General features: G+C 42.8%; 2 protein-coding genes across 3 annotated transcripts in view; both read right to left on the reverse strand.

Annotated features, from left to right (window-relative positions):
- Positions 1 to 980: 980 nt before the first annotated feature.
- Positions 981 to 70,732, reverse strand: TUBGCP5 (tubulin gamma complex component 5). 2 transcript variants are annotated; one of them, XM_082245920.1, is made up of 23 exons: positions 70,534 to 70,732; positions 65,213 to 65,266; positions 65,020 to 65,128; positions 63,131 to 63,227; positions 62,807 to 62,886; positions 56,926 to 57,055; positions 47,950 to 48,067; positions 47,402 to 47,491; positions 46,921 to 47,014; positions 46,273 to 46,519; positions 45,990 to 46,192; positions 42,878 to 42,993; positions 41,197 to 41,462; positions 40,290 to 40,488; positions 31,894 to 32,082; positions 31,469 to 31,651; positions 27,312 to 27,396; positions 25,333 to 25,453; positions 21,940 to 22,118; positions 20,859 to 20,984; positions 16,152 to 16,240; positions 5,938 to 6,038; positions 981 to 1,129 (listed from the first exon to the last, which is right to left on the reverse strand). In XM_082245920.1, the coding sequence occupies exons 1-23, from the start codon at positions 70,665 to 70,667 to the stop codon at positions 1,083 to 1,085; spliced, it is 3,057 nt and encodes a 1,018-aa protein (XP_082102046.1). In that variant the 5' UTR covers positions 70,668 to 70,732; the 3' UTR covers positions 981 to 1,082. The 2 variants fall into 2 exon arrangements, with proteins under 2 accessions (XP_082102046.1, XP_082102045.1); XM_082245919.1 differs by having other exon boundaries at positions 982 to 1,129; positions 56,926 to 57,058.
- A 53,541-nt stretch (positions 70,733 to 124,273) lies between these two features.
- CHST7 (carbohydrate sulfotransferase 7) overlaps positions 124,274 to 125,314 on the reverse strand; it is a gene marked incomplete at its 3' end in the record, with an annotated part of 1,336 nt that continues 295 nt past the window's right edge. Inside the window, exon 1 of the mRNA XM_082246916.1 lies at positions 124,274 to 125,314. This exon is cut by the window's right edge and continues 295 nt beyond it. Coding sequence (XP_082103042.1) covers positions 124,274 to 125,314 — 1,041 coding nt within the window.

The raw sequence follows: 125,314 nt of genomic DNA on the forward strand, positions 1-125,314 counted from the left end.
GTGTTTTTTATATCACTGAGGCAAGGAGAAACTAGAAAATGTGTGGTAAGCAGTAGAGCGCCACATGCTGGCTGGATGATAGGGCCTCTTGCACACGGATGAAATAGATTGCTGATATTTAAACGCAGGTTGTAGCTGGCAGAAAGATTCTAAGTAACAAAACGCAAGTTAGGTTACGTAAAGACCTTGTGTATAGTTTTCCTTCATCCCCTTCTAGTTGCCAGTGCATGTTCACATGTACTTGTGTATAAATGTAAATTTCTGCATTCAAATTTATATTTACTTTTTTTTTTTTTTTGCTTTGGATGCAACACTGCCTTACACATCTTTAGATACAGAAGCTGTGTGCATTGTCCCATAGTTCACGTGCCTAGCCTTTGGTGAGGCTTAGATAGCTGCTCACACATTACAGCAAAATACAGCCAAATTGCTATTCAGCATCTGGGCCATTTCCAGGACTGTGGAAATCAATGCTTTGTGTCTCTGAAATGGAAGGGACCTTCTGTTCAAAGAATAATATCGATTTATAAAGAATGCCTGCTTAATACTTCGCAATAAGCACATTTTTTTATTTTAACACAGCATAATCAATCATTCTCCCTTACAGTCAAAAAAAATATATATTTTTTTAAGAAAAGCTGAATTATTATTGAATTTGTGATATGGGTTCTCTATGCTGCCTGAGATTGTGCGCTGTGATTATATGAAAGCAAAGTTCTGGTCAGAATGATTATCTATAGGATAGCAGACCCACCAATATTGTGAGTGTATTACAGTCAGTTCTACGTTTTATTTTCCTTTTAAATCAAAATTTGCTGAGCGAGTCAGTCATTACTAGCCAACAGCAGACACACCATGACTGAAAAGAAAAGCATTTTTTAATGGTAATAATACAAACCTATATAAAAAGATGTCTTTATTTACAGATGCAAACATTGAGATTTAACAAAAAATATTTAACAGTGATATATGGTACACAATATTTTAATTTCAAAAACCTCTCTTTTATTTACATTAAAGTACACATAAATTTGCTTCATGAATGAATGAGCTGCCTTCGCGGTCTTCTATTCACACTGGTGCTAACTTTGTTCCATACCAGCCATTAGCGATAAAGCTAAAGACTCCACTGTAACAGAATTATAGAAGTTAATTGTTTTTTGAACGTCACCTTTTTTTTTTTTTTTTTTTAATAAAAGACACCATATTTGAAAACAATTACAGATACTGTTGGCTTTCTGTGGGGATTACTGGCGAGGTCAACTGCATGTTGTAGGATATCACTATTCAATATGCTACTTTGCTTTAAAAGAACTGTACTCTGGAACCTGTGCAGAGGGCAAAGGACTAGTCACTAGCATTGCCTGTGATAATCCTGCCACAGACCTTTCTCCATTAAAGTGGAGCTCCACCCAAAACGGGAAGCTCTGCTTGTTTGCCTCCTCCCCCCTTCACTGCCACATTTGGCACCTTTCGGGGGGGGGGGGGGAGCGGGTACCTGGTTTTGACAGGTACCCACTCCTACTTCCTGATGACCTCCCCATTTCTGAGCCTCCACAAAAATGAGCAGCACACCTGTGACATCACCAAATCTAACTCTGTGACATCATCAAATCCTAGAGCTGGCAATAGACTATTTTTTTTTCATTCAGCCTGCTGGAGAAAAAAGAAAAAGAAAAAAAAAAAAAAACACCACAGATTCTTCCATTCACACAAAGGAGGGGCCAATGATCAAGAAAAAGTTTTCAGCATGTCTCTTCACGCATGGGCAGTAGAGAACCGGCTGTGAAGCTGCAAGGCTTCACTGCTGGTATCCCTTAAGGCCCGTACACACGTACCGATCGTCGGCATACAAACGTCGGTGGACGAAGGATCTGCCGATTGTACGCGTGTTAGTATGGTGCCTCCGACAGATGTCTGCGCACAATCCGCGGACAAAAGTCTTTCGTGCAAACATGAAAATATTTGTATGCCGACACCAGAACGGACGATTGTTCGCCTGTCAGTACACAATTCGGCCGACAGACCGCAGATTTGCAAGACTGGGCATGCTCAGAAAATAGAAAACACAGGGAAAGTTAACCATTACATGACATCACTTCTGCAGTCGGCGGACAAAATTCTTGTGCTGTCCTTGTGCTGTCTTTGCACTTTTCAGCAGACACCGACATCCCGGGGAGAAAAGAGGAACATTTGTATGCCGACCATCGGTACGTGTGTACGGGGCTTTACAATGAATGGCGTTCAAAATCAGCTCAGATGAAGACACTGCGGAATCTCTAGACAGGAAGTGTCCTAATATTAAAATCAGCAGCTACAGTATTTGTAGCTGCTGACTTTACATTTTTTATATGAAGAACCCTTTAGCTCCTCTTTAATGACTTACAATGTCTTGTTCTGGGCTGTATCTGGGTGGAGGAAGTTATTTTGGTAAAGCCAAGGTTTTGCTTCCCCATTTCTGAGCATCCAGCATGAACAGTGAGCAGCACAGCAGTGACATCACCACATCTAACTCTTCTAAAGCTGGCAATTTACTATTTTTTTTGCTTTTATTTCCATTCAGCCTGCTGGAGAAAAAAAAACAAAAACACAGATTCTTCCATTCACACAAATGAGGCAGCACTGATCAAGAAAAGGTTTCCAGCATGTCTCTTTAACAGAAGTTGATCAATCATCAAGTAGGGGCAGCCACACACTGATTAAAAATAACCCCGGTCCCTGCTAAACTGGCTGGATATCGATCAGTGTATGGACAGATTTAGACTAGCGTTAAGAGACAGCAGAGCCTCAGATCTCTAATTGCAGATATACAGCTATGACACTATGGGAACAGGAGTGCCTAAGCACCCTCACATACTGTATAAGACACTGCTATTTTTCGTAAGGAATTCCAGATAAAATAGGTAAATTTTTCAGGATACTACTTAGGAACAATTAACATGTCTATTGATTCCCTATAACTTAGCTATTCTAGGGCAGTGGTTCTCAAATCCGGTCCTCGGGACCCACTAACAGGCCAGATTTTAAGTATTACCTTGGGGGATGCAGACTAGAATACTGCAATCACTGAGAAGCAAATGAGATCACCTGTGATGTAATTTAGTTATCTTGCAAACCTGGCCTGTTGGTGGGTCCCGAGGACCGGATTTGAGAACCACTGTTCTAGGGTCATAGCAAATATTTATCCTTTGTTCAGGCAATGGCTATCGGTATGGAACGCAATTTCACTCCATGCACACTACTTACTCTAGAGGAGTTAGTACTTTGATTTCAAATACAGTGCCCTTTCATTTATTGCATTCACATATAGATGATCAAGGTCGCTTTATCTTTTTGCTATGTAAATTAGCAGGGATGGTTTGCATTATTGCAAACATGTATGTTACTCCACCATTCTCTCCTGAATGCTTGAAAAACCTGGTCCAATTTATGGCCCCTCACTACAATCTCCCCATATTGGTAATGGGGGACTTTAACAATGTCTTAAACAAAACATTTAATAACTCTTGTCACATCTTGGTCGCAATACAGTCATGGGTGGACCTACCCCATTTGCCAGACTGATTGATGAACTCTGTTTGAGAGATGGAGGGACAATATCCTACTGTACGCTGTTTTTCATGTTATTCTGCAACATATAAAAGGATCCCTTATACACCGATTCGTATAGGCCTATTTCCCTACGCAACTCTGACGTCAAGATGTTGGCCAGGGTTTTGGCTAATAGACTGGCAGGGGTGATCTCTGAATTGGTTCACGTAGACCAGTCTGGGTTCATCCCGACCAGGTATACGGCATTAAATATACAAAGGCTTTTTCTAAATATTCAACTCCCGGGAACACAGCCTCTTTTCCCCTCAACGCTGCCAAGGACTTTGACTGCGTCAAGTGGCAATACTTGCGGGCGGTCCTACATAAATTTGGACTCAGAAATTCCATCATATCATGAATACAACTTCTTTATGCAGAACCTAGGGCAAGAATTAGGATAAATGATTCCATAGCAGAGGCCTTCCCATAATACCACAACACAAGGCAGGGGTGTCCCCTGTCACCCCTGCTCTTTGCCTTAGCCTTGAAACCATTGGCAGCAATAGTAAGAGCTTTACCAGATGTCATTCGGTTTAAAAGGTGGCATAGAGAAGACAAAATTTCACTATATGCCGATGACACTTTATTATTATTACGGTCATCAGTAATGAAAATTATAGATCGATTCGGTAGGTACTTTGGCTTCTCCATTAATTGGCACAATTTAGTCCTTCTTCCCTTGGATTCATTGCCTACCACTTTACAGGACTGTGTAGCTCAAGTGCAGATTGTAACCCTTTTGTATAGTAGTAATGGGTGGTCCATGGGATTACGTATCTTTGAATCTCAAACCTGTTCTGCAGAAATGTAAAAATAAGTGTGCTAGCTGGTGCAAGCTACCCTTATAAGCCCGATAAGATGGTATGGGCACCGCAGTTATTGTATGTCCTATATAATTCCCCTGTATGGATACCCAGCTATTGGTTCAAACGTATTGTAGGGTGGCACAGTGGTGTAGTGGTTAGCACTTTCACCTAGCAGCAGGAGGGTTGCTGGTTCGAATCCCAACTACAACACTACCTGCTTGGAGTTTGCATGTTCTCCCTGTGCCTGCGTGGGTTTCCTCTGGGTACTCAGGTTTCCTCTCACACTCCAAAGACATGCTGGTAGGTTAATTGGATCATGTATAAAAAAAATTGGCCCTACTGTGTATGTATGTGAGTTAGGGACCTTAGATTGTAAGCTCCTTGAGGGCAGGGACTGATGTGAATGTACAACGAATATGTAAAGTGCTGCGTAAATTGACAGCGCTATATAAGTACCTGAAATAAATAAATTAATAAATATTGACTTAAAATTTAGAGCACTTATATGGAAAAATGGGGTAGCCCGTATCAATCCAAAAATCTTACATTATCCCAAAGATCAAGGGGGTATGGCAATACCGCACCCACAAACCTATTTTCTAGCTGCACAGTTACAGCATTTTACAGGCGGGGACCTACCCTCAATAACGGACTCATCCAAAGAATTTTTGATTAGCCCATTTACTGAATATTCAGCTTTGTCCCTTATGGAAACTGAATTTTCTACTATCGCTTCCAACTACCCAGTGATCCAATTATTGATGAAACTCTGGGCTACGGTTAAGCAAAGACTAGGATTGGCAGGGTTCTCTCTTCTACACCTATTTGGCATAACCCTTTTTATGTTGAAATAGCAAAGCTTAGTATCTCTTCTAAATGGAAAGATGCTGGGGTCAAATATATTTCTAAGTTGTTTACCGATTATGGGTTAAAGTGATTTGACTGGCTCCGGGAAGAGTTTGTTGCCACGCACTTCTTATTATCTATATTTGCAACTACATCATGCCATCTCTGTGCAGGGCAGACACTCTTCCATGCAATTGGTGGAACCCAATTTCTTAGAATCCAGAAAGAGACAAAAGGTATTACTTCTCGGACCTACGTACACTTATTGGCATGTATTCAGGCCTCTGATCTTCTGCCCTGCAGAGGGAAGTAGGGGAGTGATGTTGGACCAATAGATGAGGAGAGATGGGAGCATATTTTGGCTGTCGTCCCACTGGTGTGAGTATCAGCAGCTCAGAAACTGTCCCACCTATTTATTCTTCATCGTACGTATAGAACTCCAGTACAGCTGCATGCTTGGGGTAGGCGTGAATCTCCCATATGCCCTAAATGTGATTACAATAAATCTTCGTTTGATTAAAAAAAAAATTATACAAAAACACAAATCGCTCCTTCCAAACGCCAACTGTTTTCCCAAATTTGCACTGAGAAAAGGTAAAATGCTTGCAAATGCAATAGCAGTTTTTTGATACAACTCATAACTCTTATGGTTATAATGAACAAATTGTTGTGTGTATATTAGCAATGTACTTACAGTGTGGAAATGATCCTCTACAGACTGCTTTATTTAATACTTTGACAAGAAATTTGTGGCAGTTTGTAAAGTCAGATTCCATCTTCACAATAGATTCTGCCCTGGAATAAAAAAAAAAAAAAAAAAAAAAAAAAAAAAAAAAGACACATTAGCTGTTACAGAAAATCTTTATAACCAAAAACTTTTGCAGCTAGTAGATTTTCTAACCATCCAAACCCTCCATCCTATGAAATACTCTAAACCTTTAACCACTTAACCCCCGGAAGATTTTACCCCCTTCCTGACCAGGGCCTATTTTGCGATTCGGCACTGCGTGACTTTAACGGACAATTGCGCGGTCGTGCAAAGCTATACCCAAACGAATTTGACGTCCTTTTTTTCCCCACAAACAGAGCTTTCTTTTGGTGGTATTTGATCACCTGTGCGATTTTTTGATCATGTGCTATAAACAAAAAAAGAGCGACAATTTTGCAAAAATAACAATATTTTTCACATTTTTTATATAAAATTCCCCCCCAAAAAAATGTAAAAATTAAAGTTTAACATTTTAGGCCAATTTGTTTTCTGCTACATATGTTGTTCTGCTAAATATGCAAAAAGTGTATTTTGATTGGTTTGCGCAAAAATTATTGCGTTTACTAACTAAGGGAAAGATTTTTGTCATTTTTATTGTTTTTTTTTTAACGAGTAATGGCGGGATCTGCGATTCTTTTTGCGGGACTGCGACATTGCGGCGGACAGATCGGACCCTTGACTGACATTTTTGACACTTTTGGGGTTACCAGTGACATTACTACAGTAATCAGTGCTATATATGCACTGTTACTGTAAAAATGACACTGGCAGGGAAGGGGTTAACTTTGAGAGGGAGGGGTTAAATGTGTCCCTAGGGGCGTGATTCTAACTGTGATTGGATGTAGCTGTGTGTGTAACAGCAGAGATCAACGGTCCTACATAGCAGGACCGTATGATCTGTGCTGTTACACAGGGGAGAATGACAGGCGGGGACTCGTGCGGGGGGGGGGGGGGGGGGTCAGTGAGCGAGCGGGAACGCGCCTCCAGTAGCGCGCGCTCGCTCCCTCCCTAGAGCCTCACAGGCAAGCGACGTAGTACTATAGTCGGCAAGTGGTTAAAAGACTGTATATTGTAGCAAAATATTACACAATGCTACCTTTTCATACAAGTCTGAAATGGCTAATATCCAGCTGCATGTATTATTTTATTTCACATACGGAACAAAGCCCCTTTCACACTTGTGCGACTTGTCCTGCCACTTGGGACTGTAAAGTCGCATGACAAGTCGTACCCTATGATTTCCAATGAGTACCATTCATATCTGTGCGCCTTCAAAGTAGTCCCTGAACTACTTTGGTCAGACTTTGATGCGACTTGAGGTCCAAAGACCTCAAGATTACACAGACATTGCTTTAAGTCGCAAGACTTTCAGGTCATACAAGTGTGAAAGAGGCCTTAGGGTTCAGTACTTGAAATCTTCTAGACTAAAATCTGACTACTGGTTATCACAGCAATAAGTTGGACATTTTGGTAGCCTTAGAATGCTAGATTGTATCACTATACTATTGTATTACTATACAGTAAAACCTTGGTTTGAGAGTAAATGGATTTTTGTAAAATCTTACCGTAAAATCCTTTTCTCTTAGCTCATCGACAGACGTAGTCCTCGGTGATACACCACCTTCGGGTTATGTTACCTCCGCAGGAGCAGGACTAGACAGGAAATTAAAAAGCTCTGGCCACACCCTAGGGGCAGTCCCAGAGGGTATATCCTCTCTCTCTCTGCCTCAGCAAATCAGTTATGTGAAAAAGCAGTGCTTAGAGAATTTAACCCAACCCAACTCCAAAACAGAGGGGCGGGGACTACGTCTGTCGATGAGCTAAGAGAAAAGGATTTTACGGTAAGATTTTACAAAAATCCATTTTTCTCTAGCGCTCATCGACAGACGTAGTCCTCGGTGATACACCACCTTCGGGACGTCCCAGAGCAGTATCACAACTGAGGGGTGGGAAAATGGAAATCAAATCCCAATCTAGAAGGCCCAACCGGTGCCAACTAGAAGTTTACAATGCTCATCCTTAATGATGAGACTCAACAAAAAGATTTTCAAACAGAAAAAAACCCTCGAGGTAGACCACCGGTCTCCTCAAATTGCGGCCTGCAAAACCTTGCGGCCAAATGAGGCATCCGCCGATGCCGTCACATCAATTTTATAGAATTTTGTAAAGGTATGTACCGACGACCAGGTGGCCGCCTTACATACCTGGACCACTGACGCCTGATGGCGAAAGGCCCAGGAAGTACTGAGCGCTCGAGTGGAGTGCGCCCTAACAGGGAACGGAGGACTCTGACCCTTAATAGAATAAGCCTGTACCACCGTCTGTCTAATCCATTTGGCAATGGTTGCGGCAGATGCAGGCAAACCCTTTCTGGGGCCATCCGTGATCACAAAAAGTGAATCCGTCTTACGGAATGATTCCGTAGCTTTCAGGTATACCCTGATTGCCCGAACCACATCTAAGGAATGCAACGCATGTTCCCGATGATGCTTGGGCTGAGGACACAAGGAAGGTAGTACAATATCTTCATTCAGATGAAAATCTGAAACCACCTTAGGAAGAAAAGATGGCTTAGGATGAAGTACTACCTTATCCCTATGAATCACTAGGTATGGGGACTGGCATGATAATGCAGCCAGTTCTGACACCCTGCGAGCAGAAGTAATAGCCACCAAGAAGGCCACCTTCTGGGATAAAGTAAGCAAGGGAATCTCCCTGATGTTTTCAAAAGGAGGTTTCTGTAGAACCGACAAAACCAAATTAAGATCCCAGGGCGGTAAGGGCGCGCGGACTGGAGGAGCCAGGTGCCGCACCCCCTGGATGAAATTCCGCACCAAGGATTTGGTAGCTAACGGCTTCTGAAAGAAGATTGCTAATGCTGAAACTTGACCCTTGATGGTGCTCAAGGCTAGCTTCTGCTCAACCCCTTGTTGCAAAAAGGCCAATATTCGAGACACCGAATAGGTACGTGGAGGAAATCCTAAAGATTCGCACCACGCAATATAAGTCTTCCATGTGTGATAATAGACTTTGCTGGAAGTCGCTTTCCTTGCTTTAATAAGGGTAGGAATGACAGAAGTAGACAAACCTCTGTCCTTCAGTACTTGGGTCTCAATGGCCAGGCCATTAAAACCAGCGACTGTAAAGCACGAAGGTAACTTGGTCCTAGAGACCACAGACACTCCCTGAGACGAAGTTCCCACGGAACGTCTGCGACTAGCATGTCCAAGTCGGCCAGGCCGGCTTGAGGAGGCCAGCCTAGAATTTCTAGGACCACTGGCGCTGATTGGATCTGAACCAGGCGTCCCTAGAGCTATCTGGCCCCGACCATCCGAGAAAGTCTGGTCGTTTTCTGTTTCCACACATTTATCAGATACCTGATAGTTATCAGGAAGGGTGATCTTTTCTGGTTGAACCTCAGGGACCGAAGTCACCCGACTAGAGGCTACTTGGCCTATCTGGTCAACCAGATCCGATTCCTGTGAGGTATCGGGACTAATCTTAGGAAAGGGTAAAGGAAAAGATCTATTCAGGGAACGGTAACTACCGCTTCCTGTGGTACTTAAATGTTGGAAGGGAAGAATCGCACCGGTAGTAGTGGTTGATGCTCGATCTGATGTCCTGAATACCGGTGAAAACGTCCCCCCACCCTGAAACCGGGTGGGGGCGCACCTTCAGGCTGTGTACTCCTTTGCTTCGGGTCTGGCTGGGTTGGTCCTCTGCTTGTCCGACCAGCCCTTCTTGAATCCTCCTGGAGGAGTCTTGCCTTTCCCGCTAGTACCAGCCGGGCGCCCTTTATGGGCGGTAAAGAAAGGTCCTCGCTTGTTGCGAGGTCCCTTAGCTTTTGCAGCCTGTGGCAAGAAAGTGCTCTTGCCCCCAGTGGCATCCTTAATGATTTCATCTAGGTTGGCCCCAAATAGACGATTCCCCTGAAAAGGGAGATTGGTCAAGGTCTTTTTGGAACCTAGGTCAGCTGACCAGCATTTTAACCACAGCACACGTCTGAGGATCACTGCTAACTTAGATGCATGCCCTAATAAGGGAGTTGTGTCCAAGGCTGCGTCACAGATAAACCATAGCCCTTGTATGATCTGTTCCATCAAATCAGATGTCTCCTGGGGAATATCTTTTCCCCTAAGATCTTGGCGTACCATTTTCGCCCATTCCGTAAGTGTCTGGGAAACTAGACCAATAACAATTACTGGTCTAAATGCTGACCCTATCAGAGAAAAGATAGTGCGGGACTCTGCTTCTATCTTTCGATCCACCGGATCCTTAAAGGACGAAGTGTCCTCCACTGGAATAACCGTGGCTTTATTCAGCCTGGAAATAGGCGGATCCACGACTGGTGGTACCGTCCATTTCTTAATGATGGATTCCTCAAACGGATAGCGTCTAGCAATACGCTTGGAAATAGTAAAGGTACGTTTAGAATGCTCCCATTCTCCTTTAATCTGATTACCAAAACATTTAGGTACCGGAAAAGCCTTTGCCATCTTGATGGGCTTATTAGTACCGAAAGGCCTCTCTGTTTCAGTTGCCTCTGCCGGTAAAGCCTCAAGTTTTAAGGTTTCTTGCACTGCCACAACTAGTGCGTCCACCAATGCTTCTTCCTGAATTATAGCAGGAGAAGAAGCGTCCTCCTCACTGTCTGAGGGGGCTTTACCTGGGATAACAGCCCTTGCAGAGGAACCTGCAACTGCCGTGACCATCTCTGAATCTGAGTCAGAGGTGTCAGATGGTATAGGGGTAGGCGGGGGTCGCTTCCTTGACCCCCGTCCCTGACAGGCCGCCTCCACCCGAGCCACCATAGACTCCAAAATTGCTGTAAATGATTCTATACTCTGTGCACCGGCGGGTCCCGAGGCCCCCTCGAGGGAAACAGGTGGGGGAATATGTGTGGCAGGGTCCATGATAACTCCAGTTACTTCCTGGATAATATAATTCAAAAGAAAAAAACTTTTTTTTTTTTTTTTTTTTTTTTTTCTGACCCCCAGCGCCACAAAAAGCCCCTTAGTGTTACCTGCTAGGGATCCCTATCGATCAAGAGAGAGAGAGAGATAGACCCCCAGGCTCACCACTTGATGCTCAGAGTTAAACTGCAACAGCTTACAGCGCTGTCTTGACAAACAGGAAGTCTTTTGGCTGGCTGCCCAGGAAGAAGGGAGGCGGCTCCGCCCCTCTGCACGCCTTCCGGCGCCTCCCCCAAGCTCCACGAGGTGTAGGATCACCTCAAACATGGCCGCCCCCATGCTGGAGACACGAGGCTACGCCAAAATGGCGGCTCGTGCGATCCAGCAAAAAAAATGGCGGCGGCCTGTGCTGACTAGCGGTGTGCTGCAGGGCACACAACACTCTCTCTGCATGGGGATATGGCGTGGTTGGCGGTACCAGCCCTGGCGGACCGCATGGCCGTTCGGGAGGCCTGCTAATAGCTGGAGATCTGATTTGGAAGGCAGTCTACATGTCCGTGGCTTCTGACTGGTAGGTAGCTTATACTTAACCCATAAGATTCCCAGAATGCCACAGATTACATCTTTAAAACATGTATACAATAGATTGTTAGCTCCCAAACCAAGCCTCCTGGCTTTTTGCACACATAAAATCACACTCAAAGTAGGAGGATTTGTGACATGTTATAGGATAGAAAGGACTCTTTCTTACCATACAGAGAGGGGCCCGCGTTCACCACAAAACCCGTCAGGGAAAAAGGGGGAACATGCTACTCACCATACCGGAACCAGGCGGGCACCAACTCCTGACAGTACCCCTCTCCACCGGGGCGGGAGGGCTGTCGACCGATACGGACGCCGTGACTCATGGTCTTTGGCGTTTCAGCGAGACGTTTAACTCGCGGGTTCAGTCCTTTTAATGGGACTTTGTCGCGGCCGACCCAGCGCGGAGCTATGGCCTGCACGCGCTCGTAGGCTGAACTGGGGTGACCACCGGATCTCAACATCCAGCCCGTCGCCCAGTTCAGCTTTCTTGCTTGAAGATCTCACAGGAACACTGGAGAAAAAAAGCTGTCTAAAAATCCTTTTAGAAAAAAATTCTTGCCAGGACCTAAGATCCCAGCAAGGTATCTAGGTCCTTACTCCTAACTAGACAGAAAATAACTGATTTGCTGAGGCAGAGAGAGAGAGGATATACCCTCTGGGACTGCCCCTAGGGTGTGGCCAGAGCTTTTTAATTTCCTGTCTAGTCCTGCTCCTGCGGAGGTAACATAACCCGAAGGTGGTGTATCACCGAGGACTACGTCTGTCGATGAGCGCTAGAGAAAACTTGGTTTAAGAGCGCTTTGCAAGACAAGCAAAATTTTCAAATAAATTTTGACTTGATATACAAGCGATGTCTTGATATACAAGTAGCCTCAAGTCACAGCTAAGTATAAAAGAGAAGAGAGGCGCCTCTAAGTGTAGCAATATGGTTAAATTTAATGAAGGTACAACATTTAGCAACTCACATGATTGATGATTGGAACAGGCACATCTAAGGATGCAGGCATCCAGGCTAAAGCTGTCCACATAGACCGTTCTCCACACCCCCATGTACGTCATCCTTTCCATGCTGCCCCTCGCTTTCAGATCGATTTACTGCAGGGTGGTCTTCCCGGTCAGGATTACAGACTGGCAGCCGGTGGTGCAGAAGATGGTGTATGTGGAGAGCTTTACCCCGGATGCCTGCATACTTAGACGTGCCTGTTTTATTCATCAACCATGTGAGTTGCGAAATGTTGAACCTTCGTTAAATGGAACCATATTGCTACACTTAGAGGTGCCTCTCTTCTCTTTGATACCCTGTAGCTCCTGCTGGATTTTGCTTCTTATCCCCTTGTGGAAGCGGCTATTTGTGGATGGACATTTTATGGTTATATAACCTATCGCAATGCTATAATCTTTTTATATGGTCTATAAAACTGAAGGACTTATGAATAAATGGTTGTGGAACGAATCATCTGAGTTTCCATTATTTCTTATGGGGAAATTCGCTTTGATATAAGAGTGCTTTGGATTACAAGCATGTTTCCAGAACGAATTATGCTCGCAATCCAAGGTTTTACTGTACTACCATATTACAACTATTTTCCCTTTTTTTAATATACAGTATGATTCTCATTGAAGACAAGCAGTCCTCAAGTGAAACGCCGGTTTTAGAAGATTTTGTAGGAACCTTTTGTAGTTTGACACAAGCTACTGGACTGAATACTCAACATTACTTATGTCACTATTAAAGCTGGGCTATAAAGTAGTTGCCCCTGTCATTTATTATAGGCATGTGAGAGATCACAGATCTGTAATAAATGTTTATGTTTTTATTATGCAATGGATTGACAGAACACTGCATAAAACATTTGGGCAAACATTTAAATTTAAAGTGGTTCAAAAGCCAAAGCATTTTTTTTTACCCCAATGCATTCTATGCATTTAGGTAAAAAAACATCCCACAACCTGTTTTCCCCCCTCCTTCCCGAAACACTTAAATGCCTCCTTCTCACTGATCCAGGGCTATCCCTGGCTGCATCACTGCTTCTTCTCTTCCTGCTTTCACAGGACATGCTGAGAGCAGCAAAAGCCATAGCCTCCTGTTGCTGTCAATCAAATCCTGCGAGGAGGAGGCAGTGGGTGTGGGAGAGCCATGCTGTGTGTGTCTATGAATGCACACAGCCCAGCTAGAGATTGCATCTGCACAGCTGCACCATCAGCACACTCCTTTTTTTTTGGGGGGGGGGGGGGGGGGGCACTTGTAAGAAGAAGGGGTAGTGAAGAGACTCCAGAGCAGGATTTTAATTTTAAATAAAATGTGCCTTTGCAATCACTTTAAAAGTGGTATAATATTTGATTATAAATAAATACTTATTTAAAAAACACAGCAACAAATACATTGATTTATTAGTGGTTAAATGTATTTTTAAATGCAATCAATGTGCAAGTGCATGCATTGGTCACGATAGTTGTCTTTTGTGGTCTTTAGCACTGCAGACTGATAGAGGAAAGGGTGGAACAAAGAGTCAATGAGTTGTACGCAGTGCATGTGTTGAAAAGAAAAATGATATGAGGAGAAAACAGGAGGACGCGTGTACTATTACAGCTCCTTCTACAATCTATTGACAGGCTAGGGACAGGGAGGTGACCTACAGTGTCTTGATAAAGTATTCATACCCCTTGAAATTTTACACATTTTGGCATTTGAATTACAGCTGCAAGCCTTTTTGGATATGTCTCTGCCAGCTTTGCACATCTAGAGAGTGACATTTTTACCCATTCTTCCTTGCAAAATAGCTCAAGCTCTGTCAGATTAGATAGAGAGTGTCTGTGAACAGCAATTTTCAAGTCTTTCCACAGTTTCTCATTTAGATTTAGGTCTGGACTTTGACTGGGATATTATAACACATGAATATGCTTTGATCTAAACCATTCCATTGTAGCTCCGGCTGTATGTTTAGGGTTGTTGTCCTGCTGGAAGGTGAACCTCCGTCCCAGTCTCAAGTCTTTTGAAGACTAACAGGATTTCTTCTAAGATTGCCCTGTATTTGGATCCATCCATCTTCCCATCAACCCTGACCAGCTTCCCTGTCCCTGCTGAAGAAAAGCATCCCCAAACGTGATGCTGCTACCACCATGTTGCACAGTGGGGATGGTGTGTTCAGGGTAATGTGCAGTGTTAGTTTTCTGCCAATCATAGCGTTTTGCTTTTAGGCCAAAAAGTTAAATTTGGTCTCATCTGACCAGAGCACCTTCTTCCACATGTTTGCTGTGTCCCCCACATGGCTTCTCGCGAAACTGCAAACTAGACTGCCTATGGCTTTCTTTCAACAATGGCTTTCTTCTTGCCACTCTTCCATAAAGGCCATATTTGTGGAGTGCACGACTAATAGTTTTAAGGCCCGTACACACGTACCGATCGTCGGCATACAAACGTCGGTGGACGAAGGATCTGCCGATTGTACGCGTGTTAGTATGGTGCCTCCGACAGATGTCTGCGCACAATCCGCGGACAAAAGTCTTTCTTGCAAACATGAAAATATTTGTATGCCGACACCAGAACGGACGATTGTTCGCCTGTCAGTACACAATTCGGCCGACAGACCGCAGATTTGCAAGACTGGGCATGCTCAGAAAATAGAAAACACAGGGAAAGTTAACCATTACATGACATCACTTCTGCAGTCGGCGGACAAAATTCTTGTGCTGTCCTTGTGCTGTCTTTGCACTTTTCAGCAGACACCGACATCCCGGGGAGAAAAGAGGAACATTTGTAAGCCGACCATCGGTACGTGTGTACGGGGCTTTACTGTGGACAGATTCTCCCACCTGAGTTGTGGATCTCTGCAGCTCCTCCAGGGTTACCATGGACCTCTTGGCTGCTTCTCTGATTATTGCTCTCCTTGCCTGGCCGGTCAGTTTAGGTGGACAGGCCATGTCTTGGTAGGTTTGCAGTTGTGCCATACTCTTGAAATATTTGTTTATAACCTAATCCTGCTTTAAACATCTCCACCACTTTATCCCTGACCTGTCTGGTGTGTTCCTTGGCCTTCATGATGCTGTTTGTTCACTAAGGTTCTCTTAAAGCTCTAAAGGGCTTCCCAGAACAGCTGTATTTATACTGAGAATAAATTAAACCCAGGTGATTTACTAATTAGGTAGGCAGGCATTTGGTTTCACTAGATTTTAGTGAAGGGTTATTAGAGTAGAGTAAAGGGGGCTGATTACAAATGCACCCCACACTTCAAATATTTGAAAAAAAAATCTTGAAAACCATTCATCATTTTCCTTCCACTTCACAATTATGTGCCACTTTGTGTTGGTCTATCACATAAAATCCCAATAAAATACATTTACGTCTTTGGCTGCATCATGACAAAATTTGGAAAATTTTAGGGATATGAATAATTTTCAAGGCACCGTATCTGCATTTCTTAACTACAACACAGAAATGTCAGGTCACCAATCTGTCTGTGCTATAAGGTAGAACTGTATAAAATCTCAGGACTGAATGGACAGGCACACATCCTTTGGCAGGTAAACAGCTGTCATGTTTGTGTTCCATCTGTGTATTTAACCTGCTCGCCTGAAGTTCAGCTCTAAACAACATTCTTAGCTTTATAAATAATGCAAGACAGCATTTGTAGCCTTACTTACTTCCAAGCTCCTAAACCAGCATGCCAACGATCAGCAAACATCAGAACAACATTCATCACTTTCATTATTGCTTCTTTTACAGAGCTCACCTAAAAATAAAAAAATAAATTACATTTTAATAATTCAGCGATATACACTCCAGTGTTAGTGAAAAGTCATATATATCAAATCAGGTAAACACAGTTATGGCTGGCTATTGATCAGCGTTCCCATACTGTATACGGGTTTTGTTATGCTGTGCTAAAAATACCACTTGCTGTATCTTTGGTGTAGATTCTATTTAAAGGCTAAGTTCACCTTTAAGAAAAATAAATAAATAAATGCACATATTTTTGCAGGGAAAAAGGTTTGTGCATGTATTATTTTTTTCCACAGTAGTCCGAGAAGCATTGCACTTGAGATGAGTGGATTGTAAAGACCAACCGCAAAGACCTAGCTTGTGTGTATTGAGCTATTCAGCTTGGCATGCTATTCTAGCCTGTTACTTAGTAGGGTCACTGAGTTGGCATTAGGACTGTGCACCTAGTGACCTAGTGTGCCCTTATAAAGTTCATTTCTCTGGCCTGGAGGGTGAAAAGGGACAAGAAATCACTGTTGTACATGTACGCAAACATCTGGGGCACAAAACAGCTATCTATAAAAACAAGTGAGGGCAACCTGCATGCTTGAGTTTAAAAAATAAAAAGCCATACCTTCCCTCTGTTTAATTGGACGTGTTCACATCTTTACACTTTTCTTAGGTTTGCAGTGAGTTGTTTTTTTACACAGGCTTTAACATGTGTTACTATTCATGCCTGCAGGAAATATACTTAAGGGCTAAATTCATCATTGAGCATAGCTGTACACCTAGGCGAACAAGTGAGGCCGTTGTTGAGCCCAATGGAGATCTGCTAGTCTGTATAGGGAGACAAGTTTACAAGTGAGAAAACGAGGAGGGGGCAGAGAACAAAACTACAGTTTGTAGCCCTGGGACACCAGCTCTTGCACCCAGGCATCTGGAATGTCCAAGCGTCTGCAAAGGTCAAGAGAGGCCCCCCACTTTGGGAAAAAAAAAGATGGGGGGAGGCTTGACTGAGATTTTGGCAGACTTGAAATGCCAGGCTTTGCAATTGAAATAGGAGCCAAGAGTAAGGCCCTTCCTAGCTAACCATACAATGTCCAGTCAGGTTCAGATGATTTACAGGCCAAAAAAAGAAAAAAGAAAAAAGAAAAAAAAAAAAAAATCGCAGGGTGAACCTTCAGCTGCAATCTTGATTGAAGAAATCATTTTTTAGAAAACAGTACTATTGAAATAATAGGATAGTCTTTACAACAGCAGAGCTGCAGTAAAGATATCCACCCTCCTTATGGGTCACATTTAATTTTTGTTTTCCAATCTGCCTGTAGGCAGCAGTCTAACCCCATTATTGCCTAAACTCCAAAACCTGTCATTCTATCCTGTGCATAATGCCCTGTCTTTTTCTGCCTAGTTCTTTATACATTTTACTAGAATACACTAGGACTACAGCAATTATCAGGTCTGAATGAAATTTTCCCTTTCCACACACTGCAAGAAAACCACAAAATACCTAGTGCGGGAATTTGTAGATATTTCCAGATCAAACACTTTTAAACATCCATTTTACACCCGCAGTCTATTCTCATTATCAACTCACTTCTTTTGAACGCATGCGTATCGAAGATACAACAATCACAGGCCTCATCTCAAGACTTAGAGTAAAATACTATCCAAGCATTACTCAAGCCCTCCCACATATATGGATAAATAGGCAGCTGATCTCATTGTCACATTGGAACTTGAAGGTTGGTCCGAAATATGGGCTATGACTAAATCCTGCTCACAGAGGGTGTCTGATTTGGAAACTTCCTACAAAGTACTATCCCCAAGATACCCGGTTCCTGCCAGATTAGCTAAATTTGTTCCTTCATGTCCACCCAACTGATAGGCACCTATATACACATCTGGTGGACTTGTCCAGTAACCACCAATTTCTGGACTGATACCTTCAGTATTTTCTCTACCCTACTTGAGAAGTCTTTTATTCCAGACTCAACCATTGCAATACTCAATAGGAACTCCATGATATCACAGATGCACAATTCCAACTCCTGTTGAAGGTTATAACCACAGCTAAGCAAACAGTAGCAAAAGCCTGGAAAACCCCAGGAATTAATCTCACAGAACCAAAAAACAGGATCACGTAGGCCTTGGTCCACTGCTAAATTGAAGCCATCGTTCGGGACTGCATCCCTAAATTTACCAAAACATTGCAGCCATAATTAACCTATTCACTTACTCCTGGTTTTAATTCCTGTCTGTTAAAACACATCATACATCTTTCCCAAACGCCTAATAGAGCCCCCAGAAAAACCCTTCCCTACCCCTAATCCCAAACTCCCCCCCCTCCCTACCCATCACTGACTCTCCCTTTATATATCATCACCCTAATGTCTCCCCTATTTATTACTAAACTACTGTTTTTTTGTTATATTATTCAGTTACACGCTATATTAGGATTTCTGTGCTGCATTGCATTCTTTGAATCACATCAGCTTTATAGACACAATGCTTCACAATTTAAAACAGTTTCCTACACTTGATTACATCTGAAAGCTGTTACAATCAATCATTTTTGTTGAAAATTGTTAAATGATAAAAAAAAAACTATGGTATGGGAAACTAAAAAGAGTTATGCTAAGCCTACTGACAAATTACATCATATAAGTAACTTCTTTGCCCAAATCTCCACTTTAACAGAAGTTAATGCCCTCCACAATTTGTAATTCTAAGTAAACTTTTAAATCCTCATTCATGCTGCTTAATCCTTGCAGGGCAATATCAAAATAGCCTTCTTTCTCATACAAAATTTTTCTGCTTTATAAACTGAATTCAACTTCTTCAAAACAATGGATATTTTTTCAGTAATTTTACAGTTAAGCACAAGAAATACTCATGCTTTTCATCTTCTGACAAACTAAGAGATATTCCCTGTAAAAGTACTTTGTGTAGTATGCTATGGCAAATAACAATTTACCAATTTTATCCATTTAGTTACCGCTAATAAATTCTGCAGTAAGTTACAGAACACAGGCGGTCCTCGGGTTACAAACCAGATAGGGTCTGTAGGTTTGTTCTTAAGTTGAATTTGTTTGTAAGTTGGAACAGGTACAATATTTAAGTGTAGCTCCAGCAAAAAAAAATATTTTTTACGATTTTTGGATAGCATAGGGAAGGGTTAACACCCCTGTACCATTTGTTTAGCTGTTTGTACCCCTTGTTCAGAAGATTTCACCTCACTTTCTGTCCCTATGACAACTGGATTTTGAAAAATTTTGGGTTGTTGTGGAAACAAGGATTGGTGATAAAGCTTCAGTGGAGACACCTTTTTCCCATGAGAACTCTTACAGGAGTGAATATCTCTTCCTAGGGGTAGATTTCTCCTCACTTCCTGTTATCTTCCTCTGTTTGTAAGTAGGATTCGTTTGTAGGTCTGATGTTTGTCTTTAAAACACATCTAAAAGAATCCTGTGTCAAACCATGGAGAACGCACAAGCAAATAATGCTCCCTTAGAGGACTAGCCACTGTGCTGCCTTTAATATTCAGGTCATCTTGGCGCAATCCAGGTTAACCACTTAAGCCCCGGAAGATTTTACCCCCTTCCTGACCAGGCCCTATTTTGCGTTTCGGCACTGCGTGACTTACACAGACAATTGCGCGGTCGTGCGACGCTGTACCCAAATGAAATTGACGTCCTTTTTTTCCCACAAATAGAGCTTTCTTTTGGTGGTATTTGATCACCTGTGCGATTTTTACTTTTTGCGCTATAAACAAAAAAAAGAGCGACAATTTTGAAGAACAATATTTTTAAAAATTTTTTATATGAAATTCCCCCCCAAAAAAATGTAAAAATCTAAATTTTTTAACATTTTAGGCCAATTTGTTTTCTGCTACATATGATTAGTAAACAAAAAAAAAAAATCGCAATAAGCGTATTTTGATTCGTTTGCGCAAAAGTTATTGCGTTTACTAACAAAGGGAAAGATTTTTGTCATTTTTGGTGGTTTTTTTTTTCCAACGAGTAATGTCGGCGATCTGCGATTTTTTTTGCGGGACTGCGACATTGCGGCGGACAGATCTGACCCTTGACTGACATTTTTGACACTTTTGGGGTTACCAGTGACATTACTACAGTAATCAGTGCTATACATATGCACTGTTACTGTAAAAATGACACTGGCAGGGAAGGGGTTAACTTTATTGGTAAAGCAGGGGTTAAGTGTGTCCCTAGGGGCGTGCTTCTAACTGTAAAGGGGTATGGCTAGTGATGTACGCAGAGAGACATATGATCCTACATAGCAGGATCGTATGATCTCTGTTCTTACATCAGGGAAAATGACAGGCGGCTTTGCTTACATCAGCCACCACGGGGAGATCGCGAGTGGCTGGCGGACTTGTTAGGGAATGAGCGGGGGCGGGAGCGCGCCCCCGGCGGCGCGCGCTTGCCCCCTAAAGGCTCACAGGCTAGCGACGTAGTCCTACGACACTTTGCCTGTACGGGGCTGACCGCCGCAGTAAATAGTCGTGCGGTGCTCGGCAAGTGGTTAAAATCAGCAGGGAGTGTGAAGCAACATATTTGCTGTGAGTACATAGTTCCTACTGCCTCCATGTAAATTACAGGAATAGAAATCAACCAGTGCTTTCATACCTTTTCCCTTAAAAGACAGCGGTCATGAATTGTAGAAAGATATCTATAATGAATTTTAATCAACTGATCAAGATCTTTTGCTTCCTCCACTTGATGCTGGAACTCCAAACCTGTACTGTGAAGGATCTAATTAAAGGAAAACAATTTTACACATCAGCTTTGTTTTGAAAAGAACCTAAAAGAATTAGGCTAAAAATTAAATTTCAAAATCACAGAGATGCCAAATATCTTGAGACTAGCAGCTGGAAGTAGCAGTACCTAGCTGATATGCAGCTATAAAGCTGAAGGCATAGGATGTCTAGGCACACTCACATTCTAGGAAGTGCACTGCTGTATTTCAGGACGGAATCAAGACAAAAAGGTATAGTGTTCAGGGTATTGCTTAGAAGAATTAACATTTCAAAATGTTTTATGTTCAGGTCCACTTAGTAGTTAGTTTGAGGAGCCTGCTGAATTTTGCTGTAAGGATTTGAATAAAACGGAATAAAAATAACCTAATTTGACTTTCCAAATTTAACACTGTGGGAATAACAAAAGGTCCTCTTTAAAGCAACCGTATTTCTAAATCACAGATATAAAACTAATGTCATTTTGTGAGAGAAGAAAAATAATACTTATCCTGTTCAGATGGTAGAGACTCCAATCTTTGTTTCTTGCAGAGTAATGGCCTTTAGCAAAATCTTCCCATCCAACTCTTCCAAGTATGTCAGATACCTGGTCCTCCTCAGCAGTCTGTGATCCCTCCCGCAAGCCCCTCTACATCTCTACTGTATCCTGTAAAAATGTAGGAGCTGGCCGGTGGAACCACAGCGTGTAGTAGGAGACCACGTATATGATATCTTTTAAAGTTAAATACTAGCAGTGGCCTTAACTATTCCAAAGAGTGACGATTAGAGTCCCTGTCAGGCACGTAAGTAATCATCATCTTTAACAGAGTGACGTCAAATTGGTTTGTACAAGTTCTCCTGGTAGCCGATGTAATCCCAATGATTAGAAATCAACCTATATCTATCTAAATTATTTTTAGAGCTCAAAATGTATAACCCCATGAATCTAAAAAGAACAAGTGTAAATAACTAACCCTGGTCATCATATAATTGTGCAGACTGTTAACGAAATGCATAAGCTTAACTCGCAGAAGGAACATGCGATGAATTTGCTGTTTTTTTGGCTCAGCTGCTGGTAACAGATGGGAGAGCAGTTGCTGTTCACTTCCCAAGTCTTCTTTTGGTGATTCCTTCTCAGTTGCACTAACCAGTTCTAGAAAGAAAATAGTGATCACATGACCTTTATATATATATTTTTTTTTTTTTTTAAAAATAGAACAGCTAACCACTAAGCAGACTATTTCAGACCTTAGACGAAGAGGGTAAATACATTTATGTAAATAAAAAATGTGTCATAAAAAGTACTTAGCTGTGTTGTTGCAAGTACACTAATACAAACCCACTGCTTTATCTAGCTCCCACTAGTCCACCACCTTAGCTATGCACAGTAGTAGTACAATTTGTTTATCCATTAATTAATATTCATATCTGTAAACACTTTTTTTTTTTTTTTTTTTTTTTAGGAGGCACCACATAGCAACAATAACTTTTTCATAAAATAATATAGCTTTATTCTTTCCGTAAATATTATTTATTCATTATCCTGCATCACCTGACGTTGCATTGATCACTTTGACTCGTGACTGTCCTGATGTCATACAGTGCCTTGAAAAGGTATTCATACTCCTTAAAATTTTCCACATTTTGTCATGTTACAACCAAACATGTAAATGTATTTTAGTGGGATTTTGTGTGATAGACCAACACAAAGTGGCACAGAATTGTGAAGTGGAAGGAAAATTATAAATGGTTTTCAACATTTTTTACAAATAAATATCTGAAAAGTGTGGCGTGCGTTTGTATTCAGACCCCCCCCCCTCCCCCCAAGTCAATACTTTGCAGAACCACCTTTAGCTGCAATTACAGCTGCAAGTCTTTTTGGATATGTCTCTGCCAGCTTTGCACATCTAGAGAGTGACATTTTTGGCCATTCTTCTTTGCAAATTAGCTCAAGCTCTGTCAGATTGGATTGAGCGCGCCTGTGAACAGCAATTTTCAAGTCTTGCCACAGTGTCTCAATTGGATTTAGGTCTGGACTTTGACTGGGCCATTCTTACACATGAATATGCTTTGATCTAAACCCGTTCTATTGTAGCTCTGGCTGTATATTTAGGGTTGTTTTCCTGCTGGAAGGTGAACCTCTGTCCCAGCCTCAAGTCTTTTGCAGACCAACAGGTTTTCTTCTACGATTGCCCTGTATTTGGCTCCCCATCCATCTTTCCATCAACTCTGACCAGCTTCATTGTCCCTGCGGAGGAAAAACATCCTCACAACATGATACTACTACCACCATGTTTCATGATGGGGATGGTGTGTTCAGGGTAATGTGCAGTGTTAGTTTTCCATCACACATAGCGTTTTGCTTTTAGGCCACAAAGTTCAAATTTGGTCATCTGACCAGAGCACCTTCTTCCACATGTTTGCTGTGTCCCCCGCATGGCTTCACGCAAACTGCAAACGGGACTTCTTATGGCCTGCTTTCAACAATGGCTTTCTTCTTGCAAATCTTCCATAAAGGCCAGATTTCTGGAGTGTACGACTAATAGTTTTACTGTGGACAGATTATCCCATCTGAGCTGTGGATCTCTGCAGCTCCTCCAGAGTTACCATGGGCCTCTTGGCTGCTTCTCTGATTAATGCTCTCCTTGCCTGGCCTGTCAGTTTAGGTGGGTGTCCCTGTCTTGGTAGGTTTGCAGTTGTGCCATACCCTTTTCATTTTCAGATGATGGTTTGAACAATGCTCCGTGAGATGTTCAAAGCAAGCTTGGGATATTTTTTTATTACCCTAACCTTGCTTTAAACTTCTCCACAATTGTATCCCTAACCTGTCTGGTGTGTTCGATGGCCTTCATGATGCTGTTTGTTTACTAGTGTTCTGTAACAAACCTGTAACAAACCTCTGATAGCTTCACAGAACAGCTGTATTTATACCGAGATTAAATTACACCCAGGTGGACTCTAGTTGCTACTTAGGTAACTTCTGAAGGTAACTGGTTCCACTAGATTTTATTTAGGGGTATCAGAGTATAGGGGACTGAATACAAATGCATGCCACACTGTTCAGATATTTATTTGTAAAAAATATTGAAAACCATTTTCCTTCCCCTTCAAAATTATGTGCCACTTTGTGTTGGTCTATCACATACAATGCCAATAAATTACATTTACATTTTTGGTTGGGGTGGTTGGGGTGTGAATACTTTTTCAAAGCACTGTAGCCATTGCCCACTCCTTTGATTCTAGATCTGGATGATTATTTGAAGACATCCCTATTTCCATATCAGTGATTAACATTGTGTAATGTGACTTTATATGAATTTTGAAGTTGATTGACAACTGTCCTGGTGTGATTCATGTCCGTTGTATTCACAATCTCCATGTAAACTTGTTTTTATTGTTCTATTAGTTTTGTAATTTTTATAAACTTGTTAATAAAGATATATTCAACCTAAAGAACAAGAGCAATATGACAAAACTGACCCCAAACTTTAGCCTAGCGCTAACCCCCACTTTACTAAAACATATACTAACAAATTATATGAATTACAGATATGATAATCAATACAACTCAACGCATTTCTCAGATTAGAGTATTCCACTTCTTCAGGAGCTAGAGGGTAAGATTAATCTTAATAGAAGGTGGAAATTCCCCAAAGGTGCAGAAAGAAGCGGCCAATACCAAAAGAGAGGGGGAATCCATCTATCACCCCAAACTATAGGTGTACCGTACAGTACATTCCAGGCCTGAATTTTGCCGCTACTTCACATCATAATGCACTCACATCCATCATGGATGGCCTCATGGGTGTCCTTTTATAGAAATTGTACTAATAAAGCTACAGTATATTATTTTATGAAAAAGTTATTGATATATGGCGCCTCAAAAGCACTGCCTACGAATAAAAAATGTGTTTACAGAGAAAATATGTAAAACATTTTCCAAAATGTTCTGCAGTGTAGATTTTGCGCTTGCCTACTGCAAGTGGCTGATTGGATCTTTCTGTAAATATTTATGTGAAGCAGAAGAAAATCCAGAAACCCAATGCAGTCCAGAATTAAATGGAGGTCTGTGAAAAATATTTCATAATTTACAGCTATTATTTATTGCTTGCTTTTTTTATGTAATCATAATGTAAGATCCACTTTTTTAAAAGTAATTGCTGATTACTCCTTGATATATATTACTGCATAGTGTTTACAAACTAAACATCCAGTGACTTTCTGATCTTGTGAATGCTGGAATAAGGTGGAAATACTGAGGCCTACTGTGTCTGAGATAAGTCCAACACATCTCCCACAAGTGTATAACTATAGGCTTTGCATTTGCTCTAAATAAAGAAAACATAGACACTACAAGGAGGGCTTACCATTAAAGTGTAAGACATCCAAGCTATACTTTGCCCATTTTATTAACAGCAACAGCAAAAATATTTGGTTATAGATCTTCTGACATTCTGAGCTGATCACAATATCTACAGGCCAAGGTACCTAAGACAAGGCAAGAGTTGGACAAAATTACAAACCAGAGCAGCATAATCAAACTTTGAGTTAAAGTGTTAAAAATTTGTGAGCTGGAAGGTGTTTTTTTTTATATTTCTTCTTAATGCCTATTCAACAATGACTGTTCAAGCGATTATAAAGTCTCTTTTTAAAAAAACAAAAACAAACATGTTATACTTACCTGCTCTGTTGCAGTGAATTTGCACAGAGCAACCCACATCCTCTTCTCAGGTCCCTCTTTGCAGCTCCTGGCCACTCCCTCCCATCAAGTGCCCCACAGCAAGCAGCTTGCTATGGGGGCACCCGAGCCGACTGCAGCGCAGTCTGTCCATTCAGATATGGAGCTGTCATTCAGCCCCCTTCCCCTCTCCCCCCCGATTGGCTGACTGACAGCCAAGGGCACCGCTGCTGTGTCTTAGCCAATCAGGAGGGAGAGTCCCTGACGACTGAGGGACTGATGCACATCGCTGGACAGAGATCGGGTTCAGGTAAGTATTAGGGGGTGCTGGGGAGGCTGCTATATCCAGAAGGTATTTTATCTTAATGCATAGAATACATTAAGATAAAAAAAAAAATTCTGACTTGTAAAGTTTACTATAGCTCTTCTGCATTAAGGGATTCTTGTCTTCCTCCCTGCCAATTGATCACACAGTATGCTGAGCTGCTCGTGCAAAACTTAATGGCACAGTTGTGGGATATGGCAGGTGCCAGAATGAATTAATCCATCAGTTGTTAATTAAATCAGCCAATCAAGAAGGACGAAGATCCCAATCCAGTAGAAAAGCTACCCTCCCTTCTAGATTTTTTAGGCCCTCTAGTTCCTCTGTTTTGAATTGTATTGTAACTGTATTGTCTTCCCTCACATTGTAAAGCGCTGCGCAAACTGTTGGCGCTATATAAATCCTGTATAATAATAATAATAATAATAATAATAATAATAAGCTAGTGAGAAGATGTCAGCAAGAAAGCATGCAAACCTTACATAACTGAAGGGGAGGCAAGTATAGTTCAACTTTAACCACTTGCTTACTGGGCACTTATACCCCCTTCCTGCCCAGGCCAATTTTCAGCTTTCAGCTCTGTACCACTATGAATAACAAATGCGCAGTCATGCAACACTGTACCCAAACAAAATTTTTATCATTTTTTTTTCACACAAATAGAACTCTCTTTTGGTAGCATTTATTCATCACTGGGTTTTTTTATTTTTTGCTAACGAAACAAAAAATCCCAAAAATTTTGAAAAAAAAAAAAAATGTATATATAGTTTGTTAGAAAATTTTACAAACAGGTCATTTTTCTCCTTGACTGATGTGCGCTGATGAGGCTGCACTGAAGGGCACTACTAGGCAGCAATGATAACTGTCACCAATAATCAGGCACTAATGGCCACTGATGGGCATGAAACTAGTGGGCATTGATTAGCCGCACTGCTGGGCACTGTGTGGGACCGATGTCCCTGTAACAGAAGCCAGTTATCGGCTTGCTTCTTTTCTCCTCACGCTGTCAGCATGAGGAGAAAAAAAGGCAATAACCAGCTTGTATTTACTTCTCTGATCAGCTGTTACTGGCTGAAAGCTAATTATGTAGTAGAGGGCCGCTGTGATTGGCCCTTTACCCTGTTCTGTGATCAGCCGAGTCCCTTGAACTCAACAATCACAAAGTGCAGTGCGATCACGGACTATGGATGCCCCCCGGGCACTGGAAGCTTGCGCTGTAGCCGTCTTTTGGCTATAGCGCAGGCGGAAAGTGGTTAAGTATGAAGAGAAATACACTTTATTATTTTTTACATTATTCTAAGAACAAGATTTAAATGGATATCTGCAATGTTACTGTTCACACTCACCTTATAACTCAATACAAGACCATCCAATGTATGTACTGGAAGCTTCTTTTTCATCAAGTCAACATTCTCAAAGAAAATGGATAATCTAGTTTAGATGAAAATAAATGCATGTGAGAATTTACGCTGGCACCATTACCAAGACCCCAAGTGGATTCACATTTTCTACATAAAGGAATCAACTAAAGTATGTTAACATTAATAAGCTGAGTACAGTACTGTACCTTTTTATATACACTAACAGTTACATTTTCAGGACAAGCTTTCAGGGGTCTACCACTACTTCTCTGTCCATTCAGCACAACAGCTTAGCAAAACATTAAAAGTATGGGATAACCACAAAAACAATTATACTCACCTAGAGCATCTGTCCCCCATCGCCTCTAAGACTGAGAACTGAGCGACCAAACACTGCCAATTGCTCAGTTCTCAGTGTTCCGTGAGCAGAAAGCTGGTGACTGTCAATCACAAGTTTTTTGCTCTGCACCTCCAGTGCTCAGTGGAGCGTTGAGCTGTGGAGGGTGTGGGAGTGGCTCACTGAGAGGTTGAGCCAGCTGCTGATTCAGGCTTCTGGGCGGATCCTGACAGTATGGTCGGAATCTTTATAGAGCCTGGACCAGTTCTGTAATGGCTAAAGCCCACTGTGGGATGAAAACAGGTCACAGGAGTGCAGAACAAACTGCACTCCTGTTATCACAAGGAGAAATATAGCCAAAAGAGTTTTGGCTATACTTCTCCTATAAGAACGAACCTGAAAGACATTTCTCCATATCTGAGAAATAGGCCCAATGAATATTTCCACAGAAACAAAAGCAATCCAATGGCAATGGAATGTGACAAGAAGAGGAGCAACAACTTCAAACCTACAGCAGGATGTGACAGTAAACTGGACACCTATAACAGCTTCAGACTGCTAGTTACATCTCCAATAACCCCAACAAAAGAAATAAAATTATACAAATATTCCTACTGGAGTGAAAGACCATACAGGGGTCAATTAATCACCACCAAACCAGTAGATAGAAGGGATGTGGTAGTTGTGATGAACATAAACAAATATAGAATAGTTCATATTCCCATCGCACACCTTCCTGGATATAGGCACATCGGTTGTGGGTGCTGCAGCAATCACTAGCTGGACACTGGATCTATCACAGACACATATATATTCGCCAGCACACCAAGGATCTTGCACAGCAGTCCGAAGAAACTTTTTATTGCAAGCGGATCACATCAGGATAGGTGCAATGTTTCTGAGTCACGCTGGACCCCTTCGCCAGGCATACAAATACAGACAGCTTGTAGATAATACTTGGATTATGATCCCACATAGGATTTTACTCAACAACTAAACAGGTGTCATTAAAACAAGCCACCTACATTCAGAGGTTACTAATGCAATTCCAGATAATCCAGAAATTAGAACATCTACATACTGCCAATGAAACAACACAGGAAATCTGGGCAGAGCCATCAAGCCAGATCTGAATATACTCACTGACCAAATCTCAGGCCTAGTGGGAAAGGTGCTACAGTAGTTCGTCAATACAGCTAGTTTCCTTCAAGACAAAAAATATTTCCTAAACAAGCTTTATAATATACAGTAACTATTAGTAAACACACTTCTTGTGACTATGGGTATAAAATCTTGGTACAGCAACAACCCTCACAAGTACGGGATTGCGGCATGTCACAGATACTTATCATCCCCACCAATGCTTGGACTGAGAAAAAGGGCCCACAAAACTTTGTTCTGAAGAAATTCCTGTTATTCCACTTAAACAAAAGTATTATGGATAGTAGGAAACTGTTTGCAAGTCCAAACAATCTGAGGTGACTGTCAGTTCAACTACCTTAACTGCAGGTTTCTAACCATGCTAAATATGGAAGCAGATTTGTGCTAGCAAAGTCAGTTTGTGTCCCTTTAACTTCTATTAGGTCTATAAGACATTGTGCTGATGCATGCTGTGCCTGCAGTTCCGTAGCCAGCCTGGCTAATCAGCAGCCCCCCTCCCCATTACCCAGTTCGGCTCAGCTTAACAGACAGAACAAACAGGCTGGATGTCTCCTTTCTAACCATGTCCCTGCCATGCAGAAGAGGGATCTGAAGAGGGCTTTCTTCCAGACCTGCTCAGCTTCATTGACATTAGGGACTGGCGAGATGCATCCTCTCTAACCATGCCCCAAAGCAGAAGTGATGAAATCACTGTTGAGTGTTGTTGCTTTAGATTATAAAAAGGTAACTGGCAGCATAAATCGGACTTCACGCAAGCTTTAATGCATCCATTGACATGTAATGACCACAACAGCTTATTCTTCCAATTAAAAACAGACATATTGTTCAGTGCACCACATTTTTTTGCACCAACAGAGGGCAGTGGGAAAGCATTCAACATTTTCACAAACAGAAGGATTTTGAAGCAGGCTATACACTTGTAGATTTTCGTTTTCAATGATTTTTATTGAAAATTTTACAAAATGCACATAGAAATCAGTTCAAAATAACAGCAAGTAGTGGTACATCAGTATCAAACAACAGCCAACACGGCCCTTGGAGGCCAACACAGTCACAAACTAAAGGTCCATAGCCTAAGTAACAGAAAATCAGTAACCATAAAAAAGGTACCACGAGAGACCGTTCCTAAGGATAGATGGGTACTGCCAACCCAGATATTTGCCACCTCTCGATGCAAACCCCAGGGCTAGTTGCAAAATATTGACCCTGCAGACCTCCGCCCTAGCCTGAAGCCAGGAAAAGAAATAACAAAGATGCTGTGTGACGTTACCACTGAAAACCTCATGTAAGCAGTGGTAAGAAACAGTATAGAGAGAGAAATGGAAAAGAAAGCCTAGAGAGGAAAGAAAGAAAAGATAAGAGAAGGAAGAAGTGGAATCGGACCCAACCCTGCACCCCGCCCCCAGACCCACCCGAATCCCTCAGGCACCCCCCGTGAGGTAGTTAATCCACGATTCCCATACCTTGTCAAAACTGCGCTTTCTATCCTCCAATTGAGCCGATAAGCGCTCGTTCACCATGATCCAGTTCAGTTTGTGCCTAAGCTGCTAAAACGGTATAGTAGGAGACCTCCCACTTGTAGATTTTCAAACAAACATTTGCAACAATTTTTGTACAAACTATCGTACAAACAATCTTTATACATTGATTAGATAAGGTGGCTGCATTAGTTTCCTTTTTTAGGCTTTTTTCCCCTCGGTTTTCGTTTGGTGATCTGTCCAGTATTACACCTCCTGTATTGAGTGCTCCCACTCTAGACAAAAAGGCACAGGGGGCACATTATGACAGCAGCATTGTTAGTCTGGGGGGGGGGGAGGCAGTGTTAGATGGACTAGTAGATTTAAATACACTAACAATTTGAAGCCAAACTCCAGCTAACACTTTATACAGTAAGCTTTTACAGCAAACAGTTAGGTTTTTTTTATGTTTTTTTTTTTTTAGATATGTGATAAAGGTTTTACATACATAAAAGCTGATCCTTTTAGGCACCCCAGTCAGTATTAAATGGTTTGTTTCAATACCGTAACTGCAATAGAGCCTGTTCTGTTGAAAAACAACAGACTTCCTGGCCAGATCACCACATGAAAATAGAGGAAAGCAAGCCTAAAAAATTTAACTAATACAGCCACCACATCTAAGAACTGGTGAGCTGCAATATAATAATGGTTTGATTTTGGGATGAATACTGATTTAAATTTGCTGCTTACCTTATTTCTTGCTTAAAAATCCTGACTAGCGTATTGTTAAGAAGGGGGCTGGGGAGTTATGTTTACCATAAATAACACTATCTATACTGTTCTGGCAGATCTCATCAGGTGTAAACTAGATGTGCACACTACTCGGTCCTAACAAAGGGTTAAAGATCTCAAGGCTTGGTGGTACACTGTATGGTAATACACAAAATTAAAAAAAAAGGTTCCTCGGTCTGTCTACTAATTGCCTATTGCAAGCTTTTCTGAACCTTTTAAAAGTGCCTATAAAGTCCTGGGTATAACCCTGCTCCAAAGAAACAACTAGAACAATAATTTTTTAAAACTGTTTTTTTGGGTATGCTAACCCAGTTATTTCTGCTCGTATTCCTCTTAAAGCATAAACAAAAACAAAGACCACGATCAATACACTGAATGCAATTTTTGTTCCATACCGTGTGCTGTCCTCTGGGTACCGCTGACTGACTGCTTCCTGTAGCTGCACATTCAGAAACACAACATTCTGCCATGGTTCCTTCTCTCTGATCTTATCAAATATAGAGGTGTAAAAGTCATACATTGTATCACCGGCTTCAAGAAGGAAGAAGTTTCTCATGGACTTCAAATATTCTGACAGCCTAAAATAGAGTAAATGGGATTAGAAAAAGGAAAAAAAAAATGACCTCAAACATCCTGTACTGATTTAAATATATACGGTCACAACCCAATGATATGGTGTCAATTTAATGACTGTTAGCATTAACAGAGGTCATTTAAATTATAGATTTAAGATTACTAATCCAAATGAACAGATAATAGAAATTACTGAGCTCATGAAAGGTATTTCATTTCATTAAATATTTAGGATGTAGCCACTTACTTATAATCTTCTCTTAGAGTTTGCATGAGGTTTCCACAGCACTCCAGATATTGCTTATCAATGTGTGGGTAGAGGCATGACCGAAGGGTTAGTTCAAATGATTGGCAAGTAACGGATTCTGAAGACCTATCCACGCTTACATCTTCATAGGTAAATGTCTCTAGGAAGTCACTCTGTTGCAGGTATAACCTTTGTACAGAACACAGAGGGATTAACTATACTATAGGATTTATGAAAATCTCAAGGTTTTAGCATTCATGGTAAAATGCAGTGGAAATATGAAAGGAGTTCCAATTTTATTAATTGTAGCTTCTACAGATCATTCTTATTTCTATTTTAAAGAAAGCCAAAAAAGATCATGCTTCTTTGGTTGATGGCCAAACACCAGGCCTGAACATTGTCACAATGTTATTGTCCGTGACATTATAGCCCCCATCTGTTCTGACTAACAGATGGCGATTCTGCAGGTGTCACTTTTCCCCAAAAAAGGCGTTCCTTTTTAGTGGAACTCAGCTTTTATATTTTGGCTAGAATGTGCAAGGATTCAATTCTTTGGCAGAGAAAGAGGATGTTCAGAATTTAATTCTCCTGTTTTCTCTCCACATTTAGGATCTGCTCTCACTCTGAGGAGATTACAGATTTTCTTTCACTGTAGATCTTGTCTGCATTCACACCGAAATTCAAAGTATTAAACATACTGTATAACCAAAGATGTTGGAATTTTGTACTAATGAGCAACATGCCTACTGACAAACTATTTTATAAGATTATTTCTCAGTAAGAGATCTTTACTGTCAAAGTTCTAAATCCTGAAACGTTTGAGCATAAAACATATGTTCAGCTGAGTTATTACCTGTTAACTCACTTTCCAGGAAGGCTACGAGAGAGAGGCTCCTCCCACCCAGCACAGGAAACACAGGATCCACATTATTTAAAGCATGCACTACAGTATACGCCCTGTAGTTATATCAGATGGCCGTAGGCAAGGTAACAATATATTCAATTGCAATAGTTACACCCCATAAATGTTCTACTTCTACTATAAACTTCAGGGTGGAATTAGCACCATCCTGGAAGGATTCCTGGAAAGTGAGTTAACAGGTAATAACTCTGTTTTCCTAGATCATCTTCCAGGACGGCTATGAGAGAGGATCAAAAAAGGAACTCCTTGATTAGGGTGGGGCCACGGCCTTTAGCATCTTTTTCCCGAAGGATTGATCCATGGTAGACAGCAGGTCCAAACGATAATACTTGACGAAGGTTTGGAAACTGGAGCAGGTGGTAGCCTTACAGATCAGAATAGGGGATGCTCCTGCCTGTTCTGCCCATGAAGTCACCATTGCTCTTGTTGAGTGAGCTTTTAATTTAGGAGGGGATATAGAAGATGCCCAATAAGCTTCTGAGATAGCCAACTTAATCCACCGACCTATTGTGTTTTTTGAAGCATTCTTTCCTTTGCCATACAAATATTCCAAAAATTTGAAAGGGCTGCTAAATGAACTTTCAAAGTGTTAGGGGTGAGATTAAGATCTGCTCCTCCTTGTAGGAAGTCCAAAACTTTTGGAATAATGGGACCAAATACTCTATCATTATCTTTATGCCAACTGCAGAATCTTTTCCATACTTTATATTAGATAATGTAAGTTGTATCTTTTCTGTTCCCGAGGATGGTTTTAACTACTCTGAGATAATCCTTTCCATTTGAGTAATTCCCCCTCAGAAGCCATGCTGTCAGTGAAAACTGGTTCACTGCCAGATGAGTTAACCATGCTCTCTTGGGCCAGTAGGAGGCAATAAGGATCACAAAAGCTGCTGAAATTTTTAGTTTTCTGATTTCCCTTTGGAAGGAGAATGGAGGGGGGGACGGGACGCATACAGCAGGGCTGCCTTTTCAGGACTGTGACAGGACATCCAGCCCAAGACTGAGAGGATCTTTCTGTAGGGAATAGAATATGTCTACTTTCCTGTTCTCCCTGGTCGCAAATAAGTCGATCTCTAGGGTTCCCCATTTTTGGCAGATATGTTTGAAGATCGTCTGGTTCAGGGCCCACTCTGTCTGAGCCATCTTCCTCCAGCTTGGGCAGTCCGCAAGACTGTTCATTTCTCCTTTCAAATGAACCGCTGATAGAGACGCCAGGTTCCCTTCTGCCCTGTTCAAAAGGTCATCTGCAATTTCCACAAATGCTGCGGTTCCTATACTGCCTTGTTCGTTGATATAACAGACTGTGGTTATGCTGTCCAAAAATATTTGAACATGCTTGCCTTTTAGAGGGTAATCGAATGAGACTAGGGCTTCCAAGACTGCTCTTACTTCTTTTGCGTTGGATGAGGCCTTAGCTATTTGCAGTGGGCATGCTCCTTGGGCCCAAAGATCCTGGAAGTGCTCTCTCCAGCCCCAAGAACTTACGTCTGTAGTGACTTCAACTTGGTTTGGCTGAGACCATAGATGGCCTTTTGACAGTTCTCCGTGTCAATCCACCATCTTACCAAATGCTTCGCTGATTGAGGAGCTTCCACTAAAGTTGTTAGCGATTCTACCAGTCCGTTCCAGACTTAGAGCATGAAGTTTTGCAGGTGGTGCATGTGTAACTGGGCCCACAGGACTCCTGGAATTGATGCCGTCATTAGGCCCAAGACCCTCATCAGATATTTTATTGATGTTATTAAAGATATTGCTGATGTTCGGGGTAGAATTTTTTCCTCTGGTAGAGATATATCTTGTTCACTGTAGAAACTATCACATAACCTAGAAACGTCACTTTCTGGGCTGGCTGGAGTTGCGATTTTTCCAGATTTATCCACCATCCCAAGTTTTGAAAATAGTTGATCGTTAAATTGAAACATTCTTCTACTTCCTCCGCTAAGTCCCCGTAGAGCAGAAGATCATCCAGATAGGGGATAATCTGTATGATGGCCATCCTCAACCCCGCTAAGGCTTCTGCGAGGACATTGGTGAATATACGAGATGCAAAGGCTAGGCTGAAAGGAAGCGCATGGGCACTGGAAGAACAGCGTATTCCCTGTGCCTTTTACTGCAAATCTTAGGAATCTTTTTGATTCTTGATGTATCGGGATACGGAGGTAGGCGTCTGACAAGTCAAGAGAGACCATGAATGCCTTCGGTGATAGAAGTACCATTGCAGTGTAGATTGACTCCATCTTGAACCTTTTGTATGTTACAAAATGCACTGACTTTTTTCAGGTTCAGAATTACCCTGAATTTTCCTCAAAAATATGTGAGAGAAGAAGTCGCCTTTTGCTTAAAAACCACGGAATCAAGCTTATCGCCTTCTGGTCCAGAATGTGATAATAGACTTGTCATTACAGAGGATTTTGTTTCGTCATTTGGAAGAGTCATGAAACAAAATCTGTTTGGGGGACTGCCACTGAATTCTATTTTGTACCCCGTAGCGATGAGGTCCAGGATGAATTTGTTGCTCGTGACTGCTTGCCATGGTGCAATAAATGACCCTTGTCTCCCTCCCACCAGGCAAACTGAGTTACTGGGGTTTATCCTTTGACTGGGCTGGGTTGAAAACAAACCCTTTTCTCCCACGGTTGTATTTCCATCCTTTGTTTTGATCCTGTTTACTAGGATCTTTAACTTAGGCTGCTTAAAGGGATTAAAATTATTTTTCGTTGTCTTCTTGGAATGAGGAATCCTTTTTTCCTCTCTGTAGCGCTCTCCAGAACAGACTCCAGTTCTTTTCTAAACAAGAGTTCCTTTGAAAATAGAAGAGAGTACAATTTTGACTTTGAAGCGATGTCCCTGCTCCAGGACCTGAGCCAATTCGCTCTTCTGGCTTCATTTAGAAGAGCCGTTCATCTGGCCATAAATTTCCATAGAGGCATTCCCGATGTAAGCTACAGCTTTGTTGAGAGTAGGAAGGGCGTACAAAAATTCATCCCTCGAGTGTTGCTTTCCAGCAGTAGGTAGGTGTAACTGCTTCAACCAGAGGTCTAACATTCGCCACCCAAGTAGTGGCCAGTGCTGGCTTAAAGTTCACAGAGCAAGCTTCTCACACCCTTTTAAGATCGCCTTCCACTTTTCTATCCATTGGGTGCTTCAGAACACCAGAAACTTTGAAGAACAGTTCAGATTTTTTGGACACTTTTGATAATAAGGCATCCAGTTTGGGGCATTTATCCTAGAAGCTGGTGTCCTCTTCTCTAAAAGGGAATGGTCTCTTTAAATTTTTTTGGGGGGGAAAAAAAAAAAACATTTTCTGGTCCTTTCTATTCCCGGAGAATCATGTCTTTTAGTGCATCAGATCGGGAAGGTCTTGGCCTGTTTTGTTTGCAGACCTGCGTATAGTTGATCATGGACAGAGTTCTTTATTCTCTTCCCCCTCCCATGCACAACGTATCATAAAACGGCATACAGTAATCCTTCTGTGTCTACAGAGGGAAACAAGAACCGCTGAAAACTGGAAACTTTTTCCTCCTTTAGCTCCCCTTCCTCAACTCCTCCCATGTTCCTTGTTCCAGAGGAAAGCCCCCTGGAACCTGGGTAAAATTGTAGCAGGAGTGGCGCTGGAGGTACTGGGTAGCGGTTCAGATCCTGAGGTGCCTACCTTGTTAGTTTGTAATGATTGTTATTTCTTTCATCATGGTTTTAAGCATTCCCTTGAAGAGACAAACAGCCTCATTTTTAAAAAGATCATTCATGCATTCCTGACAGACTTTTCTTCCAGCTGGAAGACCATTTCTTCTTAAAGGCTTAACATGTATTTTTAGACAATTACCCTTTTGTCTCAATAAGCTTCTTTTCCCTTTTCCTAAAAAGAAAAAAGGGACACGAAGATAAAGCCATTAAACAATAATTTGAAGGCTAAGGGACCCTGCCCCAAGCCCCAACACCCACACACAGGGTTTCAGCCATCACCTAGGAGAGAGAAAAAAAGGGCAATGCAGCAGCAGTAAAACAAGCCATATTTTAGTGATCAAACGCCACCCGGCAGATATCACAAACAAAATACCCCAAAAAAACAGAACACTATTTCATGTACTGGGCCACCTGACCCCCCTCCCATGAAAACACATCCAGTGCCCCCTCCACTATACATGAAAAAAAAAAAAAAAAAGTGGGTGCCATGGCTCCCTCTTTCTTACCTTAGGGCAGGAGTACCCAGGTGTCTCCAGAACCTGTCTCAACTCCAGCAGCCCCTTCCATGGTGCTCAGCAGAGATGGCGCGTGACAATCCCTCCTCCACCCCCTTTAATCATGCAGGGAGGATCCTGGACTGGCGCAGTGGATCCGGTGCCGCATCAGGGATTTTGCAAGGGCCTGGGTTGTTCCAGAGACCCCAGTTGCCTCCAGTCCTTGTTTGCCAATCCAAACATGGCCACCCAACGTCACTTCCGCTGCGCTGGCCGTAACATCATTCATCGGCACCCAGCAGGAAGAAGAACCACATGGAAAGTGGTGTTTGCCATCAGAAACCGGCCGCATGGTGCAGATTTACAGCAGCAGCCAGCCTCCAATCCCCCAGGAAGGACTCCAGTAAGCACCCAACCTCCTCTGTCAGAAAAACTTTCCCACACTTGGTGATGGTTCTGAGGACTAGCTCAACAAAAGAAAAAGGTAAGGGCATTCCCTGGCCTTTTAAATCTTTTTAGGCAGCAAACAAAGAGAACCCTGCGCTGCTGACATCCCCAGGTTCACCGCTCCTGTTTGCAGGAAGCCGCAGCCAGGCCACACCACCTAGCACAAAGGCCTGCAGGAAAAAAATACATCACAACGTGATGAGGGTTTCTGCCTGGCTAGAGGAAACACAAGAACTGAGGGTATACTGTAGTGCATGCTTTAAATAATGTGGATCATGTGTTTCCTGTGCTAGGTGGAGGAGCCTCTCTCTCGTAGCCATCATAGGAGAGGACTTGGAAAAAAAGGTTACCTGAATTTCATTTTAATTGATATACTCAAATGCAAGAGTATTAATTTGCAAATATACATTGTTTAAATCACCTCAATACAAAAAAAAATACAAAAAAAGATTTGGAAAATGTAGGAATCTTTCACAAATGAGACTAGAATGTGTGCTGCTATTCTTCAACTTCAGGACTAAATACCAGTCTGGCCATTGAAGCCTAACCTCCTCAGGGTCACTTTGTATGAAACTGCCCTTTGATCAGTATTCAGAACATCATTTTTTGTATGTCACTGCCTGTAACCCAAGTTGTAAAATTTGATCTGCATTTGCTTTTCATCCCGTTTCATATGATGTTCTCTGTTCCTTACTCTATTTAAGGGAGACAATAGCACTTGTGTGTCGATCTTACTATGTTTTGTATACCCCCTTTTTATTGGAAAATAGGGATGAGCTCAGGCATTTGCAGATCGTAGTCCCAACCCACCTGAGCAATCCAGCCAGGAAGCCGCCACTGCACACCGCCAATCATAGGCAGTGAGGCACATGCCCTGACTAGGCTGCCTATGATTGATGGTATGCAGTGAGGACTTCCTGGTGGGACTGTTCAGGTGGGTTGGGACTACAATCTGAACACGCCTGAGCCCATCCCTACAGGAAAATAATAATTGGAAAAGAAAATTGTTTAAAGAATGGCAACTTCCATTTGTGCCTGTCATAACAGATTCCCTTTAAAAATGAATACCAGCCTTCTGCTCAGCCTTGAGCAGTGGTAGTCTCCTTTTCTGTAATGACAATGCATACTCTGATTTCACTGCACATTGTGAGCTTCTTACATTATGCTCAAGATGTTGTTAGAGTCAGTTAGAGCCTGCCTCATTTCCTAAATGGAAGACATCATGCATCATCTAACTCTTTCCTCTCCAGCTTGACTGTCCTGGCCCACTCCTTTTATTCACTGGTTTTAAGTTCTGACAATCATGGAGGCTCAGTGTCACATGTGGGATTTACCTATGGCATTCTACTGTTTTCAGGAAGCTATGTTCAGCAGCTCCCACAAGCCATGATCTGCCTGCATCTCACAGAGAAGCACAGAGACCTAAAATTAAATCTCTGGGTCCAAAATAAGTTATACAATAAAAAGAGAAATACAACAATATTATTTATAATGCAAGGTACTGGGAATTTTCACACTAGACACCAGTGGTGTATTTTGGTTTTGTGCTGCCTTAGGCAAGACTAAAATCGGGTGCCCCCCCCATCAAAACTTGTCGCATCCCTGCCTGTTTAAGATCCACCCCTCCATCTGTTATTATTATTGAAGCCCCCAGTTCTCCTTGCAGGCAGGCAGACTGGTGGACGGCCCCCTGACCCCCATTTATTATACACTGCCTCCCCATGACCCCATGTATTATATATACACTGACCCCCCCCCCCCATATATATATATATATATATATATATATATATATATATATATATATATATATATATATATATATATATATACACATACACACACACACACACACACACACACACACTGACCCCTATGTGTTATATATACACTGGCCCCCATGTAATATGTATACACTGACGCCCATTGCATTATATATAACTTGACCCCCATTGTATTATATATAAAATGGCCCCCAAATATTAGATATACACTGACCCCCATGTATGATAGGTACAATGACCCCCCCATGTATGATATAAACAGTGACCCCCATGTGTATTATTTACTGACTGACTCCCCCATGTATTATATATACACTGAACCCCAATGTATGATGCAGAGAGCAGCCAGAAAGAACGCTCTGGGTAAATGCTGGTAATGATGATTTCCCGCTCTGTGTGAATGATGAGTGTATTTGTCCTCGTGTGACCTGTCCCCCCTCCCTGGATGTGTAGTGAGGTGTCCCAGTGTGGTAGAACTTTAAGTGCTGCACTCCAGATAAACTTCCTCTCTCATCTCATTCCATTCCAGCCTGGCAGAAATCGTGCTACCCCAGGTGTAAATCCCACCATCCCAATCCTACCTGATCTGATCATCTCAAATAAAGGACCAGCGCTGTCTGGGCGGCATGCGCACACACAATTTCTGCAGCTCCAAAAAGGTGGAGGGCAGGGAGACACTACACGGCATGCCTCTGCTCGCCTGCTGCCCTTTGATGATTTTTAGGTTGCGTTGAAAATGCTTCACTGCTGCTGCCACATAATTTGCATGTCTGCATATTGTGGTCCCCCTGCCGAGCCGTACACGCGATCATGGGCTCTGGTGCAGTCAGGAGGACCTGGTCAGGCCAGTCACCGGCCGGTATTATCATACCAGCAGCAGTGCGGCTGCTTTATGGGGGCACCAGACAGATTTTTCTCCCGACCCAGTCCACCCCATAAGACTCAGGTGCATCTTTTGGTGCCGCCCCCCCCTAGGTGCTGGCCTAGGTCTAGATACAGCATTGCTAGAAACTGTCCATTTTGCTCTTATAAGGCAAAGTTATCCATCTATTTCTATATATATACCTTGCAAAGTTGATGGCCAGCAGTGGATCATGTACATCATTCCGTTCTAGGTGTTTAGCCACTATGGACTGCATTTTTATTAGACTCTGCTTATTAACTTGCTGCTCTGTAATGCTGTCTGGTGCCAAGTCCTTCCCATGTTGGAGTCGAGATTGAACAGATTCTAAGAACAGCGTGTACAAGCTTTTCCTATCTGCATCTGGACCATCAAAGCACAAAAATGACAAAGTCAGACATTAAAACATTACAGTATCTTACCCACCCATCTCTCTTTTAGGGGTGCAATAAACCAGTCTATTAGGGTTTAGTCAAAGACAAAATCATTTTAGGATTCATGACTTTTAAAACAAACCTTCTTTACATAGAGCACCCTACTCCCTTCGAAACACAAATGATATAAAAAGAAAAAAAAAAAACAACTGAATTAAAAAAAAAAACCTCTGCCCCAACATCCAACACTTTAGTCACAATTCGGTTCAATGATAATTCAAGATGGAATCCACCAATGATATTTCCAGTTTGTAAGCTAAACCCACAAGCTTGCTTCCAACACGTTGGAACACACAATGAGACACTTGCATAAAAGGTATTATTCCCACCCAACTACTGCATATGTAACAATGCACAATGAGGGCATCACCATCATTATGGCCTTGTAGAAAAGAGATATAAGAAAGTAGAGGTTTTGGGTGATGCTGAAAAAAAGGGGGAAAAACATGCTTAAAAATCTATTTTAACAAAGTACAGGGTTTTATATTTTGTTCCTGGGAATAGAATCATGGCCATAAACATTTCAAAAATAAGTAATACAATTCATCAGTATTTTCAGCAAATTATTTTGTTCAAGCAGTTTAGCTAAATTTATATTAGTTCACAGCATTCAGCTCTTAACACATGCATTCCCTACCTCTTGAAGAGTCCTGCTGCTGGGAGGATTTACACTTCAGATTCTTCAGCAGCTGCATAGACTTCCCTGCCATGATGATCTGCTTTAGAACAGGTCTTAGAAAAGAGACCATTGTGTGCTGTCTGCTGGCTGGGGCCTGGTCGCTACCCGAGCTGGCACTGGCATTGTCACTCATTTTATCTTCGTTCTCAGTCTTTTCTGAGACGCTATATAATGTATATGTTGCATACCAGAAATCTCGATGATTCACCGGAACATCTTTATTTCTACACAAAAGCAAAAGACAAATATAAAACACCTCTAAATACAAATATGTACACATAAATAAAAAGACAAAACTTGAGTTTGAATACCATCGTCCGTTATTTGCAATCCTTTGACTAGGTGTCGTCCTCAAACAGATGCTGCAGGACTGACTCAATATGTGTAGATTTGCTACCTTATAGGGGATATTTGGAAGGATTATTGTGGCCAAGCAGTAGCCCAAAAAACTACATTTTGCCGTTAATTCATCTTGAGAAATCACGTCTTGACATAACATCTGTCTGTAGCCTGAAAGTTCTATATACACACAGACATATCTCTCACACTCCTGTCCAAATTCTGCTCATCGTCTTTCTGATGGCCTGCTGGAGTGAAAGTGCCCGAGCATCTGACATAAGAATCTCCTTTTTACTTAATTCTGCAGATTTGTTTTCTCCACCTTTTTTGTTGCATCTTGATCATTCCTCCTCTAATAAGCAGTTCATCGGATCCACAGTCATCAGAAAGGCGCATCTGACATGAGTAGGGAAAACACTGCTTTTCTACCAAGCTCTTAATTTAAAAAGGTCTGGAGGTATTTCTATCACAGACACAACGTGGGAGAGCTACTAAAATTGGTGCACACAGAATCTGGTGCAGCTGTGCATAGCACACAATAAACTTCCCACTTCAGCTTCTTCAATTAGACTTTGACAATAAAACCTGGAAGCTGATGGGTTGCTATGCACCGCGGAACTAGGATTTGTGTTTATCAATTTTAGTAAATCTCCCCCAATGTGCCCAGAAACATTAGTGGGTAAAGATCCTCAGATCTGTAGGTATCAGATAAAAAACAGGAACCCCTTTCCCAGCCAATCAATCATTCACAGAGAACCAGTGATCTGAAATGATAGATATTTTTAGGCCATTGTAATATTGTTACATGAATTAAGGCATGATTTTGGATCATTGGCTATTCCACAGATATAAACAGGCAGATTTAGGTGAACCAAACATGAATATGGACCTGCAAAGAAAAAAAATTGCATATTGGATCATATCTGCATATCAGCATTCCATTTTATGGTAATCTTACTCTGCTATTCATTATGCTGCATTGCATCAGATCTTCAATGCATCAACTGGTTGGCAAGAAAAAAAAAAACAATTTATGGTATTACATACATTTGTCTGAGACTCCAAAATCTGTAGGCAAAGCTTGGTCGTTAGTCTCTATGGCCTGGATCTTTGCTTTTTTTTTTAATAACTAGTTGAAAGGCACAGGTGTCTGCATCCAGAAGGGCTAAGCAGTGTTCCAAGTGGCTGCAGAACATGCTGCAGGCGTATTTTATTTTTATAAATATAGAGTGAAAAAAATAAGAATCATCTGGTCCAGTAAGTCAATATTACAGAACATGCCATGCACAACTGTGCTTACCGCTGAATAATGAATTCCTTTGCTGGGTCAAACAGGTGGCCATGAACAATCCATTCATCCACTATTTCCAAATAGGGTCTCACAGTTTCAACCCACAGGAAAAATAAGAGAGATACCTAGAAGTAAACAAAAATATAACTATAAAAAAGTTACTTTAGAAACAAGAGCAAAAATGATATGAAGTTATTGATTAGATGTTTACTTTCGCTTTATTAGGCAGATTCTGTTCTTCCTGTGAAAGATAGTCGGGGGAACATAATCATCACCTTTTTAAAAGTCTCTTGGATACACCAAATTACAGTGAGACCCTTCCAATATAACCTGTGTAATGCAGTGCTTTAGGGCATTTTCTTAGGACTATCTATGTGCAATGATTAGAGTTTATTACTATTGGAAATGCTTGTTCTCATAACCTAGGAACGCTTTGAACTGTTTGACGCTCTCCTCAACATCTAGCATTCAAATTGGAAAAAAAATTGGGCTATTTAGAGAAAATGAAACTATAATGTTTATTGGTCAAGTTTAAAGATTGAGGTTTTAAATATCTTTGTCTTCATCAATGTTTACTTTGCAAACAGACATTTATTAATTCCTTGATAATCTCAGTACAGAGCATGCACTGCCTGTGAACTTGTTAATTCCTTATGCAGACTACAAATCCAGACTCCTGACTAATAAAAAAGAGAGAAAGTTGAGTTTTTTTTCTCCGAGCCATTCAGATCAATGAGCATAATCTTATCTCCTGCTTTTCAGCTTACTTAGAGCATAACAATAAATAAGTGTGGTGAATATATGATATTAAAATCTAACAACTGGAAGTGGTATATGAAATGTTCATAGGCCTGGTTTCATATTTACCTGTCTATAATGAAATAAAACTGTGCAGAGCAGTCACAAGAATCTATTGGGACTCTGGATTGTAAGAACAGGCAGTGTTATTGGCATTTGCACCGTCCTGCACATATATACAGTGAGTACGGAAAGTATTCAGACCCCCTTAAATTTTTCACTCTTTGTTATATTGCAGCCATTTGCTAAAATCATTTAGGTTCATTCTTCTTCCTCATGAATGTACACATAGCACCCCATACTGACAGAAAAACACAGAATTGTTGACATTGTTGCAGATTTATTAAAAAAGAAAAACTGAAATATCACATGGTCCTAAGTATTCAGACCTTTTGCTCAGTATTTAGTAGAAGCCCCCTTTTGATCTAATACAGCCAGGAGTCTTTTTGGGAAAGATGCAACAAGTCTTTCACACCTGGATTTGGGGATCCTCTGCCATTCCTCTTTGCAGATCCTCTCCAGTTCTGTCAGGTTGGATGGTAAACGTTGGTGGACAGCCATTTTTAGGTCTCTCCAGAGATGCTCAATTGGGTTTAAGTCAGGGCTCTGGCTGGGCCATTCAAGAACAGTCACTGAGTTGTTGTGAAGCCACTCCTTCGTTATTTTAGCTGTGTGCTTAGGGTCATTGTCTTGTTGGAAGGAAAACCTTCGGCCCAGTCTGAGGTCCAGAGCACTCTGGAGAAGGTTTTTGTCCAGGATATCCCTGTACTTGGCCGCATTCATCTTTCCCTCGATTGCAACCAGTCGTCCTGTCCCTGCAGCTGAAAAACACCCCCACAGCATGATGCTGCCACCACCATGCTTCACTGTTGGGACTGTATTGGACAGGTGATGAGCAGTGCCTGGTTTTCTCCACACATACCGCTTAGAATTAAGGCCAAAAAGTTCTATTTTGGTCTCATCAGACCAGATAATCTTATTTCTCACCATCTTGGAGTCCTTCAGGTGTTTTTTAGCAAACTCCATGCGGGCTTTCATGTGTCTTACACTGAGGAGAGGCTTCCGTCGGGCCTCTCTGCCATAAAGCCCCGACTGGTGGAGGGCTGCAGTGATGGTTGACTTTCTACAACTTTCTCCCATCTCCTGACTGCATCTCTGGAGCTCAGCCACAGTGATCTTTGGGTTCTTCTTTTCCATCCCTCACCAAGGCTCTTCTCCCCCAATAGCTCAGTTTGGCCGGACGGCCAGCTCTAGGAAGGGTTCTGGTCGTCCCAAACGTCTTCCATTTGAGGATTATGGAGGCCACTGTGCTCTTAGGAACCTTAAGTGCAGCAGAAATCTTTTTGTAACCTTGGCCAGATCTGTGCCTTGCCACAATTCTGTCTCTGAGCTCTTCAGGCAGTTCCTTTGACCTCATGATTCTCATTTGCTCTGACATGCATTGTGATCTGGAAGGTCTTATATAGACAGGTGTGTGACTTTCCTAATCAAGTCCAATCAGTATAATCAAACACAGCTGGACTCAAATGAAGGTGTAGAACCATCTCAAGGATGATCAGAAGAAATGGAAAGCACCTGAGTTAAATATATGAGTGTCACAGCAAAGGGTCTGAATACTTAGGACCATGTGATATTTCAGTTTTTCTTTTTTAATAAATCTGCAACAATGTCAACAATTCTGTGTTTTTCTGTCAGTATGGGGTGCTATGTGTACATTCATGAGGAAGAAGAATGAACCTAAATGATTTTAGCAAATGGCTGCAATATAACAAAGAGTGAAAAATTTAAGGGGGTCTGAATACTTTCCGTACCCACTGTAACCTTGTACTACTTCAATAATAATATCACTGTATGTATCAGGCTTGTTTAAAACATGTACTGTATAACAACAATTATTTCAGATATGTGATGTGCTGTAGACCTGAGCATCAGTTACTTTAGCTGAGATAGGAAGTAACCGGCAGAGGGACAGTATATCAGCTTAGGAAAATGCTAAGTATTCAGTGAGGGGATGGAGGGGGAGAGCCAAAACAATAGGGGGAAAGTGTAGGCAATAAAGAAGGTGCATAGATGTTGACAAGACTGGAAGCAAAACAGACCTCTGCTTTTACCTATAAAATAACAGTGCCCTGTGGAGCCATGATACTGAGTAATTATAGGTATATTAGTTATTTTATTATTCAATGAGGTTCAGTTTCAGTGTACATCTCAGGTGTAAGCCATTTTAAAAAAAAAGGGTGCTTTTCTAAGGTTATTACCCAAGTATTTTTTCTGTTAAACTCCACCCTGCTAAAGCAAATGAGTCTGCTAATGAATTACTTACCGTTTGTTCAGATGCCTCTCCTACATTGTCATATTCCAAAATGGCTTTATACAGGGTATTAAGAAGATGAGAGGCTCTCACAACATTTCTGGTGTCAGGAGGCACTTCTGCTATACCCGTGCTGAAAACCTTATGCAACACTTTCAGCTGTGCAAGCCGAGGAGTCAACTTGTCAACAACCATTGCCAGCGTGACGGTTTTGTCTAAAGAAAGCAGATAGTTGTTATATTAGTGTGCAAATATTTTAAAAAATGTTACGCCTCAAAGGAAATCTTTAGTTTACCTTTGTTTATTATGCACTTCTCAACCTCCGCTAGCTCCTCTTTAAAACTCATGAAGTATTTGTACAATGCCCACATGAAGGCCTGGTAGGTTCGAAATGGAGCCTCAGTACCTTTTTTGGGAGTAGGAAGAGTTCCTGGCAAAGTGTTCTCAGAACAGTGACCTGTGACCTCATCCATAAACTTCTGTAGCCTAAATACAACCTGCCCATAGGCTGCTATTTGCTCAAGAACAGACCTAAGACAGTTCTAGGAACAAGAATATTGAAACAAAAAATGTATTTAGTGGTGTTATACTTGCATATTTTACAATAAAATCTTAAAGAAGTACAAATACCAAACTTCGTATAACACTAAAATATGTAACTGGATTACAAAATTTGATAGAGATTTATGAACAAATAGTGAAGAGTGAGGGATTAAAAATTGTTACGAAATTAGGAGAATTATTACATTTTGCCGTTAACCTTCTACTGATCACTAATGAAGGGGTCTGCTTCACTTAAAACCAGTGGGGGCTCTTTTTTTTTATAGATATATTGTACATATATAAGCAGTCATTATTAGCAGGGGTGCCCTGCAACCAGAAAGTCATTTCAAGGTTTCCTCTGTGTTAAAAAGGATTAAAGTTACTTAGACTAAATACATACATGTGTCATATGTGTCACAACGATGTCATTCCTTACAGTGACCTTCCCATCATTTAACTGAAAGATGAACAGTTTTTTCACACCTGAAAGTAACCTAAAAACAAAAAGGGTTAATATTTAGGAATCTTGAAATAGGATGATCACAAGATGGTGGTTGTGGTTATTTTAATATATAAAATATTCTGATGAAAGTAAGCACTAAATGTGTGCCAAAAGGTCAGGTCAAACATTTTAAAGACTGTACTTTCTGCAACTGGAAAAAAAAAAAAAAAAAAGTAAAAACTTGCATGCAAGATTTGCTGGAAAACTGATCAAATCATTGTAATTTTACTTCTTTGAAGGTACCTGTATAATGTGTATAACTTATTTTCATGCAAGAAGCATACGGATAGGTTAATCAGCTTATTAATAAACTTGCTTAGATGTGTATGCGACTCTATCTACCCTATTTCTTTGTCAAGTATCACATACTTCAACTCACCAGAGAGTCTCACGAATCACTTGGGTTTCAGTAACAAATGTTTTGTCTTCAGGTGTATATAGTGGATCTGTAGTGTACAAATGCTGATCCCTGAAATATAAATCACAAGTTCATCAAAGCCTCAGTACTGGAGAATTGGGTTTTATATTAATTTCAGTTCCAAAGATGAACTTTCTGGAGAAAATCCTGCTCTAGCCAGACTTCCATGCTGATGACAACTAAAGGCCTAGGCACTTGGCCATCTGTGTAGGAAAAGATTAGCCAATCTGAACTTCTCCCCTTCCCCTGATCTTGCCATAGAGATCAAATGGTCAAGCATCTACACCTTCGGAATTGTACTGCACACCAAAGAGACTCGAGAAAAGCATTATCTAGACAGGAGGAATGTTAGCTCTCTCAATATTGATTATTTATCCATCCCAGCAAGAGTGTTAACATAGCTTTATGTTAACAGAGTACAAATCTACTTTACATATATGTGACATGGTCAAGAGCAATTTTTTTTAATTGTGCTGCAAAGTGTTGGGAAATAGACAAACATTTCTTACCAGACAGCTGCCAGGTTAGAATGCAAGTGTAAACTGTGTGAAAATCGACTTGCTCTTGAAGTCCAGTACTGATGAACAACATGCTGCTCCAGCCAGGTTCGGGCATCTGGTTCACTAACTAGAAGGATAAAATAATATTTATTCAAGCTAAAATTTCCCATAGTAAATACTAAGTAAAAACAGAAGAAAAAAACAAACACACTATAGCCACTAAAAATCTGTTTACATTTTACTCCCCTTTGACAGCTTTTTATAAGAATGGATTTCTTAGGCTGTGAATGAACGGGCCACCTCTCTGCCTGTTCTCCCTCTATATGTCATGTATCCTAGGCATAGCTTAAAGGCTAAGTTCACCTTTGAAAAATGTTATACCGTTATTTAGGGTGTAACATGCAACATGTTGCAGCACCCCCCCCCCTTTCCTGTTACAGCAGGCGGGGTTTATTCTCCCCCCACAGCCACTGTTACATTCAAAATCGGCATGAATCCTCCCGCACAGCCATATTATTCATTCACAGGGATCTGTGAATAAAGAAATTGCCACCGCCGAAGACAGACTTGTAGTGATCAATGGACTGCAAGTGCGCTGATGAGCGCCTGAAACTTCCCCCAGATTTTTAACAGAAAGCTGGAGGGTGTGTCTGCAGGAGTCTGACATTGCACTCGCGATCCCCTAGTCACAAGTGCATTGCTTTGCAGGCTCCTGTAGAAACATAAATAAATGCAAATTTATTTTCTGCAAAAACATGTACATTTTGTTCCTGAAAGATGAACTTATCTTTTAAATAAAATCAATGAAACATCCTCAAAAAAATATTTAAATCTGCCATGCTCACACATACACCGTGTGTAACAATGATTGCACCACACATTAGGTTATCCCTAATCTGCAAGCCAAAATGAGAGCAATTATTCTAGGGCCATTATTCACAGTTAACTGTAAATAGATGAGCCATCAAGACTTTTAAAGCATTGCCAATGAACAATTTTGGCTATCATAGTTTATGCCATTTCATGAACACATGCAACTTTTAGACTTGACATATTTGGTATCTACTTACTCATTGCAACCTCAATTTTTTTGTATTTTACCAAAAATGTGGGTATTATATTGTGTATGTGAACACTCAATTTGGACTGAGTGAATGTTTTTTTATTGAAAATATAGATTTGATCAACAGTAGCAGAATTAGACCCCGTTCACACTGGGGCGACCTGTCAGGCAACCTGGTCGTCTGACAAGTCGCCGCGGGTCGCCTGCCATAGAGCAGCACAGGACCCGTTCTAATAGGAGCGACACAAGTCGCTCCAACTTAGAAAAAGGGTCCGGAGCTTCTTTGGGGCGACCTGGAGCGACCTGCATTGACTTCAATGATATGAAGTCCGTGCCGGCCGCTCCGAGATTTATGTAAATGCCGGTAAGGTGTATATGAATCTGTCACACAACTGCCTCAAACAGAATTTACTTACACATGAAACACAATTTGCTTCAACATGGAAGATGTCTTATTTACCTCCACTTTTCCTATCACTGATATTATGGTATTTCTTATTAAATTTGTCATAGCCATAGTGATCAATAGAATGTAATATTTGTCACACACATTAAATAGCAAACAAAATAACAGGACTTCCATGAATTTGCAGTGGGACTTTCTAATATGGCCAAAATATTAGAAAAAAGTGTGGGAAATGCTTTACTAAACTGCCCGCATAAAGTTTTTGGGGGGGGGGGGGGGGTTAAAGTAATATTTAGTGATAAAATGTGCATTTAACATGTGTGCAAAAACAGCTAAAGAGTTATAGAAACAGTGCTTGAGCAGGATTAGTATATGAAGTGCAGAAGTACACACTGTAAACAGATTTCTGATTGTCTATGTATACTCTTATAAGATTATGTTATTATTAGATGATGACTGTTACTTGCAAAATTGCATGGGGCCATTACCGTTACACAACACCCATTCAGTAATCTCCTCTACTTTGACTGAATTATGAAATCCTCAGCTCTGAGCTTCAAGTTTAAAGCTGTAGTATCCTCGTGAACTAAAGGTCTCTGAGGACCTTCTGCCCCAAATGACCTGGAGGCAGAAGAGACATCAGGGGTCTAATAGACCCCCAATATCTTCATAAAGAATATCTGTCACTACCTATATACTGTCACATTCAATATATACAATGTATAAGATGTCAGCTTAAAAAAAAAAAAAAATGATGTAAGAGAAAAAAAAAAAACACACCTACATACATGCAGAGATTTGAGATGCACTTGCTTATGCCAATGCCCTCTATACTATACCCATTAGGTATCCCCTACACACACCAGAGTTAGAATAATGATTTGAAGGACATGTTTTAGATTTAGTTAATGAGCTTTTAATCCATCATCTCTTTACAGTTTTGGGTATCGTAGTTTATAAAACAAAAGATGTTTAAAGGATAAATATATTAATTCAACAGATTCATCTTTCATATTTAATAAAATATTTAAATATTATAGTGTTTATATGCAAAAATGATATATATATATATATATATATATATATATATATATATATATATATATATATATATATTTTTTTTTTTTTTTACTGAAAATAACGGAATTTTTGTAAAATCTTACCGTAAAATTCCTTTCTCTGAGTCCTCCGACAGTCGCCGCCCACTCACAAGCCTTCACCAATGGGTATTGACCTTTGCTCCGCAGGAGTAGCTAGGCACAAGATTTGTTAATAACAAAAGCTTTTAGCATAGACACACCCCTAGGGGCTGTCCCACTAGTCCAGTGTTTCTCAACTCCGGTCCTCAGGGCACACTAACAGGCCAGGTTTGCAAGAAGACTGAAATACATCACAGGTGATATCATTTGCTGCTCAGTGATTGCAGTATTCTAGTCTGCATCTCCCCAAGGTAATTCTTAAAATCTGGCCTGTTAGTGTGCCCTGAGGACCGGAGTTGAGAAACACTGCACTAGTCAATACCTCCCTGCACCAGCATTCCCAACTCAGTTTGGTAGCATAGCAGTAAGAGTACACAAAAACCCCAAAAGAGGGGCGGGGGGCGGCAACTGTCGGAGGACTCAGAGAAAGGAATTTTACGGTAAGATTTTACAAAAATTCAGTTTTCTCTTACGTTCTCCGACAGTCGCCGCCCACTCACAAGTCTTCACCAATGGGATATCCTAAAGCAGTGTAGACATGAGGGGTGGGAGACGTAGCCGCATATCAAGCAATGCAGTACCCACATCAGAGAAAGGAACCTTACCATAGTAAGAGAACCAACCGGGCAACAGGAATACATGCTCAACAGGAGCAACAACCCAGGAAAAACAAGTAACCCAGGGGCAAAACACCCCAACCGCCAAAGACCCAAAAACAAGGGTCCCTAAGGCACTGCCGCACTGAGAACTTTACGGCCAAAGGAGGCATCGGCCGATGCCTGAACATCCACTTCATAAAACTTGGAGAAGGTGTGAAAGGACGACCAAGTCGCCGCCTTACACACCTGGGCCACTGAAGCCTGATGCTGGAAAGCCCAAGAAGTACTCAAAGACCTGGTAGAGTGCGCCTTCACAGGGAAGGGTGGAACCCTCTCCTTCAAGGCATAGGCCTGCACAATGGTTTGTCTGATCCATTTGACGATTGTCGCAGCCGACGCCGCCATGCCCTTCCGAGGTCCCTCAGGAAGGACAAAGAGGGAATCAGACTTGCGAAAGGATCTAGTGGACGACAGGTAAACCCTGATCGCCCGGACAACATCCAAGGAATGTAAGGCAACCTCCTTAGGATGCTTAGGCCTCGCGGAGAGCGAAGGCAAGACAATGTCTTCATTGAGGTGAAAATCCGAGACCACTTTCGGAAGAAAGGATGGGTTAGGTCGCAAGACCACCTTATTCTTGTGAAGTACCAAGTAGGGAGAGCTGCAGGACAGAGCCGCCAGCTCCGACACCCTGCGAGCCGAAGTGATCGCCCCCAAAAAAGCCACCTTTTTGGACAACAGAGGCAACGAGATCTCCCTGATCTTTTCAAAGGGAGCATGTTGCAACGCGAACAGAACTAGGTTCAAGTCCCACGGAGGCAAAGGCTCCCACCGTGGAGGGGCCAAATGGCGCACCCCTTGAACAAAGGTGCGAATCAACGAGTTTGACGCCACAGGGCGTTGAAAAAGAACGGCCAGCGCAGAAATCTGGCCCTTAATCGTGGCCAGCGCCAAACGCTGGTCCACTCCAGTTTGGAGGAAAGCCAACACTCTCGACATCCAAGTATGAGCGAGGGGAATACCCCCTGGACTCACACCAGGCAAAGTACGCTTTCCAAGTACGGTAGTAAACCTTCCCTGAAGAGGCTTTTCTAGCCTTGATCAAAGTGGGAATGACCTCAGGGGAGAGACCCCTATCCTTCAGGACCTGGCTTTCAACAGCCAGGCCGTTAAAGCCAGCGACTGTAAAGCAGGATGGAATATCGGCCCTTGAGACAGAAGGTCTTCCCGAAGCGGCAGGCGCCACGGAGGTTCGACTGCCAGAATGACGAGGTCTGCGTACCAAGACCGGCGAGGCCAGTCTGGTGCCACCAGAATCACCGTATGCGGTTCCGAGGCTAACCTGCGAAGGAGCCTGGACAGCAACGGAATCGGGGGAAAGGCACACATCAGACGATACTGATGCCAGGGTGCCACCAACGCGCCCGAGGCGTCCGCCCGAGGATCGCGCGTTCTTGCCACGAACCTTTCCACCTTGTTGTTTAGACGAGATGCGAAAAGGTCCACATCTGGTGAACCCCACTTCGCGCACAACATCTGGAAGACAGCCGGGTGAAGGGACCATTCCCCCTGGTCCAGGGTCTGGCGGCTCAGATAATCCGCCTGCCAGTTCTCCACCCCCGGTATGTGAACTGCCGTTATTGCCGGGACGTGCATCTCGGCCCAAGACAGAATGTCGGCCACTTCCCGAGCCGCTCGGGCACTCCTGGTGCCCCCTTGATGGTTGATGTAAGCCACCGCGGTGGCATTGTCCGTCTGGACCCGAACCGGACGGCCCTGAAGCCGTTCTGACCATCGTAGAAGGCAAAGCTTTATCGCTCTCAATTCCAGAATGTTGATCGGAAGGGAGGATTCCTCCACTGACCATATCCCCTGGGCGGACAGAGTGCCCAGGACACCACCCCAGCCCGACAGGCTGGCATCCGTGGTGACCACCGTCCACAGCTATGGACAAAAAGACTTGCCACCCGACACCGCCGGGGACTGGAGCCACCACAGAAGACTCCTTCTGGTGCGGCGGCTCAATGAGACCTGCAGATCCAAGGACTGCGGTTGCCCATCCCACTTGGCAAGAATCTCCGCCTGGAGATCCCCCGTGTGAAACTGGGCAAAGGGGATCGCCTCGAAAGCCGAGACCATCAACCCCAGACATCTCATGCATGTCCGGAGAGACGAGTTTTGGTTGTCCCTGAGGGACCTGACCTCGTCCTGAAGCGTCCGGAGTTTGTCTTCCAGTAGGAAAACCTTCGCTTGAACAGAGTCCAGAATCATCCCCAGATAGGGAAGGCGAACCGAAGGACACAGAGTCGACTTCGGAATGTTTATGGTCCAACCGAACTCCTGCAGCGCCTGCATCGTGGTGGACAGGTCGGTCAACAGACTCCGGCTGGCATTCGACCTTATCGGGAGATCGTCCAGATACCCCAAGACCGCAATGCCCTGTGCCCGCAACAGGGCCAGGACTGGCGCCAGCACCTTGGTAAAAACCCGCGGAGCCGAAGCGAGACCGAAAGGTAACGCCACGAACTGGTAGTGTTCCTCCGCAATGGCGAATCGAAGGTACCTTTGGTGACCCTCGAAAATGGGGATGTGTAGGTACGCATCCTTCAAATCGATGGAGGCCATGAACTCCCCCGGACTCAGGGCAGCCACCACTGAGCGCAGGGATTCCATGCGGAACTTCCGAACACGCACAAAGCGGTTCAGAGCTTTCAAGTCCAGAATCGGACGCACCTTGCCCTCCTTTCTGGGCACAGTGAACAGATTGGAGTAAAACCCCCGAAATCTGTCCCGATGAGGCACCGGAACCACCACCCCCAGGCGCAGATCCTGCAAGCGCTCCGGAGACAGCTGAAGATTTGAGGGAAAAAATCTGCCCGCCAGCCGAGAAAGGAATTCGATCTTGTAACCCGATCGAACGATTTCCTGAACCCATTTGTCCTGGATGCGGACCAGCCAAGGTTGGAGGAAACCGCGCAAACGTCCCCCCACCCCAGAAGCGGGTGAGGGCGTCCCTTCAGGCGGAAGTGGAATGGGTTGCAGAACCGACTTGACCGGATTTCTGCTTGCCTGCCCACGGCTTCTTCTGTGAGCCTTGGCCTTTGAAGGGCTTGCCCTTGGATTGCGACCGAAAGGCACGAAAGTACCCCTGAGAGGGCCTAAACAAGGAGTTCTGCTTGCCACGGAAGGACTTGTTCTTGGGATTCTGTGGTAAGAGAGTACTCTTGCCCCCAGTAACACCTTTCACTAGAGTATCCAAAGCTTCGCCCAAAAGGCGAGAACCAGCGTAGGGAAAGTCCGCCACCGTCTTGCGAGATGATTGGTCGGCCGACCAACTCTTCAGCCATATCAGACGACGGTTGAGCACCGCAACACTAGACAGGCGTGCAGCCAAAAGGGGCCAAATTCAGGTCCGCATCACACAAGTACATGACTCCCTGATGGATCTGATCCACCATAGCCAGCGTGGTCGGCGGAGCCGAATCAGCCACCAGGGTGCGCTTTAGCACCTTCGTCCAATCGGCCACCGCCTAGGCTGCCATAACTGAAGCAAAAATAGGCTTGAGCATAGAGCCAGCAACCATGTATGCATGACGGGCAAGAGACTCCAATCTCCTGTCCGTAGGGTCCCGGAAAACCGGAGTATCCTCAGTAGGAACCAGGGTAGCCTTGTTCAAAATGGCTACAGCGTGATCCACCTGGGGCGCCACACACCAACGCTCGTCGGTGGAGGGCGCGAATGGATAAAGCAGTTTAAACTTATTGGGCACTGTAAAGGGCTTCTTTAAATTGTGCCACTGCTCATTAACCGTGTGATGAAACTCCGCAGGGCAGGGAAAAACCTGCGCTGATTTGCGGGTTCTGTGTGTCCCAAAAGAGGACACCCTAGCAGGAGGAGTGGGCTCATCCTCCAGGTGCAGCGTCTCCTTAATGGAGGCAATCAGCTCATCCATGAGTGCAAGCTCTTCAGGCGAGCCAGGGGGAGAAGTGTCAACCCCTTCCACCTCTGTCTCCCCCTCAGACCAAATAAGGTCCAGAGATGAGCGAGACCCTGAGAAGGGCACGCCAGCCACAGCAGCCACATCGCCCTCTGAATCAGAGGAAATGGATAACCTGGCCCTCTTAGCAGATCGTTCAGCCATCAGCACATGCATCTGAGACACTAAGGATGCCACAACAGTGGCCAGATCAGCCCCCTCGGAGGGTGCAGCAGCCCCCTGGTCCCCCACCAGGGCGGGGGGAAACTTGCTATCCAGAGAATCCATGTCCCAAACAGGAATGAGAGAAAAGGAGGTACTGGGCCTTTAACACCACGGCGAGCGCAGCCCACCGTATACTAACTGTATGCACCGACCCCACAGGGACAGAGAACACTGAGTTAGGAAGGACAGTACAATGGAGGAAAAAACCTGGAGAGAGCACAACAGGCTGCTGCCACCGATCGCTGTTCCAGAGAGAAGAGAAAGTGATGCAAGAACCGGCTGAACTTATATAGCCTATGAGGCTATGGCAAAAATGGCTGCTCGGCATAAGGAAAAGAGGCTACAGTAAGATGGCCGCCGACATGAGCTCTAAAAAACGAGCGCGCATGTCCACGCCAAAATGGCGCCGATTGGCGCCAAAACACAGCGCTGCACCAGGTCCAGAATAAACTGGCCGCCCACATCATAGTACAAAAAAATGGCGGACCGCAATAGCGGCTGCCGCTGCCACATGTCTGTCACACATATCGCTCCAAGAGGAATTTCACACAGCAGAGCGGGGAGAGTCCCCCCCCCCCCCCCGCAGCCCATAAGGCATGCTAACCCCCAACAGGGATCTACCAGGGAGCCCGCACCTAACAGACATGGGGGGGTATACACACAGCCACAGACTGACACCCCAGACAGATGGTCCCCACACAGAAGGTGCTTACCGTACCGGATGGCGTGGGGAGACGTCTCCAGGCGACAAACCGCTATCCTCAATGACAGGGAGTGCCGCAGCCAGGACGCAGCGGACCGCAGCACGAGACCGCAGAATGGTGTCCGGTGAGGTAGCCACCTCACAGGCAGCATCCCTGCAGCGAACAGGGATGGGTCGTTCATGGCGCCAGGGCGAACCGTAGCTGAACGCTCGATGGCAGGCTGGGGATCCATCTGGCCCTCAGCCCTGGGATCCAGGGCGGCCAGTCCGAGACCCAGCTCCGCATGACATATCTTCATCCGAAGATCCCTAACTAAGAGCTGACAAAAAAACAGCTAGTAAAGTAAAGAGAAAATACTTGAAATAAAATCAAAAAAGGGTAGAAGGCTGAGACTGAAGCCCCAGCACAGGAAAGCCTGCTACTCCTAAGCTAGGCAAGATCAAACTGAGTTGGGAATGCTGGTGCAGGGAGGTATTGACTAGTGGGACAGCCCCTAGGGGTGTGTCTATGCTAAAAGCTTTTGTTAACAAAAAAAAAAACTTTCTTGTGCCTAGCTACTCCTGCGGAGCAAAGGTCAATACCCATTGGTGAAGACTTGTGAGTGGGCGGCGACTGTCGGAGGACGTAAGAGAAATAGATTTTATAAAAACCTTGCTCAAATGTCATGTAACATGAAAACTCAGCGCTACATACTTTACCAAATAAGTCCTCTGCTTTCAGAAAATATATAGGTCTGGAATTCCTGGAGTTTAAAGCTCATAATGTGTATTTTAGTAGAAGTGTGAGAAAAAAGAAAAACTAATCTGCAGTACCTTTCCATGACACCACAGGAGGTGCATTTTTTTTGTCAGCATCATCTTGAGGCGTCTTATCAACTTGGATTCCAGAGTCCTCCCTGCTGAGAGTCTCTTCATCATCTTCTTCCTCGCTAACATCAGACCACTGCTAAAAAGTGTAACATCCAGTATTCTACCATGTTTGTCGACTATTAGGAGTTGTTAAAAAACACTACATACAGAACTGCTGTTATGGTTACAAAACTTTTGTATACTTTTAGGCCTTTTGGCTCATGTAAACTTTACTGTTCCGTTTTGTTTTTTCCATTTCGCTCTTTGAATATTCATAATAAAAGATTATGGAAACTAAAAAAAATGAAATACTGGCAGGCAGGTGGCGAGCGTATGGGGTGACTCATCTTACACACATTTTGCGGGAGGGGTCCCTACTGCCCTTTGAGCTGCTCAAGGAACATTTCTCGTTTCCGGACAGTATGCGGTTCTATTATTTCCAATTACAGCACGCAATACGGGCGCAAGCAGACCAAGGACAACTCTTTCTGTCCCCGACTCCTGTCTTCTTTCTTATGCATAAGTTTACAGACACCAAATGATTTATATCTAGCTGCTATGCCTCTCTCTTGGGATCGTTTTTGGAAAAGTACCCTGGTAGGGCCTGCGACCACTGGAGCATAGATGTGGGGGGAGATCCCGGGAGAACAGTGGGAGGAGGCCTTGGAGGCGGTACGTAGCTGCTCTCTCAATGTTTCCCATCAGGTGTCACAGCTTTACATCCTACTTAGAGTGCATCATACTCCCCTGAAACTTCATGCCATGGGTCTTCGTGAAGATGACCTTTGTGGACGATGCCGGAGAGAGACAGGGGATCTGATCCATTTGTTGTGGAGATGTCCAAAGCTGCACAGATACTGGTCCACTGTTATCTGCCATTACTAGAGCTCTGGGGGTGGATATCCCTGGGGATCCCCATCATGGTCTTTTAGGGATATTGGATCAGGTAGTGGAGGACAGGTTTCTGAGAGAGGCCGCCTCTCGGGCTCTCTTTCAGGCCCGTTTACTTATCCTGAGACATTGGATAGCACCGGAGCCACCCACTTATAAGATCTGGCTGGAACAGATGGGTACTACTCTTTGTATGGAGAAGGTTATCTACCAGCATAGAGGGGCGTCTCATAAATTTTCTAAGGTGTGGGGTGCATGGTTGAACTGTCCAGGCATGGCCCCTAATGATCTCAATCTGGATCGATTGTTAATGTAGTTCTTAGAGTTGCATTTCTGTTTGATTTTTGCCTGGGTGGGCGGGTTAAGGGTGTTTCACGCATTCTCTTTTTGTGTTCTTTATGTCTTGCACTGTACCCATATGTGCTACTGTTGGGGGGAATGGGGCATGGTGTGGGTTACATAATGTTTACAGACGGTTGCTGTCATGCGACAGTTTTTTTTTTTTCTTGTTGTAATGGTGTGAGTTTTTCTCAGTAAAGCTTTTCTTGATTAAAAAAAAAAAAAAACGAAAAACAAATAATAATATGTATTATCCTAAACTCTCTGTAATGGCAGAGCAAAAAGTCTACAGCCCCGTATTCAATACCCATATAAATGATGTGTAAATACAGAAAATGGCATTGTAGAGAGAGGCCAGGATAAAAAAAAAAAAAAAAATGGTACAAGCATGTGGGAGGCAGTGAAAATTTTCTCATAGAAAATGTGATCAATGAGTGCAACCAAATGAATCTTACCAAAAATCAGTCAAGTAATCAATACTTATAAGTTCATATCGTGCATAATCAATATATACTGGGAATCCAAAATAAAAAACACATTAAAGTGATCCAAAAATTAAAAACAGCAATAATTGTCCCATAGTTCGTAAAGTCTCAAATAAATTTCAAATCACATTATTTATTTATTTTTTTAAAAAGTGCAAATAAATAATTTTACCAGCCACTCCATCTGGTGAGTCAGATTGGGGTGATCGGTGGAAGGATTGCACAGGGTGATTGCACAGATTTGTCGAAGAATTTGCACATTGATATATGCACTTTTTTTTTTTTATTTCTTTTGAAATGTGAGACTTTATGAAATATGGGACATTTGTTGTGGTTTTTAATTTTTGGATCACTTTAATACGTTTTAATTTTGGATTCCCAGTATATATTGATTATGCACGATATGAATTTATAAGTATTGATTACTTGACTGATTTTTGGTAATATTTCATTCACCAAATCATTTGGTTGCACTCATTGATCACATTTTCTATGAGATTAATCATAATTGTTTATAATAGTTGCACTAGCACTTTAGGTTCAGACACAAAGAGACTATAGCCCCGTACACACGCAACAAATATCGGCCGACCGGTCGTCCATCTTTTGACCAGAGTGGTGTTTTGTTGGTTGGAATGTGCCTAGACTGCACACGAATTTTCTCGCCGGACAAAATTCTACTTCAGGATTTATGTCATGTGTTGGTTTGCTTTCTTTGTGTTTTTTTTTTTCTCTGAGCATGCCCAGACTTGCTCATTAGATTTTTCCCTGTCGAAATCTGTACTGACTGCACGAAAATCGGCCGTGTTTTGACGGCGGACAAAAATTTTATAGCCTGCACACCAGATTTTTTTCGGCCGAAAAGTCGGAGTCAGTTGTAGGAAGCATCATACTAACAAGCCGAAAATCGGCAGATCGGTCGTCGGACGAAAATTCCCTGCCGATTTTCGACGCGTGTGTACGTGGCTTATCTCTCATTAACTAGGGGAGTGAAGACCTGTGCTGACTTATAGTTTACTCTGATGTCGGGCACACCCGCAGATAGTCAGTAGCGGTAACAAATAGCAAATAAAACCCCTCCAATAGTTGTTTACAACCATTGGTGCCAGATCGTTTTCTTTTTTAATTTGGTGTGTATGTATAGCTTCAGTCTTTATTGGCTCACAGATCTTAGGCAGAAAATCATTTGCAAGCCAAGAGATCCATATTTGATCAGTAATATTCTATCTGTGATAAGCTGCTACCGGAACTGTATAAAGCATGTCAGCCACGCATCCCCTCTCTTTTACACAGTTTATACAGAAAATCTCATGTAACTTAAGGGTTCTTTTAGATGGCTAAAGCTAGGAAACAACTTTGGGGTGATGGTTATGTATTGCTTGCATAACTGACTATTATCTGAAGTCAGTGACCAGGTTTATGGTTCTGGTTTGAAGTAAGATGACAGAGGATGGGATGCGTTTTGTTATCATACACTGCTCAAAAAATTAAAGGAAACCTTTTTAATCAGAGTATAGCATTCAAGTCAATAAAACTACTGGGATATTGATCCGGTCAGTTAAGTAGCAGAGGGGGTTGTTAATCAGTTTCAGCTGCTTTGGTGTTAATGAAATTAACAACAGGTGTACTAGATGGGCAAAAATGAAACAGCCTCCAATATCAACATTGTTAGTGTCGGTTCACACTAGGGCGACGCGACTTCGGGCGAGTTATGCCGTCGCCCGTGCACCGCGACTTCGGCGCGGCTTGCAATGACTTCACATAAGGGAAGTCAATGCAAGTCGCTCTGATATCGCCCCGAAGTAGTGCAGGAACCTTTTTCTAAGTCGGAGCGACTTGAGTCGCTCCTATTAGAACGGTTCCAATTGCACAGCACGGTCCGCTACTTGTCAGGCGACCAAGTCGCCTGACAAGTCGGATCAGTGTGAACCGCCACTTAAGGCTGCTAGATAACTATAAACACAATGTTTTACGATGTATCCTTTCCTTCTTTTAGATCAAAGGAATGAACTTCCATCTGTAAGTGAGGGCACTTTAACCTCTTAAAGTCTTTTTCCGACACTTGTTGCTTACAAGTTAAAATCATTATTTTTTGCTAGAAAATTACTTAGAACCCCTAAACATTATATATATATATATATATATATATATATATATATATATATATATATATATATATAATTTTTTTTTTTTTTTTTTTTTTTTTTAGCAGAGACCCTAAAGAATAAAATGGCGATCGTTGCAATTTAGTGTCACACTATATTTGTGCAGAAGTCTTTTTTTAAACGCAGTTTTCGGGAAAAAATACACTGATGTTACACCCAGAATCGTGATCTTTATTCTAAGCAAAAAAAATTGTGACTAATTTTTTCCAGAATCGTGCAGCTCTACATGAGGCACTATCTGGACCCTATAGAGGAGGTTGCATAGGCAGTCCAACTCCTCCAGGATGGCACATCAATGCGTGCCATTGCCAGAAGGTGTCTCCCAGCACAGTCTCAAGAGCATGGAGGAGATTCCAGGAGACAGGCAGTTACTGTAGGAGAGCTGGACAGGGCTGTAGAAGGTCCTTAACCCATCAGCAGGACCAGCATCTGCTCCTTTGTGCAAGGAGGAACAGGATGAGCACTGCCAGAGCCCTACAAAATTACCTCCAGCAGGCCACTGGTGTAAATATCCCTGACCAAACATTCAGAAACAGACTTCATGAGGGTGGCCAAAGGGCCTGACATACTCTTGTAGGCCCTTGGCACCGTGGATCTCAATTGGCTTTCGCCATTGAACACCAGAATTTGCAGGTCCGCCACTGGCGCCCTGTCCCTTTCACAGATGAGAGCAGGATCACCCTGAGCACATGTGTCAGACGTGAAAGGGTCTAGAGAATCCATGGAGAACGTTATGCTGCCTGTAACATTGTTCAGCATGACCGGTTTGGTAGTGGGTCAGTGATGGTCTGGGGAGGCATATCCATGGGGGGACGCACAGACCTCTACAGGCTAAAAAAATTGGAACCCTGACTGCTATTAGGTATCGAGATGAAATCCTTGGACCCATTGTCAGACCCTACGCTGGTGCATTGGGTCCAGGGTTCCTCCTGGTGCACGACACTGCCCGGCCTCATGTGGAGAGAGTATGTAGCCAGTTTCAGGAAGATGAAGGAACTGATACCCTTGAATGGCCCCCACGCTCGCCTGACCTAAATCCAATAGAACACCTCTGAGACATTATGTTTCGGTCCATCTTACGTCACCAGATTGTACCTCAGTGTGTTCAGGAGCTGAGCGATGCTCTGGTTCAGATCTGGGAGGAAATACCCCAGGAAACTATCCGTCGTCTCATTATGAGCATGCCCTGATGTTGTCAGGCATGCATACAAGCAGGTAGGGGTGAAACAAACTACTGAGTACCATATCAGTATCGATATCCAGCATATTATACCCCATTGAGATCTAAAGCGTTTTCAAAGTGTTCCTTTAATTTTTTTGAGCAGTGAATATGGCGTATGCATTACCTTGTCATGAATGGATAGAATAGAATATGGTCCTTTATCATCTAACACAAGTTTAAAGGCTCTCATTTGGAAATAACAAATTATATTTCGTATGAATTAATTGGCATCACAAAATATTAACCATTTGTGTCACCACACTTTTTTCTATCTAAATCTGAATGACATTGTGTAGACTTGGGCCAGCAACTGATGCTTGCGCAGTGAAAATACATGTCATCCACATAACCCAACGTCATTGTTGCAACCTGAGAATTAATATATATATTTCATGACAAGATGTGCCTTGACTTTACTATACTCCAGAGAAGTGCTGTGTTTACAGTTGCCCCTAAAGGTCGATCCTATGGAGCAATCTGTGGAAGCATTGAAAGTCCAGAAGCTAATCGTTTCAGGGCTGGGCTTAGCACTGTTCCCCAGCTGTCACTGATAGCTGACAAGTACAGTACTATGACCTGCAGGCATCCGCAGAGGCCATACAGGCTGGTTAGTGTTTTAGAATGGCAATGGGAAGAATATCTGCTATCCCAGTGCAGTTGTAAAATGGTGAAAGGGAATCAAGTGGTTAAAATCCTATGAATACAGCCACTATTACACAAAAAGTAAGCATGACAGATCTTACCGGGGTGTTTTCATCAGGACTACACCCATAGTCTTCACCTTCCCTCAAGTATTTTCCCCAATCAAATGGCTCATCTTCTTCTAGAATTAAACAACACAGAATATCTAGTAAGTTTTTTGCTACAAGGCTGGATGGAAATCTGCATATGTTCGTGAAGATAATAAAATACTGCCTCCTTCCGGAGCCTGAAAAACAAGATTCTCTGTGCAGAACTTCCATGTAGTCCTTTCACAATGTAATTATATTGACACACACAACAATCATGAACAATGAATTAGGATGGAGCACTAGAACATTCAAAGAATCCTTAATATGTGCAGGTACCTGTTTGTTTTTTTCTTGGCTTTTCAACATAATCATTTTTGGATGGAGCATCAGATAGGCACAGAAGAAGAGACAAGATGGCATAGTGGGCATTAGTCTAGAAAAAGAAAAGTTCACAGTTTGAAAAAAAAAAAAAAAAAAAGATGCAATAAAACATCAAAAAACTAGGTGGGATTTAAAAATTCCCCAAATAAACAAAAGCAAAGGAAAATGACATTGAAGTATATACACCACAACATGAGGAGGTTCACCCAGCATAATATAAGATAACCCATCTTCCTATAGCACAAATATTGAAAAAACGTGTCTTTTCAGCATTTGACAAATCTGAGGATTGTTAATATGCCTGTGTCTCTCAAGGCAAGATTGTGCAGACCACTAACCACTATTTTATTTAAAAAAAAAAAGCTTGTAAAAATACACTCACAAGGTAGAAAAGGTAAAAGCGATTTTTCGTATACAGAAAAACCTCAGTAAGATGGCATCTTAGCTCCATCCTTCGTAATCACGTCACCATTGGTTGGAGCTAGGACACCATCTTGCTGAGGTTTTTCTGTATAGTGAAAAAAAAGAGTTTTACCCTTTCTGCCATGCAAGTGTATTTTTACAAGTTTTTTTTTAAATAGTGGTTTGCAATCTGCCCTATCTTGCCTTTTCCTTTTTTATGACATTTTTATTTGAGAGACTGATGACCAGTATGAGGAATGTCCCTGGATGCAAGCTGTGATACTGTGATCTTTATACTATAAACAAGTTTTTCCTCCTTTTGTTATAATATATTGTTATTATACAGGATTTACATGCTGACTGTTTACAAAATAAGTTAAGACAGTACATTTACAATACAATTTAATACAGTAGGAAGCGTAGAGCCCTGCTCATTAGAGCTTACAACCTATGAGGGAGGTCAGGAGATATTAAGGGTAACAAGAGTGGGGTATGGGCTGATGGAGAAAATAAATGTACAGTTGTTAGGTGGGGCCAGAAAGGGTTCTCTGAAGAGAGATCGTCTAAAAGTGGACACAGTAGGAGATAGTCAGACAGATTGGGGTAGAGAGTCCAGAGGATGGGAGAGGCTCTGGAGGAGAGTGTGGGATGAGATGATGAAGGAGATAGAGAGCAGGAGGTCTTGGGAGGAACGAAAAGGATGATTTGGTTGGTATTCTGAGACTAGGTTAGTGATGTAGCGGGGGCAGAGCTGTAGATGGCTTTGTAAGTTATTGTTATTATCTTGAATTGGATTAGTTGAGTGAGAGGGACTGACAGAGAGGAGTAGCAGATGCTGAGCGGTTTGTAAGGTGGAGGAGCCTGGCAGCAGCATTCGTGATGAACTGAAGGGGGGGGGGGGGAATAACTTATTTATAGTTAAGCCAATAAGCAGCAGTAGTTGAGGCGAGAGGTGACCAGGGAGTAAATTAGAAGCTTTGTGGTGTCACTAATTAGGAAGGGAAAATTTTGCGGAGATTTAGGTTTTGTTAGTGGGGTCCATCAAACCAGGTGAGGGAACACCTAAAAAGGAGCTTTAGTGGTGGGAACATCGGTGCTGTTTTCATTGGGGGATAAAGTGTGAATTCCTCATGCACATGGAAGAAATTTGTTGCACTTTCTGAAGATTGGATGGTGTATAGGACGGTTATTATCATTTTGGGCAATTTAAACATTTTGTCTTTGGGATATATATTTCAAGGACTATATCTGCTATAATATACCAATCCTCCTTGCTTATTTGCTTTTGGTATATTGCACAGATGGAATTTTTAAGATATATCTCGCTTTGTTTAGACTGTATAATTTAGGGACTGCTTCACTTATTATTCAAGCTATACATCTCAGCTACTGTATATACAGGTTTATTTTGCACAGTACTCTTACTAATAAAACAAGCTCACCTTTGTTCCTTTGGTATTTGGAAGAGGAAAGTTTAAAAATTCGTCTGTCAGCCTCTTCCAGCTTTCTGCTTTACTCAAATCAGAATTAATCACAAACTTTTCATACATCCTAAGAAAAAGAAAACACATTTATCAAAATGGATACCTGCATATTGTTTATTTCAATTCCTCATAAAAATAAAAAAAAAGTTACCCATCCAAAGTCCTGTGAATCTGGTGACTGCTGACATCCAGATATCGATGAAATCTAAAAGTAGGGAAAAAAAATTCTAGTTGGCGCAGTATTTTTTTTTTTTTTTCAAAAACAGACATGCACAAGTTCATATATAATTAATGGACAACTCCCCTCAATATTGCCATTTCATGTTTGTGTAGCTGCTGCCAGGATGAATCAGAAGCTCCTGCTATTTCTGCCCAGGATGTGGCCAAAGATCTAGTAGAATGCGCCCTAATCCTGTTAGGAGGGGCTAGACCTGAAGAACTGCAAGCTTCACAAATGGTATCCCTGATCCACCAATCAATGGAGCTCCTGGAGGCCCTAAACCAGTGATGGCGAACCTTGGAATCACAGATGTTTTGGAACTACATTTCCCATGATGCTCATGCACTCTGCAGTGTAGCTGAGCATTAAAAGGTGCGCATCTTCACTGGCCTCACGATTCGATTACAATTATCATATCAGCGATGCATCACGATTAATGCCCAGAGACTGTCGACATGATACAGGAGACGGCCAGACACTGCGGACATGGTACAGGAGACAGCCAGCAGGTAAGCATATCATCTTTTTTTATTTTACAGAAAAAAAAAATAAGAATACCCTTTAGTATCACTTTAAAGCGGAGTTCCACCCATTTTTCCAAGTTCCTTGAAACACAATGCCCACCCATAGAACAGTCTAATGGCAATTATTTATTTATTTATTTATTCTTTTCTAAATACCTTTATTTCTTCTATGTAGTCTGCACTTCTGGGCCCGGCCACCTAGGCGGTTTCGTCATTAGGTGATTTGCTATGACTCCTGGGGTGTCTGCGTCATCTATCCCAGGAGTCTTTGAACTGCACTTGACTTCTTTCCAGGTTCTGTCTTGATTGACAGGTTGCCATAGCAACAGGGCGGTAACTTCCGCCACCACGGCCATTGTTATGGCAACCTGAATACAACACAGTGCACCGTGCTGCATCCTAACTGCGCAGGCGTGAGTTCGGGACGTGCATGCTGGGTAGCCAGCCGCACAGAGTCCCGGAAGCAAGTGGGAGCGGGCTTCAGATGCCCATACTTATAATGACCACTGCCTGTCTGCCAGGATCCTGTAATAAACATCACAATTGTAAGTAGGAAATACACTTACCAGTATCCTGTTTATATTGTGCAAATAAAGAGAATCACGGGGGTGCTTTTTGGAGAAAACTGACAAGGAGACTGGAGCTCCACTTTAATAAATCATTGGGGAGTCTTTTGGCAGCAACTTAGATAGAATGTAGGTCAACATCAATGAGAGGAAAAAAAAAAGGATGGCATTCTACCTGCAAGTATACTACTTGCAGATAAGTGGATGTTTCCAGGTGGGAAAGTTTACAGGGAAATCTCAGGCAGAACTAGACTAGAAAAAAAGGCCAAATGTGATAGGCACACAGTACACACAGACTGGAGGTACAGCAGAGGTGGGGGATGTGCCACTTCTATGCACTCACCCCTTACTTACATTAGGCATGACAGGCTGGTCTCTCACCTTCCCAGCACTCCTACCACCCCCCTCCTGCCCTCGCAGCTCATTTCCTGAAGAAGACTCTGTGTCTCATCCCAGGGATGTGATGATAGCTGCAGAGATGTGTGTGTCAGCATCGAGCGGCACCGCACCTGCTCATCGGGGAAGTGACAGAGCTACAAATCTCAAGGAAGGGGGAGAGCATGGGTGGGGGCGGCACGTTGATGTGCTGCAGCGCCAGTTTCCTGAGGCTACACCATTCAATGAGGTGGGGACAGAGCCAGACACAGCCAGGCCACCAGCGCATGTCATTCCAGCAATGCGGAGGGAGAGGGAGGAGGAGCCAGGAGTTTTGAATCGTTGCCCAATCGTAAAAGGCTGTATCGTGATGCGCCAATAATTTTTAATACCCCTATTGCGCATCATGGGAAATGTAGTTCCAAAACATCTGGGCTGCCAAGGTTCGCCATCACTGCCCTAGACCCTCTACTGGAATAATTAAAGGAAACTAGAAGCTGAGAGGATTTTCTAAATTCACTTGTAAATTCTAAATAACGAAGAAGGAATCTTCTAACGTCAAGACATCTAAATCTTTCCTCCGCATTTCTTGGGGAGGTACAAAAACTAGGAAGGATTACCCGTACATAACTGTTTTGGATGGACTTTATGTATTGATCACCATTTAAATTAATTTTGAAGAGACATCTAGCACACAAATCACCCTTCAAAAGTGGCATTGGGTTGTGCATGAAGCTACCGTGGCACTTTATTATTGAATACACCCATATTAATTTGCACTATATATTTTTATGCAGCACTAATATTTATACGAATATTTGTAATTTGCAGATCGCTCAAACCAGAAGGTATTGGGCCCTTCCGGGTAGCCCGGCAGGATTACTCCCATGCCCCAACTGCTCATGGGTGTCGCGGTTTATGTCCCAGCCGGTTCTAACCTTCCAAGCCCTCATCACTCAAAGGGATTAATAGCCAGACACTCCAACCTTGGTCAAGTCAGAATGACAGCACAGAACCCCTACTGGATGACTGATATGAACAGATACTACACTTGATCTTAGCGAAAAGGCAGACAATTTAACTACTCGCCGCAAAATCACGTACCTGTACGTTATTTTGCTCAAGTGGTTGTACCAGGGTCATCCCAGTACCGTTTTTTAGAGCGGATGGTCGACTTTCTTGTAATAACAACCGATGCGGCTAAGCAGCCGCTTGGCTGTTATTACAAGTGGCTCACCCAGGCTCTGATGACTCACTGGGATACCCGAGCTACCAGCTGACATGTCCGCCAGACCCGAACAAAGTGGGAATTTGTCTCTGATGTAGTCTCTTGAAGTTTAAATAAGTGCAGAGGAGGGGTTTGGGCTTTTAAACCACAGATCCCTTCATAAGGAGTACTTGTCACTGCCTATTACTGTCAAAAGGGATGTTTACATTAAAACATTTTTTTAAAGGGACAGTGTAAAAATGGAAAAAAAAAAAAATAATAATTTAAACAGTGTTCAAACCACAAATGTGAGGTATCAATGCGATTGCTAGACCGAGAGCAATAATTCTAGCACAAGATCTCCTCTGTAATGATAAACAGGTAACCATTCATAAAGTGTCGCCTATAGAGACTTTTAATTACTGTAGTTTGTCGCCATTCCACGAGGGTTCGCAATTTTAAAGCATGACATGTTAGCTATCTATTTACTCAGCGTAACCATCTTTTTACACTATACAAAAAAAAATGGGCTAATCTTACTGTTTATTTATTTCTTTTATTTTTTTGAAGTGTATTTTTTTCCAAACAAAATTGTGTTTGAAAGACCAATGCACGAATACAGTGTGACATAAAATATTGCAACGACCACCAGTTTATTCCCCAGGGTCTCTGTGAAAAAAAAAATTATATATATATATATATATATATATATATATATATATATATATATATATATATATATATATATTTGGGGGTTCTAAGTACTTTTCTAGCAAAAAATACTGATGTTAACTTGTAAGCAACTAGTGTCAGAAATAGGCTTGGTCTTGAAGTGGTTAAGAGACCTTCTGGTGTTCTTCAGGTATCTAGGATCTGGCAAAAAACAATGACACTGTGCACGTGCGTCACCACACTTCCAGCTCATGGCTGATTGCCACTATACCTCCTGGTGTTCTATCAGAATGCCGCTACCCAACAGATTGTGCAACGGAAGTGTCGCTCGGACCAAAAAACACTTACTGTGCATGAGCGATGATGGGCAGCAATAATCTGATAGAACACTTATGCGGAATCCTACTACACCCAGCTACATCTTTCATTTTAGAGTATCTTTAGCAATAAAGTGAGTGTATGTAAATAAATCTAGTATATTGATATCTGTGATGCTGTTTGGATGTTTCATTTTGAAAGCATAAAGTGTTAGGGATGAGCAGTGCGGGGTGTACCAACATGGCCTCCTCCTCCACCTTCCTACTGCTGGCATCCAGCTTCTTTAAAAATGTAACATGAAAACAGCATCACAGATTTATTTACTTAATCTTAAATTTATTTACTTAATTGCTAAAAATACTCAGAAATTCAAGATATAGCTGGGTGTAGTAAGATCTCCGCTTGGGTGTTCTATCACATTACCGCTACCCATCAGATCATGAAGTGTTTGGAACGCATAGGGCAGTGGAATGCATGGTGGAACGCAACGGGCATGTGCAGCAAGTAGTTTTTGGTCCGAACATCACTTTCGTTGCACAATCTGATGGGTAGCGGCATTCTGATAGAACACGCGTTTGCGTTTGTCTGCACGCACACATATCCAGACTGCTGTGGCGTAGCTACCCCAGAAGACAGTGGGGCCCAGTCTAGGTCAGAAACAAGGAAGTTCTGCCTTGCTGCACAAAAGTAAATAAAACGGTAATTAATAGAATTAAAGAGTAGAACTTCTACAGGAGGGTGGGATAAAATGAAAAAAATGTTTATTAGAGTGAGTGTAGTTTCAATTTGTGTTACTAATAATCAATGTAATATGTACTAGGGATCTACCGATTATCGGTGGGGCCGATATTTGCTTTTTTTTTTTTTAAGTATCGGTATCGGCCACAAACCTACCGATATGACCGATATTTCTTCAAGTGGTTGTACCAGAGTGATGCCTGCAGCTAGAGGCACCACCCCGGTACCATTGATCAGAGCTGACGGTCGGCTTTCTTGTAATGACAACCAATGTGGCTCGATTGTCATTACAAGGAGCAGGAGCGGGAGGGGACGGAGGGGACCCCCTCGTCCGTGTGACCGGAAGACCCGAGCAACCAGTCAGAACATACGCCGGCTGGCCGAAGACCCGAACACAACCGCATTCGGCTCTGATCGGGTCTCCGATGTAAAAACCCTGAAGGGATGTCATGACATCACTTCCATGTACTGGAGCCTTAAAGATGCCAGATTTATAAAAATTGACAGCATTCAAATTGGCGTTTTGAATGCTTTTAAGTACAGAGGAAGGGTATGGGGTCTTTTAGTACCTGTCACTGCCTATTACTGTCACAAGGGATGTTTACATTACTTGTGACAGCCATAAAAGTGATAAAAAAAATATAAAAATACAAAAATGTTTAAATGTGCAGAATATTGGCACCGAATATTGGCTATCGGCCTGAAGGGTGGCCGAAAAATCGGTATTGGTCCTGAAAAAAACAATATCAATCCCTAATATGTACACTGTCATCAGGAGGTCTTCCTGTGACACTGTACACAAGGCAGGTAGAGCAGGGAGAATGCTTCATAGAGTGCTGATGTATATCACACCTGAAGTTGGACCAGGCGTACTGCAGGGCCAGCTGGAAGTTCTTGTCACTGTCATCTTGCAGTCCGCTCATACAGGACACCAACTCCTTCACATCCCTCTCCTGCTCCTTCTCAAAGCGAGTCCAGTGCGCCATGACACCTCCGCAGCCCAGCAACCATCACTTAGCCATCCATTGGATACCGCCAGGCCAATCAGGAGCCACTAACATGTTAACCCCTGCACTAGCGGAGCAGAAGTCCTATTCGCTGATGGTAAAGGGACGTAATGCATGTGAAAGGGCACGGAAAACCGGAAGCGGAAGTGTCGTCCTAATGAGAGGGAAGTGCAGTAAACTGGAGATTAAAGCTCGGGCTCCATCTGCTGTTGAGAAATGAGAAGTGACACCGCAAAAGGAAAACGTCAAAGGGGAAGTAAAGGGGAAAGTACAGGGAATTTCAGCCAGTCACTGAATGAACTGCAATGAAACTTCACCCCCGTGTTTTTTTTTTTTTTCTGTAATTTTCATCTTTCCTAAGTTATCCTAAAAAATGAAAATGCTAATATGCCCATTAACTCCAGCATTGTTCTATATCCAGTTTGGCTCAAAAAGCAATTGTTTTTCTATTTGTAGCATACATGTAAAATTCTTCATTTTTGGCAATTAAATTACCTAAACCCCCAGAACATTTAGGCTCCATTCACACCTGGGCGTTTTCAGCTCCAAAAACGCTCAAAAGAAACTCTTCCAAAACGCACCAACAAGTAAAACCCCATTCATTTAAATGGCCCCTGTTCACATCTGAGCGTTTTGCAAAACGCCTGTAGCTAAAAAAAGTACATGAGCTTCTTTTTGGGCTGATTACCAGCGTTTTTGATAGATGTCAATGAAAAACGCCTGAAAAAATCGCGGTAAAAATCGCGGTAAAAATCGCGGTAAAATCGCGGTAAAAACGCTACGCTCAAGTGTGAATGCAGCCTAAGGCTGCATTCACATGTCAGCTTATAATCGCGGGCAGAACCGCCGCGGTTCCGCCCGCGATTCGGAGATTATTGCAAATCGCGGGACGCCTAGCGTTGCCGTTGATTTGCAATAGCCCCCCAAACGCCGAGCGATGTTGCCGCGATTTACGCCCGCCGAATCGCGGCAACATCGCGCAAACAAAATCGCGGGACGCAATACGCTCCAAAAAAGTACAAGAGCTTCTTTGGAGCGTATTGCGTCCCGCGATTTTGTTTGCGCGATGTTGCCGCGATTCGGCGGGCGTAAATCGCGGCAACATCGCTCGGCGTTTGGGGGGCTATTGCAAATCAACGGGCAACGCTAGGCGTCCCGCGATTTGCAATAAATCTCCGAATCGCGGGCGGAACCGCGGCGGTTCTGCCCGCGATTATAAGCTGACATGTGAATGCAGCCTAAGTGCCGGTTCACATTTCTGCGATGCGGGAACGCTGCGAATATACAGCGTGTTCACGCATCGCATCCGCACCCCTGGCAGTTCAAGAGGTTGTAAACCCAAACATTTTTTATTTTTTTTTACCCTGAAAGAGAAACACATAATGAGCTAGTAAGCATCGCATACTAGCTCATTATGAAATACTTACCTTACAACGAGCCCCCCGCCGTGCCGCCCGCCTACCTCTATGATGGGCGACATGTTCAGTCGCCGTCTTCCGGGATCACGGCATCCGGCCATCTGATTGGCCAGAGCCGCGGTGACATCACTCCCGCGCACGGGAGACGACGGTCACGGCACGGGACTCTGAAGGAACGGCACGAGCAGCCGTTCCTTCAGAGCGCATGCGCCAGTGATGTCACTGGCTGCATGTAAGGTAAATATCTCCTAAACGGTGCATATTTAGGAGATATTTACAGTACCTATAGGTAAGCCTTATCATAAGCTTACCTATAGGTAAAAGTTGCAGAGGAGGGTTTACTTCCTCTTTCACACTGCCATATGCGATACGCTGGGGATGTCAATTAAAAGTTAACAATAGTGCAGCGCTAAAATTGTGCATAACATATGGTATGATATGTAAAGTCCATAAAGTCCACAGCAAGACTGAAGGCCTCCAGTGCAGGAAAAAGTAATTGATGTACACCACTAAAAACAGGGAATCCTTCCACCATAAGGTATCAAGCCTCTCACCTCCAGCATTCGACCACTAGGGGTCACCACGCCTCTATTTATCACTTCAGACACCAATCTTCTTACAAGATCTTAGACTAGAATGGACTTGGTAGAGACATATCATCCGGGAAGATAAAGGTAAAAGAAAATCAAATGCTCTCTGGCTGTCAACATTTTATTATTAAAATAGCAGAAGAATAGCACTTACAATCATGGCACTGTCAGAAGTGCTCATAGCAGGCATATTTCACAGTAACAACATCAGGCGGCCACGGGTGACGTCAGACTCCTCCCCCCCGTTCACGTTACGTCAGTGGGCGTGACTTCGTCAGCGTGGTGAGGAGATGTATCGTGCCCTGCTCATTAAATAAGTATCATAGCGACCGCACATCGCAGCTAAGCTACAGGAAGAGAGGAGACCGCACAATTGCAAATTTTTGTTTCACATGATATTTGTGCAATTGTTTATTTTACACAAATTTTCGGGAAAAAATATAATAAAATTAATTTTAATGCAAAAGCACACCCTATAATGCTGATTTTTGGTAAAAGGTTAAAAGATGAGGTTGCATCAAGTAAAAAGATACCAAACATTCCATGTCTTAAAATTGTGTGCACCCGCGGATATCAACAAAAACTATATGGCCAAAAATCACCATAGTTGACACTTTAAAAGCCTTTACAGCTCATCAGTTAAGAGTTAACTAGGAGCTCTTGTGCCAGAATTACTCTTCTCACTTTGACGTTCACAGCGATATAACACACTTGTGGTGCGACTGTGGTTTACATGCACGTTCACACCCTGGGCTTGCGTTTGCACAGGTGTGCGGGGGATTCTGCATTATATATATATATATGTATATATACATATATATATATATATATACATACATATATATAAAATTATGATTATTATTTTATTTTTTTTTTTACTTTTTTCTTTTCTTTTTATTCTTTTAATTATTTTTCTTATTTATTTTTACTCAATTACTATCACAAAGGGTTATTGTAATAGCATTGGGCAGGTGACAGGTACTCTTTGTGGAGACATTAGGGGTAATAGACCCCAATGACTCCCCTGCCCTTCACACTATCTAACCAAGCACAAATCAGCTTGATTAGATGTGTCCCCTGGCTGTTCTGGCCAGGAAAAGGTACATCGGAAATCAAAAGTGACATCACTTCTGCTTTCATTGTTTGCATGTGAGATCGAGGCATTGACTTGCCTCGGTCTTACAACAATCTCTCTCCCCCAGTCTGCAGTTGTGTTCCCGGGCACTGGTGAGGAGAGCCTGGGAACCATGGAGGTGGGGGGGGGGGGCGGCGCCGACAAGAGAGGGAGAGGCACTGGGCTGTCAGCTGTGCGAAAGTGATCGGCATCTATGGAGCTGCTGCATCATAGTTACATAGTAGTTGAGGTTGAATAAAGACAATAGTCCATCCAGTTCAACCTGTATAGGTGTGTGTGGCCGTAATCATCTCTCATACCCCTTAATGTTCTGATCCTTGAGATGTAAGTCCAAGTGTTTTTTGAAAGTTGCCATACTTCCCACTGTAACTACCTTTTGTGGTAGAGAATTCCACAATCTTGTAGCCCTAACAGTAAAGAACCCCCTGCGTTGCCTGAGGTTAAAACGCTAATCGCATTGTATGGCCTTGTGTCCTCATGCAATCCTTGCGACTGAATAGCTTTTTTTCTATGCTGAGATCACCATTGAGGTATTTGTAAATTGCTATCATGTCCCCTCTCAGGCGTCTCTTCTCCATGGAGAATAAATCAAGCGTTTGTAAACGCTCTTCATAATTAAGGTCCTCCAATCCCCTAATTCGTTTAGTTGCCCTTCTCTGGACTCTCTCCAGCTCCAACACATCTCTTCTGAGGACTGGCGACCAGAACTGGACAGAATACTCCAGATGCGGTAGGACCAAAGTTTTATAAAGTGGTAGGATTATAGTCTTATCTCTGGAATACATCCCCTTCCTTATGCATGCCAATATCCTGCCGACCTTGGCAGCTGTAGCTTGACATTGAATGCTATTGCCAAGTCTATCCTCTACTAAGACTCTCAGATCTTTCTCCATTTTTGATTCCCCTAAAGGTTCCCCCCCTAAAGTGTATTGTGCTTTTATGTTTTTAGTCCCCAAATGCAAAACCTTACACTTCTCCACATTAAACCTCTTTGGCCATGTAGTTGCCCACTCTGTTATCTTGTTCAGGTCATTCTGTAAGATATCTGCCTCATGTTGTGAAGTTATTGCCCTGCCCAATTTTGTGTCATCTGCAAAAACTGAAATCGAGCTACTGATCCCGTCCTCAATGCTATTTATGAATAAATTGAACAAGGTTGGTCCCAGGACCGAGCCTTGGGGAACCCCACTTACCACCCCAGACCAGTCTGAGTATGCGTTATTTATTACCACCCTTTGGACATGCCCTTTTAACCAGTTCCGTATCCAAGAGCACACCTTGTGGTTGATGCCTGCAGACCTTATTTTATAAATTAAGCGCTTGTGGGGAACTGTATCAAACGCCTTGGCAAAATCCAGGTACACCACATCCACTGGTCTCCCCCTATCTAGCTAACAGCTCACCTCCTCGTAGAATGTTAGCAGATTGGTTTGACAAGAACGCCCATTTGTAAACCCGTGCTGATTACTGCTGATGATGTTGTTGTCTTTGACAAACTCTTGGATATAGTCCCTTATCATCCCCTCCAGAGGTTTGTATACCATTGACGCCAGGCTAACCGACCTATAATTTCCCGGGACATGCTTCTGCCCTTTTTTGAATATTGGTATCACGTTAGCTTTCCTCCAATCACCTGGTACATTTCAGGAACAGTGGTCTAGATATAGTTTTACTAAGTTCTTTGAGTACTCTCGGATGTACACCATCCGGGCCTGGTGATTTAATTGTGTTAATTTTATCCAGCCTTTCCCTGATTTCGTCCTCTGTTAGCCATACCTTCACAAGTCCTGTGAAGTACTGCTAACCATACAGTCATGGTCAGTGTACCCCTCCTTTTCCTATGTAAAGACTGAGGAGAAAAACGCATTAATCATTGTTGACCTTTTCAGTGTCCTCTGTAACCATCCTCCCATCATTGTTAATTATGTGTGCAACATTCTCTGCCCTAGTTTTTTTGCTGTTGATATATTTAAAGAATTTCTTTGAGTTCTTTTTACTATCCTCTACTATTTGTCTCTCGAAGTTGATTTTAGCCATTTTGATTTCGTATATACATTTCTTATTTGCTTCCTTGTAATGCTGGAAAGCCGATAATGTTCCCTCCGATTTATATTTCTTGAAGGTCATTTTTTTCCCCTAATATGTTTTTTAACATTACTGTTTAGCCAGCCAGATTTGGCTTTGTCTCTTCTAAATTTATTTCCCATAGGAATGCACTGCGAAATGCATTTGTTTAAAATGTTCCTAAAGCATTCCCATTCTTCCTCCGTGGTCAAGGTTCCTATAGTTTGGTCCCAGGTTACCTTCTCCATCATTGAGCACAATTTGGGAAAGTTTGCCCTTCTGAAGTTTAGGGTTCTTATGTTCCCCTCTTGCCTTGCTATATTGTAATTTACGTTAAATATGATCATCCTGTGATCGCTAGAGCCCAGGTTGTCCCGGATTCCTACATCTGAGATTAGATCTGGGTCATTAGTGATTAATAGATCTAGCACTGCATTTTCTCTAGTAGGAGAATCCACCAACTGAGACATGTAGTTGTCCTGTAAGGTTTCCATGAAGAGACGGGCCTTCTGTGAGTGATTAGTCCTCTCTTCCCAGTCAATGTCGGGATAATTGAAGTCCCCTAATATAATGACTGATCCCAGCTTTGCCACTTTACTCAACAATTCCAGCTCTACCTTCTCACTTTGGCTTGGTGGTCTATAACAAACCCCCACAATTACTTTTCCCTTTACATCTTCCCTATAGAGTTCTACCCACACAGATTATAACTCCGTAATCATCCCTTCCATAATATCACTCCTCTCTATCACCCTTACATTATTCTTGACATAGAGACATACCCCTCCCCCTCTTTTTCCTACCCTGTCCTTCCGATACACAGAATACCCTTGGATATTGTCCAGCCAGTCATGTGAGGGGTCGAACCAAGTTTCTGTTATTCCCACAATGTCTATGTCCTCCTCATGTACTAACATTTCTAACTCATACAATTTATTAGCTAGGCTCCTGGCATTTGCATATACCCCTCTTATTTTTGTGGAAGTTGATAGTGAATGGTGCTTACTTTTATTCCTGTTTGGTCTGAGGATTTCCTGCAAAGACCCCCCGATTTTAGATGTTACGGACCTGCTGTCGCTGCTGTCCTCAGTAATGCCTTCTGTCCTTAGATCCCTCCTAACTGACTCTACCACTGAGCCCTGCCCCCCTACTCCTAGTTTAAAAGCCCCTTCAACTTGGTGGCCATCTTTCTCCACAAAAGAGCTGCATCACTTTTACTTTGAAGCTGGGAGCCAGATGAACAAAACTGCAGCCATCAGCTTGTGATTAAAGGTTCACTCTTTGGACATACGTAGTATGTTCAAAGAGTTGAACTGGATATTGTACGGTATTCCAGCCCTGCGCCACTGCTGCACTCCTGGTCTTGCGCTGCAATCTTCCTTTCTTTCATCATCAGGAGCCATCTGTCTTCTCCTGATTTTTTCAGCCAGCTCCCTGATGATGTGGTGTCAGATCCTTCCTCCAGTCTCTGTGTGGAAGCTAATGCTATGGTATCTGGGACTGGGATAGGTGATGTCATAGCTCCCAACTGTCCCTGATTTGGAACAAAGTCCCTCTGTCCCTCTTTCCTCCTCATTTGTCCCTCATTTTGGTCTGATCTATATACTTTATTATGAAATGCACTTTTCCTTTCAAAATGTATTTCCTAGTGCTAGATCTTTAATCCAATTTATAAATTGCTGCACTTGTAAATGTCAAAAGCCAGTATAAAGGAATAGTAGTGGTAAAAAAAAAAGCAATTGTGGGTTTAACTGATCCGTTTATTTTGTATAATTACCCTTTAAAGCATGGCAGGGGGGGGTGTCCTATTTTTTTTTTAAACCCAAATTAGAATCCTGGAAGTGTGTTGAAATGGTGCCTGTACCCTATTTATTGAGGGGAGGTGCTTCAAAAAATGCACACATACAGCATACTACCAAAGGAAAAAAAACACCTACAAGGGCTACCAAAATCAAAAATGTATATTGGACATATAATCATAAAAGGCTGCAGACAAGGATGGGAAAACCCCTCCCTACACAGAGTCCAAGAGAGCCCTAGTCTGCCTCTTCTTCTTCTATACTATTTCCACATTGTAAATCTATGTGTCAGATGTTTGGAAATAGGGCCAGTATTCCCATCTGAACTCAGATTCACTTCCTCTCCCCAGGTACTAAGTATAATGGAAAATTGTTACCAACACCGTAATTCTTCGATCCCGGCCAGTTCTCATGTCAGCACACCTGGGTATGCTCCTCCTGCGAACCCTCAGGACCACAGTTATCCTAGCTTATAAGAGAGAGCCCTCCCATTCCCTCTTGTTCTATATTTAGTGGCGACAGGCAGGGTAGCAAGGTTGTTCTGACGTGAAGACTGGCCGGGAAAGGAAAATTACGGTAAGTGTTGGTAACAATTTTCCATTTTCCTGGCAAGCCCCACGTCAGCACACGTAGCATCTAACTTCGCTATGTAGAGCGGGATAATGCAATAAAACAGCAATCCGTTTTAAGGCTTTATGAATAAACTTTATTTTGTCTTCAAGGGTGCAGTCACTGCTGCCGTTCCAAATCTTGTTGTGTTGGTTGACATCACGTCCAAGTTATAGTGTCTGAGAAGAGAGAGACAGAGCGCCTCTAAGTGCAGTATGCTTTAATCCAAGATTACACATACGATATAAAAACTCACATGGGGTACAGTAATACAAGGCTCAAAAGATGGTGACGGCAGATGATGGTGGAATCCAGTGTCCGAAGATGGAATGCAGGTGGAAGCTGATGGATACAGCAGGAAAACAAACTAAGCCGATATACAGTATCTCAAAAAGTGAGAACACCCCTCACATTTTTGTAAATATTTTATTATATCTTTTCATGTGACAACACTGAAGAAATTACACAATGATTACAATGTAAAATAGTGAGTGTACAGCTTGTATAACAGTGTCAATTTGCTGTCCCTTTAAAATAACTCAGCACACAGCCATTAATGTTGAAACCACTGACAACAAAAGTAACTACACCCCTAAGTGAAATGTCACAGTACACGTTGGCTTTCATGGTTCCCTCAATGAACTGTAGCTCCCCAGTCCCGGCAGCACTCATGCAGCCCCACACCATGACACTCCCACCACCATGCTTGACTGTAGGCAAGACACACTTGTCTTTGTACTCCTCACCTGGTTGCCGCCACACGAGCTTGACACCATCTGAACTAAATAAGTTTATCTAGGTCTCATCAGACCACAGGACATGGTTACTGTAATCCATGTCCTTGGTTTGCTTGTCTTCACCAAACAGTTTGCAGGCTTTCTTGTGCATCATCTTTAGAAGAAGATTCCTTCTGGGACGACAGCCATGCAGACCAATTTGATACAGTGTGCGCCATATGGTCTGAGCACTGACAGACTGACCCCCCTACCCCTTCAACTTCTGCAGCAATGCTGGCAGCACTCATACGTCTATTTCCCAAAGACAACCTCTGGATATGACGCTGAGCACGTGCACTCAACTGCTTTGGTCGACCATGGCGAGGCCTGTTCTGAGTGGATCCTGTCCTGTTAAACTGCTGTATGGTCTTGGCCACCAAGCTGAAGCTCAGTTTCAGGGTCTTGGCAATCTTCTTATAGCCTAGACCATCTTTATGTAGAGCAGCAATTATTTTTTTTCAGATCCTCAGAGAGTTCTTTGCCATGAGGTGCCACGTTGAACTTCCAGTGACCAGTATGAGAGAGTGAGAGCGATACCACAAAATTTAACACATCTGCTCCCCATTCACACCTGAGACCTTGTAACACTAACGAGTCAGATGACAACGGGAGGGAAAATGGCTAATTGGGCCCAATTTGGGCATTTTCACTTAGGGGTGTACTCACTTTTGTTGCAAGTGGTTTACACATTAATGGCTGTGTGTTGAGTTATTTTTGAGGGGACAGCAAATTTACACTGTTATACAAGTATGACTAGAGCGCGGTTCAGGTGGTAGTGAACCAGATCATTGGCAGGTATTTTCCTTATCTGAGTGTTTATTTTTAGGGCTCTTTCTTTCTCTGTCTAGTCCCTCGTAGCCCCCTCCTACCTTTCCGACGATCTTCTGTGGCGAGCTCATACTAAGGAAGGAAAGTAAGATAAGCATTTTCCTCCGTTTTCCCTCACTGCAACATTCTCTAACTTCTATACATATACACGTAACGAACAAAAAAAATGTAGCAGGACTCCCAGCCGTTTTGCTGGATGTGGGTCCGCCAGGGTTACCGCTAGCAACAACAGCACATTTAAGCATGTTCTCCAAGTGTGAACACTGAGACAAAGAACAGTCCAGTATCTTTGGGTTTTTTGGTTTATTGAGAACTTGGATGGGAGAAGGGATGAGTGGGATACTCCTCTGGCTCAACTATATAAAACTATATACAGCGAGTGGGACAACTAGAGAAATGCCTGCGGACGCTGACTTGATGCTGGCTGAATGCCGGCTGAATGCCGGTCAACGCTGGTTGACGCTGGTTAACACTGACTTGCTGTCTGTTAACACCGAACTGACTTCTGACACTCTCTTGTGGCACAAAGTCCTTGTTAACCACTTTACCGCTGAGTACCGTAGTACTACTGCGGCAAAGTGGCTCTTGTAGGTCTGACGACGTAGACCTACTCCCCCTGTAAGTGGCGCTCGCGCCGCCGGAGGCGCGCTCCCGCTGTTTTCATTCACAGCGGGAGTCGGGCCAGGGGAGGAGCAGCGGCGATCGCCGCTGCTCTGCCCCGATCGTTGGGGAATCCAGTTTGGAGATCCGCCCGCCTGTGTAAACAGAGCGGGCGGATCTCCTAAGTGACAGGGAGTGACAGATCGGAGTGTTCAGCATAGCTGAACATCCGATCTGTCCCTGGCTCACTCAGTCACCTCCCCCCACACACGTCAGTAAGCACCAGGCATACATTAACCCCTCCCTCTCCAATAAAATTAACCCCTTCCCTGCCAGTGTCATTTTTACAGTAACAGTGCATATATATAGCACTGATTACTGCAGTAATGTCACTGGTACCCCCAAAAGTGTCAAAAATGTCAGTCAAGGGTCCGATCTGTCCGCCGCAATGTCACAGTCCCGCAAAAAAAATTGCAGATCGCCGTCATTACTCGTTAAAAAAAAAAACACCAAAAATGACAGAAATCTTTCCCTTAGTTAGTAAACACAATAACTTTTGCGCAAACCAATCAAAATACGCTTATTGCGATTTTTTTTACCAAACATGGGTAACAGAAAACAAATTGGCCAAAAATTTAAAAAAAAATTGGTTTTTACATCTTTTTTGGGGGGAATTTCATATAAAAAAATGTGAAAAATATTGTTATTTTTTCAAAATAAACGCTCTTTTTTTGTTTATAGCGCAAAAAGTAAAAATCGCACAGGTGATCAAATACCACCAAAAGAAAGCTCTGTTTGTGGGAAAAAAAGGACGTATATTTCGTTTTGGTACGGCGTCGCACGACCACGCAATTGTCAGTTAAATTCGCACAGCGCCGAATCGCAAAAAGTGGCCCAGACGTAAGACAGCAAAATGCTCTAGTGGTAAAGTGGTTAAAGTTTCCTTATCACTTTCCTATGTGATAGCTACTTGTACATCTGCTGCAATGCTTAACTCTTCAGGGCCTGCATCGGCACCCTCTTTACACACACTTCTCTTCAGGGCTCTTTCTAAGCCCCCTACTGGTTAGCTGGCTCCTGGATCCCTCTGACCTTCTGAAGTGGTCCCCTATCCTAGGCAGACCCCTGGGCAGTTTACAGTACTTGCTTTACTGGAAACTTTTGCCCCAGCAGCCCCACTCGGTCCTCAGCACTCTGGATCCCTCTCACTGCAGCTCAGCTCAACCTTCTGTCCTCTAGGCCGACTGCCAAGGGCCTTTCCATACGTTGACAGGAGCAGAGACAGCCGTCACCCTCCTCCTAGGACTCTGCAAACTACTCCCCGGACTCGGGACCAAAATGAAGCTATGAGGGAAGAAATCCCCTTCTCATTGCCGGGGAGTGGTAATAGGAAAACTCTCCCCCGCTTATCTAGAATGCAGAGGTGGATACAGTACAAGGTAGCGATGGAGTATGCACATGATTATCCGTATACTACTAGGGAGGTCATGCTGCTCATTGAAAAACAAAGGGACTTCTGGTGTAATGAGGCAATTTGGGACTTCCTCTTCATCCCCAAACCTTTCAGAGACTCACCCAGGGCAGACCTGAAAGAAAAATTTAATGCAGTGAAAATGCAGTGGTACTATGGATGGTCCATTTATGTTGATAGGGTGGAGGTCCGCCGTCCAGACGGATCGGACCAGGCCTGGTCCATCCAAATGCGGGAGAGTCAGGGAGCCCTTGTTAGGGTTCCCCACCCTGAATATTACATCTAAAGTGTATTTCCTCGTTGCAAAACTGTGAACTTAAGGCTGGCTAGCCATCATACTGACCAAAAGAAAGAGATAGATTTATAATGATGAATTATACAAGTTTCCATTCCAAGTTGAAAATTGTTGTGTTATTTTGCAGACTCCTTGGGCCATCAGGTTTTTTTTGGATTACAAATACTGCACGAGAAACTGTGCAAGTTTCAAGGCAAGAAAGGAAAAACGGATGGCCATCACAGCCTTGGGCGGTGCATCCAGGAAGTTTGGTGAATGGTGCTCTGGAAGATCCCTTACATTTCCCTGACTCAGCAGGACTGCAGGCCACTCAGGCTCCGGTGATTTGCCCTGTTTCCTAAGAAGAAGGGTTTTGGGTGATAGCAGGGAGATGCTGTGTCTAACTTCTTCAAGGACTCTGTATAGATAGTCAGTGATAGGGCACAGATTCCCCCAGGAGGAGGGGAGAATTGGATTCAGCGTGTCAAGCACTGATTAGCAAAGGAGACAGGGAGTGAAGTTAGAAGGTCGCCCCTGTGGGGAGGGTCTTCTCATTCAACTGTTCAGATAGTCAGGCCTGTGATTGTTATATGTGTGCAGGTGACTAACCTTTCATTTCTCTCTACAGGTGGGCTCACAGTAGAGACAATCAGCTAGGAAGTTTGTTATCTAAAATCCCCACCAGGCGAATTTGTTTGGTGGAGGGTGCATCCATTCATGCACCTTAAACTGTTTGTATATTTGTACAGCATACAGATGTAAATATATTTTTTCGCATAACTTATTTGTACATTTGTTTTTCCCTTTTCCCCCTTTTCCAAGTTTGTGGGATATTCCTGATATTTGCAGATTTTTTTAGGAGGCGGCTGCCTCAGAGTCAATGGGGACATGGCTCATGTTTGGTGGGGGTTGATGTAGCACCCTCCATGGTAGGTGCTAGGAAAACCCATAGGGGGGGCCCTACCTGCATATCGGGAGGGTCTGATTGTTCAGCTAGGCTGTCATGTGTTCCCAGGTGTGCCTGTTGAGCTTGGGGAGTCTCCCCACTGTGTCCAACGAGGGCTCTTATTGGGCAGGGGAGGAAACCTGACCAATAGCACACCAGAGCTTGTATCTATCCCAGAGGGCAGAATCTGCTGCAATGCATCCTTGGATGGGGTATAAGTCTGAGGGGAGCACATGACAGGAATCTCCCTCGTTCCAGTATAAGTAGGGATCTATAGAGGAGGGAATGGATGATTGGGAATCCCCTGATGAAACGGAATGGGATTGGGTTTTCCTAGCACCTACCTAGGAGGGTGCTACATCAACATTAAAAATTATGCTGCTGCTTACCTGTAGAGTGAGAGAGAGAGAGAATAATGAGCCATAGAGAACCAAAAAAAAAAAAAAAAAACACACAGCCACCTAGAACCTTAGCCGCCTCACTGCACCGAGCTGTATAGTGGGCCGACTCTTTAGTGGCACTCGGCATCGCTGCCATTGCGGCCTCCAGTCATATGCAGGGCAGTTGCTGGGCTATGCCTGCTGTCCGCCTGCATGCTCTTCCCCCTCGTGACATCAGCGCCGGCTGACATAACAGCCGAGGAGAGCAGCCACGCATCCCTAATAGCTGCAAGCAGGTGAGGGGAAATGAGCCTAGCACATGCACACCACAGCCTTTCCATTATACTTTTCAGCTCTTTAAGCCATCCATGCTTGTGGCCCCTGCACTCGGGGCATCCAGGGTGTTAAGAGGATTTACCTCTATCATTCTGAACCTACCAATCCCAGGAGAGGCTGAACCTGGGTGGGAAGATTTGGCAGGGGGGGATACCATTCCTTCTGTTCTTTTATGGCTTGTTTCAGGTGGCCTGGAGACCAAAAGAAGGAGAACAAGAGGGAATAGGAGGACTCTCTCTTATAAGCTAGGAAAAGGGTGGTCCTGAGGGTTCGCAGGAGAAGCAAACCCAGGTGTGCTGACGTGGGGCTGGCCAGGAAAAGCTGAACAGCCTTTGTTCTGCTAGGTAAACGTCTGGCATTTACAGACACTTGAGGGGTTTACGCAGCCAACCATGCATACATCAAAAGAAGAAAGTCACTAGTGATTTTACTCCACTTCAACTTCAGGCACTTTAATCCAGGTGGACATTGTTATTTTGCATGCTATCAACATCATAGACACAAAAATAAATTAAAAATTAGGCTTCCATGGCTTATTCTTCCAATTCAAAAAGAAAAAAAAAAACCTGTTTGCTGTAAGTGAAAAGGTCATTGGTTGCAGTTTTTAACCTTGTGGAATCTGGATGAAAAATAAAAGAAAGAAATAGATGGGATTTTCCTAAAGAATAGAAAGAAAAAGAAACTCTGCTCTACTTTGATGTGCACAAGCAAAAAACAAATACTTGCTCCAAGGTGAGCAGAGCAGCCTTTTAAAGATCAGCACAATCCTCAAAATACACTATGAACAGGGGCGTAACTACAGGAGTTGCAGGGGTTGCAATTGCAACCAGGCCCCATGCTCCAGGGGGCCTTTGTAGCTCCCTTGTAAACCTGGATAGGAGAGGCGGCGAGGGTAGCATGTAGAGAAATCACTGTCCTCCTTTTTCCTCCTGTAGCTGCAGGAGGAGAATGGAGGAGATTGGTTCCTCTGTATGCTGCCCCCGCCACGCCTCCTATCCAGTTCACTTGTGTTCTGCTGTCTCTGGGCCCCTGTGTGCTCTCCTAGTCCCCCCCCCCCCCCCACTGTGCTCACTTCCCTCTCCTGCTGGCTGGGAACCAGGAAGGGGTCGATAAATATGTGATTTACCAGCTCCTTCCTTTTCTGAATGGACAGAGTCATAGTTAGTGACACAGTAAAAAAATAAAATGATAAAAAATAATACAATTAAAATACCAAAAAAAAAAAAAAAAACTACTGACACCAGTGGGTGAACTTTCAGGATCGCAAAGGTCACACTTGCAACCAGGCCCTGGCATTCCACCACCGTGGGGAGGCCTCAAGATGGCAGGAAGGGGGCCCACTGCAGAACTTGTGAAAGGGTCCCGCTGCGGGACCGTAATAAAGGGCCCCGCAATGGGAGCAAAGGGCCCCAGGATCAGTGGGAAGAGCCCCAGGCTTGAAGGGAAGGGCCCCGGCCAGGAGTCCGGGGGTCCCTTCATGGTTTCTTGCACCTGGGCCCTGAAGGTTCTAGTTACGCCTCTGACTATGAAAATAAAAAACAGTGCTTAACCTCATACTAAAAATGTATATAAGTGTGAATCTTAATTGAATAAACAATTACACATGCAAGCTCAATGGTGGCATCCATAAATTGTGACAAATTCTGCAAAAAAAAAGTCCAAATAAAGTCTAGAAAAATACATACATTTTCATGTTCCACATCATTTCTGTTGTGAAACAATGACCTGCCTCATAGTAACAGGAACCGATGGACCTTTTGTTTTAGGAGGTCAAAAACTGCATTAAAATAAAATATAAAAAAAGTATTTTTAAGATCCTAGCATCATCGTTCCCACTTTGAGTTTCTAGTCAAATATCAGAGGATTTTATACCTTGTGATTGATGGAGCCTCATAGCCTCACTTTGAGGCTTTCATTTCACTTTTGGTGATGCTCATATCGATGGGTCGGTAGGGTTGAGTGGATTAAGGGTCGTGCTCATCTCTTTGGATTTCCATGCTGCCAGTACCTGGGTTTCTGCAGGCACCGACCAACTGTTAGAGTGTCGTTATCGCTTTGCTACTTTGAATTGCTGACTGCTTGATTGATGCCTATCCTGAAAGATACACTGTATACTGCCCATTTTACTCCATTGTCTGGTAAGGAGATTGGAATATAAAGTGCTCATAAACTCCATTAATGAGGCGCTGAAGTGCTTCATGTAAACATGCTGTGAAGTGTGCCACACTCCCCTCTCATATCCCCACTCACCAGAGAGAATGGACCCACATCTTTTCAGTCTTGTGGTCAACCAAGCTTTTATCTGGTGTTGTGGATATCAGGCCTCTTGTCATCTAAACCAGGTCTCCCCAATAATACTCTTGGGGGGGCTTTAATATCCTCAAGGCTCAATAAAACTAAATGGTGCTTATAATGAAGTACAGTAAAATTATATGTATTTGAGCAAACGCAAAGCGATTTACAAAATTGTAGATAAAAAAACGGGTATGAACAACCGTGAGGCACTTCCGGGTTCGCCACTGCTCAAACGCACGCCGAGCAGCTGCGAACCCGGAAGAGCCTCACTCTGATGAGTGGGGATACTAGAGGGGAGTGTGCCACACTTCACAGCATGTTTACATGAAGCACCTTTAGCACCTTATTCATGGAGTTTGGAGCACCTGAGAACTTTATATGAGAGCTTTTGAAAGCCTTTGTATATATGTTTTTTTTATATTTATTTCTTTGAGCACATTATGTTATATGATTATATGTTTTCATTTACAAGCGCTGTATTATCATAATTGTATTTGTCAGTTTAAATCCGTTTTTCGTCCGATACGTTTTTTTTAAGGGAAGAAAAATAGAGCTTTGATTAGTTTAAAAAAAACGGATGATGGCAGATACGGATGTAAAATAATGTAAATGGATGATCAGCCATCTACATCCGTATTTCCATAGAGATGCATTGTTGTCTGCTTTTCATCCATCAATGGTTGGATGAAAAACAGACAAATGGACAGCATGTGTAAAAGGGGCCTAAATAAAAAGAAAATTGAATAAGAAAATTGTATAGTGTATGGCCAGCTTAACTATGATATTATGTGTTAAAGGTGTTCATTAACCCCACCCTCCCCCAAGAGGAGTTCTCTTCTTTCCTTTTTTTTAACGTAATGATTTATCATAATAGATTATAACATTTTTTAACAAAAGAAACAATGCTGTGTAATCAATTTAACATTGATTAGGTCCTAATATGTATCTGATATTCTTTTTTTTTTTTGTAAATTTCTGTTTAAGTTTTGCATGTTAAACAAGAACAGATCAACAAAACACAGTGCCACGCAGGGCATACACATAAAGAACAAGTAACAACAGGTCACCCAAGAACCATCCACCCACCACCCCAGGCTCCACCCAGCTGCATGGGCGTCCGCACAGGGGGGGGGCAAGGGGGGGCACTAACCCCCGTTAGTGCCGGCCACCTCCCCCCCCCCCCCACACATACACACACACCTCAGCCATGTTTACTGGGCTCCATGCACCCATTGGCAGACCTGGGACTGGCATGGCAGGTACCAACAGATGGAGGGAAGGGAGATAAGCGAACATTCAGCGTGCATTCAATAGTGTCAGTAGTGTGAACATAAAAACAAATTATGGCAGCTTTATTCTTCTATTAAGCTTTTGCATCAGGTTTCTCAAACCTTTGGATGCCTGCACGTTATGTGATAATGACTAAGCCCCTCCCCTTCATGACAAACAGGGGCGGAGCATGGGTGATCTTAAAATTACGCCCCCCCCCCCTGAAAAAAGTTCTGCGGATGCCCATGCTCAGCTGGTCCATTATTCCAACAATTGTGCCTCAAGGAGGCTAGTAAAACCCCCAAAGCCGTCTCAACACATCTGTAGCAGCCCTATAGTGCAGAGATATAACAGAGAGAGCGAACAACAGCTATCAGCATCTTCCCCTAATTACAAAAAATGAATTAATTAGAAAGTAGACAAGATAATTTTACAGTGGCAGTGCAGCAGACAGGCGACATAAGCATGCAACAAGAACATATCCACATCCACCCCAGAGTGACAGTAGGACCCTTACGGCTGTTCAGCAGAGGTCGAGGCCAGAGAATCGAGCCTCAGCTTCCACACCTTATCAAATTTGTGAGGGCAGTATCTGATATTCTTAAAGCGGTAGTATCCCGCTTTTTGACACTTTTACCTACAGATAAGCCTATAATAAGGCTTACCTGTAGGTACAAATAATATCTCCTAAACCGGCATGGTTTAGGAGATATTTACAGTGCATGCAGCCTCTCTCGCGAGCGGCGCATGCGCTCTGAAGGTCCGGGGGGACCTTCAGTTAATTTGCCGGGAGCTTGCCGGAAAATCACTCCCACGCACATGCGTGGGAGTGACGTCATCGCGGCTCCGGCCAATCATCGCGCCGGAGCCGTCTCTTCCGGCCAATCACCGCGCCGGAGCCGCCGAACCCGGAAGAGACGGCGAGGGATCATGGCAGCGCCCGCAGCGATGTCCGGGGGTCCGTGTGGGGGCTTCGTTCTAAGGTAAGTTACACATAATGGGCTAGTATGCGATGCATACTAGCCCATTATGCCTTTGTCTTGCAGGTTTTTTTTTTTCCTAGGGTTTACAACCGCTTTAATTGTCCATGTACAACTAAATACACTATATTGTCAAAAGTATTGGGACACCTCCCTGTACACGCACATGAACTTTAATGGCATCCCAGTCTTAGTCCGTAGGGTTCAATATTGAGTTGGCCCACCCTTTGCAGCCATAACAGCTTCAACTCTTCTGGGAAGGCTGTCCACAAGGTTTAGGAGTGTGCCTATGGGAATGTTTGACCATTCTTCTAGAAGCGCTCTGTGCAGGCCAGTCAAGTTCCTCCACCCCAAACTCACTTATTTATGTCTTTATAGACCTTGTTTGTACACTGGTCCCAATCATATGGTGGAGGCGGGATTAGGGTTGGCCCCTTATTTCTAAATAAAGGGAACTCCAAGGGAGTTCCCTTTACTAAAGGGAAAAACCAAGACATTTTGCACAATTTCATGCTCTTTTTGGTTGGCCCTTCGTGCTCCAACATGACTGCTCATCGGTGCACAAAGCAAAGTCCATAAAAACACGATGAGCACATTTGGGGTAAAGGAACTTGGCTGGCCTGCACAGAGTTCTGACCTCAACCCCACAGAACACCTTTGGGATGATTTAGAGACTGTGAGCCAGACCTTCTCATCCAACATCAGTGGCTGACCTCACAAATGTGCTTCTGGAAGAATGGTCAAACATTCCCATAGACACACTCCTAAACTTTGTGGACAGCCTTCCCAAAAGAGTTGAAGCTGTTATAGCTGCAAAGGGTGGGCCAACTCAATACTGAACCCTACGGACTAAGACTGGGATGCCATTTAGGCCTCATGCACACTGGACGTTATCAAAACATCAGTAGAAAGCTGTAGCTGTAGAAGGAGTTTTTCAGCTTTTTTGCCGTAGCCTTTTTCAGCGTTTTTTAATTTTTTCAGCTGTAGCGTTTTTTAGCTATTTTTTATTACAAAACTATACTCCCACAAAAGCTTATGGCTCAAAAACACTGATAAACACAGAATAGCCGTGTTTTTTTGCATTTTTCTGCGTTTTTTAAACTTTTATCAGAGTTAGAGCGTTTTTACAGCTGAAAAACGCCTCTTAAAACCATTAGTTCTGGATTTTTTTTCCAGACAGAAAACGCCCCTGCCAAAAACTGCTGATAACAGCCTATGTGTGCATGGAGACATAGGATAGCATGCTGGGGCATTTACTGACTGAAGAAAAAAACATCTGACGCAAACAGCCGCTGTAAAAACGTCCAGCATGCAAAGGCAGGTGTCCCAATACTTTTGGTAATATAGTGTGTGTGTGTGTGTGTACATACACACACAATGTTGGGTTGATTTACTAAAACAGGATAGCAAAAAATCTAGTGCAGCTCTGCATAGAAACCAATCAGCTTCTAGGTTTTATTTTGTCAAAGCTTAATTGAAGAAGCTGCTGTTAGAAACTGATTGGCTATCATGCACAGCTGCACGAGATTTTGCACTCTCCATTTTTAGTATATCAACCCCAATATATACAGTACTGTGCAAACGTTTTAGGCAGGTGTGAAGAAATACTGCTAAATAGGAATGTTTTCAAAAATATACATTTTATTTTAATTGTTTAATTTTATCATTTTTTCAAAATGAGCGAACAGAAGAAAATTTTTAATCAATATTTGGTGTGACTAACCTTTAGCTTCAAACCAGCATCAGTTCTTCAGTTTTTGAAGGAATTTGGTAGGTAGGTTGTTCCAAGCACAACTAACCACAGATCTTCTGTGGATGTAAGCTGCCTCAAATTCTTCTTCATGTAATCCCAGACAGACTCGATAATGTTTAGATTGGGGTTCTGTGGGGGCTAAACCATCACTTCCAGGACTCCTTGTTCTTCTTTATACTGAAGATAGTTCCTAAAAACGTTGCCTGTGCTTGGGGTCATTGTCCTTGTAAATAATAAATTTGGGGCCAATCACATGCCTCCCTGTGGCATAGCTCCTAACTGTCCTTGATTTCGAGGGACTGTCCCTCATTTGGAACAAAGGTCCTCTGTCCTTCTTTCCTCCTCATTTGTCCCTCATGTTGATCGGGTCTATATAGCTGTATATAAAATGCAGTGTTAATCTTTCAAAAAGTGTTTCCCAGTGCTAAACCTATCATCCAATTTCTAAATTGCTGCATTTTTTAAATTCCAAAAACCAATATAAATGAATAGTAGTGGTAAAAAAAAAAAAGCACTTGTGGGTTTACCCAATCATTTTTTTTTTTTGTAGTAGGGGGTGTTCTATGCCTACATACTTTTACTAATAGATGTCCCTCATTCCCATGTCAGAAAGTTGGGAGGTATGCTGATGGTATGACATGATGGATAAGTATCTGCCTGTATTTAAATTGTAGCTATTCTTTGCAAAAAAATATTGGATCAGTGAAGAAGAAAACTATAAAACTACAAATAGTAAAAAGTAACAAGAATGTATCTGCTCTCCAAGAGGTTGCTAACATCTTGTTGTATGATTAGAAAAACGTCTTATATTGACAGATAGAAACTTAAAAAAACTGCATGCACATGAACTTTAATGGCATCCCAGTCTTAGTCTTGTGGGGTTCAATATTGAATTGGCCCATCCTTTGCAGCTAAAACAGCTTCAACTCTTCTGGAAAGGCAGTCCACAAGGTTTAGGAGTGTGTCTATGGAATGTTTGACCATTCTTCCAGAAGCGAATTTCTGAGGTCAGGCACTAATGTTGGAAAGAAGGCCTGACTCTCAGTCTCCACTCTAATTCATCCCTAAGGTGTTCTATCGGGTTGAGGTCAGGACTCTGTGCAGGCCAGTCAAGATCCTCTAACCCAAACTCACTCATCCATGTCTTTCTGGACCTTGCTTTGTGAACTGGTGAGCAGTCATGTTGGAACAGAAAAGGCCAACCCAAAACTGTTCCCACAAATTTGAGAGCATGAAATTGTCCAAAATGTCTTTGTAATTTGATGTCTTAAGAGTTCCCTTCACTGGAACTAAGGGGCCAAGCCCAACTTTTAAAAAACAACCCCACACCATAACCCCCCTTCCACCAAATGATTTGGACCAGTGCACAAAGAAAGGTCTATAAAGACATGGATAAATGAGTTTGAGGTGGAGAAGCTTGACTGGCCTGCACAGAGTCCACACCTCAACTCGATAGAACACCTTAGGGATGAATTAGAGTGCAGACTGCGAGCCAGGCCTTCTTGTCCCCATCAGTGCCTGACCTCACAAATGCGTTCCTGGAAGAATGATCAAACATTCCCATAGACACACTCCTAATCCTTGTAGACAGCCTTCCCAGAAGAGTTGAAGCTGTTATAGCTGCAAATGGTGGGCCAACTCAATATTGAACCCTACGGACTAAGACTGGGATGCCATTAAAGTTCATGTGAGTGTAAAGGCAGGTGTCCCAATACTTTTTGTAATATAGTGTATGTGCTGCAAGAATCATTTAGAGCCTTCAATCATGCTACAGCAGCCAGTCAAAGACTGTTTTCATAGAGCATAATTGATAGTGTAAGGCAGGCACCTTCCTACTTGTTGGTAGCATTAACACACATCCCTGAACCATCAGAAAACGAAATGCTGTTGGTGACTACAGACACTCTTCGAAAGCTGCACAGTTTAGTAATTAGAACAGCATAATTTCTATATATATTTTTTTATTATTATTTAAAGGTAGAGCTATTAATTTCCTAAACCCACACTAATGAAACATGGACTTATAAGTTGCAGTTATGTTAATCAGTAAATTCTGTGCTCTCATACCTAGCTATACATATACATAAATACACAAAATTGGAGTTCTATCAGAATAGCAGTTTCATTTATTGTAAGTCAAAGAAAGTCAATTACTTCTGGAAAAAAAGGTCAGTTCCTGTGTAAATCAGATAAAGATTCTACAGACATCCTTTTTCCAGACACCAGGATGTAAAGTCAAACCTACTTACTGTTGACTTTGGCTAAAGGAATTTATCAGACTCAGCAGATTCTATACAGCAGAACGTTCATCCACATGGCTTACTCCTTTTCCAAGGCTTGTCAACTCACCCTAAAATCAAGGGAGTCACCCAGTATTTTACTACTCTCCCTAGTCTCCCTAGCAACAAATCTCCTTCTGCCCAGCAATCATCGTGGCTTAGTTGCCAATGCCAGGTGTCCAGTTTTTTGGGGTTTTTTTTGCTAGACAGACCTAATATCTCTGTATGTATAAAAGCAATTCATTTGTAGTTTTTTGTTCTCATCCTATTTGTAAGAGGTTGACACAATTTACATGTGGACTCTGCACAGAAATAATACTTATTTTGTTATACAACTAAATATATTTCCCTGTTTTTGGCCTTTTGTGTAAATATGACATGGTACCACTTCATGACTCCTGTATGCTGAGTGTGATTGTTAGTAATAATATTACTGGGCGTAATAGGCTTTCCTGAAGAGATGAGGTTTTAGGGATCTCCTTAAGACAGAATAGCAGATAGCTGTATAGGTTGGGGTAGTGCGCTCCAGAGGATGGGAGAGGCTCTGGAGGTGTCCTGGAGGCAAGCATGGAAAGAGGTGACAAGGGAACAAGAGAGCAGAAGGTCCTTGGTGTATAGGAGTGGACGGCTTTTTTGATATTTTGAGATGAGGTTTGTAATGTAGCTGTTCGCAGAGTTGTGGATGGCTTGGTATGTTACATGGTTAAATAATTGTGAAGGCTAAATAAAGACACCAGTCCATCCACATCAACCTGTGTGTGTATGTTCATGGCACTACCATTTTTCCTATTCCAGCTCATTGCATTCACTAAGAAATACATCTAAAAAGTTTTTTGTACACTCCACACTGACACCACCAATTGTGGAAGGAAGTTCCATATCCTTACCACTCTAACAGTTAAGAACCCTTACACAGTTTAAGACTGAACAGCCTCTCGTCCAACCTCAGTGTGTGGCTACATGTCTTCTTTAGACACATTAGGTTAAATAGTCTCCTTCAAATATTAGAGCCACTATTCCGCTATCCAAATTAGTAATCTCTTTATTGAATAAAAAGAGAGACATATAATACAAGGATCAGTGGTACGTAGTATCACAAACAAAAACAAAACTGGGATAAGTACCCAAGTGAAACAAGTCAACTATACATATAAGGAGGAAGACCTAAGATAATCTTGCAGCATGAAATCCAGCCATATGTTATACTTAGCAAACGTTACGTAGGTATATTCCAAAATGTAAAGTACAGTGATAAGTATTATATAATACAGTATGGTACTGTACATGTTGTGTACACATAAAGAAAAGAGAGCACTCATATAGTTAGCATTCATGCACTCTCAATGTCATCATCAATGCAGGCAGAAGCTTGATCTAGCCATCTATCCCAAATCTTATAATATTTAGCTGGGTCATGCCTATGGATATACAGTATCTAACAAAAGTGAGTTCAGCTATCACATTTTTGTAAATAATTTATTATAACACTGAAGAAATGACACTTTGCTCAAAATAACTTAACACAGTCATTAATGTCTAAACCACTGGCAACCAAAGGGAGTACACCCCTAAGTGAAAATGTTCAAATTGGGCCCAATTAGCCATTGTCTCTCCCTGATGTCATGTGACTTGTTAGTGTTACAGTTATATACTTATCCCAGTGTTTAACTCATGCCTGGAAAGCTTTGTCATATAAAGATTTTTCAGTGTGCCTGAACCATCCTAGGACAGCCTGTTTCTACGCAATGCAGACTTCAGCGTCTGTGCAAAAAGCAGAAAGCTTCCTTGGTACCCAGCGTGCGCTAACCTTTTGAACATGCTAATGTTTGTGAATTATTGTGTTCACCGTTCCCAGAGAAAGATTTGTCTCTTGTGCCTGACTGCTGTGGGCTTGGGAACCAACACAGTCGGGATCATTACTGACAGACGTACAGCCATTTTTGAAAGGTTAACACCGTTTAAATGTCTTACCGCAACTGAGCGTCTCCATCACCATACTGTGCTTAAAATATTTTGTAGATATCCACGGCTTTTAAGTCTTCGTTTACAAGAAACTTTATCACCGCATTCTATTCCATGCATTCACTAATACTGTTGTCTGCCATCTTTATTAACGGTCTCTGGACTGGCCCGTGACAGGTGCGCCACCTATCAGTAATAGGACACACTTGCCACTTATTCCTGCATGTAATACTACCACGCTAGCATCCCTTTTTTTACCTGTAAAATAAAAGTCCCGGTTTGACTTGAACGCCCCTCATATTTTGAGTTTTAAGCATTGGGCAATCTGAAAGCAGCAGAGAGCTTGGCAGGGAGGGCTGGCAAATGCTGAATGTTCAGAAAAGTGGAAGAGCATGGCAGCAGCATTTATAATATACTGAAGAGGGGATAGTCTGTTTAGAGGTAGGCCAACAAGAATGGAGTCACAGTAAATTAGGTGAAAGATAATGAGAGAGTGAATTAATAGCTTGGTACTGTTATCGGTTAAGAAGAGGTGAATTTTAGTATTTGTTTGTATACTGTATTTATTGTTGCTGCACTTCTTTTGTAGCACTTTGTATGCAATGTGTAGTATCTCTTCTTATTTTGTATGAAAGTTGAGCTAAATTGAACTAGTTACAGATCAGCAATCATCAGCAGTCATTTTACTTAGTTTAGAACTTCCTAATTTATTACAATCTTCACATAGCAAATGTGTACTATTACATACCATTAAATTAGCCATTAGCCGCACCGGACTCCGAAACATTGTATTATGTCTTCTGTGATGTGATCATTCTTCAAAAATAAGATTTGGACGTAATCGGCAGTCCAAATCTTAATCCAGCATGGTGTGCTGGCAAATATGTGCATTAATTCTGTGATGTCTCCAGTTCCAGCTGGTTGTTGCTGCAGCACCCATTACTCCTAAGGCTGGGTTCACACATGTGCGGGGCGAATTGAAGCTCTGTTTTCACAGCTAATTGACAAAGTAGTTGTTCAGCATTTCAGGTCAGTTTTTGATCAGGGTCAGGTTAGATTTGCATCAGGATCAGGTCAGGATTTTATCCTGTTCACAACTGAATGACATGTGCGATTTAGAAGCGTTTCCATAGAAGTCAATGGGCCTGAATTGGAACTGGAGCCGGATGGCACTGCTCAGAAGACTGACAGGACTCTTTTTCAATTCACACTGAATCCGCACTCCGACTGCAGCGGATATATGTGAACAGGCATAATAAAAAGCAGTTCTTTCTCATGTCATGCGAATTGGATGCGGTTCAAAATGCATCTAATTCGCATAGGTGTGAACCTAGCCTAAAGCCTTATCCAGGAATGTGTGCAGTGGGAATATTGATACTATTACATACCATGCCTCAAGAACCACGCTCACATTATCCACACCAATGGGATGCTGCAGCGGGCAATGAGCTAAGTACACTGCAGTTTTACCTTGTCTCATGAAAGTGTACACCCACATTGGCAACTATACCCAGTATGAATAATTTACATATTTCCAACATGCCCATTGAACCACTCCTCAACTATCTACTACTATTAAGCCCCAATGCTTACTGACAAAGTTCATTTAATGCTGTGCTTTCTGACCTATAATCTATTTTTCTAAGTTGACACCTCTGCTTTTTTCATGTTTCTGTGCATGAATGGCAAAATGACAAAATCTTATGCTCTGTATAAGAAATAGGTGAGAAATAAATGAATAACAGGCAAGATAAAGAAGATAAAGCAGATAACAACATATTGCTATGCTATGGTCAAATCCACACTGAAATGCATCAGACCACCCATGATTATTTGATTTGGTTTATTAGAGGCAGCTTATCCTGAGCTATTGTCCAAGTGAATATTGGGATAGAATAAAAGAACTAGAATTATGAACCAGAGCAGTGTCACCTTTATTGTCAATAAAGCACAGGTAACCAATTACAGCTACTCCGGCAGTCTTAGGGGAGCCTAGAGGTAGCTGGTCATGAAGATTTAGAGTCGCTAAGCAATAATCCTCCACTGAAGGGATTTTCTAGCTTTTTTCTTTTTGTAATGGGAGTAAACCTGTCACAAACCTTGGTAATTCAGCCTGGCACATGGTGAAGTTACATTTAAGGCCCCTTCACACTGGTGCAATATAATGCATGTAACAGTATACCCATACATGGACTCTGTTGTAAAATGCTGGATATTATCATCATCCGTGCATTACATCCCTGAAAGATTGTATTACTATGCCTTATGATATTTCAGATATATATTTCAGTTTATGCTCATTCTACGATAGACTGTGGCCCCCTTGCATTTACATATTAACGAGCTAAGACGGACAACCATTCATCCACCTTGGTCAGCAGACAGCTATGTTTTGCATTTAGACGACATGTTAAACCACCTGTCCATTCATTCATTTGAACACTTGTCAGTTGGATACTTAGCATTTAGATTACAAGACATGTTGCATAGACAATTGACAATTGCTTACATTAACACAGACAAGCTGAAAACAGACGGACCGACTCTACAACAAAACACCTCATATTGACACAAATGCATAGGGAAACAAAAGCCTTTCATGTACAGTTTATGTGAGATATGTCATATTGTTAAATTGACTCATGACTTGTAACCAGTTTCAAGCAGTTTCTGCTGCCAAAATATCCTTTAAATGGGAGCACGAAACTTGAAATAAACAGTTGTGACTGCACTAAGTTTGAGTGCTGTGTGTTGTCATAACTCCCGGCCGGATGAGGGTGAATTCATTATCTATTAGGGGGGTTAGCAACTGAAGGGCTGTAATATCATCGTGATTGCCTCCTGACGAGATTTGAGCTAACAATCCCCATGTGTTAACCAGCAGAAGTCTTCCATGATTTTTTTGCATGGTGATAAAGCTTACCCTTCGACTCGGGCAATAACTGAACATCCCTCTCTTTGTCACCAGTGTGCATTTGGTATAAATGCCCATCCAGTACAAAAGTCCTATCTAACACAACCTCATGAGCATAGATGACTCAAAAGCGTGGCAGTTCCAGGGCACCGGTACACTCTCTGACTTAGGGTAGAGTGGAAATACTAGCATCTGAACTGCTGCTATAGGTCCCTACATCAATGTAAACAAAGTAATAATTTGCATCTGCCACCCTGAATTAGACCAGAGAATAGAATTTCTTATAGTTGTAAAATTTGTTGGCGATCCCTGGAGTCATTATGAGATAAAGTTTTCATCAATCACACCCACACAATTTGAAAAGTGGCAGCACTGGTCAATCAGCTAGGAGGTGGGGATGCTGGTGGCATCATTGAACTAATATCAGGACACGTCGGATCATTGGAGAAGAGTACACTGAGTTCCAAGAATACCTAGAGAATTGCTTTAATAGGAAAGCAGAGGGACTGGCAGGAACACCAGGGATTTCACACAAAGAAAGCAATACAAAGAGAACAGGATACTTTTTCATACAAGTACATGGTACAGCAGGCACATATCAGGAATATGAAATGTTGGGGTAACAAACGCTTTAACCTTTTGAACCCCACACTAGCCCATGACAACCACGTGCAATGCGGGGCACTTGCAAAGCCATCCCATTCACTTGAATAGGTTGCATTTAGTGTGCAATACACACGCCGAAAGCAACAGGAGGTATAATTCCTGCCCTTGCTGTGGCATGTTTACACCCCCGACCGCTGTCTTTGCAGCTAAAGGGGGTATCAGTTCAGGGGCTGTAAAAACGTGACTCAACCATTGGGTTTTGTCTCACCAAACTAGTCACATACAGTATTCTGAATGGTAGTGTCTAATTCATCATTAATCAGCTGATGCACTTTTTGTGTTCTAATGAGGAAAGCTACAGTATCTCACCAAAAATGTAACTTGTGTCTTAGTGCAGACTTCTAGAAAAATCAGAGAGCCAATCACACTAACCGGGAAGAGATTTTTTGCTGCATTCTGTACACCAATAGTGTAAAGAATGTCTTCAGGATGTCATATTGCATTACATTTTACAGACAATCACAGCGCCTACGGATTGAAAAGTTAATTAGTAATTTGTTTTTAATAATTCTATGTTTTTTGTAAAAGACAAAGAGACAAACTTAAAAAACAAAAAAAAATGTTTTAGTTTCTTTAATGAATAATGTATTTTATTTATTTACGGTAACTCTTCCAAATATTTTAACCAAATAATTTTTTCCGAATACAGGAATCCAAACAATGTATACGTTTTATTACAGAAGTCATATGGTTGAAAAACAATGCATATATTTAGATTTCCAGGAGTCTATTTATACTGTACATTTTTTTCCCACTTGAATCACGCATCTTTCACACATTTTCTAAGAGTGAATCCTGGGTTTTTGGAGAAAACATTTATACTTAAGCCTCGTACACACGCACCGATTGTTGGCCGTAAATTTTCGGCCAACGTCCGATGTTAGTATGATGCTTCCGGCAACCGACTGCTACTTTTCGGCCGAACAAAATCTGGTGTGCATGCTATAAAATTTTTGTTGGCCGTCAACAGAACGCCCGTTTGTTCGTCAGTCAGTACAGATTTCAGCAGACAAAAATCAGATGAGCAAGACTGGGTATGCTCAGAGAAGAAAAACACATGGAAAGTAAACCAGCACATGACATCACTTCTAAAGTTGGTTGTTGTTGGCCGAAAAAATTTGTGTGCAGTCTAGAGCACATTTCAACCAACACAACAACACTGGACAAAAGTCGACCGATCGGTCGGCCAACAATCGGTGCGTGTGTACGAGGCTTTAGACCCCTAGTTTTAGGCACTTTCCAGTACAAGGCTGTTCTACACCAACTGGTAATGTACAGGAGCCATTGTGAGCCGTTTTGATAAAAAAAATGATACTGTGTAAATTTAACAAGTAAATACAACCCCAATTCCAAAAGAGTTGGGACATTATGTAAAATCTACATAAAAATAGAATGCAATGATTTGGAAACCTCATAAACCCATATTTTATTCACAATAGAAAACATATCAAATGTTTAAACTGAGAAAATGAACAATTTTAAGAAAAAAAAATAAGGTAATTTTGAAATGGATGACAGCTATATGTTTTAAACATTTAGGACAATGTTTAACAGGGCAACAAAAAGCTGCAAAGTATGTGATACTATCAAGGAAGAGCTAGAAGTAAAGATGGGTAGAGGCTCACAAATCTGGCAAAAGCTGCATTTAAAAACTCAAAGAAGAACAATTTCATTATAAGGTCCCTTTCACACAAGCAGACCGTTCAGATCCGCCTGTCCGTTTTTCAGGTGGATCTGAACAGGTGCCCCATGCATCCCTATGGGGCATCGGATGTCAGAGTGCCTTTAGAAGTAAAGATGTGGACATCACTGCATGGGCTCAGGAGTACTTCCAAAAATCACTGTCGGTTAACACAGTTTTGCCGTGCCATCCAAAAATACAAGGTAAAGCTCTATCTTGCAAAGATAAAACAAAATCTAAACATGATCCAGAAACGGAACTGTCGCCTCTGGGCCAAAGCTCATTTAAAATGGTCTGTTGCAAAGTAGAAAAACGTTCTGTGGTCGAAATTTGACATTTATGGCAACCATGGGCGCTGTGTCCTCCAGACTAAACAGGAGAGGGACCTTCCAGCTTGTTATCAGCACTCAGTATAAAAGCCTGCATCCCTGCTGTATGGGGATGCATTATTGTGTATGGAATGGGCAGCTTGTGCATCTGGAAAGGCACCATCAATGCTGACAGATATATCCAGATTTTAGAGCAGCATATGCTCCCATCAAGACAGTGTCTTTTTCAAGGAAGGCCTTGTATATTTCAGCAAGACAAAACTAAACCACATACTGCATCTATGACAACAGCATGGCTTTTTTTTATTTTTATCTTAACTCCTTTCCACCACCACCTCCCAGCCCTTCAAGTGGATCTAAATGCCGGGAGGTGGAGGCAGGCATTCCGATCATGTGACCGCTGTGATTGGCAGTCACATGATTGGAAAGCTCCCAATGGCAAGTACGCTTAGGGAGCTTTCCAGTACCCATTCGTTACTGTGCTGAGAGCGCACAGAAAGCAAACTCTCAGCACTGTAAAGTGTTTACCTAGGGCTGCATATGTGCGGCCGCTCAGTGTTAAAGCCCTCCTGCCAAGAGGCCACATATATGCGTCAGGTTGGTGGGAAGTGGTTAAAACTGTACATTTTCTCCGTATATTTTCTCAGTTTATGTTTCCGATTTACTTTTGTGAATAAATCACAAATCATTGCATTCTGTTTTTTTTTTTTGTAGATATTACACAGCGTCCCAACTTTTTTGTAATTGTGGTTGTATTACTAATTTAAAAATTGCTTGTAAAATATTGAAAAAGGAGATATCACAAATTGGAGATACATTAAAAGCCATTACAGCCAATCAATTTAGAGTAAAACTAAAATAATTTTTTTTATATATATATATATACACATACTGTGCATACAGTATACACTAATATTATATATATATACATATATACTGCTCAACAAAAATAAACAAACACTTCAAGCCAATTAAACTCCAGGGACATTGATCTGGTCAGTTAACTAACAGAGGGGGGTTGTTATTCAGTTTCAGCTGCTTTGGTGTTAATGAACTTAACAACAGGTGCACTAGATGGGCAACAATGGGATGACCTCCAAAACAGGAATGGTTTTACAGGTGGAGGCCACTGACATTTTTTTGTCCCTACTCATCTTTTCTGACTGTTTTTCACTAGTTTTGCATTTGGCTAGGGTCAGTATCACTACTGGTAGCATAAAGCGGTACCTGGACCCTAATGAGGTTGTACAGGCAGTCAAACGTCTCCAAGATGGCACATCACTATGTGCCATTGCCACATTGCCACTATGTGCCATTGCCAGCACAGTCTCAAGAGCATGAAGGAGATTTCAGGAGACAGGCAGTTACTCTAGGAAAGCTGGACAGGGCCGTAGAAGGTCCTTAACCCATCAACAGGACCGGTATCTGCTGCTTTGTGCAAGGAGGAACAGGATACACACTGCCAGATCTCTGCAAAATTACCTCCAACAGGCCACTGGTGTGAATGTCTCTGACCAAACAATCAAAAAGACTTCATGAGGGTGGCCTGAGGGCCTGACGTCCTCTAATGTGCCTTGTGCTCACTGCCTGGCACTGTAGAGCTGGATTAGCATTTGCCATTGAACACCAGAATTGGCAGGTCCCCCAATGGTGCCCTGTGCTTTTTACAGATGAAAGCAGGTTCACTCTGAGCACATGTGACAGACGTGAAAGGGTCATGAGAAGCCGTGGGAAACCTTATGTTGCCTGTAACATCTTTCAGCATGACCGATTTGGTGATGGGTCAGTGATGGTCTGGGGAGGCATATCCATGTAAGAACGCACAGACCTCTACAGGCTAGACAATGGCACCCTGCCATTAGGTATCGGGATGGAATCCTTGGACCCATTGTCAGACCCTACGCTGGCGCAGTGGGTCCTGGGTTTCTCCTGGTGAACGACAATGCCCAGGCCTCATATGGTATGAAGCCAGTTCCCAGAAAATTAAGGAATTGATACCATTGAATGGCCTCCACGCTCTACTGACCTAAATCCAATAGAACACCTCTGGGACATGTTTCGGTCCATCCGACGACACCAGATTGATCAGTGATGCCCTGGTCCAGGTCCGGGAGGAAATACCCCAGGACATCATTCGTCGTCTCATTAGAAGCATTCCCTGAAGTTGTCAGGTATGCATTCAAGCACGTGGGGGCCATACAAACTACTGAGTACTATTTTGAGTTGTTGCAATGAAATTTCCGCAAAATGGACTAGCCTGCTGCATCATTTTTTCCACTTAGATTTTCGGAGTGTCTTTGAATTCAGCCCTCTGTAGGCTGAACATTTTAATTTCTATCAAATGACATGGCTACCTTTTGTTCCTAACACAATACCCAGTCCATATCAGTATAAACATACAGCATGATATTTTTCCCCATTGAGATCTGATGTGTTTTCAAAGTGTTCATTTCATTTTTTTGAGCAGTGTATACATGTTCATTTTTAGATGTTTTACTCATGTTTTTTTTTTATTCACAATCTCCCCCTGTGTAGTTCTAGGCTGATCCCTAACTTTTATCATGATTACCCTTACCCCATGAGGCGAAACCTTACATGGATCTCCAAACTAAGGGCGATTGATGTTTTTTTTTGTATTTTTTCCATCTGCAAATAATCACTCCAACAGTTGTCTCCTTCTCACCAAGCTTCTTGTTAATGATCTTGTAACCCATTCCAGCCTTGTGCAGGTCTACAATCTTGTCCCTGGTGTCCTTTTACAGCTCTTTGGTCTTGCCCATGATGGTGAAGTTTGAATGGAAGAAAGAAATTCTTTGGACAGGTGTCTTTTATACACATACTGAGTTGTCGTTAGGAGCACCTTCTTAAATTGACAGGACTAATCTGTGTACCACATGAGGTAGGTATACAGTAAACCCCCCTCCATTGCGGGGGTTACGTTCCGGACCCAGCCGCGAAAAGTGAAATTCCGCGAAATAGAAAAACCCTATTAAAATGCATTGTAGGCATGTTTTTTTACTGTCACTGTACGTGTAGAAGCATTTTAAGGTCTTTAAACACACTTTTAAAACAATAGAAACTCATTTAAACACATAAAAGATACTAAGAGACATAGCAAGAGCTATGGAAAACACAAAAATATTTCATTTTTAATGATTTATATAGTAAAATAACATTACAAAAAAAAAACGCGAATTACCGGGACCGCAAAAACTGAACCGCGATGTAGCGGGGGAGTATAAAGTATATTTTTATCTTTTCTGGCTAGTAAGTAATACATTTACAAGAGAAGTGAGAAGTATGGACTTTTGGATGGCAGGTGTTCACTTACTTTTGCTCTCTTGAGACCCAGCGTCAGCTACTGGCGGGCTAAAGCCTGCTGTCAGCTGACGTGGCAGAGCTGTTCCAGGCTCTGGAAGGATCCCAGCTAAATTTTCAGGATCCACCTGGCGGCCTGATTGACAAGCTGACTTTATCTCTCAGCACATGGCTGAGAGCCAAAGCCAGCTGTGCCCACCCACTTTCCAGCCCAGTGCTCTAGTGAGATCAGTGACTGGCAGTCAACCCTCTACACTTCATGCAGACCAAGAACTGAGGGATCAGAGGTCAAACATCTCCTTTAAATTAACTTTTTATGTCAAGAGTTCAGCTTTAGAAATAGTAACTGACAATGTAAAAATCCATATTCATTAGGAGAAGGAGCAATGTGCTAAGCATAGTAACCCCATAGCATTCAGAATTCAACTTTCATTGATCGGACAATGGTAGACTAAAATGTAACTATTGAATATTGGCCACTGAGTTCTACACTGGCTTACTAAATAAGCCTGGATGAGTCACTCGGAGAAAAAAACATTGATCTCAGGAGGACAATTTAAACGAGGCAATGGAATAAATGACCATACTTTTTATGACTGTATAATCTCTATCGGGTAACTGGTATATGCTGCAGGCTCATTCTTAACATGTTGCTGCCAGATTTTTGGGCTCACGTGATATGCAACTAGAGAGTATGTTAATGAAATGTGCACTAAATTTAATACATACAATGCCCCTAGGCTTATAAAATGAAATAGTCATGCAAGTCTGTATATCCTGTACACAGATGGATCATTGGAAGATTGCCTGCTTTTTTTGTAAACATGATCGAAAACACAAGGGTAAGTTATGTTAGTAAGACAGTTCTAATAGAAAAGTAAATACCATATTGGAAAACACATTTCAGGATGCATGTTCTAGGAGCAACAATATAATCAAACATTAAATAATAGTGCAGTTAGTGTTAAAGCGAAACTCCAGCTTTACCTTCAGTCTTGCACAGTTGTACAGATTCTTCTCCTGTACTGAAACTGGTTACTCTGATTTGAATGCACACTGCCCACCTCATTTCCTGGTTGGAAGACATCCAACATCACCCAGTGAAAACAGAGGAAAAGCCTAAAAAAATAAAGCTAATGCAGTCACCACATCTAAGGATTCCCTGTTTCAGCAGGCTCTGATGCTCTCCTCTTCTCCCTGAAGCTCCATTCTGTAGGTCATCATGTACAATCCCTCTCTCAGCATCATCAAGTACAATGCCGGCGTAACGTTAAAAAACCATACCCCGTGAAGAAACCATACCCCTCGTCACTTCCGGTCTGAAACAGCTGAGCAGCGCAGCAGAGCGCATGCTCAGAGCCCCGGAGACGTAATTGAACAAGAAAGAAATTCACCACTGCGCATGCTCGGAGGGTATGATATGTTAACGGCACTAATACTTGCGGCGGTAACATTAAAACAGTTCTGCTGCAACATCAATCATCTCGTCTCCTCTCCCTGTCACTTCCCTGATCTCCCCTAATAAATATAAAAGCGGCGGCGGGTGTATAAAATGTAAGTGAAGGCGATCTGTGCTCCGTGATCCGCTTTTATATTTATTAACCGAGATCAGGGAAGTGACAGGGGAAGGAGCGGACATGATGTATGTTGCAGAGGAGCTGTTATAATGTAACCGCCGCAAGTTAAACAACCGTGAGAAATCCATACCCTCCGGAAGTGACGAGGGTATGGTTTTCTCACGGGTATGGTTTTTTCACGGAACACCGGACTATTAATGATGCATTGTTGCAGTGTGGGGGGTATACAGTGTGCGTGTGTATATACAGTATCTCACAAAAGTGAGTACACCCATCACATTTTTGTAAATATTTTATTATATCTTTTCTTTTGGCAACACTGAAGAAATGACACTTTGCTACAATGTAAAGTAGTGAGTGTACAGCTTGTATAACAGTGTAAATTTTCTGTCCCTTGGAAAAAAAATCCAACACACAGCCATTAATGTCTAAGCCACTGGCAACAAAAGTGAGTACACCCCTAAGTGGAAATGTCCAAATTGGGCCCAATTAGCCATTTTCCCTCCCCAAAGTCATGTGACTCGTTAGTGTTACAAAGTCTCAGGTGTGAATGGGGAGCAGGTGTGTTAATCGCTCTCACTCTCTCATACTGGTCACTGGAAGTTCAACATGGCACCTCATGGCAAAGAACTCTCTGAGGATCTGAGAAAAAAAATTGTTTCTCTACATAAAGATGGCCTAGGCTATAAGAAGGTTGCCAAGACCCTGAAACTGAGCTGTAACACAGTGTCCAAGACCATACAGTGGTTTAACAGGGCAGGTTCCACTCAGAACAGGCCTCGCCATGGTCGACCAAAGGGGCTGAGTGCATGTGGTCAGCGTCATATCCAGAGGATGTCTTTGGGAAATAGATGTATGAGTGCTGCCAGCATTGCTACAGAGGTTGAAGGGGTGAGGGGTCAGCCTGTCAGTGCTCAGACCATAGGCTGCAAACTGCATCAAATTGGTCTGCATGGCTGTCGTCCCAGATGGAAGCCTCTTCTAAAGATGGTGTACAAGAAAGCCCACAAACAGTTTGCTGAAGACAAGCAGACTAAGGACATGGATTACTGGAACCATGTCCTGTGGTCTGATGAGACACCAATAAACGTATTTGGTTCAAATGGTGTCAAGCGTGTGTGGTGACAACCAGGTGAGGAGTACAAAGACAAGTGTGCCTTGCCTACAGTCGAGCATGGTGGTGGGAGTGTCACAGACTGGGGCTGCATGAGTGCTGCTGGCAGTGGGGAGCTACAGTTCATTGAGGGAACCATGAATGCCAACATGTACTGTGACATACTGAAGCAGAGCATGATCCCCTCCGCAGGGCGGTAATTCAACATGATAACGACCCCAAATGCACCTCCAAGATGACCTCTGCCTTGCTAAAGAAGCTGAGGGTAAAGGTGATGGACTGGCCAAGCATGTCTCCAGGCCTAATCCCTATTAAGCATCTGTGGGGCATCTTCAAATGGAAGGTGGAGGAGAGCAAGGTCTCTAACATCCACCAGCTCAGTGATGTCGTCACGGAGGAGTGGAAGAGGACTCCAGTGGCAACCTGTAAAGCTCTGGAGAACTCCATGCCCAAGAGGGTTAAGGCAGTGCTGGAAAATAATGGTGGCCACACAAAATATTGACACTTTGGGCCCAATTTGGACATTTTAACTTAGGAGTGTACTCACTTTTGTTGCCAGAGGTTTAGACATTAATGGCTGTGTGTTGAGCTATTTTGAGTGGACAGAAAATGTTCACTGTTATACAAGCTGTACACTCACTACTTTACATTGTATACTGTATATTGTGGTAAAAGCTTTTACGGTATGGCAGCCCACTTTTATTGAACAAAATGGAAAGTTAACATAAACATCAGTTGCCCATGCATGGGGTTCTTTCGCATCAGCATGAATAGTCAACTGAAAATGCAGAGCCCTGCTGTACAGACCCCTCTTGGCCTATGGATAGGGGTTCTCCTGACACAATAAAAGGAGCCCACCTGACTCCTAGGACAAAACCTCCTATCTGGGGCACCTCTGACCCTTAGTTGAGACCTCCAATCTCCTGGCTAGGGCACCTCTGACCCCTGGTTAAGACCTCCTGTTTAATGACTCCTGGCTGGGGTGCCTCTGACCTCTGGATGAGACCTGTCTGCAATATGGGAGCTGTCTCCAAACTGGGAGCCCCGAACGGTCCTCAGGCTTGAGTATATAAGACCCTGCACACCTGTGTACTCACACAGGCCGCAGGCATACAGGTAAAATTCAGAAACAGGATTGAAGGTTCGGTCCCACCCAAGACACTTTGGAACCTTCAATCTCCAGGCCCCAATTTGGGACTATAAAACTTGGAGAAAACCAAAAGCATAGCTTTTTCTGCTCAGAAACAATAGTCTGGAACTTCCTATTAAGCCTTAATGTGAATCCTGTGTCATTCTCTCCTACATTTTCACAGTGGCTGGGGCTAGCACTGTCATTTTATATATATATATATATATATATATATATATATATATATATACATACATACATACATACACACACACACACACACATACACACACAGCTGCAAGAAAAAGTATGTGAACCCTTTGGAATGATATGGATTTCTGCACAAATTGGTCATAAAATGTGTTCTGATCATCATCATCTAAGTCACAACAATAGACAATCACAGTCTGCTTAAACTAATAAACACACAAATAATTAAATGTTGCCATGTTTTTTTTGAACACACCATGTAAACACTCACAGTGCAGGTGGAAAAAGTAAAAGTATGTGAACCCTTGGATTTAATAACTGGTTGAACCTCCTTTGGCAGCAATAACTTCAACCAAACGTTTCCTGTAGTTGAAGATCAGACGTGCACAACGGTCAGGAGTAATTCTTGACCATTCCTCTTTACAGAACTGTTTCAGTTCAGCAATATTCTTGGGATGTCTGGTGTGAATCGCTTTCTTGAGGTCATGCCACAGCATCTCAATCAGGTTGAGGTCAGGACTCTGACTGGGCCACTTCAGAAGGCATATTTTCTTCTGTTTAAGCCATTCTGTTGTTGATTTACTTCTATGCTTTGGGTCATTGTCCTGTTGCAACACCCATCTTCTGTTGAGCTTCAGCTGGTAGACAGATGGCCTTAAGTTGTCCTGTAAAATGTCTTGATAAACTTGGGAATTCATTTTTCCTTCGATGATAGCAATCCGTCCAGGCCCTGACGCAGCAAAGCAGCCCCAAACCATGATGCCCCCACCACCATACTTCACAGTTGGGATGAGGTTTTGATGTTGGTGTGCTGTGCCTCTTTTTTGCCACACATAGTGTTGTGTGTTTCTTCCAAACAACTCAACTTTGGTTTCATCTGTCCACAGAATATTTTGCCAGTACTGCTGTGGAACATCCAGGTGCTCTTGTGCAAACTATAAATGTGCAGCAATGTTTTGTTTGGACAGCAGTGGCTTCCTCTGTGGTATCCTCCCATGAAATCCATTCTTGTTTAGTGTTTCACGTATTGTAGATTCGCTAAAAGGGATGTTAGCATTTGCCAGTCACTCCTAGGGAGAGTAGCAGCAGTGCTGAACTTTCTCCATTCATAGACAATTTGTCTTACCGTGGACTGATGAACAGCAAGGCTTTTGGAGATACTTTTATAACCCTTTCCAGCTTTATGCAAGTCAACAATTCTTAATCGTAGGTCTTCGGAGAGCTCTTTTGTGCGAGGCATCATTTACACCAGGCAATGCTTCTTGTAAAAAGCAAACCCAGAACTGGTGTGTGTTTTTTATAGGGCAGGGCAGCTGTAACCAACACCTCCAATCTCATCTCATTGATTGGACTCCAGTTGGCTGATATCTCACTCCAATTAGCTCTTGGAGATGTCATTAGTCTAGGGGTCCACATACTTTTTCCACTTGCACTGTGAATGTTTACATGGTGTGTTCAATGAAAACATGGCAACATTTCATTCTTTGTGTGTAATTATTTTAAGCAGCTGTGATTGTCTATTGTTGTGACTTAGATGATGATCAGATCACATTTTATGACCAATTTGCGCAGAAATCCATATCATTCCAAAGGGTTCACATACGTTTTCTTGCAGCTGTGTGTGTGTATATATATACACACATACACACACACAAACATACATACGCATACACATACATACATACATATATATATATATATATATATATATATATATATATATATATATATATGGAAGGAAAGATTCAGAATATTATTGATCTGTCAGCTATGTACATTTTCTTATAGGTAAATTGCACAATGTATGGACAATATGTTGTCCAACACCACATGATCTGCATATAAGGGAGGAGCATGTGTCTGCAAATGAATCCTGGGCCAGAACCTTTTACAAGCTAGTGTTTTTAAATGAAACAAGGTGAGGAGTATGACTGACAAGACAGTGCGGGACTTGCCTTACATGTTCTATACATAAAACCGGAGTTCCTTTCTACAGCTAAGCAGAAAAGCCAAATGAGTCCATGACCTACTTCCTTCCCTTGTCTGCTGTGTCTGTGCAGTAACACTGTCTCAGCAAAATATTCTGTGCAGCTCTGTTCTGCTTTACTTCTTTCCCCAGTGGAATAGTGGTTTTCTTTATATATTATATAGCATTTTTTTTAAAAAAAAAATGGGGATTTTTGTTTTAATTTTGCATATGACTCTCTCAATCTGTACCTTGTGAAAACCACAAAAAACCATTGTTTTTTTTGGCTGTTGTAAATCAGGAAGTCACACTTCAAAGTCAACTCAAAACTGATTTTGGACTTTCCGAATTAATACAGTTTAAACCTTGGTGCCTTGAAGTTGATGCATATAAAAACACACAACTAAAGCCCCGTACACACGTACCGATCGTCGGCCGAACGATCGGCCGTCTTTTGTCCAGGGCTGTCATGTCTGTTGAAAACTGCAAAAGCCTGCCCACGAATTTTGTCGTCCAACAACAGCTGACTGCAGAAGTGATGTCATGTGATGGTTAACTTTCCTTGTCTTTTTTCTTTTCTGAGCATGCCCAGTCTTGCAAATCTGCTGTCTGTCGGCCAAATCTGTACTGACTGGCGAACAATCGGCCGCTCTGGTGTTGGCCAACAAAAATTTTAATGCTTGCATGACAGATTCTGTTCGGCCGAAAATGCGCTGTTGCATTAGGCCCCTTTCACACAGGCTGACTGATTGAGTTCCCCTGTCATTTTTTGGGGCTGATCTGATCGGACCCATCAGCAATCTATGGAGCGGTGGATGTAAACGGACACCGACATCCGATCTGCTAAAAACAGACGGATGGGGATTTGTTTTGGAACTACATTTCATGCACAATGTATGAAATGTACTCTGCAGTGTAGTTGAGCATGGGAAATCTAGTTTCAAAATATCTGGGGTGCCAAGGTTCACCTCACTATGTAGATCTAGTGGATCAGATGGCAGTCGGGTATAAACAGACAAAAGGTCCGTTTACATCCGATCGCCCAAAGAGAAGAGAAGGCTGTGTCTGTGTCCACTCTGCATAAGCAGAGTGGAAAAGGTTCAGACATCTGCCTGCTCAGCAGGGATCAGCAGCAGTTCATCATTTGGGAAAAAATAACAAATGCACATATTTCTTCAGAAAAAAAAAATGTATTTATTATTTTTTTCCCCATAGGAGCTTGGAAATCATTGCACCCCTGATTAGTAGAAAACCAATGCAATGCCAGGCTCCTGCAGACTCTCAGTATAGCTATCTGCCTGTACCTCCTGTATAGACAGACAGGTACAGAAGAGCAGGAAGAACAATGACATGCCAGAGTGCTCACCAGCATTCTTGGCGTTCATTGAGAACTATAAACCGTCAGCCGCAATGGAAGATGGTAGTTCGAGTTCATTCTTTCACAGAACTCTGTGAATGAATGACACAGATATGTGGGCGGAGCCAACCATGGCTGCGCTATTTTTAAATTGTGACAGGGGATGCAGGGATAAGAACCCCGGACCGTTGTTACAGGGGGAGGATCAGGGTGTGCAGGGGATTGCTGGATCATGTCGCACATTACACTCTAAATATGAGTGAAATATGTAGCATGCTCCCAAAGGTGAACTTAGCCTTAAAGCATTTATAAATGATAAAATGTAATATTTAAATAAAAATTTAAAAAACACTATTAATAATATTATTATTATACAGGATTTATATAGCGCCAACAGTTTACATAGCGCCTTACAATATAAAGGGGACAGCACAATTTACAATACAGTTCAATACAAAAGGAATAGGAGGGCCCTGCTCATGGGGCTTACAATCTAAAGGAAGGGGGAGGTGGTACAAAAGGTAGTGGCTGCAGGGGATGATCTGATGGAAGGGGACTCAAGTACAGATCTTAGGTGGAGTAGGCGACCCTGAATAGGTGTTTTCAAGAATCGCCTAAAGGCGGACAGAGTAGGAGCTGACCAGACATACTGGGCAGGGAGTTCCAGAGGATAGGAGAGGCTCTGAAGAAGTCCTGGAGGCGAGTGTGGGAGGAGGTAACAAGGGAGCTAGAGAGCAGGAGGTCTTGGGAGGAACGGAGAGACAGATTTGGGCGATATTGGCAGATTAGGTTGGTGATGTAGCTGGGGGTGATGTTGTGTATGGCCTTGTATGTTATGGTAAGAATTTTGAATTTTATACAATGGGGTAGGGGAAGCCAGTGAAGAGATTGGCAGAGAGGGGAAGCAGTCATGGATTGGTTAGTTAAGTGTATTAATCTGGCCGCAGTATTAATGATAGACTGAAGGCGGGATAGCCTGTGTAAAGGTAGGCCAGTGAGGAGGGAGTTGCAGTAGTCAAGGCGGGAAATAACCAGAGAGTGAATAAGTCGTTCTGTGGGGTCATTAGTTAGGAAGGGGCAAATTCTGGAGATGTTATGGAGGTTAAGGTGGCAAGATTTAGCCAGTGATTAGATGTGGGGGCTGAAGGAGAGGTCAGAGTCTAGGATTATACCCAGCACCCTAGCATGTGTGGAAGGACCAATGGTTGTGCCATTGATCTCAATAGTAAAGTCATGTGGAGGGAATCGGGGAGGAGAAAATATTACAAGCTCAGTCATAGAAAGGTTGAGTTTGAGGAAGTGGTGTGACATCCATACTGATATATCACTCAGAAGGTTTGTGATGCGTGAGGAGATTGAGGCGGTAAATTGAGGAGTCGAGAGATAGTTCTGGGTTTCGTCAGCATAAAAGGGGGTAACGTAAGGTGTGAGAGGTTATCATCTGGCCCAGGGAAGAGGTATAGAGAGAGAATAGGAGGGGCCCTAGGACAGAGCATTTGGGGTACTTCAACAGGAAGAGGAGCAGAGGAGATGTTGTATGCAACGCTGAAAGTGCGCTGGGATAGGTAGGAGGAGAACCATTAAAGAGCAGTGTTGTGGAGGCACTGGGAGTGGAGTTTATTAAGGAGGAGTGGGTGGTCAACTATGTGGAAGACCGCAGAAAGGTCCAAGAGTATGAGTATGGAGTACTGGCCATTGGTTTTAGCAGTTAGTAAAGTGGTTGGTGAGTTTTATTAAGGGCAGTTTCTGTTGAATGTGGACGGAAGCCTGACTGTAGAGGATCGAGAAGGTTGTTGTCAGTAAAGTAGCAACTTTTATGGTTGTGGTCAAGGCGTTCAAGAAGCTTGGAGGCAAATGGGAGCAGGGAAATTGGTCTTAAGTTTTTCACACAGGTGGGGTCTAGTGAAGGTTTTTTTTAAGTATGGGGGTAACCAGCACATGTTTGAGCGGCGAGGAAAAGGAGCCAGAAGAGATGGAGATGTTGAAGATATGGGTTAGAGAGTTTAGGATAGAGCAGGAGGGTGTTCGCAGTAGTTACAAAACAATTCAACACATTACATAACTTCCGAAGTTGTATTTAAACTTATTTTCATAAGTTGAGTAACCACTTCACTTTCGATATGAGACTAGCATGCAACAAAAAACAGACGATTAATTATCCAATAATCTCATTGTGTGTACGAGGCTTAAATCTTAATAACCACTTGCAGAGCAGACCATAGACAAATGACAGCTACAGCGCAGTTGGCGTATTCTGGGAGGGTGTACAATGAAGTCCCCCCACAATCGAGCTTCCCGCGCGCCCCCTGGTGCGCACACACAGAAGTGTCTGTGCTCGCCGGATCCACAGGACCCGGTGCATCACGGATCGTGGTAAAGGGCCAAAGACAGCGGCCTTTTACCATGTGACCGCGTGCGAGGAAAGGAGGGAGGCTGCAGCACCGCAAATCCCCTGCCTCCTCCATGCCTCAGTCATGCCTCAATCATACCCCAGTCATGCTTCAATCATACCTCAATCAAGACCATACATGCCTCAATCATGCCTATCCCTGCCTCAATCATGCCTTATCCATGCCCATTTGTGCCACATCCATGCCACCTCAGTTCTCATCCGTGGCTCATCTATGCCACATCCATGCTCATCCGTGCCACGTCAGTGCTCATTCGTGCCACATCCATGCCACTTCAGTGCTCATCCGTCTGGCTTGTCAGTGTCTCAAGAAATGAGATAGGGCTGTCAGTACATCAGGTGTGATCAATTTTCAATTATTGGCACCATAGCTTGTAGACTCTATAACCTTCACAAAGACCAAATAATATATACTTATTTGGGCTTTTTTACCAAAGACATGTAGCAGTATAACTTTTGGCCAAAATTTATGAAGAAAAATGACTAAATTTGCAAAATTTTAAAAACCAAAACAAAGAAAAATGCATTTGTTTACAAAATTTTCGGTCTTTTTTCATTTATAGCGCAAAGAAATAAAAAACCCAATTATGATTAAATACCACTAAAAGAAAGCTCTATTTGTGTGAAAAAAAGGACAGAGATGTCATATGGGTACAGTGTTGTATGACTGTAATTTTCATTCAAAATGTGAGAGCACTGAAAGCTGAAAATTGGTCTGGTTAGGAAGGGGGTTTAAGAGCCCAGTGGGTAAGTGGTTAAGCCTCTGACAGCAGTAAAAACCTGACATTACTTTCAACCCTTTCCAATCAAGTTTGGCTGGATATGCACATTTATTTAGCAAGTATCACAAATCACATAACTGTGACTGCTGCTACGTGACACTCATTTCAGTGGAGCACATAGGTGAATTAGTGTTCCAACAGAAAGGAACTAGGAGTGCAAATTCCCACGTCCATCCCTTTACACATTAGAGCTCCCTCGCTTAAGGATAACAGGGGTGTTCTACAAGCTAAGACCATACATGCAGACAATTGTAGGCAGCTACTATGCAGGGTCTTCTGCAGTTTAGCAGAGTTTAAAGGGGAGCTTCAGCTGAACTCGCACGATTTCAACCCGCCTCAGTGTGAACCTAGGGTAAATCTAGTTAGATATAGTTTAAAGGTGCCCACATAGAGACATCACTACCAGAAAAGCAACGCGTAGTAATCATACTTACCATACAAATGTGCATATACTCTTAGTAAGTAAAGTATCAGAGCCAAGCAACAGTAACAGCTTGCAATTGAATAATAATTACAAATGAGAAGAAACATATGTTCTTTGATTGTCTTTATAGCAAAACACTGCTTTATGCAACGAGAACACAACACAACAAATATTTTGGGTTTAAAACAAATTGCTTAATGCTGTTTGCAGAACAAATGCTATCACAAAGTAAGAGAACCATTGTGACTTATTGGTTTAAAACTGGCACAAAAACAGCAGCTGCTGCAAACAATTCATTTACTTTTCATCTGATACAGCCTGATTAATGGCCATGGATAAGGATAATTTTTTTGCTTCCTTTCCTAAACTATTCAATACATAAAGATATAAAGGGATCCTTGGCTAGTCAATTGAAACTCACTTGTATGCCTGTACACGTGGCCAATTGCATTGCACTATATTAGAAATGCTGGGTTTACCTGCTACTTGGTCACAGAAGTGGGGTGAAAATGACACCCAATTACTCCATCCCCATACAATTATTAATAATAATAAATCTACATATATTGGATGGATTCAATAAGTCATGACAATGAGCAAATCTGATGTACACAGTGCAATAACCCAATGCAACCGTGCTTTAGTTAACTTGCAGTGAGCCTTTGCTTTTCCCATTTAGAGATCGAAGAGTTGGTGTTACACAGAACTGAGGATTCCCTATGCCCATCTGATGTTGCTGGGTCAAACACCAGGGCTAGCTTGCAATATATGGGAAAAACACGTTACTTTAAAATTGACTTAAAAGTATATCTAAAGCCAAAACTTCCTTTCAATTTGTATAAAGTAGGGAAGGGTTAATAAATACTTTTGTTTTTACCATGTATATCTCATTAATAAGGCTCCGTTCACATGTGAGCGTATGGATCGCGGGCAGAACCGCCGCGGTTCCGCCCGCGATCCGGAGATTTATTGCGAATCGCAGGACGCCTAGCGTTGCCCGTTGATTTGCAATAGCCCCCCAAACGCCGAGCGATGTTGCCGCGATTTCCGCCTGCCGAATCGCGGCAACATCGCGCAAACAAAATCGCGGGACGCAATACGCTCCAAAGAAGTACAAGAGCTTCTTTGGAGCGTATTGCGTCCCGCGATTTTGTTTGCGCGATGTTGCCGCAATTCGGCAGGCGGAAATCGCGGCAACATCGCTCGGCGTTTGGGGGGCTATTGCAAATCAACGGGCAACGCTAGGCGTCCCGCGATTTGCAATAATCTCCGGATCGCGGGCGGAACCGCGGCGGTTCTGCCCGCGATCCAAACGCTGACATGTGAATGCAGCCTAAAAAGATTTCCCTTCACTTTCTGCCCTGAAGACTCAACAGGAACACATACCTCCAGTGTCATTGGTAGGGATGCACCGATCCGACTTTTTTGATCCCGATCTTTTGCTTTGTGAAATCGCTGATCCAGAGTCCGATCCGGAAGTACTGTTTTGTGAGCTTATAACAAAATAATACTTCCGGATCTGTATCATTATCGGCAGATACCTTATAACAATTGTGCATTTAAGAGGTTAAACTTCCCTCCTCTGGCAGACAGAACGAAAAGATACATTGTATTCATTGTGTTTACTTAACTGGGAGACTGACAGGCATTTGCAGGAGGCTCTTTTTTTTTTTTTCTTTGACAGCTGTTCTCTGCTCCCTCACAGCTATGTAAAGAGCAAAACCGGATCGGCCCATGGATCTTTTAATTTTACCTATCCCCCGATCCAGCTATTATGGCCATATCGGCACCGATATCCGATCCCAATATCTGATCGGTGCATCCCTAGTCATTGGTGATCAGGTCAATTAGAGAGAGAGAGAGAGAGAGAATCTCCTTAAAGTAGAATTATAGGCAAAACTTTTTTTTTTTTTTTCATGTTGGATAGAGTAAAGCCCTGTACACACAGAGCAGAATGTCAGGAGACATTGGCCGGTTAAAAAAAAAAAAACTGCCGAAATTCGTCCTATGTGTATGTTACCTGGTTCCACAGAAGCTGGCCATTCAGCCACCTTCTGTCAGACGAGCATGCTGGAAAACCAGTGGCTGACTGGCTCCTGATCAGCGCTGTCAGTCAATGGCTGAAAGCGCTGACCAGAGTGTTCTGGCGGGGGGGGGGGGGGGGTGTCCCCCTGTCAGAACACAACAGCTTAGCAGGGGAAAAGCTGTCGAAGCTGACAGTTTTTTACGTTCAACTCCCTGGGTTGAACAAAATAAAACGATTAGTGTGAACCAGGCTTTAGGGAGGGTTATAACCCGTTAGATTTTGTTTTTCACCATGTTCCATTTTGGAGATTTCCCATCACTTCCTGTCCCATAGCCAAACAGGAAGAGAGAGGAAACCCTTTCAAATTAAGGGAATCCCTTGGGGAACCCCAGGTCACCAGAACTATTGTCCCCATTGGAAGATTTCCCCTTTATTACTTTTCTGGGAACACAAAATTTGAGATTTTCTTTAGTTTCACTCTCAATGGTAACGGTAAACAGGACAAATAGAGAGGGTGCAACCTCTAAATGGAGGCACAGACAGCAAAAAAAAAAAACGAATGCGCTAATCTCTCTCCACTTTATCCAAAACTAAAAAAAAAAAAAGTTTTGCCTTTAGTTATACTTTCATGGATTTCCAGTGACCATAATTTGGCTGCAGGAAGCACTTTTGTTTTCTAAACACAATACTTGCTATTCTCCATGGAGGCTTCAATAGTTGTACAAAAAATGATTACCCCATTTAGTAAGGATGAGCATGTCCTGCAAGAATTTAAAATAACAGTTACTCTGAAATTCATTCACGTATAGAATATCCTTGCAAAGGGACTGTAAGTGCAGAAAAAGTTACCGAAGTAAAGAAAGGGTGGCTCCAGGATTGGGCTAGTACCATATCACCAGACCATTGCCTCGGCAATCTGTCTAAAGGGCGGGTCAATGTTCAGGCACAGTTGCTGACTGGCTTAGCTCTTCATAAGATGAAACCCCCCCCCCCCCCCAAGTTCCTCCAGAGACCACATAACTAATGTCTTCGCACTGTTCACAAGATCTAGCACCAACTCAGTTCTGGAAAAATAATTTCTCATTTTTATAACATTTTCACATTTTCAATTACTTTTTTACCATACCATGGGGTTTAAAGTTTAGGATTAGAATGCATAAGGATTAGGAAGTTTTTGATGGAGCAAAGAAGGGTTCTAATCCATCGTAGTTTATTTTTTGCTGACTGTGGACAATTGGAGAAATATACCCTCATTTTCTGTCCCAGAGATGCAAGAGGACGTTAAAGGCAATTCCCACTTAGGCAGGTGTCCCTACTGGAAGAATCCCCCTTTTTTTGTTTTTTTCCCACTTTTGTTCAAGGAGCAATCAAAATTTTTGAATTTCCTTTAACTTTCTTCCTAGGTGACAATGATCACCCGGACAAATAGAATCTCCCTAATGGGGTCACAAACAGCCTGGGCATTTTTCAGCTAGAACTTGGTGGAACTCAGTTCCATCACCTCTGGCTCAGTCCCTCTGCTCTCTGCTCACCCCTATCACTTGTAGAGACAGAAGTTTAGCTTTTGTGTTTACAAGAGATAGCTTGTCTCCCAACAGCTCTCACAGATCTGATCTCCTGAGGGGCTACCACTGAGTGCAGGATGGGGATAAGGGAGATGCAGGTGTCAAACACCACCACTGGGTGATCTCCCTGCAAGTTAGAGAGGAGCGACCTACAGTGAGAAGGTAGGTACTAGAGCCATGCTTCAGCCTATTACAGCACTAAAAGTAAGACACGTGGATTTTAAGGGGGGTTTGGGGCAGTAGAGGGGGGGGTTGCATGCAGAAGTCCGACCCGAAGAGGCGTTATAGTGAGATGTGTATGGGGGATGCACAGGAGGGCAGCTATGGCAAAAGGACGAACTCTGCACTGTGTGTAGCAAACCCCTGAACTCTGCACTCTGTACGTAGTGCACCCCTGAACACTGCGCTGTATGCAACCCCCTGAACTCTGCATTCTTTATGCAGCACACCCCTCAACTCTGCACGTAGCGCACCTTGAACTCTGCACTGTGTGTAACCCCCCTTCCCCCCAACTCTGTACGTAATGCACTCCTGGTATTTAATGCTCCATTAAGACAAAACTGTTCGTGAAATTTGACCACACTATTTAATTCAGATTGGAGGGTGTGTGTGTGTGTGTGTGTGTGTGTGTGTGGTGTGTGTGTGTGTGTGTGTGTGTGAGGGGGGCGGGGTCTGGTAGAATTCCTGCATCTTCAATGTGAGAAAAAAAAAAGTCCTGCAAACAGCAATAAAAACCTGTCACAGGGTCTAACCTTTCGCCTCTCCATCAAAAACTAAAAAAAAAAAAAAAAAAAAGATTTTGGACTTTACACATTAAATATCCAATAACATGTAAAGTCATTTTAGAATATTTTAACAGTCTCAAGGGAAAATTGTTGGTTCACTTTAGTTTGGCAGGCCACCTCCTACGACCCTTTTTATTTTAAACCTACTTTAAATTATTACACTTTAAAAACATTATACAAATTTTAACAAGTACATTACAAACACTGAAAAAAATAGTACATTTGAAGGTGCAAATTTCTGTTATACGCTCAATACAGGTAATACCTTCTTAATGTCTATGAAAACACCTCTAGGGCCCTGTGACCTTAAAAGTTCAACACAGAATCCATAACTGCATTCATTACACATCCCAGTTGGATGAAGAAAGTTCTACAACATCCTGACTGGCGGGTCTTCTGTAAGGAATGATCTGAAGTAGGTCTGCTTGAAAAAAGCAGAATAGTTTTCTTATAGCCACCTTATATATGAATATGCGCCTTTGTAATAAAATTTGCAGTGCAGTAAACAGAACCCAGTAACTTACAAATGATGGTAGTGTAGAGAAATTGAGCTTCCTGTAGGCCATGGGTGCTCAACCTATGGTCCTCCAGTTGTTGCTGTCCCATGAGACATTGCAAGGCTGACAGTTACAAACACGACTCCCAAAGGCAGAGGCATGATGGCACTTGTAGTTTCACAACAGCTGGAGGGCCACAGGTTGAGCACCCATGTTATAGGCAAACCATGGCTTCTACAAAGACCTACAAAGTGGCATTCTGAGTCAGCAGGTCCATTCTGAGCCCGTCCCCAAAATTACAGGAATGAGGGAACTGCTGTATTACTTGTCCACAAACCCACACTTGCGCAGCACGCTCTGCCTTCCCCATCACAGCAGCTCTGAGGAGGAGAGTGAGTGCACTGCGCATCGCCTCCCCCATCACAGCAGCTCTGAGGAGGAGAGCGAGTGCACTGTGCATCCGCAGTCAGGGGAGAGCCCACTGCGCATCGCCTCCCCCATCACAGCAGCTCTGAGGAGGAGAGTGAGTGCACTGTGCATCCGCAGTCAGGGGAGAGCCCACTGCGCATCGCCTCCCCCATCACAGCAGCTCTGAGGAGGAGAGTGAGTGCACTGTGCATCCGCAGTCAGGGGAGAGCCCACTGCGCATCGCCTCCCCCATCACAGCAGCTCTGAGGAGAGCGAGTGCACTGTGCATCCGCAGTCAGGGGAGAGCCCACTGCGCATCGCCTCCCCCATCACAGCAGCTCTGAGTAGGAGAGCGAGTGCACTGTGCATCCGCAGTCAGGGGAGAGCCCACTGCGCATCGCCTCCCCCATCACAGCAGCTCTGAGGAGGAGAGCGAGTGCACTGTGCATCCGCAGTCAGGGGAGAGCCCACTGCGCATCGCCTCCCCCATCACAGCAGCTCTGAGGAGGAGAGCGAGTGCACTGTGCATCCGCAGTCAGGGGAGAGCCCACTGCGCATCGCCTCCCCCATCACAGCAGCTCTGAGGAGGAGAGTGAGTGCACTGTGCATCCGCAGTCAGGGGAGAGCCCACTGCGCATCACCTCCCCCATCACAGCAGCTCTGAGGAGGAGAGTGAGTGCACTGTGCATCCGCAGTCAGGGGAGAGCCTACTGCACATGTGCAGATTTTTAGACAAGAAATAGAGCATTCACACTCATTCCATTATTAGGCCTTATGCACACAGGATTTTTTTTTTTAACTCTCCTAGAAGCCAGCAGTTTTTTTTTTTTTTTTGCAAAAACACCTGACGTGTGTGAAAGTGTAACACTTTTACAAGCATTTAGGTGCGTTTACAGGCATCAGGCACTTGGGCGTTAATTAATTTTGTTGGCTAGAATAAATAGTTTATTCTGGCCATTTAAATTAATTTAATGCTTAGGCGCTAAACCTGCCTTGCATTAAGGCGCGTTGAGCGTTTTTTTTTAGCCAAAACGCCACTGCTCCTGGATGCTCTGGCAATGGATTTTTTCCTTTGCCATTAAACTCTCCTGCCACAAAACGCTGCTAAAAGCTTATGTGTGCATGAACACATATAATAACATGCAGCTTGTTTAGAGGCAAGAAAAAAAAATGCCAGACGCACCCAACAGTAGCATCGAAAAAGGACCAGTGTGCATGAGACCTAGGCTTCTTTCACACGGCCGCTCCGGATTTATTCTCCGCTGCGGGACTTTTTTTTTTTTCACGGAGCGGATGACACTTGTGTCATCCACTCCGTATGTCCGCATATCATCCCATCCGTTTGCGGATGATATACGGACATAATGTAAGTCTATGGGCATTGCGGATGTCAGCGGGTGACACCGCTGACATCCGATTTTGCTTCCTTTCCGTTTTTTGAACGGATGAAAAAATAGGGTTCTGTTCCGTTCCAAAAAACTGAACAGAACTGAAAGGAAGAAAATCGGATGTCAGCGGATGGTATTCCGCTGACATCCACAATGCCATAGACTTACATTATGTCCGCAAATCATCCGCAAAAAAATAGGATGATTTGCGGACATACGGAGCGCCCGTGTGAAAGGGCCCCTAGACAGTAATGTGCTCAACATACCATCCATCAGGGTGGATAAAAATCAATGATTTTTTTTTTTTTTTTTAAAGATCACATTTTTTTAAATTAAATCTATTTTTTTTTTATTTTTATCAAATGTATTTTAATAAAATGCTTTTGGAGTAAAAATCTATCTAAAGATAGTTTTCCTTTTAGGATACATTAATAATTTAGTTAATTCAACATGAAGTGAAGCTTAGTTTTGTAGCATGAGGCTGCATATTCTGCAATATTTACATTTTTGGTAAACTCATTCAATGAATCCAAGCTCTGCAAGCAGAGATAGCATGCACTGCAATAAAGAGTTCACACAATTTCACATTACCAACAAGAATAAATCCATACATTTAGAGAGCACCTGTCATTTCAGATCCATCATGGCAGCGCCTGTTAGCGGGCATCCACTCACCTGCTGCCGCCATGTTCCTCACCTTGCTGTGTCACTGCCGCATCACCAGCTGTCCCATTAAAGTGAACGGACTGTCAGTGACTCAACAGCGGGTCAGAGGAGGAGCCACTGTGGGACAGAGATGACAGTTGCTCTTTAAAAATTATGATTTAAATCAAGCCTTTTTGCTAGTGATTTAAATTAAATCCTGCAATTCATCCTAGTTTTTACTCAGAATGCTACTTTTCTGGCCAGGTTATGCGGATACCATGTTTGGCCTACAGGAATGTAATTAAAAGCTCAATTTCTCTATACTGCACCCTATTATTTATAATACTTGGGGTCCCTTGACACAAGTTTAATTATAAAGGTGAATTAACTCTTTGAATATCTAGACATCTTTGAGGTTTTGAGTGCTGTAGGCCTTCTTTACACAGGACATACACCAGATTCCATGAGCAAGAATCAGTGGATTCTTGTGTCTGAGATCACAAGTGTATACAAAGTGCTGAGGCCATTCAGCCTGTACAATGCATTGACCGGCTGAAAGGAGCCATGGCTGTTCACAGGTATCTGCACATCGAGTGATGATCTGTGGCTAGGGCAGACCTAAGTAAAATGGATGCATGGCACTCACTGCTCGTAACTCTGGAGCGAGCTCAGACTAGTGCATATTGAATAGATTGCCCTTAGAGATCCCACACTTCTGACCCCTGTAAAATCACAACAGTGGGTCTTGGTTCTCCTAGTAAGTGTCCAATACAGCAATTCAAGAAAATCAAATCCGGGCACTCACGGCATGTTATTCTTCTTAATTTAATTATAAACTTCAAAGACTAAAACCAATAATGCCTGGTACACACAATGAGATTATCAGACAAATGATCGTCCGTTTTTTTTGCATGCTATTCTCATATCAAAAATGAAGAGTTTACCAAAGTTATGAAAATTCTCCTATGACAGCACAAAAATTCAGAAGTGATGTAGCATATTGTATTTTTGGACGAAAACTGTACTGTATTTTAACCCTTTTATCGCCCCCTGATTGTAACCCCTTCCCTGCCAGTGTCATTAGTACAGTGACAGTGCATATTTTTAGCACTGATCACTATAATAAGGTCACTGGTCCCCAAAAAGTGTCAATTAGTGTCCGCCACAATGTCACAGTCCCTCTAAAAGTCGCTGATCACCGCCATTACTAGTAAAAAATAAAAATTCCATAAATCTATCCCAAAGTTAGTAGACGCTATAACTTTTGCTCAAACCGATCAATATACGCTTATTGGGATTTTTTTTACCAGAACATTTTGGCCAAAATTGATGAAACAAAAAATTTGTTTTTATTTTTTTATTAGATGGGTTTTATAGCAGAAAGTCAGAAATCGTGTTTTTTTGTTTATAGCACAAAAAGAAAACTGCAGAGGTGATCAAATATCACCAAAAGAAAGCTCTATTTGTGGGTAAAAAAAGGACAAAAATGTTATTTTGGTATAATGATGCATGACCATGTCACTGTCAGTTAAAATATTGCAAAAAAAAAAAAATGACCTAGTCATGAAGAGGGGTAAACCTTCCGGAGGGCAAGTGGTTAAATGAAAATCGTATGATCTGGTATCTTACGAGAAACATTTTCATGCTTGTCCCATTGGATGAACTCTTTGATCTACTCTCGAAAGCTGTGTACTAACCACCAGATTATCTTGCGATTCAAAAACAGTATTTTTTAGCTGGATATACACTATACAATTCTTAGATTTTTTCCTTCAGATTTACCAAAACCATATAATATGAGGTCAAACCTAAACACTTTCAATTTGTATGCAATCAGGCGGCCCTTGCACTGCATAGTTGAAGGTAAATCTAAAGCAAGTCAAACAACAAAAGTTGTATAGTGTGTATCCAGCTTTCATCTGATTTTCTGATTGTGGTTACGGGCCATAAAACACATCCAGCCGATGATCCAACTGCCTTGAAAAAGGGTGCAATTTACATAAGAAACGCTCATTGACTGAATGTGTTTTAGTTGTTTAGCCCTTGGAGTTTATGATTAAATAAAGAAGATTGACATGTTGCGAGTGCCCTGGATTTTAATTGGGTTGCTGGTTAGGGGCAGATATCCAACCCTGGATGTATGTCTGTGTCCAGGCATGGGCATCTGTCCCTAACTGCAGGTATTTACTCAATGTGCGGATACCTGTGAACTGCAATGGCTCCTGTCAACCTGTCATTGCCTTAGCCAGCCATAGACGGTTCGAATCTCGGCCAGTTCAGCAGGGACCAGCCAGGATTCAAACCATGTAAGGGCAGGCTAAATGTTGAGTTTGATTGTTCAACTTGGGTACAACCAGCCTGTGGCTGTTATACCAGCTAGCAATAATCAGTGTTCTCCCGGCAGATGGCTTCCCTTGCCCCCCCCCCCCCCCTTCTGGGAGAACTCAATGGCTCAGCAGGAGGGATTCCCCCATCAACGCTATATAAATCCTGTATGATAATCAAAGCTGACTGTGTTGATGGGGGAATTGAGCGATTTTCTTTCCTGCAAAAAATCGCTCTGCCTTTCTACTGGCTAATCGACCATGGGAAGGAGGACATATTCCTGCTTTGATGGAGAGGTGAAAGGCTCAAACAGCTCTGTCATCTGCTTCAGCTTTGTAGTCAAGAATCTGCATGGCCTCCCCACATGCCTCCTCAACCCTGCGAACCTGTTCTCTGCTCAGCCTCTCCCTCCAGGCACTCACAGCCTCCCTGGCATTGCGGGCAGATACCAGGAAGGGTCTATCCGAGGAATAGCTGGGTCCCCTCGTCATGTTCATCACAAAGTCATCTAGCTCGGGCACAGCTGGCAGCCCGGTGAAGTGCAGAAGACGGCTGAGCTCCTTACGAGGGGAAAGTACCAAGTCTTCATAGCGAACCTTGAGGTAGCGCTGGCGCAGCCAGGATGGGCTATGGCTCCTCACCAGGAGGAGATCCCGCAGCCAGCTCTGGCAGATCACCTCCAGGGAGCCGCTCAGCAAGAATTCCGTTCCCCCACGGTGGAGCTGCTGTTGTTGCTGCGCTCTGCTGGCTGGATCCCCTCCCCGCAGACGGCTCCGCAGCACCTGCAGACTTTCCCGCAGCAAAGAGCGCTTGGAACGCAGTCGGGAGTTCTGCATGGCTCGAGGGTCCCGAAAAAGCTGTACTATCCTCAGGTTGAGCCCTGGATCATGCAGCAGCGGCAGCAGAGCCGACACCTCCATCAGCCGCACGTCTTTAATCACCACCACTGGGTAGCGGCGGCACTCCTTCTCCAAGTCCCGCAGGGGCCGGGCCGGACAACGACGCTCACAGTCCCCAGGCTCAACCAGCCCCACCCTGTCCCGGGACCCTCCAGCGGTAGAAGCCGGGTCGTACCCTGCGGAACACATGGGGGCACTGCAGATCACCTTGTTATTCTTCCAGCCAAAAAGCCCCGCGGTGGTGAGGTTGTCCCCCGCGTAGAGCCGCAGGGCGGAAAAATCGCAGCGGAACAGGGAGCGGAGCAAGTCCCGCAGTGCCCCCTGTAGGCTCTCAGCGTCTCCGGGGTACAGCGATTGCCACATGTGCCAGGCTGGCTCGTAGAGGTAGAAGACCCCCGGGTGTTGATTGAAGAGCTCCCCCAGGAATGATGAGCCGCTCCTCCAGGT

This window comes from Pelophylax lessonae (genome assembly GCF_965119305.1).
Source record: "Pelophylax lessonae genome assembly, chromosome: 2".
Taxonomy (NCBI): Eukaryota; Metazoa; Chordata; class Amphibia; order Anura; family Ranidae; genus Pelophylax; species Pelophylax lessonae.

What these genes read in the sequence shown, in the direction of transcription:
- TUBGCP5 (XM_082245919.1), bottom strand. Translation starts at nt 70,667, where the DNA reads ATGGCGCACTGGACTCGCTTTGAGAAGGAGCAGGAGAGGGATGTGAAG. An exon ending in GAGAGGCATCTGAACAAACG is followed by an intron (nt 42,994 to 45,989) that starts GTAAGTAATTCA and finishes GTTTACTTCTAG; the next exon opens with GTATCTCTCTTATTTTTCCT. An exon ending in ACTCTAAGAGAAGATTATAA is followed by an intron (nt 31,652 to 31,893) that starts GTAAGTGGCTAC and finishes ACTCTATTTTAG; the next exon opens with GCTGTCAGAATATTTGAAGT.